At 31.7% G+C, this 104,501-nt stretch overlaps 8 protein-coding genes, 1 long non-coding RNA gene and 1 pseudogene across 21 annotated transcripts; 6 read left to right on the forward strand and 4 right to left on the reverse strand.

The window, feature by feature from the left end:
* Positions 1 to 25,295: 25,295 nt before the first annotated feature.
* LOC121204772 (protein ALP1-like) lies at positions 25,296 to 26,981 on the forward strand. The gene has a single exon (XM_041075305.1). It carries the CDS (start codon positions 25,363 to 25,365, stop codon positions 26,839 to 26,841), a length of 1,479 nt encoding a protein of 492 aa, XP_040931239.1. The 5' UTR covers positions 25,296 to 25,362; the 3' UTR covers positions 26,842 to 26,981.
* Positions 26,982 to 28,996: 2,015 nt separating this feature from the next.
* Positions 28,997 to 31,871, forward strand: LOC107932876 (protein phosphatase 2C 77). 6 transcript variants are annotated; one of them, XM_041075309.1, is made up of 6 exons: positions 28,998 to 29,238; positions 29,947 to 30,176; positions 30,267 to 30,667; positions 30,743 to 31,054; positions 31,132 to 31,237; positions 31,317 to 31,871. In XM_041075309.1, exons 2-6 carry the CDS (start codon positions 30,020 to 30,022, stop codon positions 31,640 to 31,642), a joined length of 1,302 nt encoding a protein of 433 aa, XP_040931243.1. In that variant the 5' UTR covers positions 28,998 to 29,238; positions 29,947 to 30,019; the 3' UTR covers positions 31,643 to 31,871. The 6 variants fall into 6 exon arrangements, with proteins under 6 accessions (XP_016720483.2, XP_040931243.1, XP_016720486.2 ...); XM_016864997.2 differs by having other exon boundaries at positions 30,357 to 30,667; XM_016864994.2 differs by having other exon boundaries at positions 28,997 to 29,238; positions 29,947 to 30,667.
* Positions 31,872 to 36,302: 4,431 nt separating this feature from the next.
* On the forward strand, positions 36,303 to 38,343 carry LOC107932878 (formin-like protein 20). The gene has a single exon (XM_041075306.1). It carries the CDS (start codon positions 36,404 to 36,406, stop codon positions 38,141 to 38,143), a length of 1,740 nt encoding a protein of 579 aa, XP_040931240.1. The 5' UTR covers positions 36,303 to 36,403; the 3' UTR covers positions 38,144 to 38,343.
* Positions 38,344 to 38,843: 500 nt separating this feature from the next.
* Positions 38,844 to 42,783, reverse strand: LOC121204773 (phospholipid:diacylglycerol acyltransferase 1). The gene is made up of 6 exons (XM_041075310.1): positions 41,905 to 42,783; positions 40,927 to 41,149; positions 40,553 to 40,836; positions 40,146 to 40,467; positions 39,813 to 40,072; positions 38,844 to 39,740 (listed from the first exon to the last, which is right to left on the reverse strand). The coding sequence occupies exons 1-6, from the start codon at positions 42,402 to 42,404 to the stop codon at positions 39,257 to 39,259; spliced, it is 2,073 nt and encodes a 690-aa protein (XP_040931244.1). The 5' UTR covers positions 42,405 to 42,783; the 3' UTR covers positions 38,844 to 39,256.
* Positions 42,784 to 52,141: 9,358 nt separating this feature from the next.
* Positions 52,142 to 53,753, reverse strand: LOC121204774 (protein ELF4-LIKE 3). Of its 2 annotated transcripts, none has more exons than XM_041075311.1 (2): positions 53,568 to 53,753; positions 52,142 to 52,785 (listed from the first exon to the last, which is right to left on the reverse strand). In XM_041075311.1, the coding sequence occupies exon 2, from the start codon at positions 52,741 to 52,743 to the stop codon at positions 52,360 to 52,362; it is 384 nt and encodes a 127-aa protein (XP_040931245.1). In that variant the 5' UTR covers positions 52,744 to 52,785; positions 53,568 to 53,753; the 3' UTR covers positions 52,142 to 52,359. The 2 variants fall into 2 exon arrangements, with proteins under 2 accessions (XP_040931245.1, XP_040931246.1); XM_041075312.1 differs by having other exon boundaries at positions 52,142 to 52,791.
* A 5,046-nt stretch (positions 53,754 to 58,799) lies between these two features.
* On the forward strand, positions 58,800 to 60,918 carry LOC121204775 (RING-box protein 1a). The gene is made up of 5 exons (XM_041075313.1): positions 58,800 to 59,019; positions 59,117 to 59,167; positions 59,271 to 59,330; positions 60,534 to 60,605; positions 60,695 to 60,918. The coding sequence occupies exons 1-5, from the start codon at positions 58,884 to 58,886 to the stop codon at positions 60,730 to 60,732; spliced, it is 357 nt and encodes a 118-aa protein (XP_040931247.1). The 5' UTR covers positions 58,800 to 58,883; the 3' UTR covers positions 60,733 to 60,918.
* Positions 60,919 to 61,761: 843 nt separating this feature from the next.
* LOC121204777 (uncharacterized) lies at positions 61,762 to 72,642 on the reverse strand. Of its 7 annotated transcripts, none has more exons than XR_005899955.1 (7): positions 72,312 to 72,642; positions 71,502 to 72,222; positions 71,205 to 71,393; positions 71,051 to 71,123; positions 70,808 to 70,977; positions 64,678 to 64,921; positions 61,762 to 64,577 (listed from the first exon to the last, which is right to left on the reverse strand). It is a non-coding gene; the product is annotated as an uncharacterized lncRNA (long non-coding RNA). The 7 variants fall into 7 exon arrangements; XR_005899961.1 differs by having other exon boundaries at positions 61,762 to 62,032; positions 64,469 to 64,577; positions 70,808 to 71,123; XR_005899957.1 differs by having other exon boundaries at positions 61,762 to 62,032; positions 64,469 to 64,921; positions 70,808 to 71,123.
* Positions 64,494 to 70,554, forward strand: LOC121204776 (subtilisin-like protease SBT1.8; annotated as a pseudogene).
* Positions 72,643 to 73,525: 883 nt separating the features above from the next.
* Positions 73,526 to 78,521, reverse strand: LOC121204778 (pollen receptor-like kinase 3). Its single transcript, XM_041075314.1, has 2 exons — positions 76,926 to 78,521; positions 73,526 to 74,713 (listed from the first exon to the last, which is right to left on the reverse strand). The coding sequence occupies exons 1-2, from the start codon at positions 78,250 to 78,252 to the stop codon at positions 74,145 to 74,147; spliced, it is 1,896 nt and encodes a 631-aa protein (XP_040931248.1). The 5' UTR covers positions 78,253 to 78,521; the 3' UTR covers positions 73,526 to 74,144.
* Positions 78,522 to 83,686: 5,165 nt separating this feature from the next.
* Positions 83,687 to 85,601, forward strand: LOC121204779 (protein TIFY 10A). The gene is made up of 4 exons (XM_041075315.1): positions 83,687 to 84,082; positions 84,514 to 84,945; positions 85,051 to 85,108; positions 85,221 to 85,601. The coding sequence occupies exons 1-4, from the start codon at positions 83,923 to 83,925 to the stop codon at positions 85,327 to 85,329; spliced, it is 759 nt and encodes a 252-aa protein (XP_040931249.1). The 5' UTR covers positions 83,687 to 83,922; the 3' UTR covers positions 85,330 to 85,601.
* Positions 85,602 to 104,501: the final 18,900 nt, after the last annotated feature.

Raw genomic sequence — 104,501 nt, forward strand, 5'->3', positions numbered from 1 at the left:
TAGTGTGATCGGCCTCCGACGTTTCCTTCGATCCCCGAGTGGCTAGATAAGTACTATAAGAAGAAGAAAATAAAGAGATTAAGCACTAGGCTTAGTAAGCTTACAAGTAAATAAATCACAACATTCAACATAATGGATAATTATGCATAATATCATCTAACATCATAAATTTCTTTACTTCTCAATTTCTATCTTCTTCTTTATTCCCTTACCTTCTTTCTTACCTAACCTTTCCTTTTTCATAAATATAATCTACTTTTCCTTTTCTGTTAATTCACTGTAATTTAACTCGTACCCTGACCCGTTGAACCACTCGGAATACTAAAGATACTAGGGTCGTTCCTGTCTTTCAATATCCTGCCAATGCCATGTCTTTGACATGGACTTACATGAATTATTCTTGTCTCCAATGCCATATATAATATGGACTTACATGGCTCAATCCTGTCTCCAAAGCCATATTTCTAATATGGACTTACATGGCTCATTTCTGTTCTATCCTGTCAACCCTAATATCCTAACATTCCTAGGGTTCAACCGGGGCTTTCTAACACTTTTCCTCTGTCACTTCACCTTAAATTCGACTTTAAATATTTTCATAACATAAATATATAAATGCTAGAAATTGAAAATAATAATGTAAAATAAAATAATATTGCATTTATTTACTGTTACTTACCTTGATACAAAATGTGACTAAACTTTACAATTTAGTCCTTTACTTTTTCTTTTCCCTGATCTACTCCCGAATTTCATTCTTCTTGATCTATAATAGAAAATTTAACTTATTTAATATTCACATTTATTAAAACAGTCCATGACCCAAACTTTCAAAAATTATATTTTTACCCCTAAACTTTCACATATTTGCACTTTTTCCCCAAGGCTCGTAAATTAAACTTCATCCTATTTTCTTATGTTTTATGACATGCTGATCATTTTTCCCTTCTATGGCAATATCAAAATCACACTCTAACATATACTTATGACTATTGATATTTTTTTCGATTTAAGACCTTTTACTCGTTTTCACTTAAAACCGAGTAGCATAAGTTGTTTAACATAATTTAAAACCTCATATTCTATCATAAAACACCAAAATACACAAATTTTAGCTATGAGTATTTTTCCAAATATGAACCCTAGGTTGAATTATTGCTAGAATAAGCTTAATCAAGTTACCAGGACTCCAAAAACGTAAAGATCATTAAAAATGGGGCTTAGAATCACTTACTATGAGGCTTGAAAGTTGAAGAAACCCCAGCTATGGAGGAGAGCAAAAATCGGCAGAAACTAATTGAGAAGATGACCATTTTTGTGTTATTTTTCCCTTTTTAATTCATTTAATATCCAAATGACCAAATTGCCCCTCTTTACTAAACTTTCAAAAATTCCTTCCATGTCCTAATTTTTTCCATGAACTTAAAATTGGTCAAATTGTTATTTAAACCCTCCTAATTAATATTCCAAAGCAATTTCATACTAAAAACTTCTAGAATGCAAGTTTTGCAAATTATTCGATTTAGTCCATAACCTCAACTTAAGCACTTTATGCATAGAATTTCATCACGAAATTTTCACACAATCATGCAATCATACCATGAACCTCAAAATAATAATAAAATAAATTTTTATACCTTGGATTTGTGGTTTCACAACCACTGTTCCGTTTAGGCCCTATTTTGGGATGTTACATTTCTCCCCCCTTTAGGGATTTTCGTCTCGAAAATCTTACCTGTGAAGAGATTTGGGTAATGTTTTTGCATAGCCTCTTCGGGTTCCCATGTAGCCTCATCTACCCGTGTCTATTCCATAGTACTTTCACAAGTGCAATGCTTTTGTTCGTTAATTGCTTTACCTCTCGAACTAGAATCTTTACCGGTTATTCACTGTAAGTTATGTCTGGCTGAATCTCAACCTCTGTCTGAGAAATCACATGTGACGGATCTAAACGATAACGACGTAGCATAGACACATGAAATACATTATGAATCTTCTCTAACTCAATCGGCAAAGCTAACCGATATGCTAATGGTCCGACTCTCTCAATTACTTCAAACGGTCCAATAAAACGTGGACTTAGTTTGCCTTTCTTACCAAATCTGAGAACTTTCTTCCACGGGGATACTTTCAAAAAAACTTTGTCACCAACTTGATACTCAATATCTTTTCTCTTTATGTAACAGCCTAATTTTCAGTGGTATCGGGAATAGAGATTTGAGATCACCAAATCCGACGGGTGAGTTAAAAATTTAATAAATTAATACCTATGAGTCAAATGCGAATATAAAAGCATTTTTGAATTAGCGAATTTGGTGATTTAAAAGAATTAATTAGGTAAATTGGGTCGAGAATGAGGTATCGAGACCTCAACTTCATAAATCGAGCCATAAATGTTTTCAGAAATATTTATGGAGTGTTGGTGAGGTAGTATTAAAATTTAGTCAGAAAATTTTGACGTTTGGGTGGTTAATTAAATAAAAAGGACTAAATTGAAAAGGGTGTAAAAGTTGCTAGAAGGATTAAATAGTTCAATTGTCAAATGAGGAAGGACCTAAAGTGAAAATAGTCCTAAAGGAGATATTTTGGGCGGCAATAGCTGAGAAAAATCAGGAAATGGATGAAATAAGGGCAAAATTGGAAATTGCCAAAATTGGCTAAATAAAAATGGGACTAAATTGGAATATCTAGAACTCTCTTCATTTCTCTTCATATTCATCAGCTGAAAAACAGCCATGGAGGAGGGTTCAAGCTGGTTTTCATACTCTAGCTTCATGTAAGTTTAATTCTTGCTTTGTCCTTGAAATTTTTATGTTTTTGTGACTTTTACAACTAGGTCCACTTGTTGAATTCATTAGTTTTTGATTCTATGAAAGAAATTGAAAGTTGCTATAAATATGTGCTGGAAGTATATGATGATTTGGCGTGGAATTAGAGTTTTAAATTATTTATATGCTGCTTTTATTGAAAGAATTGAATAGAAAGTGAATGTTTGGGACCTAATTGTAAAAGAGTTTGAAGTTAGAGTTTCATATGGAAATTCTGAATTTCAATAGTTATGAAATAACTTATAATGTCTAGAAAAAGTGTTAATTGAGAAAATTATCTTAATTGAGGGGTTAATTGAGCAAGGACTGAATTGTATGAATTGTGAAATTTGGGGCAAAATGGAAATCAACATTTTGCACTAAAACTGTTTTAGACAGCAGCAGTAGTCTAACTTTGAAAAATCACTAAAAATTATAGAATTCAAATTAGAGGATGAATAAAATATGAAATTAAATCTTATTGAGTCTAGTTTCTTATAAAAGAAATTATGTAAGCAATGGAATTGTAAATCATGAGATACAATAACTTTTGTGAGACAAGGTCAGAATGATTTCGAGTTCCCCTGTTCTGACTTTGGAAAAACATAAAAAATTGGATAAAAATAATTAGGGGCTTAAATTTATATGTTTAGAATCCTGAATGAGTTTATTTTCAAGATAAACAAACAAGGACATCATTCGAATTCTTTACAAGAAGATAATTAATTTTTAGTGAAGAAGGGTCGGAACTGTCAGACAGCAGAACATGGGAGACTTTAATGAATAAACTGTATTAATTGGCCCAACCAAAAATTATGAAATTTTTATGGTAATAAGGTATATGAGTCTAGTTTCAGGGAAAATTAGAAGATATTAATTTGGAGTTCTGTAGCTCAAGATAAAAATAATTTAGTGACTATGACACAGATGGATAGCTTGAATATTCACATAAGTAGATAGTGAAAATTATGGATAATGTTACTTACAAGTGTGTTGTTTATACTAAGGATGTAGAATGGAGAGGAGGAGGAGGAAAAATATGTATGAATATTCAGCTAGCATGGCTAATTTGTATGTTTTTGGCTCAAGGACTAAATTGAATAAAAGTAAAACTTTATGGGTAATTTTGTAAAAATGTCGAAAATGACTAAATTGAAGGGAATGAATTGTTTTATTATCTAAATTAATAAATTGAATGAAATTATCAATTTAAGATTGGGTGAAATTTGGGAATATGGTAAATTACCAATATGCCCCTAAATCTTGGTATTTCTGTAATTTAGTCAGGTAGGTTCGTATATCCTGCATGAGCATGTAAATATGAAAATTTAAGTATTGTATCGTATTTTATATGATATTTTGAATTGAATATATGAAAAGAATGTTACATGAAACATGAAAATTAATACTAAATAATATAAATTAATTGAAATTATTCTGAAAATCTCGGTAATGCCTCGTATCCTATCCCGGTCTCAGGTATGGGTATGGGGTATTACACTTTAAATCTGCATACGACTTTTTTTCTGTCTGAAGTTGCTTTCAAGCAATCTCTGATGATTTTTACTTTCTCTTCTGTTTCCTTAACTAGATCAACCCTGTAAATCTGATTTTCCTTAAGCTCTGTCCAATACAAAGGTGTGCGACATTTACGTCCATACAAAGTTTCATAAGGTGCCATCTTCAAACTTGACTGATAACTATTATTGTAAGCAAACTCTACTAATGGCAAATATTTTTCCCAAACTGCCTTGAATATCTGAATAACTCTCTCTGACTGACCGTCGGTTTGAGGATGAAAAGCCGTACTAAAACTCAACTTCGTACCTAAAGCCTCTTGTAACTTCTTCCAGAACCGTGAAGTAAATCTTGGATCTCTGTCTGAAATGATCGATAATGGTACCCCGTGTAGTCTGACTATCTCTGAAATATATAACTCGGCCAACTTGTCAAGTGAATAATCCATACGAACTGGGATAAAATGAGCCGACTTCGTTAACTTATCAATCACAACCCATACTGCATCTTTCTTTCTCAGTGTAAACGGCAATCCTGCCACAAAATCCATAGTAACTTGATCCCATTTCCACTCAGGGACTAGCACAGGCTGCAATAAACCTGAAGGTACCTAATGTTCGGCCTTTACCTGCTGACAGATCAAGCATCTAGAAACAAACTCTGAAATGTTCCTTTTCATTCCTACCCACTAGTACATTTTCTTCAAATCATTATACATCTTTGTACTACCTGGGTGAATAGACAAAGAACTACTATGTACTTCCTGTAAGATCTTTCGAATAAGCTCATCATTCTTCGGTATGCATACCCTGTCTCTGAACATCAAACAACCGTCAAAACTGATCTGAAAATCTGACTCTATGCCTGACTCACATTGAACTCTTTTAGCTTGTAACTCATTATCATCTTTCTAAGCTTCACAAATCTCTTCAAAAAATACCGGTTTAGTTCTCAATTCTGCTAAAATAGAACCATCATCTGACATGGCTAAATTGGTATTCAAAGCTCGTAATGTAAATAAAAGTTTCCTACTTAAAGCGTCAACAACTACATTTGCCTTACTTGGGTGATAATCAATCACTAACTCATAATCTTTAAGCAATTCCAATCATCTTCTTTGCCTTAAATTCAAATCTTTTTGAGTCATCAAGTATTTCAAGCTTTTATGATCGGTAAATATCCGGTACCTTTCACCATACAAATAATGTCTCCAAATCTTCAATGCAAATACAATAGCAGCTAGCTCTAAATCATGTGTCAGATAATTTTTCTCATGTGGCTTCAATTGTCTAGAGGCATAAGCAATTACCTTTTCTTCCTGCATGAGTACACAACCGAGCCTATTCAAGGATGCATCATTGTAAATCACAAATTCTTTACCCGGTTCCGACTGTACTAAGATAGGAGCTTCCGTCAACAATGCCTTTAACTTGTCAAAACTTTGTTGGCACTTTTCAGTCCATTCAAACTTAACATCCTTCCGTAGCAGTCTCGTCAACGGGGTAGCTATCATGGAAAATCCCTTCACAAATCGTCTATAATATCCGGTAAGACCAAGAAAACTTCTAAATTCTGATACATTTCTAGGAGGCTTCCAATCAACAATGGCTGAAATCTTGCTCGTATCAACCTTAATACCTTCACCTGAGACAATATGTCCAAGAAAACCAACTTCTTGTAACCAGGACTCACTTTTGCTAAACTTGGCATACAACTAATTATCTCTCAGAATTTGTAAAACTGTTCTCAAATGCTCTGCATGCTCAGTCTCATCATGAGAATAAATCAAAATATCATCAATGAACACAACTACAAACTTATCTAAGTACGATCTGAAAATTCAGTTCATTAAGTCCATGAAAATGGCAGGAGCATTAGTCAAGCCAAATGGCATCACAAGGAACTCATAATGACCATACCTAGTCCGGAAAGCAGTCTTCAAGACATCTGACTCTTTAACTCGCAACTGATAGTATCCGGATCTCAAATCTATCTTGGAAAACACAGTAGCTCCCTTCAATTGATCAAACAGATCATCAATTCTAGGCAATGGATATTTGTTCTTTACTGTTACCTTGTTAAGTTACCGATAATCTATGCACAATCTCATCGATCCGTCTTTCTTTTTCACAAATAGCACTGATGCACCCCATGGTGAACTACTAGGTCTTACAAAGCCTTTATCTGTTAATTCTTGCAACTGAGCTTTCAATTCTTTCAATTCCAACGGAGCCATTCTATAAGGAGCAATAGAAATGGGCGTGGTACCTGGAATCAACTCAATACCAAACTCAACTTCTCTAACAGGAGGCAAACTTGGTAGTTCTTCCGGAAACACATCGGGAAACTCACATACCACAGGTACTGATTCAATTTTCAATTCTGGATCTTTAGTGTTCAACACAAAAGCAAGATAAGCTTCATACCCTTTTCTCAAACATTTCTGAGCAAACACAACAGAGATTATGGGAAATAAACTATCTGACTCTTCTGAATTAACCCGAAGAATTTCACCATTTTCACACTTCAACTCAATTAATTTCTTTCCACAATTCACTATAACATCATGTGTAGTCAACCAATCCATACCAAGAATCACATCAAACTCATCAAATGACAATAGCATGAGATCGGTCGGAAAACAGTAGCCTCTAACCATTAAAGGACAATTTCTACATACTTTATCTGTAACATCCCAAAATAGGGCCTAAACGGAACAGTGGTTGCGAAACCATAAATTCGAGGTAGAAAATTTTATTTTATTATTATTTTGAGGTTTATGGTATGATTGCATGATTGTGTGAAAATTTCGTGATGAAATTCTATGCATAAAGTGCTTAAGTTAAGGTTAGGGACTAAATCGAATAATTTGCAAAACTTGCATTCTAAAAGTTTTTAGTATGAAATTGTTAATTAGGAGGGTTTAAATAAAAATTTGACCAATTTTAAGTTCATGGACAAAAATTAGGACATGGAAAGAATTTTTGAAAGTTTAGTAAGGAGGGGCAATTTGGTCATTTGGATATTAAATGAATTAAAAAGGGAAAAATAACACAAAAATGGTCATCTTCTCAATTAGTTTCTGCCGATTTTTGCTCTCCTCCATAGCTGGGGTTTCTTCAACTTTCAAGCTTCATAGTAAGTGATTCTAAGCCCCGTTTTTAATGATCTTTACGTTTTTGGAGTCCCGGTAACTTGATTAAGCTTATTCTAGCAATAATTCAACCTAAGGTTCATATTTGGAAAAATACCCATAGCTTAAATTTGTGTATTTTGGTGTTTTATGATAGAATATGAGGTTTTAAATTATGTTAAACAACTTATGCTACTCGGTTTTAAGTGAAAACGAGTAAAAGGGCTTAAATCGGAAAAAATACCAATAGTCATAAGTATATGTTAGAGTGTGATTTTGATATTGCCATAGAAGGGGAAAATGATAAGCATTTCATAAAACATAAGAAAATAGGATGAAGTTTAATTTACGAGCCTTAGGGAAAAAGTGCAAATATGTGAAAGTTTAGGGGTAAAAATATAATTATACCAAAGTTTGGGTCACGGATTATTTTAATAAATGTGAATATTAAATAAGTTAAATTTGTTATTATAGATCAAGAAGAACGAAATTCGGGAGTAGATCGGGGAAAAGAAAAAGTAAAGGACTAAATTGTAAAGTTTAGTCACATTTTGTATCAAGGTAAGTTACAGTAAATAAATGCAATATTCTTTTATTTTACATTATTATTGTCAATTTCCAGCATTTATATATTTATGTTATGAAAATATTTAAAGTCGAATTTAAGGTGAAGTGACAGAAGAAAAGTGTTAGAAAGCCCCGGTTGAACCCTAAGAATGTTAGGATCTTAGGGTTGACAGGATAGAACAAAAATGAGCCATGTAAGTCCAGATTAGAAATATGGCTTTGAAGACAGGATTGAGCCATGTAAGTCCATGTTATATATGGCATTGGAAACAGGAATAATTCATGTAAGTCCATGTCAAAGACATGGCATTGGCAGGATATTGAAAGACAGGAACGACCCTAGTATCCTTAGTATTCCAAGTGGTTCAATGGGTCAGGGTACGAGTTAAATTACAGTGAATTAACAGCAAAGGAAAAGTAGATTATATTTATAAAAAAGGAAAGGTCAGGTAAGAAAAAAGGTAAGGGAATAAAGAAGAAGATAGAAATTGAGAAGTAAAGAAATTTATGATGTTAAATGATATTATGCATAATTATCCATTATGTTGAATGTTGTGATTTATTTGCTTGTAAGCTTACTAAGCCTAGTGCTTAATCTCTTTATTTTCTTCTTCTTATAGTACTTATCTAGCCACTCGGGGATCGAAGGAAACGTCAGAGGCCAATCACACTATCAAAGAAATAACTCGGTATAATTAGACGATTTGTTTTGGGTATGGCATGTATAGAAACTTAGCTACTTTTGGTATAATATGAACAATGAATGATGTGTAAATACTTGCTAGTGATTAGCTAATAAAATGGCCGATGATATACATGTTTATTAATATGTATGATTGAATGGTGATTATCACATGAAAATTATGAAAAATGTGAAAGTAACCTAAAAACAGATTCAAGTAACAGAAATGATGTAACTTTGAAAAATCACTAAAAATTTTAGAAACATAGTTTGAAGATGAATAATATATGAAATTAAATCTCATTATGTCTATTTTCTTATGAGATAACCAAAACAGATAAAGGTATTATATTTTACGAGATATCTGAGTTTTAGTGAAACAGGGTTAGAGCGATTTCTGGATCCCATATTTCAACTTTGGAAATTCACCATAAATTTTACAAATCTAATTAGAAGGTTTACTTTATATGGTTAGAGTCCTTATCGAGTCTAGTTTTAAGAGAAGCAAACAGCTTAGTCATATGAATTTTGTACAAGAAGAAACATGGTTTGTAGTAAGAAGAGGTCAGTGCAGTCGAGTTTTGAAACAGGGGAAACTTTAACTAATAAACTGTACTAATTTTCCAAGTTAAAAATTCTAGAAAAATAATTAGTAGATAGATATATGAGTCTAGTTTCAGGAAAAATTTACGGATCTTAATTTTGAGTTTTGAAACTCGAGAAATGAATTTTTAAGCAACCATGACGCAGAAAAATAGTTTATTCCGAAAATTAAAATAAGTGGTTTAGAGTTGTTTAAAAGGTAAGATAAGTTTAGTAACACCTCAAGCTTGACTCCGGTGACGGTTTCGGGCGTGGGAGTGTTACATTTATTGGTATCAGAGCAGGTTTAGTCGGTTCTCGAAACAGTTAGTGTGAGAAAAAGTCTAGCTATACATGACATACTTGTATTTTGATAGTGTGACGACTCCTGACGATTTTTAAATATTTTGTTTTATAGTAATGGATCCCGGGCGAGCTGGTGATGATGATGTAAAAAGTAATGCGCTTGCTCCCGCAGAAGGGGCAACGCCATCTGAGAATAGGCCAGTAATAGTTGATCAGGGAGGAGTGACCCGAGAAGCTCTCTTCCGAGCTTTGAATGATTTGTTTGCCGAGTTCGTTCGTACGAATCCGGCAGTTAGACCTCCACCCCCTCATGATTCTTAGGCTACCCATGTAGCTCAAGCTTCCCCAGTCACAGGTACACTGGTAAGAGAAAAGCCACCAGTTGATAGAATCAGGAAACAAGGGGCAGAAGAGTTCCGAGCAACAAAAGATGATGATGCAGAAAGAGCAGAATTTTGGTTAGAAAATACTATCAGAGTCTTTGACGAATTATCTTGTACACCCGAGGAATGTATGAAATGTGTAGTATCACTTCTTAAAGACTCAGCCTACTACTGGTGGAAGACACTTGTATCATTTGTACCGAAAGAGAGGGTCACTTGGGATTTCTTTCAGGAAGAATTTCGTAAAAAGTACATCAGTCAGAGGTTTATTGACCAGAAGAGAAAAGAATTCCTGGAATTGAAACAAGGCAATATAACGGTGACCGATTATGAGCGTGAATTTGTCAGGCTTAGTAAATATGCTCAAGAATGTGTGTCCACAGAGGCTATCATGTGTAAAAGGTTTGAGGATGGGTTAAATGATGATATCTGACTGTCAGTGGGTGTCCTAGAAATAAAAGAGTTCGTTATTTTAGTTGAGAAAGCCTGTAAGATAGAGGAGCTGTTAAAAAGAAAAGGCAAAGTTGAGACAGAGACACAAGATACAAAGAAAAGACAGGTGAGTAGATCATTTCAGGCTACATCCAAGAGGCCCAAAGAGTTTTCTACCAGATCTAGCTTTTCGGCAAGACAATCTAGTCAGAATAGAGGTAGCAGATTTAAGGATCCGAAGGCTCAGACCACCTTGACTACGAATACAGGTAATGTCAGACAGGGTAGATCAGGGTGTCCACGGTGTGGTAGACTTCATTATGGTCTTTTTCGGGCAGGTGAAAATGTTTGCTATAAATGTGGTGCTCTAGATCATTTTCTACGAGAATGTCTAGAAGTGGCTAGCCGAGAGGTAACATAGAGTGCTAGATCCGGAAATGCTCCTACTAGAGGCAGATCACCGAGGCAACCGGGAGTAGGAGCAAGTAACAGAGGTACCTCTAGAGATTCGGCTGTGAGATCAGATGTTAGAGCCCCTGCAAGGACTTATGCTATTCGTGCACGCGAAGAGGCATCCTCTCCCGATGTGATTACGGGTACATTTTCTCTATATGATATTAATGTCATTGCTCTGATTGATCCGGGTTTGACTCATTCTTATGTTTGTATGAACTTGATGCCTAGTATAAGTATGCTTATAGAATCTACAGAATTTGTGATTAAAGTATCGAATCCATTAGGCAAGCATGTATTAGTAGATTCTATAGGATCTACATGCTTGCCTAATGGATTCGATACTTTAATCACAAATTCTGTAGATTCTATAGGCATACTTATACTAGGCATCAATTTCATACAAACATAAGAATGAGTTGAACCCGGATCAATCAGAGCAATGACATTAATATAATGTAGAGAAAATGTACCCGTAATCACATCGGGGGAGGATGCCTCTTCGCGTGCACGAATAGCATAAGTCCTTGCAGGGGCTCTAACATCTGGTCTCACAGTCGAATCTCTAGAGGTACCTCTGTTACTTGCTCCTACTCCCGGTTGCCTCGGTGATCTGCCTCTAGTAGGAGCATTTTCGGATCTAACACTCTGTGTTACCTCTCGGCTAGCCACTTCTAGACATTCTCGTACAAAATGATCTGGAGCACCACATTTATAGCAAACATTTTCGCCTGCCCGACAAGGACCATAATGAAGTCTACCACACCATGGACACCCTGATCTATCCTGTCTGACATTACTTGCACTCGTAGTCGAGGTGGTCTGAACCTTCGGATCCTTAAATCTGCTACCTCTATTCTGACTAGATTGCCCTGCCGAAAAGCTAGATCTGGTAGAAAACTCTTTGGGCCTCTTGGATGTAGCCTGAAATGATCTACTCATCTGTCTTTTCTTTGTATCTTGTGTCTCTGTCTCAACTTTGCCTTTTCTTTTTAATAGCTCATCTGCCTTACAGGCTCTCTCAACTAAAATAACGAACTCTTTTATTTCTAGGACACCCACTGACAGTCGGATATCATCATTTAAGCCATCCTCAAACCTTTTACACATGATAGCCTCTGTGGACACACATTCTTGAGCATATTTACTAAGCCTGACAAATTCACGCTTATAATCGGTCACCGTCATATTGCCTTGTTTCAATTCCAGGAATTCCTTTCTCTTCTGGTCAATAAACCTCTGACTGATGTACTTTTTACGAAATTCTTCCTGAAAGAAATCCCAAGTGACCCTCTCTTTCGGTACAACTGATACAAGTGTCTTCTACCAGTAGTAGGCTGAGTCTTTAAGAAGTGATACTACACATTTCATACATTCCTCGGGTGTACAAGATAATTCGTCAAAGACTCTGATAGTATTTTCTAACCAAAATTCTACTCTTTCTGCATCATCATCTTTTGTTGCTCGGAACTTTTCTGCCCCTTGTTTCCTGATTCTACCAAGTGGTGGCTTTTCTCTTACCACTGTACCTGTGACTGGGGAAGCTTGAGTTTCATGGGTAGCCAGAGAATCATGAGGGGGTGGAGGTCTAACTGTCGGATTCGTACAAACGAACTCGACAAATAAATCATTCAAAGCTCGGAAGAGAGCTTCTCGAGTCACTCCTCCCTGATCAACTATTACTGACCTATTCTTAGATGGTGCTGCCCCTTCTGCGGGAACAGGTGCATTACTTTCTATATCATCATCACTAGCTCGCCCGGGATCCATTACTATAAAACATAATATTTAAAAATCGTCAGGAGTCGTCACACTATCAAAATACAAGTATGGCATGTATAGCTAGACTTTTTCTCACACTAACTGTTTCGAGAACCGACTAAACCTACTCTGATACAAATAAATGTAACACTCCCACGCCCGAAACCGTCACCGGAGTCAAGCGTGAGGTGTTACTAAACTTATCTTACCTTTTAAACAACTCTAAACCACTTATTTTAATTTTCGGAATAAACTATTTTTCTGAGTCATGGTTGCTTAAAAATTCATTTCTCGAGTTTAAAAACTCAAAATTAAGATCCGTAAATTTTTCCTAAAACTAGACTCATATATCTATCTACTAATTTTTTTCTAGAATTTTTAACTTGGCCAATTAGTACAGTTTATTAGTTAAAGTTTCCCCTGTTTCAAAACTCGATTGCACTGACCTCTTCTTACTACGAACCATGTTTCTTCCTGTAAAAAATTCATATGACTAAGACGTTTGCTTCTCTTAAAACTAGAATCAACAAGGATTATAACCATATAAAGTACACATTCTAATTAGTTTTTTAGAATTTATGGTGAATTTCCAAAGTTGAAATAGGGGATCCAGAAATCGCTCTGACCCTGTTTCACTAAAACTCAGATATCTCATAAAATATAATACCTTTACCTGTTTTGCTTATCCCATAAGAAAATAGACATAATAAAATTTAATTTCATATATTATTCATCTTCAAACTATGTTTCTACAATTTTTAGTGATTTTTTCAAAGTTACGTCATTTCTGTTACTTGAATCTGTTTTTAGGTTACTTTCACATTTTTCATAATTTTCATGTGATAATCACCATTCAATCATACATATTAATAAACATGTATATGATCGGTCATTTTATTAGCTAATCACTAGCAAGTATTTACACATCATTCATTGTTCATATTATACCAAAAGTAGCTAAGTTTCTATATATGCCATACCCAAAACAAAACGTCTAATTATACCGAGTTATTTCTTTGATAGTGTGATCGGCCTCCGACGTTTCCTTCGATCCCCGAGTGGCTAGATAAGTACTATAAGAAGAAGAAAATAAAGAGATTAAGCACTAAGCTTAGTAAGCTTACAAGCAAATAAATCACAACATTCAATATAATGGATAATTAAGCATAATATCATCTAACATCATAAATTTATTTACTTCTCAATTTCTATCTTCTTCTTTATTCCCTTACCTTCTTTCTTACCTAACCTTTCCTTTTTCATAAATATTGTAACGACCCGAATTTTACCGTTACAGAAAAAGTGTATTTTCGGGTCTCTGTTTCTGAAAAATGGATTCGTAAATATTTATTAAAAATATTTACGAAGTAAATTGAGTGGTTAATTAGAGTTTAATTAAGTAAATTTAGTTTAATTAAGAGTAATTAGGAAAAATGACTAAATTGAATAAAGGATGAAAGTTGAATTGTAGAATAAAAGAAAATGAAGAGGACCAAAATGGCAATTATGCCATTTGTCCTAAGTGAGGCGGCATAAACATAAAAATCTGAGATTTTTTATGTGTTAAAATATATATATTAAATTATTATTATATTATAGTATATTATATTATATATTATATTATATAAATAAGTAAAGAAACATAAGAAACAGAATGAAAGCAAACGAAACAGAGAAGAAACAGGGGAGAAAGAAAGAAAGAAAAAGAAAAAGGAAAATTTGGGTTTCAAGGCTCAAAGTTTAATTTGGTAAGTCAATTAAGTCATTTATTCTTAAATTTTGATGTTTTAGAAGCTTTGGAACAAGACTTTGATGAAATTAAGTTGATATTTTGAGAGTTTATAGATTTTCAAGTATAGTTCATGTTGAATAAAATAGTGAATTAAGGGTTTAATTGAGTAAATTTCAAGCTAGAATTGATAATAGGATCAAATTGTAAAGTAAGTTATAAGTTTTATGTTGTAGGGACTAAATTGATGAAATTTTGAAATTAGGAAAGTATGCTGGAAATTTAATATTTAAATGAGAGTATGGATGAAATTTGAATAGAAATAAAGTATGAATTAAGATAGAAAAGTAAGTGAATTTAGTTAGAATTAAATTGAAATTAAAGTAAATCAACATTTTGTACTAAGACTATTTTGGACAGCAGTAGTAGTCTAAGTTTGAAAAATCACCAAAAATTGTAGAAATTGAATTAGAGATGAATAAAATATGAAATTAAATATTATTGAGTCTAGTTTCTTATAGAAGAAACGATATAAGCAATTGAATTGTAAATTATGAGATATAATGAATTTTGTGAGACAAGGTCAGAATGAATTCGGGTTCCCCTGTTCTGACTTTGGAAAATCACCAAAAATTGAATAAAAATAATTAGAGGCTTAAAGTTATATGTTTAGAATCCCTAATGAGTCTATTTTCATTATAAATCAACGAGAATGTTATCCGAGTTCTGTACTATGAGATAATTAATTTTTAGTGAAGAAGGGACGAAACTGTCAGACAGCAGAATAGGGGTGAATTTAAAGAATAAACTGTACTTAATGGCTAAACCAAAAATTCTGAAAATTTTATTGTAAGAAGATTTGTGAGTCTAGTTTCAGGAAAAATTAGCGGATCTTAATTTAGAATTCTATAACTCAAGATATGAATTAGTAATGTATTAATGATTATGAATTGTATTAATTTCGTAGTCAATGTGGTACCAGAAATCTCGGCTAAGAAAGGACAAGACAAAGTCAACGGGAGTTAGCTCGAAAATTACGGTTTGTATTTCTATAATCCGAACCTAATACTTAATTGTTGAATTTATTTCTTAATATGTATATTAAGTGTTTTGAAATAAGAATTATTGTGTTTTGCAAATGAAATGGATTGATATAGTATGTGATGAAATTATTGAATTTATATTGATTGAATTGGCGTATATATATAGATATATATATTGAATATTGAATATATATTGATTATTTGAATTGAATTGAAATATAAATTGTTTGAAAATTCTAAATATGAGATTTGTGATATTTGGATATTTGTTATTGAAAAGTGAATTGAATTGTATTGAATTATGAATTTATGTGATTAATTAAAATGTGTATTGATTGAAAAAAATTGAAAGTGAATTGAATACCCTATTAACAGTATCGGGCTGAGTCGGATATAGTTGGCATGTCATAGGATTGGAAGTGTTCAGGGATTCTTCGACCTCGAGTCGATGAGACACTGGGTGTCACTATATTTCTTCGGATAGATTCGATGAGGTACTGGGTACCAACTTTACTTCGGCTAGGCCGATGAGACACTGGGTGTCAAATATTGCTTCGAACTATCCGATGAGGCACTGGGTGCCATATTGGTGTGTTTGGTTGGATCCGTGTATCCGCCAAGGTCCGAGTCTTGTTAATAGGGGTAAATAAGTGAAAAGATAAGTCGAGTGAATTTGATTGATTGAGCTATTGGAATGAAATGAGAAATTGAATTGAGAATTGAAATTGAGATATGAGATTGAAAACATGAACCAAAAGGTTCATGAAATGAGTGAAGTTCAAATGGATGATGATTGATGTTAAAATGAATTAAAATGGTATATTGTTAAGAAATAAAGTGTGAAAACAAGTGAATTGTGAATATATTGTATAGAATTTATACGGTAAGTAAATGAAAAGAATTGAACAAATATGTTATTGTGTTTGTTATATGACTTGTATAGAATTTATATGGTAAGTAATTGAAAATTTATCTATAAAACAAATAAATGAATACTTATAATTGTTATTGTGATTTTAAGTTTAATTGTTATATTGTTAAGTGTTCGGATTATGGAAATACCATTGAGTATACCATACTCAGCGTACGGTTTGTTTCCGTGCGCAGGTTTAGTAAAGATAGAACGTTGAATCAGCATCCCAGTTCGATCCTGAATTTATTAAGGTAAAGTGTGTTAATTATTGGTAATGGCATGTACCTAGGATGTTTTATGAGAGTCATTTAGGTTGTAGATGTACTCATGAAATGAGTAAATTATGGTTGGCAACGGTATGTAGTATGAATTTTGAAATTTACTAAAAATTCGTAGTGATTCTAAATTAGTCCCGAATTGAATTTACTGTTCATATTGGACCGCGAGGCCCCATTAAAGGGACGACATCTTAAAACTAGGATGTGTGTAAATATTTATTTTAATTAATGACCGAAATTGGACTGTACTGACTGGTAATATCTCGTAACCCTGTTCCGATGACGGTATAGGGTTAGGGGGCATTACAAATATAATCTACTTTTCTTTTGTTGTTAATTCACTGTAATTTAACTCGTACCCTGACCCGTTGAACCACTCGGAATACTAAGGATACTAGGGTCGTTTCTGTCTTTCAATATCCTGCCAATGCCATGTCTTTGACATGGACTTACATGAATTATTCTTGTCTCCAATGCCATATATAATATGGACTTACATGGCTCAATCCTTTCTCCAAAGCCATATTTCTAATATGGACTTACATGGCTCATTTCTGTTCTGTCCTGTCAACCCTAATATCCTAACATTCCTAGGGTTCAACCGGGGCTTTCTAACACTTTTCCTCTGTCACTTCACCTTAAATTCGACTTTAAATATTTTCATAACATAAATATATAAATGCTGGAAATTGACAATAATAATGTAAAACAAAAGAAGATTGCATTTATTTACTGTAACTTACCTTGATACAAAATGTGACTAAACATTACAATTTAGTCCTTTACTTTTTCTTTTCCCCGATCTACTCCCGAATTTCGTTCTTCTTGATCTATAATAGCAAATTTAACTTATTTAATATTCACATTTATTAAAACAGTCCGTGACCCAAACTTTGGAAAAATTATATTTTTACCCCTAAACTTTCACATATTTTCACTTTTGCCCCAAGGCTCGTAAATTAAACTTTATCCTATTTTCTTATGTTTTATGACATGCTGATCATTTTTCCCTTCTATGGAAATATCAAAATCACACTCTAACATATACTTATGACTATTGGTATTTTTTTTCGATTTAAGCCCTTTTACTTGTTTTCCCTTAAAACCGAGTAGCATAAGTTGTTTAACATAATTTAAAACCTCATATTCTATCATAAAACACCAAAATACACAAATTTCAGCTATGGGTATTTTTCCAAATATGAACCCTAGGTTGAATTATTGCTAGAATAAGCTTAATCAAGTTACCGGGACTCCAAAAACGTAAAGACCATTAAAAACGGGGCTTAGAATCACTTACTATGAGGCTTGAAAGTTGAAGAAACCCCAGCTATAGAGGAGAGAAAAAATTGGCAGAAACTAATTGAGAAGATGACCATTTTAGTGTTATTTTTCCCTTTTTAATTCATTTAATATCAAAATGACCAAATTGCCCCTCCTTACTAAACTTTCAAAAATTCCTTCCATGTCTTAATTTTTGTCCATGAACTTAAAATTGGTCAAATTATTATTTAAATTCTCCTAATTAATATTCCAAAGAAATTTCATACTAAAAACTTCTAGAATGCAAGTTTTGCAAATTATTCGATTTAGTCCCTAACCTCAACTTAAGCACTTTATGCATAGAATTTCATCACGAAATTTTCACACAATCATGCAATCATACCATGAACCTCAAAATAATAATAAAATAAATTTTTCTACCTCAGATTTGTGGTTTTGCAACCACTATTTCGTTTAGGCCCTATTTTGGGATGTTACACTTGTAGCCGAAGCTACCACTATTCACTGATCAGGTAGCCGGAGCTACCACTTTTCACTGATCAGGTAGCAGAAGCTACCACTTTTCACTTGTCATTTGTCCTTGATCAGATAAGTGTAGCCGAAGCTATCACTTATCACTTTCATTTGTCCTTGATCAGATAAGTGTAGCCGAAGCTATCACTTATCACTTGTTGCCAAGGTCCAACCATGGTATTTTCCTTCAATTCATCTTGTCACTGAACTGAAATGCTGAACTTGATCATTTATTCAATTTTCATGCTTTTACATTATTCACGATTTTATCATCAATACATATGAAACAACACATCATGAAATTCATAAAATTAAAAATAATCACTAAAATTTAGCCATATAAACTCACAAGTTCAATTTTTGTATTATAACGATAATCATAATTTTATAATAAATATTCCAAATAAAACATTATATCATTTCTAATCCAACACTTATCGATTATAATCGGGCATGTGATCAATTTATACACGAGTCATTCATATATTTTTCCTCCTCCTCCTCTCCATCCACATCCTTGGTATAAATAACACACTTGTAAGTAACCTTATCCATAATTTTCACTAATTACTTATGTGAATATTCAGACTACCCACCCATGTCGTAGTCACTAAATTATTTATATCTGGAGCTACGGAACTCAAAATTAAGATCCGCTAATTTTATTTGAAACTAGACTCACATATATTCCTACCATAAAAATTTCTAAATTTTTGGTTGGGCCAATTAATACAGTTTATTCATTGAAGTCTCCCTTGTTCTGCTGTTTGACAGTTCCGACCCTTCTTCACTAAAAATTAATTATCTCCTCGTACAGGATTCGAATGATGTTTCCTTTTATTTATCTTGAAAATAGACTCATTCAGAATTTTAAACATATAAATTTAAGCCCATAATTATTTTTATCCAATTTTTTATGATTTTACAAAGTTAGAACAGGGGAACCTGAAATTATTCTGACCTTGTCTCACAAAATTTATCATATCTCATGATTTACAATTCCATTGGTTACATCATTTCTTCTATAAGAAACTAGACTCAATAAGCTTTAATTTCATATTTTATTCATCCTCTAATTCCATTTCTACAATTTTTGGTGATTTTTCAAATTTGGACAACTGCTGTTGTCCAAAACAGTTTTAGTGCAAAATGTTGATTTCCATTTTGCCCCAAATTTCACAATTCATACAATTGAGTCCTTGCTCAATTAACCCCTCAATTAAGATAATTTTCTCAATTAATACTTTTCCTAGACATTATAAGTTATTTCATAACTATTGAAATTCATAATTTCTACATAAAACTCTAACTTCAAACTCTTTTACAATTAGGTCCCAAACATTCACTTTCTATTCAATTCTTTCAATAAAATCAGCATATAAACAATTTAAAGCCCTAATTCCATGCCAAATCATTATATACTTCCAGAAAATATTCATAGAAATTTTCAATTTCTTTCATAGAATCAAAAACTAATGAATTTAACAAGTGGACCTAGTTGTAAAAGTCACAAAAACACAAAAAATTCAAGAAATAATCAATAATTGAACTTACTTGAAGTAAAAATATGAAAAAACCAGCTTAAGGGAACCCTTCCATGGTGTTTTTGCTGATGAGAATGCAGAAAAATAAAGATAAATCTGGATAATTCCACTTTAGTCCTAGCTTTATTAAGTAAATTTTGCAATTTTCCAATTTTTCCCTTAATTCTACTTATTTTCTTGCTGATTTCATGCCATTGCCATCCAGCCCAAAGAGACCTTGGGTCTATTTCCCTTTTAAACCCTCTTTCTTTTATCATTTAAGCTATTTAATCATTTTCCAAAATTTTGCATTTAATACAATCTAGTCCTTTTTGTTCAATTAACTATCAGAACTTTAAAATTTCTTGACGAAACTTTAATACTGACTTATTAACACTCCATAATTATTTATAAAAATATTTATGGCTTGATTTAAAATTCCTGAGGTCTCGATACCTCGTTTTCGATTCTAATTATTTTAATATTTATTTTTAGTACGCTATTCACTACTTCAAAATTTTTTCTAACTTCACATTTAAATTATACTCACTAAATTAATAATATTTCCTACTCATTTGTCGGATTTAGTGATCTCGAATCACTATTCCGACACCACTGAAAATTAAGTTGTTACAAATTGCTCAACCACTTTTTTTTTTAATTCGTTACATGTAAATTACCAACAACGTTTAATAATTTTTACTCAATTTATAAAGTAAGATGAACAAATATTGATGGAATTAAAGTAAAAGGACTAATTTCTTAATTTTTATAAAGTAAAGGGATGAAATTTAGAATTAGACTTTTTAATTTGTAATTTTTTTTCAGCCATATTTTGTGTAATCGTCACTCTTTGAGATATTTATATAGATGGATTTTTTTTATTACTATCTATTAGTTGTGCTTTAATTTTTTAAAGTTCTTATCCACTCCAACATGGATTTGCTTCCAATCTAAGGTCATCAAAACTTTGTTTGTTTCCAATCATCATCGTTCAATTTATTTGGTCAAATTATTTTTTGGTGGCTCTATTATGCTCAAATTTGAAATCTAGCCCTTGTGTTTTAATTGGGACAATATACTTTTTGGTTATTGAATTTGGCAACTAGTCTTACTTTGGTACTTGTATTTTTTTTATCCACTTTGGCACATGAACTTGACAACTAGGTACATTTCGGTCCCTGAACTTAAAAAATATAAAAGTTTGATGATGTAGTACCCTGATATTACACCATATCGTTACCTGAAAATTTATAAATTTAATAATTGATCCAATGCTTGAATAGATCCGACCATCAATTCTCGATTCAACCAATTCACTTGATTCGACCATTAGACCAACAAATGATTAAAAAATTCATAAAAATCTAAAAAACTAAATTTATAAAAAAAACTATTAAACTGGTTCAGCCGGTTCAAACTATCGTCCAGGTTTTCAATCTTTTCCAATTTAAAGTAGTTTTTTATTCAATTGGTTCAAGCCTTTTGCTTGAACTATTATATTGATATGTTCTTGATTTGTTCGATCCAGTCTTATTTCAATAACTTTGGTCACAACGTCAAATCTTGACATAATCCACATTTAAGGACTAAAATGGATTTGGTTGCCAAGTTTAAGGACCAAAGTAGACCAAAAAAAATTACAAATATCAAAGTAAACCTAGTTGCCAAGTTCAGGGGACAATAGTTATATTATCCCATTTTAACTCGATATACTTTATCATTTATTTAACCACATCATTAATACAAACACATGTTTAAATTTCAATTACATGTTCTAAATACGTTTCATGTCAATTTCAATCTAGCATTTCACACCTAATATGACAAATAGATTGATGGAAGGATTTGGTTGAGACGATATTGATATTTAAAGGATTCAATTAGAATGTTTTAAAATTTTGAGATCAATTTAAAACATGTGAATTTAGAGACTCTAATGAAATTAACCCTTTTCCTTTCGTAGTTTTATATGGATAAACAAAAACATATGGCGGGTCATTGGGGCTCTTTGTGCACAATTGGATTATGAAAACAAAAATTTAAGGTTGGGTGTTAAAATTTTAAATCAAATTAAAATCAAGATATGAGTAGAGATATTTATAGGTCGAGTTTAACTGTTTAAGTATAATATTAGTAAATTTTATATTTGTTCAAGCTTTATTTGGTCCGGCTCAAAATACATGTTTAAAATTTTGTTCAGATCTACTCATATTTACAAATTTTGAACAGTTTCATTACAAGTTCTAATTATATTTGTTCGTTTTGACACAATGTCTAAAACGAAGCATAACCATCCCTAGTCCTTATACAAGAGAATAACATGCTTTAATGTATTCGAACTCATGTCCTCCTGCATTGGCAATAATATCCATACCAATCAAACTAAGACTCAATCGACTTATTTATTAAAATTTATATATAATTATATTATTTTTTTTATATTTACATTATAGTAGTATTATATATTACTATAGGTGTAATTTTTAAATGTTAAAAATAACGTAATATTTAAATATAACATAATATAAAATATTATAAACTTAAAAAAATGACTGAACCAGATTAGGTTCGGGCTTTAAATACTCAAGCATGAGTCCGACCCATATTTTAAATGGGTCTATTTTTTTACTCAAACTTATTTTTTATATCTAATATTTTTGTTCAAACCCTTTTAAACTTCAAATAAACTTTTAAACATAGATAGATAATCTAATTCACGAACAAATCGAATATTACTTCAAATAAACTTTTAAACATAGATAGATAATTTAATTCACGAACAAATCGAATATAAAAAATGGCATAAAAAAAATCTTCCCCTGTGACATCACCCATGAAAAACTCTATCTAGCACTTATATTACAAGTTGATATCGAAGACATTGGAACATTCTTTATATAGCCCCGTTGGTATGATTTAATCATCCAACATTTACACATATATGTTGTTTGCTTATTAATGAAGAAAACCAGCCCAATTAATTAATCATGTTGTAATTTTTATCAAACATATTTTTAGGTAATAATATAAAGATATATCTCTTTAAATACTTGAAAATTCATGAAAAAAAAACTTAAATTTTAATTATAGAAATATAAAATTTTATATTTTTATTCGGTACTTACATACTCAAATATCCTATTTAAGATTTTTAGTGCTTAAACTAAATAAAATTATAAACAAATTTAATCTCACTTGTCATCTTAATAACATTTTAGAAGTGTGAACGAGACATCTGTGTTTGACAAAAAAATATAAATAACTCAAATTATCGAGTCAACTAAATTCAATATATCACTATATACTCTGAGCAACTCGTAAATCTAATCAAGATTTTTTAATTTATAAATATATTTTTAATATGTTGATATTAATCGAATTTGAACTAAGCTTCAAATAAAACATTTCAAAATAAACTTCTTATCTGGATTTGATTACAACCCAACATTAATTGTATTTTTTTTATAAATATATCAATGTTATGAGTTTGTTTTTCTTCACCAAATTAAGTTGAGACCCCAAATTTTATATCTTTTAACATCTGGTATTTGGAAAAACAAAACTCACGAACATTTGAATTTTATTTTCGTCAAACAAGTTCATTTAAAAAAAAAGTTTCATTGAGTGAATAATAATAATTGGTGGACTATAAAAAAGTCAACTTGTCATGTTCGTTGAAAAATGATCGGCAAGTGGGAACACAAAACACTGGTCAACTAAGTCAGCTCTCATTTAAAAAACAATAATAATAATTTAAGTACGCATTTTTTTAAAACAGAATAGAAAATATTTAATTAATTAGTTCTATTAATTATAATTTAGAAAACGACTTCCAATTTATTTTATAATTTATTTTTTTAAAAATGTATGTGATCTGTTTCAAATTTCAACTCTTTTTATTACAAAATTAACATGAATTAATTAAACTAGTGTGAACTCAAAATACTGGTCAATCAAGTCAACAATTTATTTTTAAAAAAATAACAAATTACTAATAATCATTTAGTTTGGCATGTGTATTTTTTATATTCTATTAAAATGGTTTTAAATTTTAATTATACTAATTAATCTATATAATTTCCCGGATATCATTTATTTGAAAAACTACATTACATTAAAATATCTTGTCCGTATTTTCTTTGACTTGTAATTAATGTCAATTATAATTGTCACCGACCATTTTTTTGCTAAAAAAAAAAGATGTCTTAGAATTATAGCTTTTGTTATAATTATAGTATAATCATATAATTTAAACTAAAATAGTTATAAAAATAAAATATCACGAGATCCTTGTGTTAATGTCAATTTACATTTTGCCTCATTTATTTAAAAAATGATTAAATTAATCTAAGTATAAAATAGATGAATTTTTTAATAGAACGATCAGATTATTCTTTGATCAAATGTGCATTAATTAATTTATCAATTTTTGAATAAAAAATGTCAAATACGATCTGAATCTTAATATAATAGCTTCCATAATAATTTTATTATAGATAACTAATACACAAATGAAATTCAAACCTAAATTATTATTGATATTTAGATTAATTTTATGGTCCGAATTATTATTATATCTACATAGTTAATTTTTAAACATATATTATTTAAATTGTTAAATAATAATCCGAATTATAAATCAATTTGAATTATGCAACTTATGATGTAAGGCCGGATCCAGACTCATACATAGTTTGTTTGCAGTTACCCTTTTTGGTAATTTCGCATTGCCTTCTCTCCCATTCTAACGAACCTTCTTACCAACTTTTCCTTTTGCCGACATGTCCCTCCCACAGATTTATTTGGAAACCAATGACCACTCTCCATCTAAAACAATTTACATATATACTAAGAATAAATTTAAAAAAAATTAAATTGAATTAAAATAATAAAATAAAATTCATCCATTTTAATAATTTAAAATAAATTTTACTCGATTCAATTTAAATAGATCTAACATTCAACCTAAAAGGTTCGAGTATCACTATATTCAAGTTTTTCTAAATTTATTTTAACGTAAAAATTATAACCTTAATTCATAAAATCTGTTACCATTTCTTCCCATCATCTATGGGTTGATATTGAATAAAAATTAACATTTAAAATCATATTTAATATTTATTTAATATCGAAATTATATTTAAATTTATTTAATTTTGGATCCACCATTTTTATTCCAAAGTCCAAACCGAGTGGTGTAATTTCTTTTTAATAACAAAATTATTTTAAAAAATCACACGAAAACATGAAAAGTCAACGTCAACGTCAAATCTAAATCGCTTATTATACCGCGTTCACACCGTCGCTAAGACACGCGCTTCCTTAGACACATCTCCAACCGCGTTGGCTACCATACGTATATATATAAATCCTGCGTTCCCATCTTCAATTTCAAATTCATTTTTGCGTTCATATTTCGTCAAACCAAAAATCAAACCCCATAAATTATTTCATGGAAATTGGGTCTTCCCAATTCTTTGCCGCTGAAGTTCTTGCTTATAACAACACCGGCATCATCACCGGCACCGGCGGAGGAGACGGCGGCAATTTTTATTGGTTTCAGGATATGGAAGATGACAAGAAAAGGAGTGGAAACAACGAGTTTATGGATTTACATTCTTCGATTTCGCTATTCGATGCTGAAATGAAGCACGAGCAACTTCAGTGGTTTACTGATCCTGATCAAGGAAGAGGAGCTGTTTTTGAATCGAATTACAGTGAAACGAATGATTATTTCGATCAAATTCAAAGTCATTACACTGAAATCGATGAATTTGATGATTCACGGAAGAAACGCGCGAGAAAATCAAGTTCACCGGTATCTGTTCCGGCGACGGAGGATTCAGGTCCATCGCAATCAGGCGGAACAGGACGGCGGTTATGGGTGAAAGACAGATCCAAAGACTGGTGGGAGAAGTGCAACCACCCGGATTTTCCCGACGAGGAATTCAAACGCGCGTTTCGAATGAGCAAATCGACGTTCGATATGATTTGTAAAGAGCTTGAATCAACGGTGATGAAAAAGAACACGACGCTCCGCGATGCGATACCGGTTCGTCAACGCGTTGCGGTCTGCATTTGGCGTTTAGCCACCGGTGAACCGCTCCGAATGGTATCAAAACGGTTCGGTTTAGGAATTTCAACTTGCCATAAGCTAGTTTTAGAGGTTTGTGCCGCCATTAAAACTGTTTTAATGCCTAAATATGTCCAATGGCCCGATGAAAACAAATTAAATAAAACCAAATCGGAGTTCGAATCCGTCACCGGAATCCCAAACGTCGCCGGCGCTATCTACACCACTCACGTCCCGATCATCGCTCCAAAATCCAACGCCGCCGCATATTTAAACAAGAAACAAACGGAGAAAACCCAAAAACAATCGTATTCCATCACACTCCAAGGTATCGTAGACCCAACCGGCGTTTTCACTGACGTTTCAATTGGTTGGCCTGGTTCAATGTCCGACGAACAAATCTTCGAGAAATCGGCGTTTCATCAAAGCGCCGTTAAAGGCCAAGTAAAAGGCGTTTGGGTAGTCGGAAGTACAGGGTACCCATTAATGGATTGGGTTTTAGTTCCTTACGCTCATCAAAATCTAACTTGGACTCAACACACATTCAATGAGAAGATCGAAGAGATTGAAAAAATGGGTAAAGAAGCATTTGCGAGACTGAAAGGAAGATGGTCGTGTTTGCAGAAAAGGGCTGACGTTAAGCTTCAAGAATTGCCGGCTGTGCTCGGCGCTTGCTGTGTTTTGCATAATATTTGTGAGCTTCGAAATGAAGAAATGGAACCCGAGCTTAAAATTGAAATTTCCGATGATGAAGTCGTGCCGGAGAATAATTTGAGATCCATGGTTGCCGTTCAAGCTAGGGATTATATTGCTCATAATTTGCTTCACCATGGCCTTGCCGGTACCGGTTTTCTATAGTGATTTCATTATATTATCCTTAGTTAAAAAATTTTGTATTTTTTTTAGTGTATAGTCCAATAATAATAGGTAGATAGGCAGATTTTGATTGCATTTTTTGGGGGTATGGAATAAAAAATTCTATTTGACTTTTTAGTTAATTAATTTTTATTGACTTTTTTAATAAATAAATTTAAATTTTGTGGATTAAAAAATATTGGAAGAACTAATTTATTTTCAAATTATGTTACATAAAACGAAACAATTGACCACTTACAATTTAATAGTTTATGTTTTGTTGATTGTATTAATATTTTCTTTATCATAAAAAATCATCAAAAAAATATTCTCTGCTTCATTTCACATGTTATAATGATTATCAATCAACATATAATTTTCGAGAATCCTTCAAATATATAGAAAAAATCAAAATTATTTAACCATATCATGTTTGATATGTATTAATATCCGACACTCACTCTTAAGTTCGAGTAACATAAACCATTTACATTCAAGTAATCAAAGACAAAATTATAATTTTTTGTTGAGGCTGAAATTAATTTATATACTTTTGTAAGAGTTAAAATGTAATTTCATCATTATATTAGTTTATATTTTTATAATATTTAGAAACACCAAATCAAACTTTTATCATTATGGAAGGGCCAAATTGCAATTTTAATAGTATTAACTTGTAATTTTGTAGACTTTAGAGGGTCTAAAGAGGAACTTTTGCATTTTGTAAGAGTTCTTCTTGTCCTTGACATGGGCATGTGTCGATAAAAGTGCCACGGAGGCATTTCTATTAAGTATTAAATTGCATTTTGTCCTTTTTACTAAAAAAGAGAGTAAATTAGCCCCTATACGTTAGGTTGAAGAGTAAACAGATTCTTTTGTTAAAAGTTTCATCAATTTTTACTATTAAAAATTGGTCTTTGTACATTAGCATGAGGTATACATTGGCACATCACATGTCATTGTCTGGTCATTCCATTAGCCACACATTTTTTAACGGTACAAATAGATGAAATTTCAATAAAAATGAGCAATCTTCTCTTTAATCTAATATATAGGGATTAATTTGTCTATTTTTTTAGTAGAAAGCCAAAAATGTAATTTGATTCCTAGTACAAAGGCCTTCATGGTACTTATGTAATTAATTGTCCTTAGTTGCTCACATTTAATATTGATAGAGATTAAATTGCATTTTTTTTATATGAGGGATCAATTTACTCGATATCAAAACTAAAAAAGATTGGGAGGTGTTTTTTTTAAGTTTCTTTTTTGTAGATAAAAGATCTTTTTTGTAGATAAAAGATTCACATGTTTCAACCATTTACATACTTTGTTTATTTATTTACGGTAAATCTCAAAATTATATATGAACTACGGCTTAATGTATAATTGTATACATGAACTTAGATATTATGTAATTTTATACATGAGATTTTGATTTGATCGGATTATTGTAAATTATTAACACAATTATTGATATAATATCATTTTATGTTTATATATTGCTTACATAAAAAATTATATTGATCCAGTATAAAAATAAATTGATGTATTTATTTTTTTAAATGTGTGTGATTAAATCAAAATTAAAATTTCAAATATACATTTGAACCACAATTAGAGTTTCACGTGTATAATTACACCAAATTAAAGTTCATGTGTACAATTACACATTAAATTAAAATTCATATATAATTTTAATATCTATCCGATTTATTTATTTAAAGTGATAAACCAGTGTTTAATCTCAAGATTTTTTCAACTATTTTTTAGCCATATTAGTCAATAGTTTTAAATTACGTTAAAGTATAAATGATGTGACACATTGAAATTACGTGATACGAAACTATCATAGACCAAAAAAATTGAAGGATTAAAATAATACATTTATCTCTTATTTAAATGTAATATATTTTTCTTATAAGAATGATTTAATAATTCATAATATCCAATAGATCTATCTAGAAATATGCTAAACATCCCTCATTCTAATAGGTCAATTTTCCCTCGCTTTTACTCTGACCCAAACTTAAAACACAAAATAATAAATATATAAAAATTAAAACTAAAAAAAGAAATAAAAAGGAAATACAGGTGGTGCAAAATAAGAGGGGTTTGGGTGGCAAACAAATCTATTTAGTGCAAGTTCATGAACCTAATCAGACCTTTCCCACCTCAACGAACCTAACTTCCCTTTGCATTCATGAACTTCACCATCCCATCCACTCCCTTTGGTCACCAACTTGATTTCCATCACCTTTTTACCCCTCCCCCCGAAATCCTTCCTTCAACTTGTTCTTCGCTTTGGGTTTTACTTTATAAAGATATATAAGCTTACCTGCAGCTGCTTCTTTGGGTTCATTTTAATTCCTTTGCTGCTGCATCATTGTTTCTCCATTTCTGGTATGGTTCGAGTTACTTTATTATGATCACATTTACTTGATTGAATTTGCTGAAGTATTTTAACTTTTTTGTAGGATTTCCTTGATGTTTCTCTTATATATGTGTGTGTGTGTTTTCAAGCTCTGTTTGGTCATTTTATGCAAAGAAATGTTTAGATATGGAAATGGCTTTACAGAGGTTCTAATGTCATCCAAGTGTATGTTATAATTCCAAAATGGGTGTTTTTTTTTCAATTTCTATAAGCTTAACTTTCATTGCCCCCACTGTTAATTTCTTAGTTTCTGTAGGTACTGTTATTTCTTACTTGTTGAGAGAAGAAAGTTTCCAAGTGTCGACAGTCTAGAGTAGTTAGATCCCTCGACGAGTCGGTATTGTTTTTGCTCGGGGTTTTGTTGAATCAAACCCTATCAAGCGATGATGCTCACGTGCTCTTAGTAGGTGGTCATGCACTATGCATGACCTGATTCAACAAGGTGCTCTGGTTCTGTTAAACCCGCCGCTTCAGGCATCTGGGCTTTCCGAAAAGCCGGGAGACAAAACTCGGGGATACAACTGACTCATAGGGAGGTCTGTCGGTTCTGGACGGACTTTTCTGAATGGAGTCGTTCTCCTTTCAACGATCCCTTTGTATGACGCTGAACTGGAAGAAAGAAACAGGGGGTTTGATTTAGAAGATTAATAGTTTGCATTTGTTTCTAATTACTGCAGGTAAAAAGATAGAGTCAATGGAGGGTATATCTAAAGACATTGCAGTCCTTGTGCCATTAATCTAGGTGACTTGATGTCTAAAGATTCGAGAATGATGTCGACGCGCATTGACCGTGCTCCGTATAATCTTACTGCCAAGAAGACGAGTTCGTTGGCAAATCAACCTTGTGAGTTCACCTGTGGCAGAATCCAAGGTTTCCATGGTGCTGGTTTGTCAAATCATCAAGGAGGTGAGGACGATGTGCCCGTATCTTTTGGTGTGGATCATGAAAATTCATGTCCTCAATCTATAGCTCATAGATCTAATCCAAAATCATCAGAATCGTTTCTTGAGGTATCAGCTACTCTGTTAGGGAAAAGGAATATAAGTGATGTTCAAGATGTCAAGAGGGTTTCCATGGATCTTGCAGGGGACGAAATCAATCGGCTCAATGAGTATAATCCAAGATCACCTGAGTCATTTCTTGAGGTGGGGCAACGAAAAAAGATGAGAAAAACCGAAAGCCATTGTCTGTTTGAATCAAATAACATACCTCTTTGGGGATTTACATCCATTTGCGGTAGGAGAATACAGATGGAAGATGCTGTTGTGGCTATACCTCGATTCTTGCAAGTTCCTCCTAGAATACTGAATGCCGAGAGCATATCGAATCAAACGAGCAATATAAGCAACTTAACTGCTGATTTCTATGGCGTGTACGACGGACATGGAGGCTGTCAGGTAGCTTCCATCATTCTATTTTACACGTAATTGATATGTCAAGTTAGTTTGATATTGAACATTTCATTTGCATAGGTTGCGAATTATTGCCGTGAACGTATGCATACAGCTTTGGCCGAGGAGATAGAAATGACAAAAGCATGTATTCTTGACGGAAACATCAGATACGACTGGCGGGAACAATGGAAGAAAGCGTTCTTAAATTGTTTTGTCAAAGTTGATACCGAGATCGGAGGAGTTCATAGAGGCCACATCTCGGAGACCGCTGGTTCTACTGCTGTAATTGCAGTTGTTAGTCCGACACATATTATAGTTGCCAATTGTGGTGATTCAAGGGCAGTTCTCTCCCGTGGAAAATTTCCGATCCCGTTGTCCATAGACCACAAAGTACAAAATGCTTTTTCATGTTCTGGTTTTTACGAATTTCAAAGACATTGAAATAACAGATGACCCCTTTTTTATAGCCTGATAGAGAAGATGAACAAGCAAGAATTGAAGCCGCAGGCGGCAAGATCATACAATGGAATGGCCCTCGAGTTTCGGGTGTTCTCGCAATGTCAAGGTCAATCGGTAAGTCTTTCAAGTTTCAACTTGTAATATGAGCTCCGAATCGATTAATCAAGGTATCCAATTTGGTTTATCTTCTCAGGTGACAAGTACTTGAAACCATGGATTATTCCAGACCCGGAAGTGACATTCGTTAGTCGAGCAAACGACGACGAATGTCTTGTTTTAGCAAGTGATGGATTGTGGGACGTGCTTAGCAACGACGAAGCCTGTGAAGTTGCGCGGAAGCGGATCGGTTTATGGCGTAAAAAGTACAGAGATAAATCTAATGGTGAATGGATTGATGGTGCAGCTCAATCTGCAGCAGAGTACCTATCAAGGCTTGCTCTTAGTAAAGGAAGCAAAGATAATATTAGTGTCATTGTGGTGGACCTGAAAGCCCATACAAAATTTAAGAACAAAACCTGACACTGGGATCTCTTCCTGGTAAATATTTCACACGGATCGATTCTATACTGTTTTGGGTTCGGGTTTTTTGAATTTAAAGCTCCTGTTTTTCAAGTTAGATAATTATCGGTTTAAATCATTTTAGATTTTGATTATTTAGGTTCGGATTAGTTTTGGGTTTGAGGTTGATGGAGTCAGATTTATTTTTTTATTTTTTATAGTTAAATTGGATTAGATGCAAGTTATTTTTTGTATTCGAGTAATAATTAATAAGTCTACAAATACATGATTAGGGGCAAAGCCAGAAAAAATTTTAGGGGGCCGAATGAAATTTTAATTTTTTATAGTTTATATCTTTATAATTTGTAAAGTATTAAATCAAATTTTTATAATTTTAGGGCGCCAAAATGTAATTTTACCTTTATTAATTTAAAATTTTTAAAAAATTTTAAGGGTTTCAAATACAATTTTATATTTTAGGGAGGCCGGGGCCATGCCAGCCCCCTGGCTACGCCCCTGTACATGATTTAACCAATTGAGGGTTGAGTTGAACTGATTAATCTAGAGCTTAATATATATGATTTGAAGGTTGTCGTAAAATGTTAAATGTTTTAAAAATTAAATCAGCTCATCGATTTTTGATTAAATCGGTTCTATTCTTATTTTAATAATAATTAAATACACAATTAAAATAATAAAGATAAAGGTGGGTTCAATCTATTTATCTGGGCTAAGTTGAGCTCATTTGCTAGAGTATTTGATTATAAATTCCAAATTAATCAATAATATTAGTACTAGAAATTCATTAATCATTATTTAACATTATAATTTATATTGAGCAGCTACTAAGTTTTTGATAAATAAAACTTGTAATAATTGGACAAAGAGCGAAAGAATGACACGAGAAGAGACAACAACAGGCTGCCTACCCAAGCCCTTGCTTCATAGTTGTCGGCCAAACATAGCTAGAAAATTTTCATATATGTATTTTTGAAGGATTTATATTTGTTAAATTTAATATTATATATTTCGTTAAGGAACCAACTTAAATCTTCATTTCATACCATATAATAATATTAAATACGTTTAAAAAATTTAATTCTTCAATTATCCTTTACAAATTTAACAAAATTAAAGTGAGATTATAATTCATTTTTATTTTTATTTTTATTTTTGTCAGCTCTAATAATGATTGATGATTAAAAAGATCAGATTTATGCAAACAACAAGAAAGGGTAAAGGTAATAAAAGAGAAAAGTAAAAATAAAACCCCCTGTTTTAATGTTTCTTTTCCCCTTTTGACATAACGCCGAAAGTTTTTTTTCTTTCTTCCTTTTAATTACATTACATTATAAGATGGGGTGTGTCTCGTAATTTTCACTAAATAGGTGGCAACGTTACGACGAGGAACGTTTCAATGTTATGACGATGTATGATATCGTAACAATGTAAATAGGGATATTGCGACGTTGTGACGTATTCCCCACATAAATTAAGTTTTTTTTAATTAAACTCTGACTATTTTAGGGATGTTTTAATATAATTAGACCTTTAATTTTAGTTTATTTAAAAGAGTCTTTGATCCCTATTTTGATAGGCCAATTAATAGGCAATTAAAGATGTAGTACTACATGAGTTTTTTTTTTGGTGACAAAATGTTGTCACAAATGAATTTTGATGATGAATATGGAGAGAAATTTACACCACTTTGAGAAAACTATATGAGAAATAGAAATTTGTTTTCGGGTTTGCTCTATGAGAGTTAGGTATTTGTTTTTAGGGTTTGGGTTTGAATGCTTAGTACATTTAGTTTCAATTTTTTCATATTATACTCTTGTTTATTTACTCATTTAGTGAAAAATTAAAATCTCTTTTGCTCATGGTTTTTATTCTCTTTAAATATATTTTTCACGTAAAATCTTTATTTATACTAATAAATCCTCAACAAATAAATATATAATTTTTTAATATAAATATTAATATATTTAAGTAATTATAAAATAAAAACAAAAAATTTAAGTAAAATTTATGTCTAATAATTACATATGATAAAATTAAAAACTCTAATAATGAAACTCGAAGTCTTACAAATAATGTTTGAAGTCTGTTTGGTAAAGACACGGTTTTCAAGTTTTGGAGTAAAAGGGTATGATTTGAATGATTGCAACCACGCTCCATTAATGTCCAAAAGTTAAGGCCAACATGTAGTAATTTATTCTATAGACTTTTTTTTTTTAATTTTTAAAAAATATCCTTTCAGAATAATTATATTATAAATTGTAGTAGTGCGATCTCAATACGATCCAAAATGATCTCCCCTATTGAATTGATAAAAATAAATCTAAGTCGTTAAATATATTAACTCAATATGTACTACTTACTCAATCACGACGAACTCTCTTTTTACATTAAAAAATGATTTTTTTTACCATAATCATTATATATATAATATATTAAGTGCAACTATGATAGATACCTAAACCAAGTCAATGACCTAAATTATCCAATCATTTATCTTTTTTTTTTCTCTCAATTATTTTTAATAATTTTTAAACTAACAAGTAATAATAACAAATATAATTGTTTTAATGAAAATATAATTAAAATATTTTATTACAACAAACTTTTATTTAATATATAATAAACTGATAATTTACATTGAGATCAATGTTTTAGAATTGAACCAATGATTAAATTGGTAATACTAGTAATGCTCGAAATTTGTCATTTAGAGATCGAAAGCCTAGTGATTAATTAATTCTATTTTTGAACATCATCGCTTGCTTGCTCTACCCAACGGGATTGAAAAAGTTATTTCATTGATCAAAATCAACGTTTTCAAAACTAAACCTGAAATTGGTCGGGGTACTAGTTCAAAGATAGGGGTTGGATCGATTGACCCGTAAACCTATACAAACCGATTGAACAAATCTAAAAAAGACCAATTGAATTGATTTTTCTCTATTTTGATTTTTTATTTTTTTTAATAATTTGTTTAATTGAATTGGATGAACTAATCAAATCAAGATCTAGTAGCTTGAATTGTTCAACCGCTAATCTAGTTATGAAGAACGAAAGAAAGAAAAATAAAATATATAAGAGAAAACAATATTTTTTTGTCTTCTTTTTCCATGTGTCAATTTTTAATTGTTTTTTTAAAATAAAAAATTTAAGGTATCACTTGTGACTAAAAAAAAATTTTAGGTACAAAAATAGACAAAAAAACCTACATAGTTTAAGTACCAATTTGTGAGTTAATCTTTTTTTAAATTATACCTAACAATTTAACTAACGAAGTACCAACTTAAAAAAAATATATATAGTTTAAGTACCAACAAATTCAAAACGACAAACAAAATCCTTGTCATGAATTCAGATCTCAAACAATAACATGTTTTTATTTATTTTTGGTCAAGTTTCTATTTTTGTCATTCGCTGCTTTTAGAGTATGGTAAATAAGTTTATAGTAATAAATTTTTACACAGTGGCAGGATCTCGATTCTCTTAAAATGAAATTTTTTTTTTAAATTTTTTATAATTTATAAAAATTTAAATTAATAATGATAAAATTATACTTTGGACATTTTAAAAAAAATTGATTTAATCTTTTAAAAATTATAAAATATAAGTTATTAAAATGATAAAATTATATTTTTACTATTATAAAAATATACAATTTAATTTCGACCCCTCAAGATTGTTCCTTGTCTTTGATGAGGATCATGGAGTGAGAACAAATATAGAACATTTTTCAAGTGTTAAAATTATAAGTGATAAATTTTGAAAAAGATAAAAAATATTTTTTTAACATATTAATTTATTAATTTCATTATTTTTAAAGAGATTAAACATAATTTTTATTTTTATTTTTGAGATTAAAATATAATTTTATCATAAATTAAAATGTGATTTAATTATTTTATAAGAAACTTAAATAGTGATTTTTCATTTGTGACAGGGGTAAGGTTTATGCCTGCCTCCACTCAGATTCGCCCTTGATGGGGCACTTTGATGCTACCATACTTGCACCTGCGTTTGAATATTACCATTCTTTTTTTTTTTTTTTAAATTTCATGATTTTACCTATTTTAGCACTAACAAGCCACCTCGTAATCCCATTAATACAATATCCAAATCATATTAGAGGTGAATCCAAAATTTTTTTAAATAGGAATCGAAATTTATGTATTAATTTATAGTTTCATCATTTATAATTTTTTTTATTTGAACAGACATTTTAATTTTCAAATTGATGAAAATATATGATTCATCCCATACTAATATTTTAAGTTTGTACTAATTTAAAAATAATTAATTGTACAAATAAAATTCAAAATTCAAAATTATTATATATAGAGGAGCGCATTAAGGTGATAAAGTTCCAATATTGTGTTATCATTATTTTTAAAAAATTCCCACACATAAAATGGTCAAATAATTTATCCTAAAAAACAATACAATTTAAAATTATTATTTTTTAAAATATTAAATTCAACATTTTAAAGTATGGTGGTATAATAAAAGTTAGATTAAAGCAGTTAAAAATATCATTATTTTTACTAATAAAAATTGAATTTAACAGTAACTTTTTATTGAAAATAATTAGATTATTTTATGTATTATACTTTTAGCGGAATTTTTAAATATCCTTTTTTTTTTCATTTCTTACAGCAACCGATACCCATAATATCTCTTTCTCAAAAGCCAAGCTTTCTCCTTTGTATTTTGTTTATAAAGTCTTTTAAGCCTCGAAGAAAACTCAAAAACTTGGCCTATCCCTTCATGGAAATCACCGGAGAACCCCCGCCGTTATGGCCACAACTGGCCACCGCCACCATTCATCGCCGTCGTCGTCAGCCGCCGTCTCCTCTTTTCTCCCCACCGTTTCTCATAATTCTCTTACCCACCATCGCATTGCTTCTCTTGTTCTTCGCCGTCCCTCCTTTTCTCTCTACCATTGCCGCTCAGATTTCCCAACCCACCGGCGTTAAAAAAAACTCCGATTCCCTCAACCTTTTCCTGGTCTTCTTCGCCATCTTTTGCGGCTTTTTCGCCAGGCGAAACGACGGCAGCGGCGACGGCGACAATGAGAACAGTAGGAATGATGGTGATACTCACATTAACAAGCAACAATGGTTTGATCAGTACCCGGTAAGGAAAATCTACGACGACCATCCTCCACCAATAAACGCGGTGGAGGAAACGACCGTCATAAGGAGGTTGAAGAGAAACAGTAGCTCATACCCAGATTTAAGACAGGAATCTTTGTGGGAAAATAGCGAAGATCGGTCTCGTTTTTACGATGATTATGCAATAAAGTATTATAATGATGAAGTTCATGAGCTTCGCCGGAGCTGGAGAAGTGATCATCGGTTCGAAGAATGTGAACCCAAGGTTATTATTTCTCCGGCGAAGTCACCAGCTCGTTCAACACCGCCACCTCCGCCTCCAACTCCGCCTCCTGCAGCTGCATATCGTAAACCAAGGCGAAGTTATCAAGCTGTTGGCCGGAACGAGAATGTGAATAATACTCAGAAGTTTCATGTTAAGTACGATGGAAGTGAGTCTCCGGCTCCGCAGCCATTGAAGCCACCGCCGCCTCCTGCAGCTGGATATCGTAAACCAAGGCGAAGTTATCAAGCTGTTGGCCGGAAAGAGAATGTGAATAATGCTCAAAAGTTTCATGTTGAGTACGATGGAAGTGAGTCTCCGGCTCCTCAGCCAGTAACTCCACCTCCACCGCCGCCTCCTCCGCCACGACGACCACCGTCGCCGGTTTCTCAACTGGGATATAGTTCAGAACAAAGGTACGGGAAATTGGAACGTAGAAAAAGTAATGCAACGAAAGAAATAAAGATGGTTTTTGCTTCTTTAAGGAAGAGAAAGAAAAAGAAGGCTAAAGACGATTATCGATATGAATCGCCGGCTAATTATTCCACCAGCATTCCCCCACCGTCACCACCACCACCTCCACCGCCAATGCCTCCACCACCATCTTCCGTCTTTAAAAAATACAATCTCTTTAAATCAAAAGGCAGCAAAAGCAAAAGAATCCATTCAGTTCCACCTCCACCGCCGCCGCTGCCGCCACCGTCGTCAGTTTCAAAACCAAAGCAAAACACTCAATCCCCACCACCACCACCACCACCACCACCTGCACCGCCAACACCACCACTCAGACCGTCAAGAAGACGAACCACAACCAATGCCAACAACTATAAGCCACCATTACCGACAACAAAACCAAGCACCAGCTTTTACCATGTCGACGAGAATGTAAACAGCGGAGAACAGTCACCGTTAATCCCCAAACCACCACCTCCACCGCCAGAATTCAATGATGATGAAAAAGTCAGCATGATGGACGGTGATGATGGGGCTATTGTTGGAAGGGTCCCAGTGTTTTGTCCCAGTCCAGATGTTAACGCAAAAGCTGAAACCTTTATTGCCAGACTCAGAGATGGGTGGAAATTAGAGAAAATAAATTCCATGAAAGAGAAGCAAGAGGATAAAAAATTATAAAACAAAATTCAGAGATTTCCCTTCTTTTTTTTCTTCTGAATTTGATTTTCCCTAATCAATTGAATATTATTATGATGGGAACTGAGGAAAAAGCTTCATGAGAGTTCAATGTTTTTTTCTTAATGAACACTTTCATGAAGATCATTGTAAGTTTGAATGTGTGTGTGTGTTTGTTTATATATGACTCAACCATGTTTTAATTTGGTGTCTGCGTATTGACAATGAGGGCTCTTATTGTGGGTTTTTTTGTTCATCAATTGGAGCCTTTGTGGTTTGTTTTTTCTTCTTCGTAGCAATTAAAAATGGTGTGATTTTTGTAATTTGATCCTTTGTTATGAATATTACTTCTTCTATAAAAGATGCTTGATAAGGCACCTTACATTTTCAAAGGGAAAATGTAAGTAAGATCAACTACGAATCCCGAACATAAAACATAAAAGAAACATATATACGTACAAGATTTTCTTTTATAATCTTTTAGTATACGTATGGATATAATAGATACTTGTTTTGAAATTTGGGAAAACTAGCAGCAACAATAGCTGTTAAAGTAGTGGATTCAATTAAATTAAATACAATATATAGGGGATCAAAAGCAAACAACTCAGAGAAAAATGTCTGTCTTGGTCCCATTTCATATATTCATTGCTTCAATGTTCAAATAAAACACTATGTGACCAGCCTGAAAAAAAGTGCACACTTAACTTTAAACTTTGCCATTTTCATAATAATTTCTTTACTTCAAGACATGGGGCATGGACCATATCATGATTGATATTTTTAATTTGACAGAATTTCAATCACCCTAAATTAGTAAGGATAACCCGAACATCCATCCGAAATTTGAAAAAAATTGAGAAAAAATTAGCAACTGCCCCTACCATTGAAAGAGCATGGCATATATATCTTACCATGGGATGCCATTTCTTTGTGCTCTTTTTTTAGTACAACGCAAAGGACTGATACAAAACATTTTCCAGGACCTCAAATCCTGTTTTCTCGAACTTAACCGACATTCCAAAATGCCGACAAAAATGACCGCTGCTACTGTCAACAACAGGTCGTTTCATCGAGTAAAAAACCCGAAGGAGAAGTGAAAGGAAGATCATTGTCCTAGAGCTTTATGTTGATCCTTTCAGACCATTTAAATATATCGGAATAAACACGATCTCCACCAATGTCCTCCCCGGTAGCCCCAGCAGCAACTCGTAGAACATCCTCGATCAAAGCGAAATTTCCCAATAAATCAACGTGAGAACCACTTTGGGTGCCTCGACCTTCTAAAAGATTAGCCGGAGGTGCATGTTTGTACTCTCGATTGTAAGTACGTATTCCCGAAGGGTTGAACCTGGTTTTACCACGCCAACCTTTTGCACACATGAAACCCGCGCTTATGATAGGAACGGTTTCGTCTCCGTCACCAGAGAAAACACCACCTCTTAGACATGAATCTTCACTATCACCGTCTACAGAGGTGTCTATTTGAAATGGAATTGAGCAATCACTTGGAGGAGCTACTTTGTAGATATAACCTCTTTCGGTGGGGAGTCCAACTCCATATAACGAGTAAATTTCCATGTCCGGAGCATTCGGTAGCCTGCAAATTCATCCAGGATTTGTCAGGGAAACAGCTAGTACTAGAAAAAACCGAGAAGGTGAAAACACTCACTTTGTTTCTAAGGGGTTTGACCAATATTTGTACTGGTCATACTTCGGGTCATCCAAATCATCGGCTATCCCGTACGAAAAATGAGAAGCTCCCCGTGCCATCAACTTCGGGGCAACATAATGAAGCAGGTCCAAAATCGATCCAGCAGTGTAAACTTCGTGATCAGCAACCGCTTTGATAGCTCGATTTCCCATTTCATGATATTCTAACCATATATCGCAGTTACTCGAGTTCGTAAGCTTATCACCCTTTGCAACATGCTGCTAATCAATAATTAATCAGATATAAACATGAAGCAATCAAAAACGAAATAGCGCAATAAGTGGATATTACCTTGAAATCAACCCTCTCGATTTTGGAGGAATGTGTTTCGGCCCAATCTTTACTAAATGAAATAAGTCTCCCGTAATTCACACCTTTCGTATCACAGATATTGCCGTTTCCACCAGTATTACGAGTGCTATTGTCCGTCCCCTTTTTTGCACTATTGTTAACAGTTTCTGTTTCAGGCGACCAATCTAGACCGCCCCAGATAGTTTCTCCACCCTTGGGTATCATCGAAAAAGTAGCATCCCATGTTCGGAACATCCGCATTAAATGCTTAAATGTTTGAAGACCGAGTACGTCTTTGTCCAACAAACCCGGTGCTTGAGCCCTGTTTAACAGTTAACATTTCATCAAGCTCCAAAACCAAACACGATTCACAAAGATATATTTGCATGATTTACAAAACGAAGTACCTGAGAGCTGCTATATCCCGGACTTCAATAGAAAAATGCAGTGCAATAGATTTCGGACTACCTAAAAAGGGTGCACCAATATTCATTATGGCCTTAATGTGCTTCGCACACCAATCTGGACCACCACCACCACCCCTTGGAGCCGGTGTTTCGACCCATTTCATGAAATGCAGAAAGTACTGAACTCCCATCGAATGTGGAAGGACTACTACTTTTTTCCCACCGTGTGTAGCGACCAAGAGCTCGATATTACTTTTTATTCGGGTCAAAGATTGGTCCCGGATCTGATTTATTCAAATAGCCATAATAAGATAATCCCGGAGAGTTGTAAACATTTAAAGTATATATGTATGTCTGAAAGATTAAGTGCATACCTCGGTGTTCTGAAATGATAACCTCCAATCATAAGCAGCCATATACAACGATTTTTCCTCGTACCCAATATGAGCCAAATTAGCTATTACGACAGCCCAAACAAAATAACCCGTAGCAAAATAATCAGCTGCCACAAGTCCAGTTACAGGTCTGACTCTTATACCAGGAGGGTCGAATCCCGTATCATTATCAAGCGATATGTGCTCAAGCCAGCATAATGGTCTGCAATGAAATTGAAGGAACAATGGGGGTATAAACACTATTAATGACATTTTCATTTCATAACCAAAACAAACTAAAAGGTAAGCTCGATAGCAAGTTAGCAACCATATGCAAAAGATTAGCACGTCGAGATTCGAGTAACAGAACTTGTGCATGGTGGCAAATTAGCAATGATTCCCTCGGGTTTACGTGCATAGAGAAGCCAACACCTTAACCCGTTGGCTATTTGGATCACAAAAGAAGATTTCGAGATTCTAATCCTGTAACAAAATGGGGGCTTTTCAGCATATAGCATGCCGATCTAACAATGCACCTATTAGAAGGATAGACCAAATATTCTACATCCCGGTTCGATAGTTCGATACAATGAAGTACTCTAGCACGAAAATACTAACATCAAAAGATATCAATATTTTGATTTAACTCGAAAGAAAACAGGGAACTCGACAAATCGACCAATCCCAAGCTTTTTTACAGTTCAAGAACAACAGAGATCTGCAATGTTATAGCGATGTTTATAGAATATATCTATATATAGAGAGAGAAACATATGAGCCAACAGAACATTACTTCAATGTTTAAAATCCAAACTACCATTGACAAGACAAAGATCAAAGTTACCTTTCTAGAACCATTTTTGCAACAGAGTAAGCTTAAAGGAAGCTGCTTTAATAACTTTGAAACATTCATAGTCTTCAAAAGAACAAACTTTAAGACAAAACCCAGAAGTTTTTTAAACAAAGTAAAGATGATACCTTTTGTAAAATTCACCAAAGGAACCACCCCAAAGCCGTTTACCAAGCAATCCTTCAGCACAGTGCCGACCTTCCCAAAGTTCAAGACCACCGGTGACGACGCCGGGAACGAGCACCACCGGGTGGTTCGCCGTCAAACCTTCTTTTCTTAACTTAACACCGGGAGGGTCCGGTAATGGACCGGTTATCGCCATCGTTACGAATTGAGGGATTGAATCGGGCATTGTGTTGTATAAGAACAAACAAAACCACCATATCGAACATATAAAACCGATGAACCAACAACAATTGTCCCAACACGACCATTTTTTCGAACCAGAATTTCGTCTTTGCGGGATCTTGTATTGGTCCTTCTTCTTGTCGTCGTCGTCGGCGCCGTCTTTTTCGATGTTGGGATCGGCTATTCGAGTCTTTGAAGAATCCGTACTGTTCCTCCGCCGCAAAAACGACATCGTTTTGGAAAGGAAATAAGACCTATAAAAACTCAGTGGTTTGTTCATCGTTCACGGCGATCGACGGCGGAGTTATAGAACGAACATGACTGAAACCTGTATTTTTTACTCTCTATTGACCACACCTTTCCGTTATGAGACCGCCGGATTGACGGCGGCGAAACTAAACGGAGCAACGATCAACGGCGGAGATGGATGATTTCAACGGTGAGTTGAGTTTTTTTATTGTAAAGTCCCACACTTTGAACTGCCAAATTGGCAAGCCCAAGACTCTACGTTTTAGCTTTTTCTAAGCTCAGAAAAGGCTGGCTTCCCTTTCTTCCGGGGTTTTTTTGCATTGTTGCAGTTTTAAAGACCACAAGCGTAATGACCGTTTGAATTATGCGTTGTAATGAAAATAGTATTTGTCAACGTGACAAGGATCTTTTTTCTACCTTCATCAAAAAAATTTTTGGGTCAATTTATAATTTTTTGGGTCAATTTATTGTTATATTGTATTTGGACCTTACAATTTGGTGTGGTCCAATATAATTACTTAAAATATAATAAATAGTTTTAGGAAAAATATACTACTAGTCACTCGATTATGGTTTTTTTTAATCATTCAACTTTAAAAAATTATAAAATACTCATCCTATTATTCAATTTCTTTTTTGGTTATTAACTGACTAACAATGGTAACTTTTAAAATTGGTATAAGACCAAATTACACAATGTTTAGAATCAAATGTATAAATGTTGAGGATTAACGTTTCTATTATATCAATTTTAAAAGTTGTCACTATTATTCATTCGTGAGCAAATAAGACGATTAAATAATTGGGTGACCAAAAATTGAATTTATAGAGACTAAGAATAATTCAAGTAAACCGAATTTATAATTTTATGCATAGTGCAAGGTTGATAATAAAATTTAATTGAACATATGTAAGTGCTACTATTTGGATCAATAATTAAATTTTAAAAAATATAAAAATTAAAATTGACTAATTTAAAGTATAAGGACTAAATTTGCAAAACTTTTGTGATGGGATGATAAATTTAAAATCTTTTAAGTCTTATCCACTAGAAGTTTTGAATGCGTACTTTGTTATTATTCGCTTTCCTTTTTCCTATCCATGCTTTGAATTTATCGTTTTTGTCTTTATTTTATCTCTTTGTCAAAGATAAAACAGAGGAATTTCTATTCTTCTATTTGAATCCATATATAAATCCACAACACCAGATTGAGTTGGAAAAATTTTGAGCTCGTATCTAGATATTAAATCGAAATTCTAATCATTATTCTAAATAAATCTTGGTAGAAAATAAATAAATTTTAGTGCAAAATAATTGACAACTGAAACTTAATAAAACTAAATTCTACGGGTTTATATTGATCTAGTTCATTAGTTTTTGTTTTTCTTTTTGAACAGGTAATCAAAATAAAAATTTATTAATAATTTATTGATCGACCTAACAACCCACCTTAATGTTCATAAGCAAGTTAATGGAAGAGTGACTTAAATGATCAATTTTGAATAATTAAATGATTGGATTGTAATTTTTTATAATTAAGTGACTAAAATAAAAACTTATCAATAATTGAATAACCACGAGATTAGTTTATCCAAAATATTAGGAATAGTCCCTTTCGTAAGGAAAAATATCATTTAAATATCCATAACCTTGATAAAAAAATAAAAAAATACCATATCAAATAATAATTTCTATTTTTTTTTCTTGTAAAAACAAAATTCCTCCCATAATCGTTTCCATGTTTTTCTTCTTAATCTTCAATAATTCAAAGTGGAGGTAGGCCCGACCATTATGGATTTTAGTCAAATTTTTCCCATTTAAATTATTAATTAACAATTTAAAATTTAATTTAATTATAAAACATATAAATAAATTTTAATAAATTATAAAATTATTTTTATTTTTTAAAAAATCAAATATAATTATTTTTTATGAGCTAACGTATTTAAAATTTAAAATTTAATAATTTTAAATACGTTAGCTTATAAAAAGCTTGACATTTTTTACAATTGTACTTCAAATAAATATTATTACGAATGTTAGTATAAATGAACTATTAATGAAAATTATGGCCAAACTTCGTGGGTTGTTTAAGTTTCTGCCAACACCAATTCAAAAGTACATAATTAAATTAAATAAAGTAAAATTCAAATAGATTTAATATTTATTGTTTAAAAAATATTATTTATTTTTTAATAGAGTTAATATTTTTAAAGTTTTTATGGTTATGTAAATAAAATATTTTGTTTGGAATTCAACTGCAATTGAAAAAAATATTTTTTAAAATATTTTTTTATACAATGAATATTAACTCTGTTATAATTTAGACCTATTCAATTATTTTTAGTAGTGTAAAAATTAAATTGATTTATTTAATAATAGAGGGACTGATTTGATAACAAAGATTTCCCAAGTTCTTTAACCAATTCAAAAGTGTAGCGATGATTTCAAAAAATATATATATATCGGGTCAAAATAAAATTATAAAATTTTAAATTATATAATTCATAATTAGTAAAGATTAAAATACATATTATTTCACTTAATCAATGGGGCCAAAACCCTCTCAATTTATGACCTACCGATAAGTCCATTTATTAAATGAAAATAACATAAAATAATATAATAATAATATATGTCAAAGAAAAGGCGTATCTGGATGACATTTATTTTTCTTCTGTTCTTTTATTATTATAGATATTCATAAATTTTAAAATTTAAATAAATAAAAATATTTTATTCTCAAATTAATTTGTTAAATTTATTTATTTTATTACGAAATTTTATTATAATATTTCGATAATATCTTATATATTTTTAAAATTATAATTCGACCCGACTCATAATCATGTTAAATATGTAGATGAGGAAGGTTAGAGCTGATTACTCATTTATTATAGTTATTTATTTTTTCTATGAATATAAATATAAATATAATTTATTTTTGGCCCAATAATTGAACTTGCAAACCATACCAGCACGTAATTTAATATCTTAGCTAAAAAATACCAAACATACACGTAAATGTTCATAAGACAACAACAAATATTGCTGCCTTTATTCATAATATTCATTTTTGTTTAATTATGTACCAAAAATGAATTATTAAATTAAGTTGCCTGAACGAAATTTATTTTCTAAATTGGGGAATTAAATTTTGCTTGAATTAAATTATTATTTTTGGAAATATTTCTTATTTATTTAAAGATTTAAAAAAACTTAAATTAAATCTTTTAATTTTGGGAAGAGTTAAAAGAGCAATTTATCCATTTAACTAAAGAGATTAAGGCTCCTGCTTAGTCCTTGATATGTCCAAGTTTCTAAATAAACAACTATCCGATAAAAATATTATGAAAGCCTCTTATATTAAGAGTTAGATTATATTTTATTTCATTTACTCAAAATATGGATAAATTAATCTATATATGATATATCAATAAGCAAAATAAAATTTTCTGCTAAAAAATTTAAAAACTAGTATGCGAGAGGAGATAACTAGAGTGACACTTGGCCCGTTATGCATATCTTATACTAACGTACAGAAATCAATTTTGATAAATTTTTTAACAAAAGAATCAATTTGATTTTAAATCTAACTTACAAAAATTAATTACCAAATTTTTAAATAAAATACATTGATAAAAAATGAATAAAATCAACCAAATGAATCGAAAATAATCAAATTGAGTTGACTTATTTGATATTTTTTATATCGGTGATAAAAGTTCTGAACTTCACAAGTAAGAAGTTGACTGCCCATTTTTTTTAATATATTTTAAAATACATGTAACAATGTGCACAATTTTCATATTTAAAAATAAATTTAATTTTTTAAACCAATAAGAATACACTAATAGAATTAAGGTCTAATTTTGCCCCATGTCCTTGTATTCTTCCTATTTTCTAAATTTAATGCATTTGCTTTTAAAATTCAAGAATGTTGTCCCTCTATTTGTATGATTTAAAAATTAAAGTTTAATTGATAACCTTATTAATTAACTTATGTTTAATATGAATATATACTATTAAATAAATTTTAATTTTTAAATTAAAATTTTAAATATTAAAATGTCACATATTTAAATTTAACAAAGGTTCTTAAAATGTGTTATCAATCGTATTTTAATTTTTATATTAAGCATGTAGAGAGACAAAATTACGTAGAATTAAAAGCATAGGAACTATTTTTTTAAAATCCAAAGAGTGCAAGGATTGGTTGCAAAATTAAACCTAGAATCAATGAAGTATATATATTTTTTATTTGGTTAAAAGATGCCATAGGTCTTTATACTTTTATTTCTTGAAATTTAGTCTTCTACTTTTCAATTTTTGAAATTTAAGTCAAATTATAAACTTTTTTTTATTAATTTTGTTGGTGCAACATTTTGAAATAATAAAGAACTAATTTGGTAGCAATATAACTAAAAAATGACACTGTAATTAACTTGAACTTAACAAAATGATTTTAACAGTGTTAATAATTAGATCTGAATTGTAAAATTTAAAAAGTAGAATGACTAAATTCCTAGAAATAAAAATACAAGTACCCATTTTACAATTTTTCAAAAAGTAAATAAACTTATCACATAATTTAACTTCTTTTTTTCAAAAGAATTTGCAGATACAATCATAAGTATAAATATAATATAAATCACAAATAATACATATTCGATCAATTAAAATTAAAATAAGAATCAACTGAATATAAAAGCATAATTAACTTAAGATCGAAATATATTCGAATCGAAATCAATAAATATTCATATAAAATCCACACTATAAAACTTAAATATAGAATAAACTCGAGAAAATCACTCATAACATTTACTTGCAATGAATTTTGGACTTGAACAAAGGCGAAGGCAACGGAAGTAGGCAGTAACCATGGCCCCAGCGTGGTAAAATTATCGTTTTAACTCCTTTAAAATTTTTTCATAATTATATAATTATAATCTTCTACTCTAGCCCGCCTCCCGAAATTTTAATTTTCATTCCCCTTGAACAATATTCTAAAATCACGATTAATAAATGCGCACGTGGCGTAGTATTATTTGATTTATTTGCATATGACAAAATACAAGTCCATCTTAAGTATCAATGACATACAAATAGGCTTAATTTACTATTTAGTCCTCAATTATATCTATTTTCTCACATTTGTATTTTTTTTGGTACTTCAAATATCAATTTTCTCTATTTTTTGTTTACTTTGTAATGTTCATTAGAAAAAATCTTTTAGATCACATTGGTCAATGAAAAAATGCCACGAGCATTGACCTACCGCATAATGCTGTTAGAATACATCACATGTTCTTTTTTTATTTTTTTTAATGTTATATGTATTTCATTTATTAAAAATACAAAAAAAATTATATATAATGTATAAAAAGGTTTAAAAAAATATATAATTGTAAAGCTTAAGAATTCAAAATAATATATAAAAATGAAATTTCTAGTAATTGCAAACATACATTGAAATTTAAATGCCTTTGCAGAATTTTATATAAATAATATTTTTAATTTTTTTACTTTTTTAATAATATCATTAATTAAAAAAATTATTTTAAAAAATTATTTTATTTTTTTAATTTTATTTTTCTAGATTTTGTATAATTTTTGAATTTTTATATATTTATTTCCATTTTATATTTTTAATGTATATATATGTTAAATAAAATAAAATATTTGTTTTTTACATAAAAATGACATGTGGCATTTTGTGATGGGCTATTAATTTCTTTTAACGTTTGTAGAAAATGAACTCAAAAATATAATAGAAACATATTTTAGGCATCAAAATAGAACCAAAAAAAAAACCAATATGAAAAAATAGATATAGTTGAACAACCAAATCTTGAATTACATACAAATAGAATATATATTAATGCTTAAAATAATAGAGCAAAGTGGACCGTCCATTTAAAATATTATTTTATTTTAACATATTTACTATTTTATGTCTCATTAATAATTAGTATTTATTTTTCAATATTTCGTAAATATCGATATGTGGAGTGTCTGTTATTGATGCATGTTCACATTGTAGGGGACATCTTTTTTCTTTTTAATTATTATTTAACATTGTTTTGGATTTTATTAACAACAAAAAAAAGGCATTGTCGTAAATATTTTATATTTGATTATTTAAACCAAGAGTTTACAAATATTAATATTAGACCATGATGTAATAACAAAATAGTGTAATAGAATAATGTTGTTTTATAAGTGAAATCTATTGTAGCCTCCTTTTTCAAAATTATTATTTAAGATTGGTCGAGATAGTTCGATAAAAAAGAATAAAAATTTCATAAAAGTATTTAAAAATTCGGTTTAATCGATATGTAATGTTTATGGTTCAACCAGTACAATGTCCTTTTATGGACCGGTCCAAAATATTATACTTTTTTTTTAAATTTATATTTTTCATGGGATGTATTGATAGGCTATCACATGGTGTCACTAAATTGTTAGCAATCCCACATTAGTACAAATTAATAATGTCATCGTGAAAATACTATCGTAATTGATAGAATATAAATTTAGGGACCAACTAGATACAAATAAACAAGTTTAAGTGCAAAATATAAATTAACCCATTGTATAACATAAACACAATTATTTGGTGCAATTATTTATAAATTGGTTAATTATTGCTGCCAAAAGTACACTTTACAAATCACTAACGTAAAGTTTGATGACCCAATGAAGCCCACATTATACATTAGTTGGATAAAATAATTGTAGGGAAAAGTGGAAGGTGCATTTAATCTATTATTTTATTTGTAGGATCTGATTTTCTAATTAAAATAAATAAATAAATAAATAACAAAAAATTTCTCTAGAATATTCTTGTTAGTGTTTTTTTGTTAATAAATGTTCACGTGGTGCATGACGGTGGTAACTTTTTTTTAATTTGTTTATCTAATATAATCTTCATGGGGATTTGATTATATTTAAATTAAGAGTTTTAATATTTTAACTATATATTATGGTAGGATCAAATTAATTATTTAATTAATGTTAACGGTTAATATTTATGATGTGACTGTTACCGATGGAAAAACGTGCCATGTCAATATTACATATTTAATAAATTATTTTAACTTAATAAAAAAATGGGATATTTCCTTCTTTTTTTTTGAAAAATAAGCAAAATTACAACTAAAAACCTCTTAAGAGATTTTAAAAGCTTTATATTGTTGAATAATCGTGGCCACCAAATCAGGAGGCACTTCAAAAATTCGGAGGGGTGACTTCCGAGAAAGACTGATCTTTGTCAATTGATCTGCGATTAAATTACACTCCCTAATGACGTACTTAAATTCCCATTAACCATCAGAACACAAAAGTCGTTTAATTCTTCTGAGAACGGTAATGTCTGAATCCATTGATACTTCCATGGACAAAGTCTTTACCACCCCCAAGATTATCAGACTAAATTCGAACTTTTTTCATAACTCTTGTTTAATAGAATGAGAATTTCATCAAGGATGCCCCAAAGTTCTGCCTCCAAAGGTGAGCATCTACCCAAATAATGGGTGTACATCAAAATTCAATTATCGTTCTGATCTCTAACCACGCCTCCCGCTGAAGCATTTCTAGAATATCTAGCTACTGCTCCATCAGAAAATAAATGAACCCAATTATCAACTAAGTGGTGACGAGTTTCAGCACTGGTTGCAGTAAATTTGACTTCAGCAAGAAACGGTTCAAAATGTTGAGCCCAACAGAGAGAGATTTTAATGGTCTCATATGGCGTCCAAAATGTTGAGCCCAACAGAGAGAGATTTTAATGGTCTCATATGGCGTCCAATTGATGTTTTGGAAGATGAAAAGATTCCTATTATTCTAAAGTCTCCAATCAACTATTTCAAAAAAGCACGACCACGTAACTCTCTTATCCTGTAATTTATCATGACAGCGAAAATTAACGAAAAACTAAATTTTAAACGAGTCAGAAAAAAACCTTGTAATCTTCTCGGCAGGGACAATGAAAATGTTAATACAAAATAAAAATTTTAATTAACTTATAAATTAAGACAAAAATGAAAAGAGATGCTAGAAACAAAAGTTGGTTCTTTGGTCATCTCCGCCACCTAAAAGAGGAAGAAAAAGTCATATATGTCAAAGCATGTGATTTAATTTTTGATGAGACAACGTTTTGTGTCGTGTTTTAATAATGTTAGTCAATTATTGTATTAAAAGTGCATAACCTTTTTGAAATCAAAGCCTTAGTAAAACCGTTATTTTACTAGGGTGTATTTATTTATATAATACAATTTTAAACTCACACAGAATCTTGATATCGAGTATAAGGAAACTCTGTTTCGACTAATGAGCTTACTACTTGAGTTCATATTTTTTTATATTTGATCTGTGCAGAACGTGTTGGTTAATAAAAAAATGACATATATCATTATTATATATTTTCTTTTTCTTTACACAATGCTTAGAACTACCCATAATTCCTCTCTAACCCATAAATAGGAGAATAATGAGCTTCAGCACATTCGAACTCATGTTCTCTTATATTGATAACAATACCTATTTCAATTGAGTTCATGATTTATACATATTTATAATATGTGTTCGATATTGATTTATTTTTTATTTTTTATTTTGAAATAAAACAAATACTAGATGGCTTAATTATGAAATGGGCTCACCAATTAATCAGCCCAAAATTAAAAGTCAAAATCGGCCCAAAACCGATACATATTTGTTTAACAATTTATTATCGATGTGTCAATCGTACAAGATGATCAATTGAGATTATTCAGATTAATTATAAATTTTGAAAATAATGAATAACTTCTTCTAGTATTATAGAGTTCTTTGTACTAATAATTGTATTACATTTTGTTCTCTCTATTTAAAAAAAGGATAAATTTGTCTATGTATGTTAGTTCAAAGAGCAAATTAGTTCTTATGTTACAAATTCCATCCGTTTTTACTATTAAAATAAGATCATTGTATGTCAGCATGAGGTACACGTGGTACATCACATGTAACTGACTTGTTATTTCATTAGTCACACGAGTTTGAACAATAGAAAATGATGAAATTTTTAACAGAATATACTAATTTGCTATTTGATCTAATGTACAGGAGTTAATTTGCTATTTTTTGAGTAAATGAGTAAAATACAATTCGATACTTAATACAAAAGTCTCGATCATACTTTTATTTTCTTTGAGATGTTTGGCATATTATCAAAACCAAACAGATTTTAAACTACTCAAAATTAAAATGGCTTGATAGGAAAAAAAATTTAAAAAAAAATTGTTAGAACAAAAAACAGAATTCACATTAAAATACTAATTATACAAATTCTTACAAGAATATATAATTACATGTAATAATCAAATATATAATCAAAAGCTCATAGTCTCTTAACTGAGATTCGATTCCTATGTCGGTTCATGATTGTGTTCCAAAATTGAGAAGATTTGGTAATTATGGGGGAGTCTAGATGAAATCAATATATGCACACATATCGTTGTATATGCGCTGGATTGAGGTTGGGAAGGATGGAGTTTATGTCAATAGAGTTCAAGGATTGTGTTTCCTAATTATGATGATTATAGGTTATAATTCGTAATCATTCTAAATTTAAGTCATTTTGGATTATTTATTTGAATTATTCAAATTTTGAATCATTTCAGAATAATTCATTTTAAGTTGTTCAAAATTCGAATAATTTTAAATTAAGGTTTAAATTTATTATGAATAAGTTAATATAGATTTGAATTAATAATGGCTTTAAATTAAGGTAATCTTAAATTAGTAATTTAAATCATTTAAAATCTAAATCATTTCGAGTTAGAAGTCTATGAATCATTACAATAAATGTCAACAACAAAAAAAAGCCCATGGTAGCTTTTAAAAAAATTAGAAATGAACATAACACATGTTACATTTGCCACCATTGTCGAAAAAATTACCAACCAAACAAAATTGGGTTTTCTTTTTTCTCAACAAAAGATCAAGCAACCCGGTTTCTTTTATGACAACCTTTGCCATTTGATTCCAAAGCTCCACCACATGAAGAAGAACCATGATCATGATCATCATCGTCATCCCCATTAGACGATACATCAATGGATGATTTGATGAATGAACTTGAAAGATCAGTGTAAAGATCAACCACTCTTTTAATGTTATTGTTGAGCTCCTTAATTAGCCCAACATTCCTGGTCAAGTTATGAGGGACCTTGGACTCATGGTTCATGTTTATCTCATTGATGAGCAGCCTGTTCTGGTCCAATATGGTCTGGACCTGAACCAAACCCTTCTGTAATGTTTGCACCACTTTGGGGTCCATTTCATCACTACCATTGCCAAGCCTTGAGAATGTCTCACCCTCCATTGTGTGTGAATTTGATGAACTAGAGAGCTCTCTATCTCAAAACTAGACCAGAATGAACAACAAGAATCATATGAGTGAAAAGCTTAGGAACCAAAATTAAATTATATAAAATTTTAAAAATGTTTAACTTACATCAAATTTATCGTGCATGATTTATTTATATCACAATTAAATTTTAATTGACACAAAATATTATATATGCAAATATATATTATTATATATATTTATATGAAATTGATATAAAATTTAAATAAGAGTTTACTTAAAACGATAAATTTTAAGTTTAAATTTTATCATATTTTTTAGATTTTATATAAAAAAACACACGAAGTTATTTAATGTTATTATTGCTATAATTATAAATTATTTATGAAGGGATCCCATTTCCATAAAAAGGAACCTTTTCTTTAATGTACTCATAAAATACCCACCTAATAGCAGTGAGTTTCAAACAAGAATCTAAAAAATAAAATTTAGGAATTTAAATAGAAAACATATGACAATAAAAATGTGCAAAGCTTTTTATGACATTAAATCAAATTAAACATGCAAAAGCTTCAAATTCAAGGGAAAATGAACATCGATGGAAAAAAAGAAAAAAAGAGGACCCTGAATTGGGAATTAAAATAAAATCCAAAAGGAAGGGGGGGGATTAGGTCAAATTAAAAAAAAAAAGATGAACAAAGACTGTGTTAAAACAAGAACAAGAAGCTGAAATCATTGATTTTAACAAAGAAAAGAAAGCGAGATTCTCAATCTTTGCAAAATATATATAAACGAAAATAATTATATATATTATATAATAAATCTATTTATATACTAACCTTGAAAAATCTGGAGCATCATATTTCTGAGGAACGAGACACGAGATTGAAAGAAGGAGGACGAGGGATTGATTCCCGAGGAACAGGACCGCCGATTAAATCGTTATCTCAAAAAAAAAAAATCTAAATTATGAGAGAGAGTTCTTAGAGCGAGAGAATATTGTAGATTTGATTGTCACTGTGTGTGTATACAGTATATATCCCTGATTTTTGTTTTTAAATTATTTACAATTTTCTTTATTTAGTGCGGGAAATGTGATTGCTTTTTAGTTAAATTCTTTTATTGATCCCTTTAATTTGCAGAAGCTCTAGATTTAGTCTATATTTTTATTTGATCAATTTCAATCCATCTACTTTCCAAATTAGTCAATTTTAGTCCTATACTTTTTGAATTTTTGCTTTAACTCAAGTAATAGCAGTTAAATTTGTTTCACTAACTTCAATTACTAGTTTGTACGTTATAGATTTAATTCATATCCTCCAATCGTACCATTCTAAAGGTACGTTCTTCGTTGCGGTGGAAAAGTACTTTCATGCCAAAAAAATAATTTTCCACCACAAAAGCAAAGAAGAACACTCGGCTTTTGGAGTTAAAAGTGCAATAAAATAATACTTTTTCACCCAAATGCAAAAATTGAGATTTAGTTACTTTTGATTTTTGCGTTTTAAAGTGAAAATTATCAAAATACTCTTATTTGTATTAACTATTTAAAATAAAATTTTTGAAACCAATTATTGTATAAAGGGAAAACTACACTCATGGTCACTTTAAAATAGAATTTGTCCTATTTTAATCTCTCTAAACAGTGGCGAATCTAGGGGGGCTAGCAGGGGCCTAGCCCCCCAAAATGTAAAATTACTATTTAGGCTCTTGAGATTTTTTAAATATTTTAAATTAATAAAGGTAAAATTGTACTTTGGCCCTCTTAAAATTATAAAAATTTAATTTAATTATTTAAAAATTATAAATATATAGGGTATAAAAAATTAAAATTTTATCCAGCCCCCTAAAAAATTGTTCTGACTTCGCCCCTAACTCTAAATAAGATAATTGTGCAAATTAATCACCATCATTAAAATTTTTATTTTTTTTAACATATTACTAACGTAACACGTTACCCATTAAATTACTAACACTATAAAAAATTATAGAAATATTTAACCCAATTCAATAATTTTATTTGCCCATATCATTTGTATTGGTTGCTTATGGGCCCATGAGCTTAGATGGTTATTTTTGTGTAAAGAGATGAGCCAGAATAAATTAAAAACGGTTAAAGTTAAAAATTTTGTGTTTAAAATAATTTAAATTGAATAATTAATTTTACATAGGCTTAAAATGAAATAAAGTTCCATTAAGTTAAGACTAAAAAAGATTAAATCTAACTGTTAAATATTAGGGATGGAATTACATCATTTAAATACGAGAAATAAGACTTTTTCGTAAATTTTGATTAAAATCAATTTAATCTATCAAATCAATAAAATTGATAACAATCCCATGTTAATTAGTTAATAATTAAACCATGACCGTATAAAATAAGGGTCGAGATTTTCTATCATATGACATCATTTTTTAAAAGAAAAAATCGTGATAATAAATATAGCCAAACCTAAAAAATATACATATATAATTAAAATCTAAAATTTAAATTCGAGTTACTTTAACTTGAGATTTTAATTTATTATAATCGATCAAATTGGATCTAATTTTCAAGTTGGTGTCAAAATTATTAAATTGACTTATTCAATTAAATCATTAATAACGTGCCCAAAATCCAAGCCAGAAGACTTGATTTTTAAGTACACCCAGACCAGACCAAAGACAAGACCGAGTAATAAAAAAGAAGAAGGGGACATATTTATGTTCAAGTCCAACAACGACACTTTAAAAACGTTAAATTAAGTCAATTAAACCAATTTCCTATTTATTAAAATGGTTTAATTCGATGTTGAACCATTCAAAAATAGCAATTAAAAGGAAAAAAAAGACAATATAGCATATATTTAAATTAATAATGTTTATTTTGAGTCCATTAAAATGTGAAATTCAACAAATATTTTTTGGGGTGTTTTAAGGTTACATGAAATAGCTTTGGTACTTGCTATGAAACTACAAAAGTTTGGCCCAACTATAAGTAGACTCTCCCCACCCCCAAAGAGAAGGAAAATAATAATAACAATAAAGAAAAGGTCTAATTATGAACTGTACCCTCTACTTTACAAAAAAGTAAAATTTAGTCCATTTATTTTAATTTGTTATATTTTAGTCTTCATTGAAAGTTGACAAGTTAGTCTAATTGAGTAACATTTTTTTTTTGAAAATAACTAGCACTGTTAAACCTTGATATTATATCTATGATTTGAAAAATCAACAGTTCAACACTTATATGCAGAAAAATAGGAAAAGAAAAGAGCAATTTTGCAAATTATATATGACAAATTAGCAAAAGCTAGCAATTTAAATTCACGTGTTTAGCAATAAAATAGATTAATTTCTCTAAAGTATAAGATCAAAAAGAAATTAAAGTGAAAGGACTTGTAACAAAAAAAAAGTAAAAAGATTAACTTCTTGATTTTAGTAAATTACAAGGACTAAATTCAAAATTAGACCTAAACATTTTATCATAAAAGCTGTCTAAACCTTCGTTTACAGTCTTCAATGTGTCGAAACTTACAAGACTCATTCCAATATATATACATATATAGACAGAGAGAGAATAAACAAGAAAGGTAGGAAACATGCCCAGGGACAAAGAGATTGATAAGCCAATGAAACCGCTTCGAAGAAGACGAAAGAAAGGTGACGGTGGTGGTGCCAGTGGCGGCGGCGATCGCGGTGGCAATAAGGAAGTTGCATTCTGTTTATTTATTTTAATTGTGATTTTGTTTGCTATAATATTGTTCTTCTTTATTCATCTTTTGATAAGTTTTGAAATAGTTTAGAGACACTTAACGATGGATCTACCACCTAGTTTTGAATTAAGATTGGAAGGATAATTATTTATGGGTTGTTTGTACCATGCCATCCTAGTATTTTTCTTCATCATATTTGTAATTTATTTAAATTTCGAATCCTGATAAAAAAAAGGATTAGTTGTGTTAAATGTTTTCAAATTATGATCGAAACTTTACTATTAATTAGTTTATGTAAGTTATTGGACTGTTAAAGTTATTGTTGTATGACCTTTTTTGTTCTTACTGCCTGCACAATTGAAATCTCTCATCCACTTTTTTTGTTAAAAATGTCACGAATTCGTGAACAAAAAATTCAAACAACTTTCTTCTCCGACATCTAATACTGACCGTCAGATCGACTTAAACCTAAGGTATGTTATTATACTCATCGATGAGTACTTATCTACCATATTGATTGTCGAATAGTTGCTTAGAGCTCACTAGTCGAACTTTTAAAAAAAAAACATAATAGGTCAGTGACTTAAATAAAAAATTCAAATAGTTCAATGACTTAAATATTTTTGAATAGTTCAGTGACCATTTTGTAACTTTTTGAAGTTGAGTGATCAAACCATAAACTTACTAATAAATTAATGGCTTCAAGTGTAATTTAATGTTTCAATACTTTCATGTTGGTCTCCCAAATTGGTAACAACTTTTATGCAATATTTAGTTTTTTTTTCTTTATGGAATGATTTTGAAATTATTGATTTTGTATAAGATTCCTAACATCCTGAGTGAGTAATAATTTTTAGAGGATGGTTAATACAAATCGAAGTAATTAAGATTGATTAATACAAACCCTTAGAAAAAAATTAGGATTGATTAGAAATTTAGCATTTTTACTTAGGAATTGTTATTGATGGTGTGGTTATTGTGAATCTTGTGTTTGAAAAATTAATATATTGCATTCTTATGACACAAAAAAGCACTTAAATGATGCTTCTTTTTATAAAAGAAAAATACTAACGGCATGTTGGCTTCATGAAAAATTTTATGTCTTTAAAGGCTTAGATATATTTTGTTTAAAAATTTAACGGGAATGGAGAAATATTTAAAAGAAAAGTCTATTAGTGAAGTAGAGGAAGAACACCAAGAAAAATATATTATGTATTCGTTTATATGACTTTTATAAATGTTTTAATTTTTAAAAAATTAACCCCACAATCCAAATTTTCTAACTACACCATTGCACGAGTATGTATGTGAAAACTACAAATTTAGAACACAAATGTGGGTTTAAAAACAACTTACAATAAACAATGAAATGTATGGAGATAAACAATACTAAATGTATTGCAATTATTTATTACAGCTTTGCCATCAATTGTGAGTTAGTTTCGAGTTGACCTACGACACCAACTTCATTAACTACGTTATTAATATATACAATTGATGGAGATAATAAATTATGCATATTACAATAAAAATGTACAAAATTTATCAAGATAAAATATTGGTTGAGTAATAAATTTAAGGTTTTATGAATCAAATTGACATGGTTCATATATGATGATATGCATATTTTTTTATCGATTTTTATTAAAATGAAAAGGCTAAAATTCCTTTAAATAATATAACTTATTTTAATTACAAAATGATATTTTCATAATTTTTCTGACCGAGTTGATACTCAATTGACTCGTAACATAATTTAGTCAGGAATTTAAATAATGGTATAAATAATAATTGTCTTGATGACCACTCCTTTACCAAGTTTCAACAGCAAAGGAATCGTCGAACCATGGATACGCTTGCTCAATCTATCAAAAATTTTAATATTTGTTATAAAATGTGGGTTTTTAATACTTTTCTCAATTGAACTAGTGTTGAATTGATTTGCTCAATTAAATATTTAAATAATTTGTTTTTAAATAGTAAGATTTACAAACAATTCTTTCAGAGGGATTAGAAGTTTTTAAATGGTTAAAATATACTCTAAGCCTCTATACTTTTCATACAGGTAGAATTTTGACCTTTTATGTTTATTTTTAATAATTTAACTATTTTATTTTTTATATTTTAAAATTTAAGTTTAATTGTTAACGTTATTTTTTTTTAAAATTCAATGATGTTATAGTAAACTTGATTTTAATAGAAAAACTAAATGAATTAACTTGTATTTTTAAATCCTAAAAATATAAAAATTAAATTTCTTAAAATAAAAATAAAATCAACCCAAAGCGTATTTTACAGCACAAATAGTGGGTAATATAACCCGGACCCGGACCCGGACCCGATACCTACTTAATAGCCAATAGCAATTTCATATATCTCGTTTCTTCTGTGCATATACATCACTGTCCCTAAAATTTAATCGAGGAGATCTCGTTGTTCTTTACGCTCCGTTTTGCAGCCATGGCTACTCTAGATTCCGATGTGCCGATGGTGCCCGCCGGTGAAGCTTCCGGTAGCTCCGCCGCGTCTTCCTCTACTAAGAAGCCCAAGCGCTTCGAGATCAAGAAGTGGAGTGCCGTTGCCCTCTGGGCCTGGGGTACTAATTCCTAACCCTAACCTAACTTACTTTCTCCATTCAATTTTATGTCTAAATCAGTGTTTTTATTGGCCTTGATTTGGTTGATGGGATGCAGATATTGTCGTGGATAATTGTGCAATTTGTAGGAATCACATTATGGATCTCTGTGTGTATTTCTATCTCGATTTTAATCAAGTTTTTGTTAATTTGATTTACGGGTTTTTTTAGGGTTACTGTTTCTGATTGTTTTCTTCAATTTCGTTGTTTAGGTATCGAGTGCCAAGCTAACCAAGCTAGCGCCACCAGTGAGGAATGCACTGTTGCTTGGGGTATGTTCGATTTTGGAATTGTTGAAAAGCATGTTTGGGTTACTAAAGAAGTACTATTAAAGGATATAGTAGATGTTGTTTTGGAATGTGTAAGCATTGGTTACTTTAGGGAATAGTGTTAGGTTGTTAGGTTTCGATGTTCTTTATACCAAACACAAGGAAATCAATCAAGCACTATTAATACATACAATAGACGTCTTTCCTTTTGTGTAACCCTTGTTGACTTTGGGAGGTAGTGCTAGGTTGTTTGGTTTCACTTTACTGTACCAAACACAAGGTTTGGGATTCATTGTCTATATGGTAAAGTGCAGGCAATTCGAGTGTAAAAGAGAATAAGCTAGAATCTTTTGTACAAATTAAGGTGAACCTATAATTATAGCCGTATATATGCTAATGTTGAATCAATTAAGCACTATTAAAAAATGTAGTAGACGAGTTTTCAATTGTGTAAGCCATGTTTACTTTCGGAAGTAGTGGTAAGTTGTTTGGTTTTGCTGTACATTATACCAAACAGAAGGTTTGAAATTTTGTTGCCAATTTCATTAAATGGGAGTTTTGTCGGGTTGTAAAGGAGAACAAATTAGAAACTTTTGAAGAAATGATGATAAATGATGATGACACTTTTTGTATTTTATTAAGAACATACCCTGTTATTATAGCTTTTAGTATGATAATCATGATGATATTTTTTCTTGTGATATCGATAATGGTGATGAATCAATTATGTAAATGAGGGCTATTAAATCTTTATGTTTAATGCTTTGCTTTTGTTATAATTAACACCTAGTATCATTCAGATACGTTATTTCGTAGATATACTTGAGCAAGTTGACTCGTTAGGTGGTTTTCTTAATTGCATTCGCTGATTGTGCACGTTTAGCGCAATTTTAGTTTTTTTTTCACCTAAAAGCTTTTTTATTTGGCCGAAATTGAATTTGTTGCCCTTCCTTTGGTGGGTTTATATAGTTAGCCAAAATGGTTAATCTCAATGTTAATAAAATTCCCCGATTAGAGTAAATAAAGTGTCGAAGAAATTAGTAGGCTCATCTTTACCTACAAACATGTATATATCGGAAGAAAAATGCCTTGAGCTCATCTATTATATGTTTTTACTATAATCTATGAGTTGTATGTATCATCTCACTTTAGCTCCAACATGCTTGATCATTGTGTAATTGCTTTTTCTCTTCTTTGCGTATGTAGGGGTCTGCAACCATGCATTTCACTTCCATTGTATCAGCCGATGGCTCAAGACTCGTCAAGTTTGCCCATTGGGTATGCTTTTTTCCTCCCAATGTATACATCGGTCAGATATTTTTCCCCATAATCAGCATTAACACCTAAGTTGGTCTTCGCTTTTGCAGATAACAGTGAGTGGGAGTTCCAAAAGTATGGGCACTAGAGAGCTTTCAGGCCGATACTGCTTGAACCCTCTTACCTTTCTGGTATGGTGAGAGAAGAATGCATATATTTCATTAGCTTTTATGCTGATTCAAGCAGTAGTTGCTGTAATATTTCAGAGTAGAATTTTATATGCACTGAGTGTAATATGCTATATTTTATTAGAATTATCCTTTATTATTGTGCTGAAACCTTCCTTGTTCTATCTCTGGATTTTGGTACTGATGAATGTCTTTTTTTTTTCATGTGAATCAAATGGATCCTTTTAAAGCTTTGTTAAATTCAAAATCAGAATTAGATTAATGTCTCTAAAGAAAGGATAATATTATTTAACAAAATTAAGGGGGAATTTTGACTTTATAATAGAAAGTTAATATTTCAAAAAAATAAAAAAGATTGATACTAATCAAATTATAAAAAAAAGAATTAAATCAGTAAAAAATGCGTAGTATAAGACTTTCTATAATGTCTAAGGGAATTTTAGAATTTATGGTGTTTATGAATTGAATTAGACCTATACCATTAATGGTATAATATTATGCATGTATAGTTGCTTAACATGAATCTTGAAATTTAGTCATCTAGGTTAAAATATGTCACATAATCATTGTATTTTTATTTTTAGAAAATTAGTTTTTTTTTTATTTTTTAAATATTAAATTTTAGATTTAACTTTTAGAAATTTAGTTTTTTTATTTTTCAAATATTAAATTTTAGATTTAAATTTTAGAAGTGTTAAAATTATTTTGTTAAATTTAAGTCCATTGTGTTATTTTCTAGTTACATGGTTATAAAGTGTTTCAAATTTTAACCATTTTTTTTTCAATTTTGGGAATAAAAGTATAATGTTTAAATTTAAAATTTGGAAAGAGTACAGAGGCTTATACACATTTTAACTTATTTTATAAATAGTTAATGCAATCTCGTTTGGGTTCAAGCTTCGAATATAAAAATTTGAGTCCAACTTATATTTAAATCGGAACTGTTTTTCTCCAAATTTGATTTTATTTTTTTGTACATAACGAAGGAAAAACTAATGAAAGTTTTATAAATAGTTAATGCAATCTCGTTTGGGCTCAGGCTTTGAATATAAAAATTTGAGTTCAACTTATATTTAAATTGGAACTGTTTTTCTCCAAATTTGTTTTTATTTTTTTGTACATAATGAAGGAAAAACTAATGAAAGCTTGCGAAGCACATGTCGCCCGTTGCAATGCTTCTCTTCTTAGTTTGTGGTGTCTAATGGTGACGAATTGGTGGAGATTTTAGATCTCTTTGAATGCTGGTTTGAAGTTTCTACCCTGCTTTGGCACATCCAAGAATGATGTTGATCAATTTTTTTTTGCCACTGTCCAACAGCCTCTAGGAAAAAATATTGTGAGACTTAAGGAACAAAGGAATAACCTAGAGGATAGGAATTCTAATTAGTAGCAGACATAAAATTTGGGAAGGAGCTGCTGGTTGAGTTTTAGTTTGACTGATATAAGTATTGTTGTTAATGTAAGAGGACGTAAATTTAAATGTGTTGAAACGCGCTATTCTCCTACTTATGGGTTGAGAAAGAATCATGATTAGCAATTATAATTTTAATATCTTTATCCAAAATATGCTAAACTCTTGGAGTTGAAGTGAATAGAAACAAAAAATAAAAGAAAGCAGGAAATAGAGGTGGGAATAAAGGGGGCAAAAACGTGAAATTGAAAGGAAGACCATATTTTTCAACAACCAATGCTTTTTGTCGGGCTTTAGGCATTAAAAAAAGGCATCTCTCCATCCATGTGCACCTTCTCAGGCCTCTAAATTCTTCTACCCCAAATGGCAATGTGTTATTTTAATTTCAAGAATTTTCAAATCCAGTAAAATATTTGAATTTTGTTCTACATGATTTTATCCTATTCTTCTTATATTTAGAATTTAACTTTTATTTTTTTATTTTCTTAAAATTATTTTTTTATTTTTCAGATTTCAAAATCTATAATCAACTGTTAACATCATTAAATTTATTGGTGTGATATTTTAAAAAAAAAATTACTTAATAGCTATGTATTACAAAAATAATATTGTAACGAACCTAAATTTTATAAAAAATAATTTTAATAATTAGATTTAAATTTTAAATCTCAAAAGGCAGCCAAAATATCTTCACAAACTCTCCAAAAATCTTAAATTGTTACAAACAATTCTAATAACTCCGTATCAACAACCACTAATATCTGTAAAAGTAGATTCGAATTAAAAATTATATCCAAATATATCATTCAAATTGTGTCCCAACCCACACTCATGGCTGGATATCATTATGTTTTTACTTATTATTAATAATTATAATCACACTTTTAAGCCTAGTGCTCACTTTTCCCCCATAAATCATGAACTAAAATATTGCAATCCATTGATCTTCAATCTTCAGTGTTGCCCATCCATCATTTATATATGTTAATGCAGTTTTTGTCTACGTTTTTACTCTGGTTCTCTTTCATCATTCATCTCTTACTTTGTATTATTTTGTAAAATAAATAAATAATTTTTGATAATTTCACAGCTAAAATTGATAGGTGAAACTAATTCAGTTAAATTCTACGCTAATCATGAGTTTTAAAGCTACTTCATACTTAAAGGCGAGATCAAATCCTCAATCATTGATTGTACGAGAAACAACTGCCATTTCACCTAACCAAGTGATTAACATCTAGATTATTTTATCAATATCTTAGTTCTTTCTTGTGCTAAACAGATCAGCCTCCATGATCATTATTATTATTATTGTTATTATTATTATTATTATTATTATTTAATCGTTAATGTAAATGCAAATGAGAGATAAATCTTAATTAGTATCTAATGATATCAATTAAATAGTTAATATTTTTATGATTCATTAAATTATCTGCTTACTTTCTCTATTTAAAAATTTTAGTTTAATTTTTTTTGTTAATTTTTGCTTAATAAGATATGATTTAAGGGTGAGGTGAAAATTCTTTTTAAATGGATTAGAATTTAATTATAATGTTTAGAGTGTTAAAATATAAATTTAATATTAAATTAACTTAAAGATTTTATAATTTTAAAAGAGCTAAATTATGTGATTGTCTCTTGCATTTAACTTCTAATTGAGTTGATACCACGAATTAATGTAACACTATTTCAATTGCGATATTATTTAAATATTATTTTTATACAATGTGACAAATATTAATACAAGTGCGTTTAGGGTTTATGTGCCTCAATAACTATATTTTTTTTTCGAATTTTGAAATTTCAATCCTAACTCAAATGATAATAATTAAATTTGCTAAGCTCAATTTTGCTATTAGTCTCGACTCTCGTATTATGTGTAAATTGTGACTTTAGTCTCCATAATCTAAATTTGATAATTTTGAGTCTATAATTTTCAAATTTTAAAATTTAAGTCATTTAAATGCATTAGCAATAATGCAACTTTTTATATGTGAAAATAACAAGTTAAAATGATATTATATATATACTAGTATATTTTTCGCATAAGATTTTAAAAAGAACAAATTTAACGTCTTAGTTTGAATTGAAATTTCAAAATTAGAACGAATTTAGTATAGAAAATTAAAATCCAAGGACTAATACAAGAATTTGACATATTTTAATATAAAAAATTAGATATAACGGAAGCTTAACAAGATGGCATTATGGTAAATAAGGGAAAAGATTAAGGCCAAACAGAAATATGAGTGCGTTATTTAACCGGCACAAAAGAGTCTAACCTGCACTTCACTGTAATCAACAGCCATGGCCGCCATGGCTTCTTCTTCTTCTTCTTTTTCTTCTTCTTCTTCTTCTTCATCTTCTTCCTCGTGTTATGTTTGAAAATCACTGCCAAAAAAACATACATTGTCCAAATGAAACATCAAGATAAGCCACTTTCTTTCGAAACCCACCATGATTGGCACAGTTCGAGTTTACAATCACTCACCGATTCCCCACCCGAGTCACTTCTTTATTCATATACTGAAGCTTTTAATGGCTTCGCTGCTTCTCTAAATGAAGAACAAGCTGAGTCTCTTAACAAATCGGAATCCATTCTGGGTGTTTATGAAGATACTGTTTACACTCTCCATACTACTCGTTCACCTCAATTCCTCGGCCTTGAAGCCGATTTGGGGCTTTGGGCCACTGGCGGTGGTACCCAGGCTTCTGAGGATGTTACTATCGGGGTTCTTGATGTTGCGGAAGCGACGATAATATTAATAACAATATTATCAGAAATATTTAGATAATTATTATGCCAACAATTATACTAAGAAAATTCCCAGTTAAATTGGAGGGGTCACAATGGTCCCGCTTAAAACCCAACAACTAGACAGAACTCACTTAGATATTTATAGCAATAATAACTAAATAAATATAACCAACATAAAGCTATTAAATATAAGCAAACAAATAAGAAATAAAATACCAGAGATTTAACGAGGTTCGGCCAATTTAGCTTACGTCCTCGGACACTACCAAATTAATATTTCTTCTAGAAATATTACAAAGGAGAAGATTTTGGGATAATACAACCAAAGGGGGAGGGGTTCTATATATAACAAACCAAACCCCCTCCATTTCTATCTTTTCCTAATGTGGGATATTGCCAATATTCAACAAATCTCCACCTTGGCGATATTCCACATCTTCGAACATCTTCTCATAACACAAACTTCAATAGTGTCTTCAATTTTGCAACCAATCGCCTTCTTCCCTTTTGGTAGTTGTGCCAGCTTCCACATCTTGTTTTTCTCTAGAGATTGCATTTCCTCTTCCATTGCACCTAACCATCTATTATTCTCTAAACTCTGAATGGCTTCGGTGTAAGTGGATGGAATATTATCAACAACTGGAAGTGCATAAGCTACCATGTCAGTGAAACGAGCAGGTTTCTGAATTTCTCGTCTCTGCCTTCTGACTGCAATTGGCTCTGATTGCTGTTGAGGTTCTTGGGTAGAAACCTCTTCCTCATCTGACTCTGCATCTGCCAATGAAGAATCACTAGTGGTACCTTTTGCTGGAATTACCACACTCTGCTCAAACTCCACCTGCTGCGGAGTACACTCCACCTGCTGCGAAGTACTACTCACTCCTTCTGGATTTACCTTATTCAACATGGCAGATTCATGAAAGGTAACATCCCTACTGATTATCGTCTTCTTTGCCTCTAGACACCACAAACGATATCCCTTAACACCAGCATTGAAGCCCATGAATAGAGCCTTCTTTGCTCTTGGATCTAACTTTGATTCTTTCACATGATAATATGCAATAGAACCAAAAATGCGCAAGGTGTCATAATCAGTAGAAGGTTTTCCATACCATTTCTCCAAAGGAGTCTTGCCATTTATAGCAGATGATGGCAAATGATTGATGAGATGTTGAGCGTACGTCACAGCCTCAGCCCAAAACTTTCTATCTAATCCAGCATTAGATAACATACATCGAACTTTCTCCACAAGCGTTCGATTCATACGCTCTGCCACCCCATTCTGTTGCGGTGTTCCACCTACGGTGAAGTGCCTTACTATGCCACAATCTTGGCATATCTTCAGGAAAGGATCGCTTTTATATTCTCCACCGTTGTCTGATCGGAGAACCTTAATCTTCCTTCCTGTCTGATTTTCAACTTTAGTTTTCCACTTAAGGAAAACTTCAAGCACCTCATCTTTGTTCTTCATAGGAAACACCCAAACTCGTCTAGAAAAATCATCAATAAAGGTGACAAAATAACGTCTTCCTCCAAGTGATGGAGTCTTGGACGGTCCCCATACATCAGAATGCACATAATCCAGAATACCTTTAGTATTGTGAATCCCAGTGCCAAATTTCACCCTTCGTTGTTTTCCCAGAACACAATGCTCGCAAAATTCAAGTTTGCAAGTCTTTGTACCTTTCAATAATCCTTGCTTGGCTAGAGTTTGCAAGGATTTTTCACCAGCATGGCCCAAACGCATATGCCACAGCTGTGTTGCCTCAGCGTCCTTATTGGTACTCGAAATTGCTGCTGCTGTTGTCCCGACCACTGTACTACCTTGGTAGTAATACAGATTGTTCTTTCTTATGCCTTTCAACATCACCAATGCTCCTGAAGTTGCTTTAAGAACTCCATCTCGTATTGTCACAACTAGGCCTTTAGATTCTAACGACCCCAAAGAGATGAGATTCTTCTTCAACTTTGGGACATATCGTACATCCCGCAAAATTCTAGTAGATCCATCATGACTCCTCAGTTTAATTGAACCTATCCCGGCTATTTTACATGTGTTATCATTACCCATGTAAACAACCCCTTCATCTAGTTTTTGAAATTCAAAGAACCATTCCCGAATGGGACACATATGATAGGAACAACCAGAATCCATGATCCACTCATCTGCATATAATGTTGAAGATGTCATACTAAGAGAAAAGTCTGACTCTGCTTCACTATTGCATTCTGCAACATTTGCATCTTGCGGAGTCTTCCCTTTTTTCTTCAATTTTGGACAATCTTTCTTCCAATGTCCTTTTTCTTTGCAAAAGGAACATTCATCTTTGGCAACAGCTCGACCTTTGGACTTTCTTCTCTTCCCATTAGACTGACTTTGCTGACGACCTCTTGTTACCAATGCTTCCACTGCTGCTTCACCTGAACCTTTCAACTTATCCTTTCGGCGTAGTTCATAGCTATACAATGCAGCAGTTACTTCATTGAAAGTTACTTCCGATTTTCCATGAAGTAGAGTAGTTTCAAGGTACTCAAACTCCTCAGGAAGCGATCCCAACAACATTAACGCCAAGTCTTCGTCTTCAAAAGTCACATCCAAATTCAACAAATCAGCCACCAGCTGATTAAAATTGGTAATGTGCTCGTTCATCGTGGTACCAGGAACATAATTGAAACGAAACAGTCTTTTCTTCATATGCAACTTATTTTGACTGTTCTTCTTCAAGAATTTCTCCTCCAATGCTTTCCACAATTTACTTGCAGAAGTCTCTTTACTGAATGTATACTTCTGCTCTCTGGAAAGACATGATCGAATTGTACCACATGCCAATCGGTTGATGGTCTTCCATTCTTTATCATCAACCCCTTCTGGTTTTTCTTCCTCAATGGCAATATCTAGACCCTGTTGAAAGAGGGCATCTAGAAGCTCACTTTGCCACATGCCAAAATGACCTGTTCCATCAAAAATTTCCACTACAAATCTCGTATTTGCAGTTCCAATCCTCGGCAAAATGTACGAAGTGGAAGTTGTTGATATGGATGGTTTTTCTTCTGTCATTTTTGCCATAGCTTCTACTTAATAGCCACCAAATGCAGAATACCCACAAGCTTTAGGAAATGTTTCTGATGTGTAAGATCAGACTAAGCTGCAAACACAGAGCATACTACAAAACCTTGGCTCGGATACCAATTGTTGCGGAAGCGACGATAATATTAATAACAATATTATCAGAAATATTTAGATAATTATTATGCCAACAATTATACTAAGAAAATTCCCAGTTAAATTGGAGGGGTCACAATGGTCCCGCTTAAAACCCAACAACTAGACAGAACTCACTTAGATATTTATAGCAATAATAACTAAATAAATATAACCAACATAAAGCTATTAAATATAAGCAAACAAATAAGAAATAAAATACCAGAGATTTAACGAGGTTCGGCCAATTTAGCTTACGTCCTCGGACACTACCAAATTAATATTTCTTCTAGAAATATTACAAAGGAGAAGATTTTGGGATAATACAACCAAAGGGGGAGGGGTTCTATATATAACAAACCAAACCCCCTCCATTTCTATCTTTTCCTAATGTGGGATATTGCCAATATTCAACACTTGATACCGGAGTTTGGCCGGAATCTAAGAGTTTTGACGATTCGGGCATGCCGGAGATTCCTTCTAAGTGGCGGGGTGAATGTGAGTCGGGTCCTGATTTTGGTCCTAAGTTTTGTAACAAGAAACTCATCGGTGCTCGGAGCTTTTCGAAAGGTTACCGTATGGCCATCGGCGGTGGGATTAATAAAAAACCCAAAGAGATCGATTCCCCACGTGATAAAGATGGTCATGGGACTCACACGGCCAGCACCGCCGCAGGTTCTCACGTGGCTAACGCTAGCCTTTTAGGGTACGCTAGTGGGATTGCTCGTGGGATGGCGACTCGAGCCCGGGTCGCCACTTATAAGGTATGTTGGGAAACGGGTTGCTTTGGGTCCGATATCCTCGCCGGGATGGATCGCGCGATCCGAGATGGTGTCAATGTGCTGTCGGTGTCCCTCGGCGGTAGACCGGCGCCATATTACCGCGATACGATCGCCCTCGGAGCCTTCGCGGCGGTGAAGGGTATTTTCGTCTCTTGCTCCGCTGGCAATAGTGGGCCGACAAGAGCCACCCTTGCTAACGTCGCACCTTGGATTATGACCGTCGGCGCTGGGACTTTGGATCGCGATTTTCCGGCTTACGCCGTTTTAGGAAACAAAATCCGTTATAATGGCGTCTCGCTTTACAGCGGTCGAGGAATGGGGAAAAAATTGGTCGGTTTGGTTTACAACAAAGATAACAACACTCTTGGTAATTTATGTCTGCCCGGTTCGCTTAAACCGACTTCGGTTCGTGGGAAAGTAGTCATTTGTGATAGAGGAACGAATGCTCGTGTGGAAAAAGAAGTTGTACGAGATGCCGGAGGGGTCGGAATGATATTAGCGAATACGGCGGATAGTGCCGAGGAATTGGTGGCTGATAGTCACTTGCTACCTGCCGTAGCAGTAGGGAGGAAAACCGGTGACTTGATTAGGAAATACGCACAATCTAATCCTAACCCGACTGCCAAGCTTGTTATCGGTGGGACCGTCTTGAATGTCCGACCTTCGCCGGTGGTTGCAGCATTCAGCTCCCGAGGGCCCAATATGGTGACACCGCAGATCTTGAAGTCAGACGTGATTGGGCCAGGAGTCGACATATTAGCCGCTTGGTCTGAGGCTATCGGTCCGACCGGGTTGGTTAAGGACGCGAGGAAGACTTAAGTTCAACATTGTGTCAGGTATGTTGAGACTTCTATTTGCCTAAATTGTATAATCATATTCCTATTAATCATGTTTCGAAAAACTACAGGTACATCGATGTCGTGCCCACACATTAGTGGGCTAGCAGCATTGCTAAAGGCAGCTCATCCGGATTGGAGCCCAAGCGCAATCAAATCGGCTCTAATGACCACTGCCTACACACGAGACAACACCAACTCATCTCTCCGGGACGCAGCAGATGGTTCATTATCGAATCCATGGGTTCACGGGGCAGGTCATGTCGACCCTCAAAAAGCCCTTTCTCCGGGACTAATATACGATATAACTACGAAACAATACATATCCTTCTTATGCTCACTAGCATACACCATTGATCAAGTTAAAACCATTGTCAAGCGTCCTAACATTACATGTTCCAAGAGATTCAAAGACCCTGGTGAACTCAATTACCCATCATTTTCGGTCTTGTTTGGGGACAAAAGGGTCGTTCGATACACTCGGGAATTAACAAACGTAGGTCCTGCGCGGTCGATATACAAAGTGGCGGTGGATGGTCCGTCATCTGTCGGGATCTCAGTTAGGCCCCGGACACTTGTCTTTAGGGGGGAAAAGAAGAGATACACAGTGAGTTTTGTAGCTAAAAGGAAGAGAAGAGGATCAACAGTTAGGTCTGAACATGGTTCAATAGTGTGGGGCAATGCTCAACATCAAGTGAAGAGCCCAGTTTCTTTCTCATGGACATCTTTGTAAACACTTGGAGAATATCAAATCATTAACGAAAAATCTAATGTCAAATTCTGATTTTAAGCCCTCTATTATATTCTATTTGCTGGTTAAATCCCTATACTATTAAACTGACAAAGTTTGATCACTAATCAGGCTCAAACATGATGCTAGTAAGGTTTTTGCAACAGTTGTGTAAAAGCTCAAGTATATGAGCATAATATGAAAACTAAACTCTGGGAGATCAACGGCTTTGTGCTAAATGATATTTGACCATGGAAACATCGAGAGCCATCGAAGGACTATCCTAATGCTACGACTTTACTTATGAAATCACCTGCTTTTTTATGGCTGATGAAAGTGTAATGTCGATTCGGATGCTAGTCGTCCAGATATAAAGCGAACATACTCACATCAGCTTTTTTTCATCTCTGTAACACTTTTGCCTACAAATACTTGCAATGAACTCCCCATTCCGGTACCAACAGTTTCTACCAAATACGATGCCTAAGGCAATGTCATTTTCATCGATATTTCAAAAATAGATTTGTCAAGGAAAAGGGATAGTGGGAGAGAATACCTCCTGATTGTCTTCTTGAAACCAAAAGCATCTTTAACCTGATCATCCAAGAATAACTGTGTATCACAGAATTCTGCCAGAAAAAAACGATAAGTATATGAAAATGCTCCCTAGAAGCTTGCATCTCCACCGGAAAAAAGTTCTAAGTGCATACAGGTTAAGGAAATAAACCCGGGGAGTGGTCAGTCAGCATGTAAACCTCTGTTGTTGAGTATATCCCTCCAAGGACAGTGCACTTAACATACCAATCGATATCAGAGTCCTCATCTGTAGTGGTGTGCCAGATTTCATCAACCAGCATTGCTCTCTGCTTGAAACTTGCCGGAACATTCAATGGATGCGCCTACAAAGAATGTTGAGAAAAAAATAGTTGTCTTAAAGGGTTTGGATTTTACCGAGTAAACTAGTCCATTGACAAGAGAAATAGGTATAAGGTCTCGTATTCAAATACTGAGAGCTTGAGGACATTTTGGTATGTAGGGCGCTAGCATTTCGAGGCGAATCCTTACGAGCTTTGCGATGCGTTGGCTAGGAATAAAATGATGTGATTGCTCTTTGGAATCAATTCTATCAATTAGCCTTTGTAAGCAGTCAACCATGAAAGATGGCAAGATCGAGAAAAAGAAAAATATTGTTGTTGTCAGAAATTTGAGGAAAACGGAATATACTAACTGAAAGTAAAGCACGCATCCGACAGTGAGATACATAGGAAACCAACAGTTTGATTCTCGTGGAAGCAGCACGATATAGAAACTTCAAATACGAGAGCAAATCTACCAAATCAAGGATCTAGGAACTGGTAGGAGGAAACTATGTTATCCGACGCATAATCCAGCATGAGTACGGACTATAATCCTCCAAATATACCAAAAAACTTTGAAAAAAATATTGAGCATGCTTATACCAGACACATATTCATATCTGATACTCACTTTCGAACTAAGAGAAAAATGACAACACACAAAGGTATAAGAATCTCTACATCATAGAACTATCAAATTCTTTGTAAATTGTAATGCCCAACCTAATTTGAACAGATAATAATCGAAATCGAAGTAAATTACTTGGACAAGGGCAGCTGCTTTACGAGGGAAATATCCCACAATTGAAGGCGAAACCCCAATTTCCTTTGCACCGGCTGTCATCGCTTCTTCACTCCATCCGAACTTCATCTAAGTTAACAAACAATCGAATTTTAATTTGTAAAATCAAAACAATCATAAAATACCAAAAAATAAAAAAATAAAAACCGTGTACATACGACGTGTCGTAGGGAAGCTTGCAGCACACGAGCTTGCTCCTCCTCGGAATCTGTTTTTGGATTCCTTCTTCAGTGGCGCGGATCGTCCCTGTCCGTCGAAGATGACGACATGGAAGAATCAGATGGATGGAGGATTTTATTAGGGAATGTTTGAGGGTCGGCGGTAGTGGAAAACCATAATGACTGATCTGAGAATATGGAAGCGGAGGAGGCGATTCGCCGCCGTTCGATACATTTGTTTGTCGATCTTCTTCACCTTGAGTTCCGAATTACGATTCGCAGAGGACTTTTTTAAATGTGATACAGTTAAAATTATGCTATTAGTTCTGTGCGAAAGTTATTAATTAAAGTCTTTATATTCTATTTTTGTCGATATTAATCCTTATGAATTTTGACATTTCACTCAATATCCAAAATGGTAACAGTTGAAACCATTAGGCCAAATTATACTATTAGTCAAATATTATACTTAGGTTTCTAATTTAGTCCTTGTTTTCCAATTTCATAATTTTTAATCTATATATTTTTTGAATTTTAAAATTTTAGTCTTGACCTAAATGATAATAGCATTTGAACCCTTTAACTAAAATCTCATAACTTTTTTTTTTGTAATTATTACATGAAATTAACAAACCCATAAAGCATTACAAGTATTACACGTACGGTAGTATGTTTGTTGAATAAAATTTTAAAAGTAGTGTACCATTACATTATGTAATGTAATGAATTTAACAATTTTCCTATATCGTAACTAGATTTTCCCATTTCGTTTCATTTATAGAAACCCGATAAAGCTTTATTTTTATTTTTTTACCTTTATTTCTTTATCTTAATTGATAGTAATGGAAGTGTTTGCTGGTGAACTTTTAAAATTTTCAAGATGTGACACAATCTCAGCATGCCACGTCAACACAACTTCATATAATTTAAGTTTAGAGACTAAATTGAAAAGATTTATCAAGTTTTTGGGACTAATGTGAACCAAAAAAGAACCCAAGCACCAAATTGAAAAAAATGTTAAATTAAGTGATTAAAATGAATTTAAAGGGTTTTCATGTAAAATAATAATAAAATTGATGAAATTTTTAGTGCAAGTGGTGCTATATCATTTGTCGATACGTCCTCTTCAGCACAAACATTTTTAAACCCAACTTGAGAAAAAAATAAAGGATATCAAATCAGAAAAAATGTCACGTTAAGGGCCAAATGCGGAATTAAACCCAAAAGGTTTTACATTCAACCATATTCACCATATTACAAGGAATCTACTTTGGTTCAAATTCTCCTAATAATTTATTTTAATAAAATCTTTTCGCATTTTCGATATTAGTTTGCCCTAATTAACCTTAAAAAAATTAATAAAAATAAGTACGATTTTTTAAATAACAAAGAATTAATAAAAAAGGTAAATTCTATGCACAAAGGATCTTCGTTGCTTTTTTCCCCCCGACAACTTCAATCTATTTCCTTTTACCCGGTCTAATTCTGCGTCCAGTCCTTATACTTTTCTAACTTTTATTTCTATTTTTAATTTCACACATTTAGTCCCTCTACTTATTTGAATTAAAAAAATTAAGATCCAGTCGATAATACTTTTAAAATCGAATACATGTTATCAATTGAATTTATATGTTCACATCAGAATGTCTCACATAAATCAATTAACAATGGTATCAATTTTAAATTTAGAACAACCAAAGGGGTTTTTTTTTAAAAAAATCCTCAAATTAAAAAAAAAAAAGAAGTAGAGGGACTAAAATTCAAAAGTCTAAAGAGTTACAAGGACTAGGAGAAGAATTGAACCCTCTTTTTACCACCGACAACAAACAATTTTTAAACATTTACCTCATTTATCTTGCCAATCACTTCTTTCATCCCTAACCGTTTATCTGGATTACTTTCAGTGCAACCAGCACCAATACGTAAAAGTTTAACCATTTGATCAATTGAATTTGAACCGTGTGATATCTCTGGATCAATCAAATCTTCAACTTGATTATCGGCTACTGATGTTTGAACCCATTGAACAATGTCGATCCCACCTTTTGCGTTATTCAGGTATTGTGATGGGAATTTTCCGGTAATGATTTCAAGGATTACGATACCCAGACAATAAACATCGGATTTGGCGGAGATTTGTTGGGATCGGACATATTCGGGTGATCTGTAAGCGAATAAACCTTGGTTGATGAGGTTAGGGTTTGCCATTGGTTGAAAAGCGAAATCACTGAGTAATGGGTCGTAATTTTCGGTTAAAAGGATGTTGCTGGATTTAAGGTTGCCGTGTGGAACCTCGTATGTTGCGAATTCTGTGTGGATGAAATCTAGTCCTTGTGCGATACCTTTGATGATCTTTAATCTTGTTGGCCAGTTTAGGTTTGCGTGTATTGTCCCTCGATCACCTGAACCAATTCATACTTTTTTCGAGTTAGAAAAATAAAAACAGATGTAATGATGTAAACGAGATATAATCAAATAAAAGTATCAGTAAGAAATTTTTATATCGATAATAAAGGTGTTATTTTTGTTAAAATTTTTATCTATTTTTACTGTTAAAATTTAGTGTAACTAACAAAATAATAGATAGTTACATGTGGCGTACCATGTATACCTTATGCTAACGTACATAAACTAGTTTTTAATGATAAAAATGGATGAAATTTTTAATGAATGAGGTAATTTACTCTTTAATCTAGCATACAATGACTAATTTATCCATTTTTTAGTAGAGGGAATAAAATGGAATCAAACTCTTAGTACAAGGGCCTCCATGATTCTTTTACCCTGTAGAGACCTTCAAAGTCGTATTGAATTATACTCCTTTCTACTAAAAGAAATTGACAAATTAGTCATTGTATGTTAGATCAAAGAGTTAATTGGTCCTTTCGTTAAAAAATTCATCAATTTCTACTGTTAAAAACTAGTCATTATACGTCAACATGAGGTGCATGTGGTACGCCATGTGAAATTGTTTGGTTATTTTGTCAACGATGTCGATCTTTAACTATAGCAATGGATGGAATTTTAAACAGAAATGATCAATTTGCTCTTTGATCTATCGTACAATGACTAATTTATTTTTTTTAATAAAGGGGGTAAATGTAATCTAACCCTTGATACAAGGGCCTCCGTGATACTTTTACTGATATAATCATTTTCGAGTAAAGATAATTGAGTAAAAGATTAAGTGCAAAAATCAAGCTTATTTTTACTTGATAAAAAAGCTTGATCAGACTTAATTCAACGAGTTCGAATGAATCATTTTCTATGTCGAACTCAAACTTTAAGAATGAAACTTGATCAAAAGCTAAAACTAAGGTTTAAACCTAGAACATCGAGTCAAGATTGAGGGTGGGTTTGGATGGGCGGTGCGATATGTTTAGCTTACTTTTTGTCTCACACTACAGCATCTAATCTCGTCGCCAACGTTGTTTTTATACTAATTGCATGTAAACTCGTACTGTCCATCCAAACTCACCAATTTTTTTAAAAAACTTAAGGTTGGCTTAACACAACTTAATTGTAGGAGGCAAAACTTTGTAATTTGGAATTCAAATTCCAATATTCCCTAGATTATAAATTGATCTTTCAAAGTATTAATCATGTTTCAGTTTGGTTCTTTGGTCAAAACTCAATCATCGATTTAAATGTTATGTGCTGGTCCAAATATGACATTGAGCATATTTAAAATATGTGTAAGCAAAATATATGGATAGCCTAGATCTTTTTATTAAAGAAAGCATACAACAACAATAAAGTTAAAAAAAAAAAGTCGTTTTTTAATGTTGATACAAGCAGTCCATACAAAAAGTACTAACATTTTAAAAATATGTTTCATGTCAAATTTTAATTAACATTTAAGGTTTAAATTAATGAATAGGTTGATAGAAAAACTTAATTGATATAATATTTTGGACATTTTCAAGTTTGAGACCAAATTTGAATCTAGGTAATTTACCTTGATGATAAATAAAGGGTATGACACTAGTAGTTATCTAATTATTGGAAAATTTCTTTTTTGGACCCAACTATGAAAAGTTATAAAACTATCACCTAACTACGCAACGTTTTCTTTTTGGTCACCAATCGTTAAATTGCTAATGACAAAATAACTTGGCAACTCTTAAATTTGGCATGATAGCAAGTTTAACCCTTAACATTTATACATTGTGTCAATTTAATCTTGGTTCTAAAAAAATAACCCTCGACATTTACACATTGCCTAATTTGGTGTTTTTTTTTGTAGTTTTATGTTTCTTTATGATACTAAGGGTAATTTTAAAAGAATGAGAAAATATCAAAATTATTATCTTTAATTATTGGGTGTTCCCATTTTTTTTATATTTTCAATTAAGTTTAGTCGATAAATTTGTTGTTTTAGCTTTTTAGGTAAAGGTCACAAAGAAAAGAAAAATTACAAAAATGACAAAAATTGCACTATGTGTTAATGTTGAGGGTTAATTTTTTTAGAATCAAGAATAAATTAACACAATGTATAAATGTTGAGGGTTAAAGTTGCTAATATGCCATAAAAAAGACAATTTTAAATAGTTAGAAGACTAATTTGTAATTTTTCATAATTAAGGGACCTTATTCATAAATAAATAAACTTACCATGCAATACGTATAACAAGCTTCCTTTGGGCATATATTCAGAAACAATAAGCTTTTCTTCTCTTCTAAAATGGTACGCCAATGGTGTTAATATACTAGGGTGCCTTAATTTCCCCAACCGCCGCATCTCAACGTCGAAAGCCTCTTTCCCTAGCCGATTCATTTCTTTCATCCTTTTAACCACCACAGCCAATCCATTCGACATCACCGCCTTATACGCCGACCCTAACCCACCGTTACCGAGCACTTCCGCCGCAGCTTTCATCAAATCCTGCATCCCAAACTCACCCTTCTCTTCGTTTACCATAACCAAATCCGTCACACCGGAGCTCCCTCCATGCGACGACCCTTTCTTTGAAGACCTACTCCGACGGCTCGATTCCGATGGTTTCCGCCGTGTAGTCGATTCAGCTTCCGGTACTTTCACCGGTAAAACCTCTTCTTTCAATGGTTCTTTACTTAGGATACTAAATTCATCTTCCCTTTTTCGTTTCCTTGCTAAAACGACGATTATAACCAGAAACACAATGGCAACAACACTTCCGATTGAAATTGCGAGTACCTTTGAGTTAGAACCCGAACTCGACCCGTCTATTCCTTCCGATGAACCCGAGGTGGATTCTTGTTTTTGACCCGATTTGTTATCACCATTTTCACATTCTTTCCCCAATATACTACCACAAAGACCGGGGTTCCCTTCAAATGAAGAAGCATTGAATTGCATGTAACCTTCTGGGGTTTCACCTTCGAGATTATTTTTCGATAAATTAAGGTCACGAATCATAGCGGGATATTTCAACGGTGGGATCTGACCGGAAAATTGATTCAATTCTAAATGTAATTCCATTAAATTAGGGAGTCGACATAAAGAATCAGGGATTCGCCCACTAAATTGATTATCATCCAACCAAACTTTCTTCAATAAACCCATTTTTTCAAAATAATTGTCGGGGATGGAGCCAGAAAATTTGTTCTTAGACAAATAAATAGCTCTTAAATTAGTGAGTTTATGCAAATCTGGTATATCTCCGGTGAAGGAATTGTTTATCAAACTAATAGCTTTTAACCCACGAATTTGAAGCAAAGCTTGAATATCGACTTCACCCTTAAGTTGCATATCGGCTAAATGAAGACCGGTAACATTATCACCAGAACACATAACACCAACCCATTTCTTCTCACAAGCACCCGAACCCAATACCCAATTATCCAAATTACCACCTATGAATGATTTCTTGAGTTTTATTAAAGCTTCTTCATCGGATTGAGAGAAACAATGGGTTGAAAAAAGGATGAAAAACAAAGGGATGAATCGAACAGCGGCCATTACTGACCGGAAAAACAATGAGAAGCTCCGGGAAGAAACGAGCCGCTGTTGTTCCGAGAGAGATTAAGTGCGGTTCTTGTTTCTCTCTAATTTGATTTTTTTGTTGTTCTTGTTTGGTTCTTTGGGGGGTTGTTTTTTTTTTTCTTTGGGTTAATTTTGGATTGAGGAGAGGCTGGTGTAGCCATAGTTGGGGGTAAGAGAGAGTATGTGAATTCTTTTGAGAGGTTGAATTGAATGATGGAGCTGGCGAGGTTACATTTAGATTCTAAGAATAGGGAAATTTGGAAATTAGTGTGTTTATAATGGACAAATGGAGAATTTTCAAAAATATATTTTGACTTTGCCAAAATGGGTCTTCCTTTTTTGGGGTTTTCAATTTTGATACCTATATTTGGGGTGATTTTTTATAATCTAACAGCAACAAAACAAATATCAAATACGAAAATATTCTTATTTGAAACTCACTTGAAATAGATAGATATAGTTGCGTGCTGGTTTTGAACTTGTATATGAACATTATAGCACGGGTAAAGATAATAGCAAGTAAAACATCATGCGATACGATTACCACGAACCTTGAGTATTGATATGGTTATAAAATAAGAAAGTGGAATTATTCATATGAATTTATATGTAATTGAGATGAGATTATAGATGAATCTGAATGTTGATATGCGATATTAAAGCATGAAAGGGTTATATTAAAAGTATGAGACAAAGAAATGTAAACATGATTTATGTTATAGTAGAATTTCATATTAAATGTACAAGTTTATTTTGGTTATAATTGAATATTGTTTTGAATCATGTTAGTATTATTGAGCATTATGTATCAACAAATGGTTCTGTTTGTTCCATACGCAAGAAAAGAGCTTTAGTAGATTTGAGCTCAAGCATCTAGTTTCTCTAAACTCAACTCAAAAGACATCGCGATCAGTTTGTATATATATATGTATGTGTGTGTGTTTTGAGTCTTGGGGCATTATGACCTATAAAGGTTTTAAGTTTAAGTTTCATCACTTGAAGTGTGATTATCTATGCTTGTTTATGCAAGTTTGAACGTGTAAATTAGTAGATTAAGTCTTAATGTTTTGGATACTATAATTTAATGCTGTTTGATTGTGTTTACATATGTTAAATTGGTGTTTTTGTATTGGTGTAGATTTGGGTATGTTCAGGTACAATTAGGTGAGGTTTAAATGTTTGAAAAGGTATAGTCTTGGCCATTTGACTATAAAGTCTTTGTTGGAAAAAATTCCAGTGTAAAAACGATTTTGTCACAAAGGAAAATTAAAAATTTAAAAATCAAGTCGGTTTGTGATATTTATAGTAATAAGCTTTTTTTCTGAAAAGTACCTATGCTTTGTGCGAGACAAATCCTAGATATTCTCGACTTTCAATTGAACGACCTTCTCTACTATTCTCATATCACAAATTGCTTCAAGTGTGGGCTTGAACAATCACGAATCAAACACAGAATCGAAAGCAATTTCTTACTTTAAGTAGGAAAATAATACTCTCTCAATAGAAACCGATAGAATTGTTATTCAAAGAAAATAAAATTTATAATTAGAAAATAAATTCTCACTCTTTTCAGATAAAATAACAATATCTAAAAGTTGTATTTTTTAGCTATACCAATATCATCTATTTATAAGGAGAGATAGAAGAATACTAATTGAATTAATATAACACAAGTCATAATAAGAGAGGGGACTGACGCACCCTAGTTAAATATACTAGGGTTGTCGCCCCTCATATGTATTATAAGGAGTTTTTCAATCAGTTTGCTCATTTCTAATTAGACTAATGACATGTTTAGGTTCATCTACTAATATAAGTTGTCTTTCCGTATTGCGATTCGACCATTTAATACCACTTAGTATTTGTTAAACATTAAATGACTAGTGAGCTAATATTTGCTTCCATTTTATTTTGCGTGCAAAAATCATTAAGGACAATATACAGATGGTATTAATGTAATTTATAAATAATTTTATTAAACCAATCTATTCGAAAAATATAAATATACAAAATAAATATACTATATTTAGGGCATCAAATCTTATAGTCTCAATACAGAAAAAACATGTCTCGAAACCGTTGAAACAAATTTTATTTAAATTTTACATCCAAAAACTTGAAATCTTATCTAAAGTAATTGATAATACATCTAACCATCAACTTATATAAACTTACAGTGACGAACGACTTAACCACTTACTCTAACTCATGAATAAAAACTCAAGACATGACCCATCAAAATTGCGAGGGTATAAAAAAACCCATGCCGACAAAAAGGAAGATTCTCTCTCTATTTGATCTGATTTCAACATAAAAATTTAATTATATAAACATATCTAATCCAAATCAGATACAACTCCCATTTAAAAACATTATAATTTATACAATAATCAAACAATTTTATTATTTTTGAGTCAAAATAATATTTATTTAAAAATTTAAAAATATTCTTACATGCACGTTATCCATATTTTAATAAATTAGTATAAAATTATGGATTATTTTTAATAATTTTCTGCAAGTACAAGGTGGTTTCCAAGTCTTAGTACAGTTCAGTGAATTTTGCTGTATTGGTTGGTGTTTTGCACTAAGAAACATTCAATCATTGTTTTTTTAAGAATTAAAATATATATTTATATTAATTAATAGCTAATAAAACTGATTAATATTTCTCTAATAATAATTTAATTGATTGTAAACGTGGGATAAACGTTTTTAAGTTTGACAAACGAAGTTGCTTGGAAGGAGACTTTTTTTTTTTAATTTCTATTTTTTATATAATTAATTGCGAGTAAGCCAATCTTGAACAATTATTTTTTTTCTATTATATATTTACATTTTTATTCATTTTAATAATTAATTGCTAACTAAGTTTGAATCTTATTATATAGGAAATTTTAGTATATTAGTAATATGTTAATTAGACTTTGAGTAGTATTTATTCGTTATTCATAATTTTATATATTAATACATCAATAATTCATTAATTAATATTATATAATTTATAATTATAACATAATATTATTTTGAAGGAGCTTATAAATATAATAATAGGTACAATCAGGCATAATACATGTCGTGTCAACGAAAATAAACTCAATACAAGAATAACCACGGGTGACGTTAGGACTTTTCTTTTGGATTATAAATTTTTATGATAGTCAAAATAGAAATTCCCCAATTTTAGCTTATAATTTTATAATTTCTAGAAAGACTAAATCACAATATTATTACATTTTATTGTGTAAGAACACAAAATTTCAAATTCTATAGGGGCTAAAACAGAAATTTTCCATTAAATAATCGCGAGTGTCGCCCGTGACATTTCTTTCCGGTTTTCCCGCCCCTGGTATTTATTTTTTATATTTTCTTCTTTATCGTAAAAATTATATTTTATACAATTTTTAAATTTTGGAAATGAGTATATCATAATCATGGGGGCCACACATGTTGGATAAAATTTAAAGTATAAATAAATAAAAGAAAGGCGGCAACTCTAGACTCACCACCACGAGAAAAATATTCTCTCTCACTGTCATCTTATTATAGCCACCTGTGTGCGGTGCGTTCACCTACTACCTACCTTATCTTTTGCCCTCGCACAATGTTTTCCACACGAGTTTGACTTTATGGTTTTTTTTTCAGGTACAAAGTAATATTTAGTCCTTAAACTTATCTATTTTTCTCATTTTGATCCTAAAATTTTGTTGTTTGTTCACATTAGTAGGGCGAAGTCAGAAAGTTTTTTTGGGGGCCAAGATAAAGTTATATGTTTTTGTGAGTGATAAAATGTCATTTTACTATTATTGCCTTATATCTCTATGGTTTTCAACAGGACTAAATCAAAATTCTAACTTTTTAATGAATAAACTATTATTTTACCATATTAACTTAAGGTTTTATAAATTTTAAACAAACTAAAGAAGTAATTTTCTATTGGAGGCCAAGACCCCTCCCTGCCTGCCCCTTCGCGCCTGCACATTCTGTCTGAAATTTGACAGCTTTCCCAATTGATAACATGTATTCAAAATTAATAAAATTCAATTAACATGGTCATCAATTATCATTTAGATTTTAATTTTTAATTCAGACAATTTTAGGGACTAAATCCTTAGAGCTAAAAATAAAAAGACTAAATTTCAAAAGTTTTAAGAGTATAGGGATTACAACGTGTCAATATCCTCTGCTCAAAGTTGCACCAATCAAATGGGGAAATAAAAGGAGAGAAAAATCTCCGTGAAATTACAAAATCGTCCAATGATTTACACTTGTCTCTGCATTATTGGATAATATTTGCCTCTGGTTGGAAGAGTGTAGAAGGAACCGGTGTTTTGTTTTTTGTGGCGCCCACTTTAGCCGTGTCTTACAGCGAATCCACAAAACGGCACGTAATTGAAAACAATTTAAAATTTTATATTATTTTAATAAATAATATAATTTAAAAATAGAGTTAATTCTAAGAGACGTCCTCAAATTATCAACTAAAATTTATATTAATCCTAAACTTCAAAAATAATTCAATCAAGTCCTCAATTTATAAATACTGTATCAATTAGATTCTTATGTTAATCCAGTTGTTAATTTAGTCTTTTAATACTAGTTTGAATCTAACACGGAGAAATTTTTTAAAACACATGTACATTTATTGTATGAACAATTTTGATTTGATGAGTTATAGGGAAAAAAAATAGTGTCAAGAAATTTTAGGAGGCCTATTTCAATTTTTTTTAAAGGTAAATTATATTAGTAACCACTCAACAATGAAAAGTTATAAAATGATTACTCAATTATTCAATTTTATTTTTTTGTCATCCAATTATATCGGATTTCTTAATGTTTCTATTTTTACGTTTTCAACTGATAGAAAAAAAGTAATTTTAAATAGTTAGATGAATAAAAAAGAAAAAAATAGTTGAGTGACTTCTGATGTAATTTACTCTTTTTTAACCTGACAAATCCAAGTTGCCAAGGTTGTATTTTTTTTATAATTCAATCTACGTGTTTTAAATATGTTCCATTCTAAATTTGATTAGGCATTTAACATAAAGTTTATTATAAGACTAACAAAAGAACCTAATTGATATAAATTAGGATACCCTCAAATTTGAGGACCAATTTTCAATTTTAGGCATAATTTAAAAGCCTAAAGTGCAATTAACCCAAAAACTAAAATACAATTTAAAAATCATAGGGACCAAAAAGGAAAATTCACTATAAAGATTAAATTAATCTTAAAATATCGAACAACGTGTTTTAAAGGGGGGCCATAAATTGAAAAAACCATCGACGTTGACAAGCAAACCAAACCAAACCAATTGAAAAATAAAATTAACCACGTGTTTGAAATCCCAATAAAACGAGACAATAAAATAATAATAAGAAACTCTCGAAAGTAACAAATTTTCGAGCTTAAAAAAAAAAAACCTCTCCATTTATTCCTCGTGCTTTTAAAAATCACATCTTTAAAAAAGAAATTCTCAGCATTTTCCCGAAGAATTCAAACTCCCCCCCCCCAACCATTTTTTCTCAAGCTTTTTAAGAATCACACAATTTCGAAACAGATTATTGTATTCATTTTTGAATCATTCTCTGAAAACCCAAAAGAAAATCCTTGGATTTTTGTTCATATTTTTTATTGCCGGAAATATGTTTGGTTCACCGGAATATACATGTCTGAAACCTGCAAGTTTGCCGGAGAAACCACTGTTTAAGCGAACTTGTAGCTTGTTAAGTCAGTACTTGAAGGAAAAATGTAGCTTTGGTGATCTTACTTTGGGAATCACATGCAATAACAACGTTGAAAAAGGTAACGTTCTTTAATTTCTTTTTTGAAATTTGTTTATTTTCCCTCTTTTTTCTCTATTCAATTTTAGCTTCAAAATTATGTGGGTTTTTATATTTTTCGTAATTTGTTTATTTTCCCTTCTAAAAACACTCAATTATTTTGAAAAAAATTAAATTTATTTATTTTTTGCTGAAATAAACCGTGTGCGTGATTCTAATTCTCGAGTAATAATGTTAGGGATTTATCGTGTTTTTTTTTTAGAACAAAATTCTGTTGAGATTTTATGTTTTGTTGGCAAAATACCCGTTTTTAGATCCCAACAGGATCTTAGGATGTTTTGATTATGAATAGCATGTTACAGTTCAGTTCTTGAAAACATGTTTTGCTATTGATTGGGGTTTAAAAAAACAGTATCCTGTATCGAGTTATTTACTGATTTAGATACGTTGCAGGGATGCCGGAGATAGTCCGTCCGGCGACGGAGACGACGACGACCACCATGGATTTATTTCCGAGGGATCATGTTTCTGGTGTTATGAGGAACTCAAGATCCATGGATTTGTTCCCTCAAGGAGCCGGTTTTTCTGCCGATAACGGTTCGAGACGGGTCGGGGTCGACTTGGAGACTGAAAACGCCGCAGCGCCGATGACGATCTTTTACTGCGGACAAGTGATTGTGTTCAATGATTTCCCAGCTGATAAAGCTAAGGAAATCATGGCTTTAGCAAGCAAGTGCAGCTCCGAAAACCCGAAAACGAACACGTTTGTACCCGGTAGTCCGAACGAATCCGGCCTAGGAGTTCATTCGAATTCCAACGATCAGGTTCCTAATATCCGAACCAATGTATCAACAAGTCGTGAATGCGTTCGTTCCATTCCCGGCGGTAATCCTCGTTCCCAGCTTTGAGTTTTCGATAATCTACGAAACATGGACTAAATGCTTCGTTTTTACATAGTTTCTTATCAGTCCTGTTTTATGTATATTGCAGATCTACCCATTGCTCGAAGAGCTTCGCTTCATCGATTCCTCGAGAAGAGAAAGGATAGGTAATACATCATCCCTACCGATCCATAAACGAAATTTTAAACCTCTTATTTGGTTCCACTCTTCCAATTGATTTCATTCATGCTAATCTGCATATTGGTTTGATTTTTGCAGGATCACTTCAAAAGCACCATACCCAATAAACGGCTCCGCCGGGGCATCACCTCCGAAACCCGGAAATAGCAAGCCGTGGCTCGGTTTAGCTGTTGAATCACTACAGTAGTAGTTCTCGAATCGATTCAATATCTCTTTGATTTTATGGTTTTCTTTTATGGCTGCTGTTTTCTTTTTTATTTTTAACAGCAGGTATTAACATTTATGCCTTGCTGTTTGGTTTTTGTTTTTTGTTTTAAAGTTATATTAGCTCTAAAGAAATCTCTTTTTAGATCCTAACCCTCCATCAAATCTCACTGTTAGTTTTTGTAATTATTTTTCTCATTTGAAGGGAAAAAATTTAGTTTATGCAATTTGAACTATGGGGCTTACATTATTCAATTTGATCCTATTTTTATTGATAAAATTTTATTTTTATATAATGTTATTAGTAGGTTCGAATTAATAAACTATCTTACATTATCTCGACTAATAGTGTTATTAATTTGCATCTATTTGTAACTTTTCCAATTAAGTCAAATTAAAACGGAAGGATTAAATCTAAAATTTTAACATTTTAGAGGGATTAAAACTTAAATTAGACCTAAAATTTTGATAAAACTGAAATTCCGACAAAAATATTATTGCTTCCACCATTGTTGCGGGAACTGTTACATGTTGACTTCATGTTTTGTTTTTTTGTTTTTTTTCAAAATTTACTTCTGTGCTTAAATTTGATCATACGAGACTTATAAAATTATATAGTATCATCACTTAACACAATATTATATAAGAACATGTCATCACAATTTAAGAATTCAAATTCAAAGATTAAACTGAAAAAAAAATGTTATCTCTAAACTAATGTGAATAAAAAAAATTTAGATATTAAAATAAATTTAATTACTAAATTTAAGGATTGAAATTTATATAACTCAAAACTTGGAAGAAGTTTTTACCATGTCAAACTCTATGACAATGTGTGGGGTAATAAAATCAGATTGAACTGAGTAAAAATTTAATATTTTGATAATTTTTAATCAAATCGATTAAACCGATAATTAAGGATAGTTTTGAATGAGTGACTGAGTGTGTTTAGTTTAATTTTTGTTTCGTGCTACATTATTATCACAATATCTCATTACTATTGATATTTTTATACTAATAACAATTAAATGCACATCTATTCAAACTTATCCTAATTCTATTCACATGCTTGTAATATGCAATTTGTTTTTTTCCTAAACGCGTATTCACGAGACTTTTGAACACGCCAATGAACACTAAAATAATCATTAAATAAACCAAAAAAATGATTTATTTGTTGATGTGAACCCTAATTTAGGGTTTTAAAAAATATGAATATGAATTTAAAAAATAAATAAATAAATATGAATATTCAAAAGTAGACTGCAAAAATTCTTCACGTTGCTCACAAGTCAACACTAGTCATTTTCATCCTACACACACATATATGTATATATATATATATAATATTTTCTATTTTCTATTTTCTATCCCTTTGTTTATTATGTTTTCATATTTATTAATCATCACGCGTTTTGCCTTGCTTGATTGTTTCTATGCTTTCTTCAATCACAATCACATATATAAAAATAAGTGAAGCATTTCTTCTTGGTAGGTTCGCATGATAAAGTATAATATTTGTGACTCTGAATTATGTTTAAGAAAAGTGATTTACGAGTTTATGAATTTTAAGTATCTCATACAATGTTTAATAAGATAAACTATACGTAACATATATGACTAGACTCGAGTCCATTCCTTAAAGTTTATAAGATATTTATGGGTGAGAATGTTATTAATGCAGACCCTATTGCCTCTTTAGGCACAATAGAGTCAAGAGACAAAACTTTCATTAGAGATAATATTAGGTATGTTGATAGATCAATTGATTTTGAGTTGATGATACCACGGGATGAAGCAAGAAATTTTATTTAGGGGTCTAAGATAAAATTGGAGTTAAAAATTTTATTCCAAAATGACTTAAATTAGTTAATTATTGTTAAGAGGGGTCAAAATTACAAATTTTCCACTTACTTGAATGATTGAAGTATTTAAAATATATTATTAATACTTGACAATGAATATTGATAAGATTTTTTCATTTGATCAAGGAGGCCAATGTCGTTGCCCCTTAACTTAAACACTTTATGGACTTCTCTCGAATAAATTAAAATTTTCTCAACAATATATATACATATATATATATATGAAACATAGAAAACTATAAATTATTTGTAGGCATTCCTTTGAACAAAATAAAAGTTTCAAATGTCAAGGTTGACGTCTTGGAATTTTGATAACTTAGATTTGTATCCTACGATACAAAAAATATGAGTCTTGTTCGAATTTTGATAACAATAACTTTTGACAAAATCCATTATGGTGAGACTTAAAACATGTTTGACTGAGTTGGTGTCGCAGTTAACTCGATATTAACTCGATCAATAAAATTATTTGAAAATTGTTTTTTTTATTAAAGAAATGAATATTAGTATAAACATTTTATCTTATAAATCAATTACTAATATATTTTTTTTGACAAATATAATATTTTTGAAGAAATAAAAATAGTTTTAATATTATATATATATTTTAAAGTATTTACCGGAACCAGCCCAATAACTAATCATTAGCATTCGGTAAGCGTCTAAGGGTAGAATATTACATTTTTATTTTACTCACATCATGACAAAATTTAATGATTATTATAGTTTGAGGGTGGAAATGGATTCCAAACCAGATCATCCTTCATGCTTCCTAAGGCAAATATTGGCTAATATTGTCTTTTCAACCTTTTAGAAATTAGAAAAGCAAGTTTGGGCCCAAAAGAGATTTATGCATTCTAATGTTATGGGCTTTGGTGGATTGCCTTTTACTATAGAGCCCAAATTATTTATTTTTCCATGTTACTTTTTAAAGAAACAACCATGCCTTAAAAAGTGAATTTTTTTATTATTATTAATAGACTTAGAGGTACAATAATCCCTTGAGAAAAGACAAAAACAAAAAACCAATCAATCAGTTATACTAAATTTATACCCAATTAACTACCTCTATTAACGGTTTTCTTCTTTAATCATATTGAAATCAATTCACACGATACATATGATAATTTTTAATTTAATTTAACTGTTAACATAATCGTAGGACGTTAGAGTCATTTTCATGTTGAATAAAATGTTCTTGATCTTCCACAAATAAAACTATCGTTGCGGGACTCTCTCTTTTTTTATTGATAAATCATTATTATTTTTAAAATTTTTATCCCTAGTTTTTAAGTACAGTACAGTCGTTTAGGACTTGAAAACTTGAAATTTGTTTGCTAAAAATTGTATGATATAAAATATTTTTGGTATGATAAGTACTATAAAACCAAAATATTATTATCTAATAGCTGCAAATATTAGTATATATTAGCATAAAATATTTTGACAACTATTCTCATTGTTCAACAGTTGATCTAATGTTACAAGTTCATCTTGATTTTTAGGGGTTTAATTTTTAAACCGAGGAATAAATATTTTTTATAATTCTTATATTATCTTTTAAATATATATTATTTTCTATAATTTATTAGAACTTGCTTTGAATTTTTTATAAGTTTTATAATTTATTATTGTTGTTATAATTTATTACATCTTTATAAGTTTTTATGATTTTTTTTTGCTCTTTATAAGTTTATATAAATATTATTTTTAAAATATTTTTATAATATTTAATAGTTTTTTATGATTTTTATGAGAAAAATATAAGATAGAGTTGCCACGTGTCATCATCTGATTGGTCTATCAACTGATTTGAACGGTGAGCATGATTAATGACGAAAACCATTAATGGAGGGGCTTAATTGATTTTTTGATTAATGACAGGGGCTCAATTGGGTGTGAATTTAGTGCAAGGGATCAATTGCTTTATTTTTCGTTTTTTCTTGATAGCCTTACTAATGCAATATCAGGATGGAAAATGATCAGGTTTGAACTTGTATCACCTAAATACTTCACAAGAACTCTAACCACTACTTCAAACAAATGTTAGCCATTAAAATGAAATTATTATTCAAACATTAAAGAATACATTTTTAGAGGTAACAACCACAAACCCTGAAAAAATTAACCTTTGTTACTCAGCTTCGAGCCCCACCATATGTAATTGTGATGCGTGGATCTCAGTCCTACCATGTGCGTATGTCATGTGAGTTTCGTTAGATTCTTTTTAGGTTAGTCTGATTATTTGTCTATTTTACCTTGTACTAGTTGAATTCCATATTGTAATTGGTTGAACATAGATTTATATTTGTATTATAACTCGGAGTAAGGCTAGGGCTATAGTCAAGCTAAGTCAAAACTTGTTGTTTGAAATTTTGTTTGAACTTGAGTCAACCCTAATTTTTTTTTAATTTTGAGTAATTTAGATATAACGTGGAGTATATTTAAAACAACTTAGATCTAATATGTTAAAAAGAAATAGACAATGCCAATAAAATGAGGACTAGTTCTGCTTCTTTTTTAACATATCATGTTCAAGTATTAGTTATAAAATGTTCGTAATTAATCCACGTGCTTTAAATATTCTCGACGTTAGATATAAGCTAGTTTTTAACACTAAAATTTATGATTAAATTGATAGAATGTCATCATTTATATGACATTGACACTTTATTTAAAATTAGAGACTGATTTTTAGAATATGGTCCATAGTTTGAGGATATATCGTTGAAACAACTCTTTAATAATTATTTGTTAAAAATTTGAGGTTGAAATGTCCACAAAGCCTTCTTAAAAATAATTAAAAAAAATTCAAATAAGCCCTAAAATATAGTTTTCGATTGAAGCCTTTGATGACGTGGTAAATGACATAACGTTTGATGTGAAAATGCTGGCATGGAGGACTCAATTACCACGTCAACCGCCACATTATCATTTTTTACATATCAGTTTATCACATCATCACTTAACGACTCATTAAGGGCTACAACAATAAACATATTTTAAGGGATCAATTGATTGCTTAACTTTTGGTTAGGAGCTGAATTGAGTTCAGCTTTCAAATAGAGACTTATTGAAAATTTAATTATTTTATAAGGGCTATTCCACATTTAAGCCAAAACTTAATTGTAGGAATTTAAAGGGTTAGACACGTGAATTTTCAATGAACAGTTAAAGGATATTAATGGTGTGATGAAAATAGACACGTGGGGAATCAGAATTAGGCAACACAGATTTATCATCAATCTCGAGATCCATAAAGATGCACTCGAAACAACGAATTAAATTTATTTTTTTCCATTAGGTCAATTTAAGTTGATTTTCCTCCCCAAGAAATTTAATATTGAAGATTTTGTAAACTTTTAAGATTTTTGTTATTTTGGTTATTATTATTAGTTAATTATTATTAATTTTTTAAAAATTATTAAATTATCTTTTAAATGGAAATATTAATTAAAATATTATTTTTTAACAATACCGTGTGATAATTTACGTTGACAATTTACATGACATCAACAAATAAAACAATTTTTTTAAGAAAAAAGCAATGCATAAAAAATTTAAAAAATAGCATGAAGTACATATGAATCGTCTTGTATAAAAATTTAATGTTTTAATTAATATTTTCGTTTTAAAAAAAAATAAAGACCAGATTAAAAAAATGTAGACGTTTAAAGTTAAATGTATGAATTAAAAAATATATATTTTAATCCATATTGACTCTTATTATTAGTTGGATAATGATTATAATTATTGGTATTATATTAATTATAAACGGGGGATTGATTTGATGAAAAAAATAAAATAATTTTCTCGTGTGGAAATGCAAGGAGCAGCACTAGGAACAGTGAATCAAGTGATAATGATTTCTTATCATTGTCTTTTGATAATTCTTTTGCAAGTAAGGTTAGTGTTTATATCAATTGATAGAGACTCAATGTAATTGTTCTCTTTTAACACCGATAAAAAAATATTGGTCTAATTTTGTTTTAGTCTATGTATTATTTGCATATTTAAAATTTAGTCATTTTTACATGAGTTAATTCCACAAAACATCCCCGAACTACAATCCTTATTCTAAATTGGTCCTCAGACGTGAAAGTATTCTAATTACATCCTCCAATTATTAATGTTATATCAATAAAGTTCTTCCGTTGCTTTAAATGAGACGTTAGATCTTACATGACATAATTTAAAATAGAAATTTTAAAGAAATTTGAATATCGTTCACTCTCTCGTTTATTTAATTTTACTTTATATATAATATTTGAGAAACAATCTTTATATTTTAAATTATCATAATTTGATCTCTTTGGTTTTATAATCTCATTTATCAGTCCAAATAGATAACAACTAGAAACTATGTTAGTATGTCAATAAAACCTTGACTTACAAAGGCAAAGTTGAGGCCCCTAGAGTTTCGAGATCATAGATTTTGAATCTCACATTGTGTAAATCATATACGAGTTCAATCCACATTTTATTCTGGTTTAAGTCTCGTCATACTAATTAAGTTAAAATATATTTTGATTATCAATCCAATCATGTCTTTTAGTAATTGATTTTGTTGATAGGTTATTATCAACCCATATTTTTGTTACACTATATTTCTATTATTTATCTTTGATTAGAACAATGTTTTTCAACCCTTAAATAGATGTAGTCGAAACTCCGTTTGCATCATTCATTTTTCAATATTAGTGAATATATTATCCTTTGCCCGTGATTTTTTCTCAAAAGAGTTTTCACGTAAAATCGGTGTGTTCTTATTTTTCAAATAATTAATAACTAGAAAATATGTTACCAAACCAATGAGGTCTTAACTTAATGGCAAAGTAAAGGCCTCGAAAAATCCGAGATCACACATTTGAATCTCACCTTGTGTAAATCATGTACGAATTCTCTCTAGATTTACTCTAGTTTAAGCCCACAACGTACAAGTCATGCCCAATTTTATTTTGGGATAGTTTGACTATATCCAAATATGAATCCAATCACACCTTTCAATATTCGATTCTGTTGATAAGTTGTTATCAACCCAAATTTTTTAAAGAAAAAAATCTACGTTATACGTAACTAACAACATCATAAAAATAGAAAGACGAAATTATATCAAATTAAATTATATAAAAAAACCCAAATTTAAATATAAAAAATAAAATAAAAAACAAAAAATTACCCTAAAAGAATCATTCTAAATCTATGTTTAGCTTTCCAAAGAGATATGGATGATTTAGGTTATTTTCACACCCTTTCAACATCTTACTTTCCTAACAATAAGGATTTCCTAAGATTTAGGATCCAATTTTGTACATCCCACAATTTATTTATTTTTTATAAATTATATTTTTCTATAAACATAAAAAAAATTATTTTTTTACAAATTACAAACCAACAATGATGGTAATTTTCGAGGTAATTTAGATATAAATATTATATATATGATTTATAATTATATTGTTATAATTTGTGTTATGTTTTTTATTTATTTAAAATTGTCGCATTCACTATTTTTATGGATATTGTTATTAAAAAAGGTTGGAGAAAATCATGACTGAAATTAGGACCATATGATTTTACAGCGCCGCAATTTTTATTTGTTTTTTTTTGGGCGTCTCATTAGTTGTCATAAAATCTATGAAAGATAGTGATTGAAAATTAGTAGATACTAGGAATGAAGAAAAAGATATATAATTTTTATTAATAAAATTTTTTAAATAATGTGTGGATTATGGGTCTCATATATCCAAACATATTTAAAATAAATTAAAATTATTTAAATTAACGAGTTTTATTTTATTAATTAATTTGTTTTACGAGGCTAGAGATTAATTGTAAATTTTTTTAAAAATTAAAATGTAATTTTATCGTTGTATTAAATTGAAATTTCATAAAACTTGAAGGGCTGAAATAATCAATTTATTCTCTTTAGGTGTGTCAATGACTAGCTGTCCCCTATCTACATTCTTTGTTTATATGTGATTTGTGGATCACTAAAAGGAAAAAAAGAAAAAAAAAAGGAATTCATTTTCTTTGCATTAATTAATTATGTCGGGTTTGAAAGTCAAATAGGTTAAATCTTTATTTTTCATTTAATAGGTTCATGGGTATAGCTATTAGCTAACGACATAGTCGTTTTGGCCCCCCTTAATTAAATGAGATAATATATTGGTATTTCTTGATTATCGATAATTTAATTTAATTTAATATTTTTAAAAATAAAATTTTTAAATTTAGCTTTTAAAATCTTACAATTTATTTTTTATTCAAATGCCAAATTATTGGATTTGCTCCTTCGTCTAATTCAAACACATAGATAAATTTAAAAATATTAAATAATAATATTTTGTAAAAATGGAAATTTGGAATATAAATTTAGAGGAAAAAACTAAAAAATAAAAACTCAATTTTTTAGAAGGTAAAAAAAATTGATTTAACTAGATTTTAATTATTGTTTAGTTCTCAATTTTCCCTTTTTTATTGGTTATCTCTAGTTATTTAATTTCTCAATTGTTTAACTGTAGAACCAACAAATTATCGATTTACTGATAAAAGTGTCATAAATATTAGTATGTTAAGAGTCAAATTGCATTTTGCTCCCTCTACTAAAAATTGACAAATTAGTCCCTATACATTAGTTCAAGCAAAAAACTGATTCTTTTGTGAAAAACCCGTCCATATTTTCCTGTTAAAATATGGTCCATATATGTCAATATAAGGTACACGTGACACACCACGTGTAACTGTCTGGTTACTTCATCAACTAGGCCAATTTTTAACATTTGAAACGGATGAAGTTTTTAACAGAAATGACTAATTTCCTCTTTGATCTAATGTACAATGACTACTTTACCAAATTATTATGAAAAGGGCAAAATGCAGTCTGACTCTTAATATTTGAACCTCCTTGATACTTTTACCTCAATTTAGTTGATTAAAATAATTGATTTGATTTGACGAATATAACTAGACAATAAAAAAATGAAATGTAATGGCCCAAATTTGAGGTTATCGGAACAGTGGTTTCGGGACCACAAATCCGATGAGAAAAATTTTATTTTTCTTATATTTTTATGGTCTACAATTTCACAAAATGATTTCGTGAAAATTTCGTTCGAAAATTTCGACGTTTGGGCACTCAATTTAGTCAAAAGGACTAAATTGTAAAAAGTGCAAAAGTTGAGTTCTACATGTTAGAGGTGTCCAATTGTTATGAAACTTTAAATTGGAGGTCCTTATATGGTAATTATACCATTGGTAACTTGGTAGACAAAAATGGACATGAGATAAGTGAAATAGAAAATTTTTAAGTTAGGGGCAATTTGGTAATCTAGTAATTAAAATGAATTAAAAGGGAAAAAGATGGCAAAAATTATCATCTTCTTCATTAGGACGAAATCAGAAAGGGGGGAAGCCATAGTTAGGGTTTTCAAGCTTCCAAGCTCCATAGTAAGTGATCCCAAGTCCCGTTTTTAATGTTTTTTATGTTTTTGGAGTCCCGGTAGCTTAATTTAGCTTATTCTAGCAATAATTTAACCTAGGGTTTATATTTGGAAAAATACCCATAGGTGAAAAGTGTTTATTTTGATGTTTTATGATAGACTATGAAGCTAGAAATTATGTTAAACAACTTTTGCTAAGCGATTTTAAGTGAAAACGAGTAAAACGACATAATCGGTAAAAATACCTAATGTTCATAAGTACATGTTAGAGTGGGAATTTGATGTTGCCATAGAAGGGAAAAATGTTCAGAATGTTATAAAAAATAAGAATAAGAGATGAAGTTTAATTTCCGAGCCTTGGGGCAAAAATGTAATTATGTAAAAGTTTAGGGGCAAAATTGTAATTTTGAAAAAGTTAGAGTCGAGGGCTGTTTTGATGAATGTGATTATTAAATAAGTTAAATTTACTATTTAGATCAAGAAGTACGAAACTCGAGGTTTGACAAAGGGAAGAATAAAGTTGAAGACTAAGTTGGTGAATTTGGCTATAATTGGTACCGAGGTAAGTTTACGGTAAATAAATGCAATATTTCAATATTTATTATCAATGCTGTTATTTTCCAGCAACTATGAATTTATTTTATGAATTTATTTTATGAATTTATTTGATGATGATCTAAGCATGAAATGATAGAGAATTAAAATTAAAAAGTCCCGTTGATACATAAGGATGGTACTGGATACGAATGTCATGACATTTGGGTAAAGAGGTCTCATGTAAGACCATGTCTGGGACATGGCATTGGCACCGAGATGAGAGGTCCCATGTAAGACCATGTCTGGGACATGGCATTGGCACCGAGATGAGAGGTCCCATGTAAGACCATGTCTGGGACATGGCGTTGGCACCGAGATGAGAGGTCCCCTATAAGACCATGTCTGGGACATGGCATGGGCACCAACATGAGAACATCCCATGTAAGACCATGTCTGGGACATGGCTTTGGCATGTTATTATCAGAAGAGACCCGAGTATCCTTATTATTCCAATGTAGCTCAACGGGCTTGTAAATGAATCATGTTCATGAAAGTTCAGTTTAAAGCATAAATGGCAAGCTCAGGTAAGTTGTGAGACTTAAGAACTTATTATACTATCAATTGATGTTCAACGATGCAGCAAGGATTGAGTAAGTTATGCACACAAGTATTCTAAGTAAACAAGTAAGAGAACTAGTATGAGATTAACTAAAGAGTAAACTAGAGATATAGACATTGAGTTTAATTATTTAAGTTAAATATTGTTATTTATTTGCTAGTAAACTTACTAAGCTTTATGCTTACTTCTTTTATTTCTCTTTCTCTTATAGTATTACAAAGCTACTTCAAGGACCCTAAAGAAGTCGGAGATCGTCCACACTATCAACTACAACTGCTCGGTATTTTATATCGAAACACGTTTGAGTTATGGCATGTATAGGGATTTAGTTATTTTGTATGTTTGTAATGATGATTTTGCTAATGAGTGATGTGTAAGTATTTGATGATGTATGGTCATTAAAATGGTTAAGGATGAAGGTGTTTGTTGTTATGAAAGATTAGGTGATAAATTATGCATGGAAATCATGAAAGGATAAAATTTTGCAAAGAAACAGAATTCAGGCAGCACAGTGACGTGAATTTGAAAAATCACCCAAGATAGTATAAAATGAATTAGAGGGTGAATGATATATGGAATTAAATCTTGTTGAGTCTATTTTCATGAAAAAATAACAGTGTAGAAAAAGGAAATTTATATTTTAAGATATGTGAATTTTAGTAAGATAGGGTCAGAACTGTTTTTGGAGTCCCCTGTTCTGAGTTTAGAAAATAATTACAAATTGTAAAAAAATGGTTATGAGTTGAAATTTACATGCTTAGATTCCTTAATGAGTCTATTTTCTTTAGAAACAAGTAAAAACTTCATATGAAAATCCTACACTGAGAAAACTTATTTTTAGTAACAAGAGGTCAGAATAGTCGAATGGTGAAACAGGGGAGACTTTAACTAATAAAATGTACTAATTGGCTGAACCAAAAATTCTAAAAATTTTATGGTGAGTAGATATATGAGTCTAGTTTCAGGGAAAATTTACGGAATTAAATTTCGAGTTCTGTAGCTCAAGTTATAATTAATTTAGTAACTGCTGCGCCATTGGACAGATTTGCTGTAAATAGTGAAATAAATTTTCAAACCTAGTTTTTATGCTCCGAATTGGTAAGATAAGCTAAGTAATGCCTCGTGCTCGACTCCGAAAATGGTCTCGGGTAAGGGGTATTACATTTTGTTGGTATCAGAGCAGGTTTACTCGGTATGAACAAGTGTCTAACTATACATGCCATACTTATATATTTTGATAGTGTGACGACTCCTGACGATTTTAAAATGTTTTCTTTTATAGTTATGGATCCTGAACGAGCTAGTACAGATGAAGTAGAAAGTAATGCGCTTGCTTCCGCAGAAGGGACGACGCCATTAGATGTTAATGTTAGTGAAAGGCCTGCATCAGTTAGACAGGGAGGAGGAGCTAGAGAAGCCTTCTTCCAAGCCATGAATGATTGGTTTGCCGAGTTCGTTCGTACGAATCCGGCTGTAAGACCTCCACCCCCTCAAGATTCACAAGTTCCCCATGTAGCTTCCCCAGCTGCAGCTATATTTATCAGGGAGAGACCACCTGTTGATAAGATTAGGAAGCAAGGGGCTGAAGAATTTCGGGCTACCAAAGATGACGATGCAGAAAAAGCAGAATTCTGGCTTGAGAATACCATCAGGGTTTTTGAAGAATTATCTTGTACACCGGAAGAATGTATGAAGTGTGTGGTCTCACTTCTCAGAGATTCCGCTTATCATTGGTGGAAGACTCTCGTGTCTATCGTACCGAGTGAGAGGGTTACTTGGGATTTCTTTCAGGAGGAGTTTCGAAAGAAGTACATCAGCCAGAGATTTATAGATCAGAAAAGGAAGGAGTTTCTTGAGCTAAAACAAGGTAAGATGTCCGTGACTGAATATGAACGCGAATTTGTCAGACTTAGTAAGTATGCTCGGGAATTTGTATCCACCGAAGCCAACATGTGCAAGAGATTTGAAGATGGGCTTAATGATGACATCCGACTATCAGTGAGTGTATTGGAAATCAGAGAGTTTGTTGTTCTGGTAGAAAGAGCTTGTAAAGTAGAAGACTTGTTAAAAGAAAAAGAGAAGAGCAAAGCTGAAGCTGGAGCGCAGGATACAAAGAAGAGGCAAATGAGTAAATCATTTCAGTCTACATCTAAGAGGCCTAGGGAGCTCTCTAGCGGATCACATTTTCCACATATATATTCTGGCCGAAGCAGAAGTAGAAGATTCGAGGGTTTTAGAGCTCAAACCACTACAGTTGCAAGTACAGGCAGTACTCGACCTCCTACGCCTGAATGTTCTCAATGTGGGAGACGCCACCCCGGAGAGTGTAGAGCAGGTGAAAATGTTTGTTTTAGATGTGGAGCATCCGATCACTTTATTCGGGATTGTCCTGAAACAACTAAAAGAGAAGAAATAACGAGTGCGAGATCAGGTAATGCTCCTACCAGAGATAGACCGCAGAGAAACCCAGGAGTGGGGGCGAGTAATAGGGGTGCATCCAGAGATTCAGCGGTTAGATCAGATGTTAGAGCACCTGCAAGATCATATGCTATTCGAGCTCGTGAAGAGGCGTTCTCTCCTGATGTAATTGCGGGTACATTTTCTCTCTATGATACTACTGTTATTGCATTAATTGATCCTGGCTCTACACATTCATATATATGCACAAAATTAGCATTTGTTAAAAATTTGTCTGTTGAACCTACTGAATTTATGGTTAAAGTCTCGAACCCCCTGGGCCAGTTTGTGATAGTGGATAAAGTTTGTAAAAATTGTCCACTGATGGTAAAAGGTATTTGTTTCCCGGTTGACTTGATGTTATTGCCTTTTGATGAGTTTGATGTGATATTGGGCATGGATTGGTTAACTCAGCATGATGCAGTAGTAAACTGTAGACAAAATATGTTGTGTTGAAATGCCAGAATGGAGAATTACTTTGGGTTAAATCTAATCAGACAGAGGGATTATCCGATATGATTTCAGTTATGACAGCTCAGAGGTGTGTTAGAAAAGGGTATGATGTTTATTTGGCGTATGTGTTGGATACTAAAGTATCTGAGTTAAAGATACAGGCAGTGCCAGTTGTATGTGAATTTTCTGATGTGTTTCCAGAGGAATTACCAGGGTTGCCACCAGAAAGAGAAGTGGAATTTTCTATATATTTGATTCCGGGAACTGCCCCAATTTCCATAGCTCCGTATCGTATGGCTCCTACAGAATTAAAAGAGTTAAAGGCACAGTTACAGGAACTTGTTGACAGAGGTTTTGTTCGTCCGAGTCATTCACCTTGGGTGCTCCAGTTCTGTTTGTGAAAAAGAAAGACAGGTCTTTGAGATTGTGTATTGACTATCGGCAGCTTAATAAGGTAACTATAAAGAATAAGTACCCGTTGCCTCGAATTGATGACTTATTTGATCAACTGAAAGGTGCCACAGTATTTCAAAGATTGATCTCCGATCGGGTTATTATCAGTTACGGGTAAAAGAGTCAGATGTGCCAAAGACAGCTTTCAGAACCAGGTATGGGCATTATGAGTTTCTGGTTATGCCGTTTGGGTTGACTAATGCACCTGCAGTATTCATGGATTTGATGAACCGGATATTCAGACCGTATCTAGATAGGTTTGTAGTAGTTTTTATTGATGACATTTTAGTTTATTCTCGGGATGAAACTGAGCATGCAGAACATTTGAAAATAGTGTTGCAAATTCTGCGTGAAAAGAAACTTTATGCTAAATTCAGTAAATGTGAATTTTGGCTTCGAGAGGTAGGTTTTCTCGGACATATTGTATCCGCAGAAGGCATCAGGGTAGATCCGAGTAAAATTTCAGCTATTGTCAATTGGAGTCCACCGAAGAATGTATCTGAAGTTAGAAGTTTCTTGGGTTAAGCCGGTTATTATCGGAGATTTGTACAAGGGTTTTCTATGATAGCTTCTCCAATGACCCGTTTATTACAGAAATATGTTAAATTTGAATGGACAGAAAAATGCCAGCAAAGTTTCGACCGATTGAAGGAGTTGTTGACGAAAGCACCTGTGTTGGTACAGCCTGAATCGGGTAAGGAATTTATTATTTATAGTGATGCATCATTAAATGGTTTGAGTTGTGTCTTGATGCAAGAAGATAAAGTAATAGCCTATGCTTCAAGACAACTTAAGCCACATGAAAGAAACTACCCGGTACATGATCTCGAGTTAGCTGCTATTGTATTTGCATTGAAAATATTGCGGCATTATTTGTATGGTGAAAAGTGTCATATTTATACTGATCACAAAAGCTTGAAATATTTGATGACACAGAAAGATTTGAATTTGAGACAACGCAGGTGGCTTGAATTGATAAAGGATTATGATTTGGTTATTGATTACCATCCGGTAAGGCTAACGTGGTAGCTGATGCTTTGAGCCGAAAATCTCTATTTGATTTACGAGCTATGAATACCGGTTGTCACTGCTAATGATGGTTCAATCATAGTTGAATTGAGAGCTAATCGACATTTCGTCAACAAATATGTAAGCTCAGAGGAATGATGAGAAATTACAGGCTAAACGGGTGCATTGTGAGTCAGGTAATGATTCAGAATTTCAGATTGGAACTGATGGTTGTTTATTATTCAGAGGCAGAGTATGTGTACCGAAGAATTCAGAACTTGTACAGAAGATTTTACATGAAGCACACAGTGGTATTATGTCCGTACATCCGGGAGGTAATAAAATGTATAATGACTTGAAAAGATGTATGGTGGCCGGGTATGAAACGTGATATCTCTGAGTTTGTATCAGATGTTTGGTATGTCAACAGGTTAAAGCTGAACATCAGGTACCTTCAGGGTTGCTTCAGCCAATTACTATACCAGAATGGAAATGGGAAAGAATTACTATGGATTTTGTGTCCGGATTACCATTGTCTCTGAAGAAGAAAGATGCCATTTGGGTGATCGTTGATCGATTAACAAAATCAGCACATTTTATCCCGGTACGTATGGATTATTCTCTAGATAAATTAGCTGAACTGTATATATCTGAGATTGTTAGACTACATGGAGTGCCTGTCTCCATTATATCAGATAGAGACCCCCGATTTACGTCTCATTTCTGGAACAAATTGCAAGAAGCTTTGGGTACTCAGTTGCATTTCAGTACTGCATTTCATCCTCAGACAGATGGCCAATCTGAGCGTGTAATTCAGGTATTGGAAGATATGCTCCGATGTTGTGTATTAGAATTTCAAGGTAATTGGGAAAGGTATCTACCTTTAATTGAATTTGCTTATAATAACAGTTATCAGTCCAGTATTAAAATGGCTCCGTATGAAGCTTTGTATGGTAGAAAATGTAGAACACCATTATATTGGACAGAGCTCAGTGAAAAGAGACACACAGGGTTGATTTGATCCGGGAAACAGAAGAAAAAGTAAGGCTGATTCGAGATAGTTTAAAAGCAGCTTCCGATCGTCAGAAGTCATACGCCGATCTTAAACGAAGGGAGATTGAATTTCAGGTGGGTGATAAAGTATTCTTAAAAGTGTCTCCTTGGAAGAAAGTTCTCCGGTTCGGTCGAAAGGGTAAATTGAGTCCAAGATTTATCGGACCATATGAGATTATAGAAAGAATTGGACCAGTTGCTTACCGATTGGCTTTACCACCGAAACTCGACAAAATTCATAATGTATTTCATGTATCTATGCTACGACGGTATCGATCAGATCCTTCACATGTTATTACTCCAACAGAAGTAGAAATTCAGCCGGATATGACTTATAATGAAGAACCGGTTTAAGTATTAGTACGAGAAACAAATGAGCTTAGAAACAAAAGGTAAATCTGGTGAAAGTGCTATGGCAAAAGCACGGGATTGAGGAAGCAACATGGGAACCGGAAGAGACAATGAGGAAGCAATACCCGAATCTCTTTACTGGTAAGATTTTCGAGGACGAAAATCCTAAAAAGGGGGGAGAGTTGTAATGGCCCAAATTTGAGGTTATCGGAACAGTGGTTTCGTGACCACAAATCCGATGAGAAAAATTTTATTTTTCTTATATTTTTATGGTCTACAATTTCACAAAATGATTTCGTGAAAATTTCGTTCGAAAATTTCGACGTTTGGGCACTCAATTTAGTCAAAGGACTAAATTGTAAAAGTGCAAAAGTTGAGTTCTACATGTTAGAGGTGTCCAATTGTTATGAAACTTTAAATTGGAGGTCCTTATATGGTAATTATACCATTGGTAACTTGGTAGACAAAAATGGACATGAGATAAGTGAAATAGAAAATTTTTAAGTTAGGGGCAATTTGGTAATCTAGTAATTAAAATGAATTAAAAGGGAAAAAGATGGCAAAAATATCATCTTCTTCATTAGGACGAAATCAGCAAGGGGGGAAGCCATAGTTAGGGTTTTCAAGCTTCCAAGCTCCATAGTAAGTGATCCCAAGTCCCGTTTTTAATGTTTTTTCCGTTTTTGGAGTCCCGGTAGCTTAATTTAGCTTATTCTAGCAATAATTTAACCTAGGGTTTATATTTGGAAAAATACCCATAGGTGAAAAGTGTTTATTTTGATGTTTTATGATAGACTATGAAGCTAGAAATTATGTTAAACAACTTTTGCTAAGCGATTTTAAGTGAAAACGAGTAAAACGACATAATCGGTAAAAATACCTAATGTTCATAAGTACATGTTAGAGTGGGAATTTGATGTTGCCATAGAAGGGAAAAATGTTCAGAGTGTTATAAAACATAAGAATAAGAGATGAAGTTTAATTTCCGAGCCTTGGGGCAAAAATGTAATTATGTAAAAGTTTAGGGGCAAAATTGTAATTTTGAAAAAGTTAGAGTCGAGGGCTGCTTTGATGAATGTGATTATTAAATAAGTTAAATTTACTATTTTAGATCAAGAAGTACGAAACTCGAGGTTAGACAAAGGGAAGAATAAAGTTGAAGACTAAGTTGGTGAATTTGGCTATAATTGGTACCGAGGTAAGTTACGGTAAATAAATGCAATATTTCAATATTTATTATCAATGCTGTTATTTTCCAGCAACTATGAATTTATTTTATGAATTTATTTGATGATGATCTAAGCATGAAATGATAGAGAATTAAATTAAAAGTCCGTTGATACAAAGGATGGTACTGGATACGATGTCATGACATTTGGGTAAAGATCCATGTAAGACCATGTCTGGGACATGGCATTGGCACCGATGAGAGGTCCCATGTAAGACCATGTCTGGGACATGGCATTGGCACCGAATGAGAGTCCATGTAAGACCATGTTGGGACATGGCGTTGGCATCGAGATGAGAGGTCCCTATAAACCATGTCTGGGACATGGCATGGGCACCACATGAGAACATCCCATGTAAGACCATGTCTGGGACATGGCTTTGGCATGTTATTATTAGAAGAGACCCGAGTATCCTTATTATTCCAATGTAGCTCAACGGGCTTGTAAATGAATCATGTTCATGAAAGTTCAGTTTAAAGCATAAATGGCAAGCTCAGGTAAGTTGTGAGACTTAAGAACTTATTATACTATCAATTGATGTTTAACGATGCAGCAAGGATTGAGTAGTTATGCACACAAGTATTCTAAGTAAACAAGTAAGAGAACTAGTATGAGATTAACTAAAGAGTAAACTAGAGATATAGACATTGAGTTAATTATTTAAGTTAATATTGTTATTTATTTGCTAGTAAACTTACTAAGCTTTATGCTTACTTCTTTTATTTCTCTTTCTCTTATAGTATTCAAAGCTACTTCAAGGATCCTAAAGAAGTCGGAGATCGTCCACACTATCAACTACAACTGCTCGGTATTTTATATCGAAATACGTTTGAGTTATGGCATGTATAGGGATTTAGTTATTTGTATGTTTGTAATGATGATTTTGCTAATGAGTGATGTGTAAGTATTTGATGATGTATGGTCATTAAATGGTTAAGGATGAAGGTGTTTGTTGTTATGAAAGATTAGGTGATAAATTATGCATGGAAATCATGAAAGGATAAAATTTTGCAAAGAAACAGAATTCAGGCAGCACAGTGACGTGAATTTGAAAAATCACCCAAGATAGTATAAAATGAATTAGAGGGTGAATGATATATGGAATTAAATCTTGTTGAGTCTATTTTCATGAAAAAATAACGGTGTAGAAAAAGGAAATTTATATTTTAAGATATGTGAATTTTAGTAAGATAGGGTCAGAACTATTTTTGGAGTCCCCTGTTCTGAGTTTAGAAAATAATTACAAATTGTACAAAAATGGTTATGAGTTGAAATTTACATGCTTAGATTCCTTAATGAGTCTATTTTCTGTAGAAACAAGTAAGAACTTCATATGAAAATTCTACAGTGAGAAAACTTATTTTTAGTAACAAGAGGTCAGAATAGTCGAATGGTGAAACAGGGGAGACTTTATCTAATAAACTGTACTAATTGGCTGAACCAAAAATTCTAAAATTTATGGTGAGTAGATATATGTGTCTAGTTTCAGGGAAAATTTACGGAATTAAATTTCGAGTTCTGTAGCTCAAGTTATAATTAATTTAGTAACTGCTGCGCGATTGGACAGATTTGCTGTAATAGTGAAATAAATTTTCAAACCTAGTTTTTATGCTCCGAATTGGTAAGATAAGCTAAGTAATGCCTCGTGCTCGACTCCGGAACGGTCTCGGGGTAAGGGGTGTTACATG

Source organism: Gossypium hirsutum, chromosome A08, assembly GCF_007990345.1.
Source record: "Gossypium hirsutum isolate 1008001.06 chromosome A08, Gossypium_hirsutum_v2.1, whole genome shotgun sequence".
NCBI classification, from domain to species: domain Eukaryota; kingdom Viridiplantae; phylum Streptophyta; class Magnoliopsida; order Malvales; family Malvaceae; genus Gossypium; species Gossypium hirsutum.

What these genes read in the sequence shown, in the direction of transcription:
- LOC107932878 (XM_041075306.1), top strand. Translation starts at nt 36,404, where the DNA reads ATGGAAATCACCGGAGAACCCCCGCCGTTATGGCCACAACTGGCCACC.
- LOC121204778 (XM_041075314.1), bottom strand. Translation starts at nt 78,252, where the DNA reads ATGGCCGCTGTTCGATTCATCCCTTTGTTTTTCATCCTTTTTTCAACC. An exon ending in CTTGTTATACGTATTGCATG is followed by an intron (nt 74,714 to 76,925) that starts GTAAGTTTATTT and finishes GAATTGGTTCAG; the next exon opens with GTGATCGAGGGACAATACAC.
- LOC121204775 (XM_041075313.1), top strand. Translation starts at nt 58,884, where the DNA reads ATGGCTACTCTAGATTCCGATGTGCCGATGGTGCCCGCCGGTGAAGCT. An exon ending in CGTTGCCCTCTGGGCCTGGG is followed by an intron (nt 59,020 to 59,116) that starts GTACTAATTCCT and finishes GATGGGATGCAG; the next exon opens with ATATTGTCGTGGATAATTGT. An exon ending in TCGTCAAGTTTGCCCATTGG is followed by an intron (nt 60,606 to 60,694) that starts GTATGCTTTTTT and finishes TCGCTTTTGCAG; the next exon opens with ATAACAGTGAGTGGGAGTTC.
- LOC121204779 (XM_041075315.1), top strand. Translation starts at nt 83,923, where the DNA reads ATGTTTGGTTCACCGGAATATACATGTCTGAAACCTGCAAGTTTGCCG. An exon ending in CGTTCGTTCCATTCCCGGCG is followed by an intron (nt 84,946 to 85,050) that starts GTAATCCTCGTT and finishes TGTATATTGCAG; the next exon opens with ATCTACCCATTGCTCGAAGA. An exon ending in CTCGAGAAGAGAAAGGATAG is followed by an intron (nt 85,109 to 85,220) that starts GTAATACATCAT and finishes TGATTTTTGCAG; the next exon opens with GATCACTTCAAAAGCACCAT.
- LOC107932876 (XM_016864994.2), top strand. Translation starts at nt 30,020, where the DNA reads ATGTCTAAAGATTCGAGAATGATGTCGACGCGCATTGACCGTGCTCCG. An exon ending in CGTTGTCCATAGACCACAAA is followed by an intron (nt 31,055 to 31,131) that starts GTACAAAATGCT and finishes CCTTTTTTATAG; the next exon opens with CCTGATAGAGAAGATGAACA. An exon ending in CGCAATGTCAAGGTCAATCG is followed by an intron (nt 31,238 to 31,316) that starts GTAAGTCTTTCA and finishes TTATCTTCTCAG; the next exon opens with GTGACAAGTACTTGAAACCA.
- LOC121204774 (XM_041075311.1), bottom strand. Translation starts at nt 52,743, where the DNA reads ATGGAGGGTGAGACATTCTCAAGGCTTGGCAATGGTAGTGATGAAATG.
- LOC121204773 (XM_041075310.1), bottom strand. Translation starts at nt 42,404, where the DNA reads ATGAACAAACCACTGAGTTTTTATAGGTCTTATTTCCTTTCCAAAACG. An exon ending in TTTGGTGAATTTTACAAAAG is followed by an intron (nt 41,150 to 41,904) that starts GTATCATCTTTA and finishes ATTTCATTGCAG; the next exon opens with ACCATTATGCTGGCTTGAGC. An exon ending in TCAAACCCCTTAGAAACAAA is followed by an intron (nt 39,741 to 39,812) that starts GTGAGTGTTTTC and finishes ATGAATTTGCAG; the next exon opens with GCTACCGAATGCTCCGGACA.
- LOC121204772 (XM_041075305.1), top strand. Translation starts at nt 25,363, where the DNA reads ATGGAAATTGGGTCTTCCCAATTCTTTGCCGCTGAAGTTCTTGCTTAT.